Source organism: Mytilus trossulus, chromosome 13 (genome assembly GCF_036588685.1).
Source record: "Mytilus trossulus isolate FHL-02 chromosome 13, PNRI_Mtr1.1.1.hap1, whole genome shotgun sequence".
NCBI classification, from domain to species: domain Eukaryota; kingdom Metazoa; phylum Mollusca; class Bivalvia; order Mytilida; family Mytilidae; genus Mytilus; species Mytilus trossulus.
The window spans coordinates 30,705,646-30,827,541 of NC_086385.1; the positions used below are offsets into that span (position 1 = coordinate 30,705,646).

General features: G+C 31.8%; 3 protein-coding genes across 4 annotated transcripts; 1 reads left to right on the forward strand and 2 right to left on the reverse strand.

Moving 5' to 3' along the window:
* Positions 1-61,595: 61,595 nt before the first annotated feature.
* Positions 61,596-63,086, reverse strand: LOC134695162 (uncharacterized). Its single transcript, XM_063556367.1, has one exon. It carries the CDS (start codon positions 63,084-63,086, stop codon positions 61,995-61,997), a length of 1,092 nt encoding a protein of 363 aa, XP_063412437.1. The 3' UTR covers positions 61,596-61,994.
* Positions 63,087-71,636: 8,550 nt separating this feature from the next.
* On the reverse strand, positions 71,637-106,576 carry LOC134695490 (N-acetylneuraminate 9-O-acetyltransferase-like). Of its 2 annotated transcripts, XM_063556768.1 has the most exons (21): positions 106,442-106,576; positions 102,605-102,701; positions 101,943-102,129; positions 100,564-100,674; positions 99,215-99,266; positions 96,310-96,387; positions 95,665-95,755; positions 93,392-93,509; positions 92,131-92,255; positions 91,121-91,191; positions 90,404-90,515; positions 89,698-89,806; positions 87,670-87,759; positions 86,854-86,973; positions 82,635-82,791; positions 81,441-81,520; positions 79,432-79,536; positions 78,631-78,771; positions 77,936-78,013; positions 76,679-76,771; positions 71,637-76,224 (listed from the first exon to the last, which is right to left on the reverse strand). In XM_063556768.1, the coding sequence occupies exons 1-21, from the start codon at positions 106,572-106,574 to the stop codon at positions 75,967-75,969; spliced, it is 2,406 nt and encodes an 801-aa protein (XP_063412838.1). In that variant the 5' UTR covers positions 106,575-106,576; the 3' UTR covers positions 71,637-75,966. The 2 variants fall into 2 exon arrangements, with proteins under 2 accessions (XP_063412838.1, XP_063412837.1); XM_063556767.1 differs by lacking the exons at positions 71,637-76,224; positions 76,679-76,771; positions 77,936-78,013 and adding an exon at positions 84,915-84,971 and having other exon boundaries at positions 78,560-78,771.
* A 5,842-nt stretch (positions 106,577-112,418) lies between these two features.
* Positions 112,419-117,121, forward strand: LOC134694242 (uncharacterized). The gene is made up of 2 exons (XM_063555243.1): positions 112,419-112,576; positions 115,556-117,121. The coding sequence occupies exon 2, from the start codon at positions 115,559-115,561 to the stop codon at positions 117,119-117,121; it is 1,563 nt and encodes a 520-aa protein (XP_063411313.1). The 5' UTR covers positions 112,419-112,576; positions 115,556-115,558.
* Positions 117,122-121,896: the final 4,775 nt, after the last annotated feature.

Consider the following 121,896-nt stretch of genomic DNA (forward strand, 5'->3'; position numbering starts at 1 on the left):
TATCAAAACGGTCTTTATTTCACCTGAGTCAGTACAAATACTAACATCGTTCTTATCAGTAATTTCCGTGAAAAGAATTTCATCTCCTTTGTTGATTGCAATGTCAAATATAAATGTTTCTAATGTTTCCAACACCCTGATAGATGATTTTAGCACCTTCCTCTTTACCAATCGAAAATTTCCTTCTATCTTGTTGTGGAGAAAGTATACTTTATCATCCCCGGAAACCAATACAGAATTAATCACTGGTACTGTGGTAGCGTAGGAATTGAAAACTGAAGTAATTACCTCCGATGCGACTTCCCTTTGAGGACGATTGTCTTTGCAGATATTGGAAACGGAGACTATTTCATGATCCTGTACTGATTTTAGTCGTTGGTGGATTTTTTTCCTTACACGGTGTACACATGAATACATCACATTCTTCACATTTCAATTGTACTCCTTGTATATTACAAAAATGGCAACAAAGAAGGACCTGAGCTTTTCTCAAACTAAAACTATTCGACGTCATTTAATATTTGTTTATTCGGAACTATGGTGATTGATTTAACTTCCTCGTTCATTGAAAGTGAATAATGTTTAAAGCTGTTGATAGCTGGGTTGTGATCTGTCGAATTCGTAAACAAAAATAGTAAAAATACTAAAATAAGTTATGTTTTTTTATTTAAATTTTAGTACATTGATAAACTAATTATAAGTTTTAAAACGTTTGATTAAAAAGTTTTACATGTTAAATTCTATGCGTCCGCCGTTGTGAAATAAGTCAAATATCTAACGGATATATGGACCGAAATATGACTGCAAATTCAAAAGTAATCATGCATATTCTGAAATTATCCAAACTTTACGAAGGTACAAGGTATTTAGAAAATAAAAATAAATATCATATAGTACAAATCCAAGTTACAATGGCTTTAGTTTAAAGACGAAAGTAACAATCAGAGAAAAAAACATGACCTTGCGCAATGCTAAAATATAGATATTAACAGATTGTAGTACCGTGAAAGTACATATGAATAGGTTTTTTTTTTATAATGGTTTGAGTTTCCTCACTATGATATTAAGGATGTCCTATTCCGTTTGAAACAAGCTTTCAACAAGGTACAATCACATGCAGACCAAATCTCTTTATTCATTTGATGGATTAAAATAGTTAAGATTTAAGCTGGTTTTAACTACCTTTTTTTTTTTTTTTTTTTTTATTAAATATCGATTCTAATTAACGCCAAATTACCAAGTCAACGCTTTTTGACTGCTGTGCCACATGTGGAGCAGGGTCTGCTTAACCTTCCGCAGCACCTGAGATCACCCCTAGTTTTTGGTGGGGTTCGTATTGTTTATTCTTTGGTTTTCTATGTTGTGTCATGTGTACTATTATTTGTCTGTTTGTCTTTTTCATTTTTAGCCATGGCGTTGTCAGTTTGTTTTAGTTTAATGAGTTTGACTGTCCCTTTGGTATCTTTCGTCCCTCTTTTCTTTGAGAAAGCTTATTGTTTAGATTAATGGGAATAAACGTACATTTCCAAATCTTTGGTGTCGACTATTTCATCCATCTTTGCTAGCCAAGGGTTTCGATCCACTCCGGTTCTCTTCACCCTTGGCGGATTGAGATAAAATTTCGGAAACACAAGGTAATGATTTTTATTGGTTGCAGTCGAAACTCGCTGCATCCAATCCAAAAGCGCCTATATCATGATCACGTGTAAATGTCGAAAGAGTTTGTAAACAATTACCACGTGTTTATTGTGCAACAAGTCTTTACATTCTATTAACATCCGGCTATATTTAGTGACAACTAATGTTTTTAATCAATTAGTAGAAGTTCCTGTGTATGTTTCATGTACATATGCATGAATGTTGACGTATATTTTCGTTCCCGGCTTTATCAAGTGTGTAGAATTTAGACGATACCGTGTTTTTACCTCCAATTTAAGAGTTCAAGTGCTACCATTGGTCAAGAATAATGTATTCGGAATGGGCGTGACTTTAATCTTCCGTTTTATGGCGCAACATTGTTTTCACAAAAGTTGGCATAATCTGCCAAGGGAAGAACGGAGGTGGATCGTAACTCTTGGCTAGCGTAGATGATTTCATCAGACGTAAAAGAAAAGTAGTCGAAACTGAACATCACCATATAAAACTATTGATCTCTCAAATGATCTTATTATTAAAGGTAAGCAGTTTTACATTGTAGATTTTTGTCCTTATCAGCACAATCACTGATTTGGTTAAAAAAAGAATATTTAGTCATATTTTTGTCCTAAATCTAGTCACAACGTTCTGAATTATATTTAAATCTGGGTAAACATGATTTATTTGTTAGTGGGAATTGGCTATGAACTATCTTTTAACAGCTGCGGGCACTCTGAAATCGGCACATGTTGTTTTTTATCAACTGAACTTCAGCCTCCGACGAGCCTTCCTGAAACAGACCAAGCGTGTAAGTCTGATTAATATTTCTTTTCAGCGGTAGAACTCCCGTTAAAGCTGTGTCTATCTTATTTAGGTTCATCTATTAGCAAACACACTTTGAACCATAGTTCTTATGATTTATAATTAGGAAATGTGGTAGGATTGACAATGATCATGATACAACTATACATTACAGTTCATATGACGTGGTCACCTTTAACAGAGTGCAATACATATACCACACAGTCAGCTTTTGAATTCCGCGACATGACAAAATTTAATACAATCAAAACGAGTCGTCTTTTATTTCCTTGTTGAGAACAATTTGTTTTGCTTTGTGCATGTTTTTTTTCAAGTCTTTGTTTTTCTTTTTCGACACTTGGTTTCGATAGTCATAGGGGAGAAAATTAAACTCTTTGAACATTCCACGTGTGTGCCTGTGCATATAAAAACGATAATTGGAGGTTTGTGAGATGTCTATCTGCTCATTATTTTTTAAAATTAATGTTATCCTTTTTAAATATTGTTGAAACGAACATACTTTTAATAGCATATTTTACATGCTATTGGTAGGCAGCAACTTGACCATATTTTTTTGTAAAATAACATCAAAGTAACCAAATTTGTAATCATAATGTGTTACACTAGACCCGCATTGTGTCTACACGAAGCACATCATTTGAACTTGAATCAACATAATTTTAAATCCAAATTCAAAAGCAATTTGAAGACAAGAATTGGTACGATAACTAACAAGAGTAATCGATAAAAACAGATTAGCAGAGGAATCTTTGAGTAGTAGTGAATAATCGATTTAAAATCGAGTACTTTGATTCTTGTTTTAAATCGATTTGAATCGAATACTTTATCAAAACTAATTACAATTTACTTTTCGAGTACTCTCAAATACAAACTACAAATTTGATAAAAAAATAATGAAGAAAGTTAAGGAAAATAATGATAATTTCTTTACTCTAAATTAAAACTTTACAAAAACAGCACCAAAAGCATAGTTTCCTTATGTCATGTTGACAGTTGTAGATGTAGAGGGAAGCTCAAAGCATCCACAATATTAAAAACGTATTGAAATTTTAATTTTTATCATGAGTGAGTGGTGATAAAGTTTGTGCAATGACATGGACCATTATATTTTTCACTCCTTTTTTTATTCGCTCATTATTTATAAAACATTTAGCCGTCATACTGACTTTAGTTTTTTTAGTTTTTTTGTTTTACAGTTTTATTCATATTGACAGGTTAATTTGAATATTGTTTATTACAATGTTTGAAGTTTCCTCTGAAGATAAAAAAAAGATATGAATAAATAAAGGCAACAGTAGTATACCGCTGTTCAAAACTCATAAATCCATGGCCAAAAAACAAAATCGGGGTAACAAACTAAAACCGAGGGAAACGCATTAAATATAAGAGGAGAACAACGACACAACACTAAAATGTAACACACACAGAAACGGACCGAGCATCAGACAAAATCCCACGAGAATAACAAATATAACATCAAAACCAAATACATGAATTTGGGATAGACAAGTACCGTGACACGTCTTATCGCAAGGTGAATTTACATTGAAACAGTAGAGTAATTGGCACAGTTTACTTGAAAGATGGATATTTAAAATTGATATTGCCATGCATGAATTTATCATTTGATTTTGATGAACTCTCTTATATAAAAGAAATGTCATAAAATTGCCAATGGAGTAAAATTTATTACCTAAGGCAAGTTTATGTAAATTTCACATACTTGGAATCTAAACAAATTCGGCATCTCATAGAAGATTTTAAACATCAGATTAGTTAAGACAAGACGCCAGTTTAGAATTCTATATTCTCTATTTAAATCATAAACAAAACAATTGTTCGTATCAAAAGTGGTTACTTGTATTATTATTGAACAAGAGTTTCAATGAATTTGTTCATTGCCAATAGCATATTATATAATTTCTTAACTTTTATATCATAACATTTCAATATGATTTATTATTCCTAATACTAAAAGTCTTATTTCAAAAGATAGAAATACAGTAAATTTGTTAGATGGGGTTAAATATAATGCAGCTTTAGACAATATATCTGAATAACGCTTTTGATAGAACTCCCAAGTATTTTTTTATACATAAAATGTGATCTTTTTATTCATCAAACTATTTTACTAAAGTAATCGAAATGGTATCGAACATTAATCGATAATGACATCACAATTTTTGCTGTAATGTATTAATGGTAGTAATAATTATAATTTTTGCCGATTACAGATTACTGTTGATTACACACAAAAAAAGATATTATTTGGAGCTTTATCTGCGGGGACAACACCATATTTGACATGGAGGTAGGACTGGTTTTTGCTGTATTTGGGTCTTTAAAGATGAAGCATGTGTATTTATTTTGAAGTTACCCCATAGTGGAAGCCTATTAGCATATAAAAATTAACACATGTGAACTAACGTTGGTCTTGAATTAGTATGTTTACTTTTATTTAAAAGTTAATGCTTTATATATGTTTTACGTTATTTGATGATCACACTGTTCCATCTGTTTAAGGCTGAATTACAAGAAATCGTCAGCTTTCTTGGTCACATAAATTGTTGCTCCATTGTCTTTTGACAAACCATTTCCAATTATAAGATATCCTTCACTGTCGATACACAACGAATACGGTTTTTCAATGTTGTATTCTTTATCAACAAAATGTATTCCAAGAAGTTCTCCTCTTGAATTTAAAGCATGTAAAGCGTTGTTACGATCGTCTGAAAGTATAACGGTGTCACTTGATGTAATGGTAATTCCATTCGGACAAAATGAATGCGGCAAATCTGGATTACCGTTGTATGTAAACTTCAAACGGCCGTTAACGTTATGTCAACCGCAACTATTCTACCGGTGTTAACTTTCTCCATCCAGTCAGCCACATACAATATCTTTTTAGAATCTGTTTTGATACGAGCAGGATAGTTAAATAGTTTTCGTCCTTTTGTATCGGTTTCCAGGATCACTTTTCTTTTAAAGTCATTGTCAAAAATCAGAACCTGTCTTACAGAAAAGTCTTTCACTGGAAATGCTGGTCCTTGTTCTCTAATTCCTATTATTATTTCATTGTCTTTATTGACATGGAGGGCGAGGGATCTCATTGGAGAAGTATCTTAAACGACTTTTGTTTCCCCTGAATGAGCTAAGATACATACATCATTATTAGAAAACTCATTGAATAGAATTTCACCTTCTTTATTTACAGCAATGTCAAATATTCTTTTGTCCAAGGTTTGCATGATTCTAATTGATGATTTTAGCATCTTCCCCTTCACCAATCGAACTCTTTCATCTACTTCGGTCAATTTGTGATTTAGAAAGTAAATAACATCGTCACCGAAGCACAATAAAGAACTGATCGCTGGTACTGTTGTTGTGTATGAATTGAAAACTGATGTAATTACCTCCGAAACAACTTCCCTTTGAGGACGATTTTCTTTACAGATATTGGAAACAGAAACGATATCATGATCCTCAGCATATTTTAGTCTGTGGTGGATTTTCTCCTTACATGATGTACACATGAAAACGTCACAGTCTTCACATTTCCACTGTATTGTTGATTCATTACAAAAATGGCAGGAAAGGGGCACTTCAGCCTTATGTAAACTGACAGAATTCGACGCCATTTACGATTTGTCGAACTTTTGTTCCGTATTTTGCTTCCTCGTTCATTTAACGTAACGCATATTTAAAGTTATTTATACATGTTATAGTTGGACGCTTTTCTGTTTGATTTTAAAATTTAACGACATTCTTCATGCTCTTGGATTTGCTCTGTTTAACATCGTGTTCAAATAATTATTTTCTTTTTTATTTGTTTACATTTAATGCATGTATTGCAAGTTTTAAAATACTAGAAAATGTTGTTGAAACTTTGAATAAACTAATAGATCAATACCATTTGTTCCTTTTGTAACCAAAAGAATTGTATTTATAAAGATAAGGAGGTATGGTTAGATTGCTATAAGGCGAATATCCACCGCAGTTCAAACGACGAAGATATAAGCAATTATAGGTTATAGGACGGCTTTCAATATTGAGAAAAACCTATATGTTATAGTAAGCAAACATAATTAGAATAAAATGGTATTATGAAGTTCGGCTTCAGTAAAGAAACCCCGTAGGTCACATGGTTACGTTTAAAATTATAGTAACATTATATTATGAAGGCCAAATTTTAAATCTCTTGTACAATGTCCTCCTTCGCAACTTTCCGTTAGTCAGTATATTTACCTTTTTTTCGGTTTAAGAATTCATATATTAAGTTAATTAAACCAACATATATAGAACAATGGTCCTTTTGTTTTTAATACTGGCTTTATCAGCAGCAATATTCAGGTAGCGAGTTGAAGAAATAAGTATAAAAAAATGCGTGAAAGTCAAATTATTGTTATTATTGGGAACTGAATTCTAGCGGGACACGGGAAATTAAAACAAAAAGAGAATTGCTAACGTACATAGTGTATGCGGGATACGAGATTATGACAATACAGTAAGCGGGATCCTGGGTCAGAACATCCCAATGAGACCCCCTGCAAGTACATGCATATGTGATGCATATAGACAATTTACGTAGTGTACAAACAACATTAACATTAATTCATTTCTGTGTTTATTACCCTGAACATATTTCCAATCATAATCAGTTTCAACAATTTAGTTTGCAAAACACAATATTCTGGGAGCGAGTTTATGAAATCAGTATAAAAAAAATCTTTTTTCTTTTTCGACAATTTGTTTTAACTGTGTTAATTTTGTTAAGAATCTGAAGTAAATTGACTTAGTTTTTCGCGTACAAAACGTTTGGCTAGTTGTTCGAGTGTATGAATGAGTGCATTTCATTGATAAATTGACGTGGATTGACTTGACCACGAGACGTTCCTGCACTAAAACATGACGTCATTGCCTACTATTTTTGAGTATCAAGTCCTGTCCATGATCTTAAAGGACAGTCACTCAAAGGGGAAATGTACAAATGGCCGATAAACTGTGCTCATTCCACGATGAAGATGATCGCTCTAACGATAGTTGTTTTCAAATTTTGATTTACATCAAATTCCCTTAAAAGATTTTTTCTCATGAACTGTTGCTGTTAATCGTAATATGGGATCAGTGTCTTAGTTTTGGCACAGACAAGTAATTTAATTAAGAACAAGAAATGAGCTGTTAAATGGCAGCAAACCGGGATTTTCGTATTTTAAAGGCGTTTTTAGGCTCGTATACCTGTTATGTTCTGTACATACTTTCCCTTCTATCAAAGGCTAAAATTTCAGAACGGCAAAAGGGAAAAAAGTCAACACCAAATATCGAACTTGACCTTCATTTTGTTAGCCTTAGTAGACTCAGAAGCGGTTCATAAGCTTTTGCACTGATACGACAACAAATGTCATTTTCGAGAATATCAAGAACAATAGCTCCTAAACAGCAAAAGTGAATCGTTAATATTAAGTTTAATTAGTTTCAGCAGAGACATATATAATATTCAATATTTTGGGAAAATATGTCTGCTATAATTGGAGGTCAGCAGCATTTCTATAGCTAGCCCTTGCTATCTATATCATATAGGTTTTGGATATAATTCAATCTATTGCAGTCAAGCACTTTGCCTCACGTGGTACATATTGTTATGAAATTGTAGTTATTTGTTATAAACTGGTCTTTTCGAAAATTCTGTTTAATACGTTTGTATTCAGTTACTGTCTTATAGATCTTCTTTTCCTTATAGGTTAGTGGATTATTTGTTATGTGTCTTTTGTGATTGAAGTGTTTGAGCTTTTTATTTTGCCATTTGATTAGGGACTTTCCATTTTAAATTTTCCTCGGAGTTCAAGATTTTTGTGATTTTACTTTTAATCACATTTTCATCACTCTTTGCTATGGCGTTGTCAGATTATTTTCGATTTATGAGTTTGACTGTTTCTTTGGTATCGTTCGTTCCTCTTTCTATATCATATCGGTGAGTTATTTGTGGTTAATGCCTTAGAGAACAATCTTCATACGCAGGTAAACTGGCAATTGTATCACACCTCCAAAAAGAGCAGGGTGCGAACTCACAATCTTAAATAAGATGGACAAGTAATATTAATGATGCATACTAGTAATTTAGACCACTAAGCAACCGATGCCTCAATATAAATTTCATTAATGAAAGAGAAATTTTTAGTTTTGAATTTTGAAATGATAATTTATTTCATTATCTGTCTTGGTTTTTGCCCCTGTTAAAATAAACCTCGACATTGTGAAAGATTGACAATGAACATGAAAAAAAGCAAAAAAGTAAACATGCAACAGAGCTGATCGATATTGCGCACTTCTTTTTCTAAAAAAAAATGAGTATAACAATATTTTGGAATGAAAAATGATATATTATATATTATATCATATAAACACAGCATAAATAATTTCCTAATTGTCAGCTATCCGAATATGTTATCAATGTTAAACAGTAATTTACTTTAAATATACCCTTTAAACTATGTGGTCTGGTACACAGCTTGTATATCAATGTCAACTTCAAGAGTTTTTCTAAATAATAGACAAAACTTGCATTATACCCGCAAGTGCTGTTTTTAGCTACGTCTGCCAACAAGGTTTGCATGCGTTTTCATCTGACACATATTTTAAACTAGATATCCCAATGATTATTGTTGCCAAGTTTGGTTAAATTTGTCATAGAAGCTTCAAAGAAGTTGTTTTGTAAATGTAAGCGACAACTGAAGAGGGACACCAAGTGATGAGAAAAGCTCACTTTGCCCTTCAGCCCTTCAGCTAAAACGGTGTGACAAAATTTTTATTCCTTAGAATGAATAATTGTCATTAAAATGTTAGTCCAGGTTTACAAATTGATTAAATGTTTTGCTTTCCATCTTTGTTTAGATTTGACTTACATCAAACTACTTTTGAAGAATCTAAATCAACAGAGAATTTTCTGTAATGGTCATTGTCTTATCTAAATGTATTGTACAGTATAAATGTAACACATACAGTTTGTAAGTACATGTCAAGTAAAATTGGAGACAATTCACGTAGTGTACAAACAACATTAGCAATAATCTATTTCTGTGTTTATTACCCTGAACAGATTTCCAATCATAATCAGTGCAACAATCTAGTTTGAAATACAATACACATGTGTCTTAAATGAGGGGAGAACAAAATCATATTCTTTTGAATAAAACAACAATTGTCATCACAATGATCATCCTGGTTTATAAAAGCAGGAGGTTTAGCTAGCCTTAAAACCAGGTTCTTCCCACCATATTTTCTTAAAATGTTATGAACCAAGTCAGGAATGTGGCAGTTGTTACTAATTATGTCCATTTTTATGCATGTTTGCGTTTGTTTTTCTTGCACTTTAGTGTTTCTGTTGTTTCATTATTTTCCTCTTATAGTTGATGTGTTTCCCCCTGTTTCAGTTTATGATCCGCATTTGTTTTTTGCTTAATCCATTTATGCCTATTCAACTAGAAATTTATAAACTGCATTGCAGGCAACCTTTGATTTGTTTTGACTCATATCAACAACTAGGAAGAATATATTTTGTAGATTAACAGAGACTTTTCTGTAAACTGTCATTGCATTAATCAAATGTATCAAATAGAAGTTCGCTTGTCATGTTCGGAATTTTTACATGTATAATTATAAGCCATCTGTAAAAGTATTATAAAATCCTTGTTATTTTTTAACAGTTTTGAGAACTTAAACTTGTAAATGATAAAGCTATGAAAAATCAATAGAGATCATTTTCCCACCAAACTTTCAATGGCTAATATAATTCGAAAACAAGCACATTGACCTATATCTTAATGTTGCTCTTTTGATTCCTTTATCAATCTCCTATCAACATATACTAGTGGTACGAAAATTTTGTTATTTTGAAACTGAGTAGCATCTCCCTTAAGAGATGGAAATGTACAACTGCAAGAACATGTGATGAATATAGACGTAGTGTACAAAAGCTTCAATAATAATTTATTTCTGTGTTTATTACCCTGAACAGATTTCCAATCATAATCAGTTTCAACAATCTAGTGTGCAATACACAGTTTTATAAATCGTAAATAATTTATAACATTTTAAAACAAGAAAACAGGCTATAATATTCAATTCATCAATGTAGATTTAACAATAATATGTAAATAATCATTTTCAGTATATGCACTGTTGATTTATTTATTTCTATGGGTACCAATTTGGAGGGTTACAGAAAAAATGTGTTTTCGTGGATATTTGAATTCATGGTTTTACAAAAGTTTAAATACTAGCCTTATATTATAATTAGTACCTTTTTTAAATTTTAAATTCCTGGTTCACATGTATCCTCTAAATGCAGGTGGAAGAAAGGTCCGCTTATGTAGGCCCTGAGGTAACCGGTGCCCTTAGGTAACCGGGAGAATTGGTCATCGATTATTTTGCACGAAAATATAGTTCCCTATGTTGATCAATCTTAAATACCACATTGTAATGTGACTTAATACCAAATTTTATTTTAGATACATTGCTTTGTAATATAAATATGATGTAATTAAATAATTTCTTCATTCTCAATGTAGAACTTCATGGACGTTGTATTTTTATGTTATGTATGAACAGGTGAACTGAGTTCATTGGAGATGAATTGGTAGTATTTTATGGTTGTTATTTTGGGGGGTGACCTCAGGTGACCCCCCGTAATTAAAGAATAGTAAATACTATGCTATGATATATTTTATGCTGCAATAAACTATTTTTTTCATTCTGAATGTAGAACTTCATGGATACTGCCTAGCTAATGTCATATATTTGTAAAGATAAGAATTGAGTTAGATTGATTATATATATTTCTTGGGGTTTTTTTTCTTTCTTTTTTTGTTGTTTTTTTTTTTTGGGGGGGGGGGGGGTACCTGAGTTATCCATGTTATAAATAATAATAGATACAATGCTAGGATATATAATTATTCTGTAATAAATTAATTTCTTAATTTTAAAATGTAGGACTTCATAGACGTTGTATTGTTTGTGTAATGTATTTTTGAAGGTGAACTGAGTTAAATTTGACTTAAATGGGTTATATTCGGGTTTGATTTTTGGGGTGAACTAAGGTACCCCTTGTAATGAAAGAATAAGAGATACAATGCTAGCGTATAAAATTAAAGTGTTATAAACTAATAAAATTTTCTGACGTCAGACACTCAAATCAATGAATGTGTTCGTAGATAGTAGATGTTTTTGTGTTCTGTTAAATTGTTCCTTTTAAAATTGTTATACCATGTATACGATGATGACGGATGTACCCATATTTTCACTATTTTATTTATTGTGTCTGTTTATTTAACGCATCAATGTAAATATAACGGAATTTAAAGTGAGAGGGTTAGCGCTATAGAACCAGGTTTAATCCACCATTTTCTACATTTGAAAATGCCTGTACCAAGTCAGGAATATGACAGTTCTTGTCCATTCGTTTTTGATACGTTTTGTTATTTGATTTTGCCATGTGATTATGGACTTTCCGAATTGATTTTCCTCTAAATTCAGTATTTTTGTGATTTTACTTTTTTCTTCATATTAAATGTAGGAGTTCCTGGACATGATGAACATTGCATAGTTTACGTCATATTTTTGTTAAGATAACTTGAGCTTAATTGGTTATATTTTTTTTTTGGAGGGTTACCATATGTACCACTTGTAATGAATAAATAATAGATACAATGCTAGGGTGTATAATTCTGTAATAAATAATTTTATTCACCTTAAAATGTAGGACTTCATGGACATTGAATTGTTTGTGTAATGTTTTTCTTAAGGTGAACTGAGTTAATTTGAGTAAAATGGGTTATATTTGTTTTTTTACGAAGGGGGTGACCCCAGGTACCCCCTGTAGTTAAAAATATAGATACCATTCTACAGTATATAATTATGCTGTAATATCTTACAACAGATTACATGAAGGTTTTATCAAACTAGTCTTCATAAAATACAGATTACCTGATTTCACCTTTAATCAACCAGTCTTTATACACTACAGGATATTTAGATTTCTTTTATAAAGGTGACCTCAGGTTATCTGTCTACAAAGACTCGTTTAATAAGGGTGACCTCAGGTAACTGTGTACGCAGACAGGTTAAATAAAGGTGACCTCAGGTAAACTGTTGTGTATGAAGACTGGCTTAATAAAGATGACATCAGGTAATCTGTAGTGTATAGAGGTTTGTTTAATAAATGTTACCTCAGGTAATGTGTTGTGTATGAAGACTGGTCTACTTAAGGGGACCCCAGGTAATCTTTAGTGTATGAAGTCTGATTGAAAGGAGGTGAAATCAGATAATCTGAAGTATATGGAGATTGGTTTAATAAACCCCTGATTTATCTGCCTTGAATGAATACTGGTTAAATCAAGTCTTCAATAAATCTGTAGTGTATTCACATTTGTTTTATAAAGGTGGCATCAGGTTATCTGTAGTAATTAGATTTGTTTAATATAGGTGACCTCAGGTAATCTATGTAAGCAGACTGGTTTCATTAAGGTGACATTAGTTAAACTGTTGTGTATGTAGACTGGCTTAATAAAGCTGACATTAGGTATTCTGTAGTGTATAGAGATTTGTTTAATAAAAGTTACGTCAGGTAAAGTGTTGTGTATGAAGACTGGTCTAATTTAGGGGACCTCAGGTAATCTTTAGTGTATGAAGACTGATTGAAAGAAGGTGAAATCAGATAATCTGAAGTATATGAAGACTGGTTTGATAAACCCCTGATGTATCTGTTGTCTATGAAAACTGGTTAAATAAAGTACTCAAGTAAACTGTAGTGTATTTAGATTTGTTTTATAAAGATGACATCGGGTAATCTGTCTTTAAAGAATGGTTTAATAAAGGTGACATCAGGTAATCTATGTTTGAGGACTGGTTTAATAAAAATAAACCCAAGATGTTATCTGTTGTGAATAAAAACTGGTTAAATCAAGTCCTCAATAAATCTGTAGTGTATTCATATTTGTTTAATATAGGTGACCTCAGGTAATCTGTCTATAAAGACTGGATTATTAAAGGTGACCTGAGGTAATATGTGTATGCAGACTGGTTTAATCAAGATGACCTCTGGTTATTTGTTGTGGATGAAGATTCGTTTAATGAAGGTGGCCCCAGGTAATCTGTAGTGTTTTGAGATTTGTTTAATAATGGTGACCTCAGCTAGTCTGTTGTGAATGCAGATTGATTAAATAAAGGTGACCTCAGGTAATCTGTCTATAAAGACTGGAGTAACAAAGGTGACCTCAGGTAATCTGTGTATGCAGACTGGTTTAATAAAGGTGACAACAGGTAATCCGTTTTGTATGAAGACTCGTTTTATAAAGGTGGCATCAGGTAATATGTATTGTTTTGAGATTTGTTTAAAAATTATGTTCTCAGCTAGTCTTTGTGAATGTAGACCGAATTAATAAAGATGACCTTGGATAATCTGTAGTGTATTGAGATTTGTTTAAAAAAAGTGATCCCCAGTAATCTGTCTATAAAGACTGGATTAATAAAAACAACCCGTGTACGAAGACTGGTTTAATTAAGATGACCTCAGCTAATCTGTTGTGTATGAAGACTCGTTTAATAAAGGTGACCCCATGTAATCTGTAGTGTTTTGAGATTTGTTAAATAATATAGACCTCAGCTAGTTTTTTGTGAATGTAGACTGGTATAATAAAATGACATTAGGTAATCTGTAGTGCATTGATTTTTGGTTGATAAAGGTGACCTCAGATTAATAAAGGTTATCTATGTATGCAGACTATTTTTATAAAGATTAACTCAGGCAATCTGTTGTGCATGAAGACTAGTTTGATAAAGGTTACCTCAGGTAATATGCAGTGTTTTGAGATTTTTTTTATGATAGTGACCTTATCTAATCTGTTGTGAATGTAGACCGGTTGAATAAGGGTGACCTAAGTAAATCTGCCTATGAAGACGTGATTAACAAAGGTGACCTCAGGTAATCTATGTATGCAGACTGATTTCATAAAGGTCACCTCAGTTAATCTGTATATGTAGACTGATTTAATAAAGGTGACCTCAGGTAATCTGTGTACATTGTGTATGCAGACAGGTTAAACAAAGGTAATCTGTATTGTATGAAAACTGGTTAGATAAAGTCCTAATGTAATCTGTTTTGAATGAAAACTGGTTTGAGAAAGTCCTCAGGTAATCTGTAGTGTATTGAGATTTGTTTTATTAAGGTAACCTCAGGTAATCTGTCTATAAAGAGTGTTTAATAATGGTGACCTCAGGTAATCTCTGAATGCAGACTGATTTAATTAAGGGGACCTCGGGTAATCTGTTGTGTATGAATACTGGATCAATAAAGGTTTTCGCAGGTAATATGTAGTGATAGTGTTATAATGTTTCATACAAAGAAATAATTTGGTTTCAATTTTTTTAAGTTCGATCTGTATAATGCATCTTGCTTAGTTTATTTTAAAGTTAATTTATCCATGCTATATTCATGAAAAATTACATCAATGTTTTTCATAGTAAACAAGTATTTTTGTTCTTCTGATGAGTTAAGCCTTTTTCAACTGATTTTTATAGTTCGTTCTTATGTTGTACTGATATAACACTGTCCCAGGTTAAGGGAGGGTTGGGATCCCGTTTATATGTTTAACCCCGCCACATTATGTATATATATGCCTGTCCCAAGTCAGGAGCCTGTAATTCAGTGGTTGTCGTTTGTTTATGTGTTACATATTTGTTTTTTGTTCATTTTTTTGTACATAAATAAGGCCGTTAGTTTTCTCGTTTGAATTGTTTTACATTGTCATTTCGGGGCATTTTATAGCTGACTATGCGGTATTGGCTTTGCTCATTGTTGAAGATTACGGTGACATATAATTGGTAATGTCTGTGTCATTTTGGTCTCTTGTGAAGAGTTGTCTCACTGACAATCAAACCACAACTTTTTTAATATATAGCATTTGAAAAAAGCAAATAATTCTTAAATTAGATTATTGTGAACTATTTTATATTCTTACTTGTTTACAAGTATTCGTTTGTTTTTTTGTGACTATTTTGTCTTAATAACTCATTAAGACATAACTTTTGCAAATGAGTAAAGCTGTGATAGACGTATCAAAAAGGTGAAGAACATGGTGCGTATCTTTTTGTCTGTTTCTGGCTATCTTGTTTATCACAATGTCCTCGACTAAAATTAGTTCAACATCACTATTTCATTGCAATGAAGAGGAACTTTTTATTGTATAAGGAAAATAGAACTTTTTGTTCACAAGTTAAAATCTAGTATTGAGTTGCTTTAGACCACAGCCATGACTTACACCCGTAGGTGTTATACAAATATTTGAAAGGTTTCAAAGATATATGGACTGGGTAAAACTTTACTTTTTTTTTCATTTCGTTTATACCTGTCATTGTTTTTGCATCAAGAGAGTCCTTTTTAAGAATTTCAAATATATCCTGCCCATATCAATTCTTAAATAAATATGAATATATGATATAATCACATACACCAACGGTCCGGGATTTGAAAATTCTTGTAAACTTTATACAAAATTTGCAAAAAAACAATACTTATGACATGTTATTAGTAAAGGTTGTATATAATACAAGTACAGGGTACCGATAAAGTACTTTAAAACTTCGTTGCATTATTGGAATTTTGTCAAGTTGTATAACTAGAAATAATAACATGTAATTCTTAGATTTTTTTAAATGTTCTGTAACACATTTGTGAATAATTATGATAATTATTAACTTTCTTTGTCTTCAAAATTTGTTGAAAAAGTACAATGTTTACTGTTTTCTGAATTATGAATATGTTGTAGTATATAAATGAACATTTATCTTTTTTAAATTTTGGTAATTGAAGGGTTCTTGATGAGTGTCCTGACTTATTAACCTTGTCAAGTATAATTGTTATTGTTGACTTTCCTTCAGATTAAAGATGCCTAACATTGACTGGTCAATCATGTCTGTTTCTGTTTTGTTTACACGCAAAGAACAATATCTACAATACATGTATATAGCAGCTCAATGCTACCTTATGCATTTTGTTCTTTAAATATAGGTAGAAAATAAAACTCATATAAACTTAAAAAATAATAGGACTTTTGATTTTTAACACGATCATTGCTGGTCAAATCACGTTGAAACCTACGATATGAATAAAGCGAATATGGGTTTATAGCAATACCTGGTATATGTGTTAGGTATTAAAAATATAGATGAAAAGATACAGTTTGCATTATACTTAATCAGTTATATACATTTATATGCCGTAATCATCAATAATTTGAGAAAAAAAGTTCGTTCATTATTTGCATTTAAAGTTGAAACATCTTTTTGTTTGTAAAAAACAAACTATTTTATAGATTTGCTTTACATCACAAACATGACTAATACCCGTAGGTGTTGTACACGGATTTTGAAAAGTTTAAAAGAGCTATGATCTATTAAACCAATAGTTCCAAATGGTGAAGTTGAAATCATCCCTTCGTAAATTTAACGGACGCCATCACGAGTTGGTTGGCCGTTATGGAATAACCGTTTCACAAATGATATCGGATATATTCCTTACGTCGTAACTACAATCCACTTCCCTTTCATGAATGTGACCTACCGAATTAGACTATTTACCGGATTTGTAATCACATAAGCATCACGACGGGTGCCACATGTGGAGCAGGATCTGCTTACCCTTCCGGAGCACCTGAGATCACCCCTAGTTTTTGGTGGGGTTCGTGTTGTTTATTCTTTAGTTTTCTATGTTGTGTCATGTGTACCATTGTTTTTCTGTTTGTCTTTTTCATTTTTAGCCATGGCGTTGTCAGTTTGTTTTAGATTTATGAGTTTGACTGTCCCTTTGGTATCTTTCGTCCCTCTTTCACATAAAGTTTAATTTCGTTTATATCTGTCATTGTATTTGAATCAAGAGAGTCATATTCATGCATTTCTAGTACACACAACACTACTTTAGTAAAAAGGAATACATGAAATGATTACACAGACCAACGGCCCGGGATTTGAATAGAGCTTGAACACTTAACAAAAACTGCAGACATAATACTTAATAGTGAAAATGGTACATTGAACATATACAGTACTTTGAAATGTCAATTGATTTTTTTTGAATTTTGTCACGTTGTACAACTTGAAATTAATGCATGTCATTAGTAACTTTTTTAAATGTTCTAACATATTTGTGAATAATCATGATAATCATTAATTTTCTTTGTCTGCAAAATTTGCTAAAAAGTACAATGTCTATTTTTTATATGAATTATGAATATGTTGTAATAAACAAATGAACATTTAACTTTATTAAATTTTGGTATTTGCAGGGTTTTCTATGAGTGTCCTGGAAATGACGACTGATTAACCACGTCAAGTATAATTGTTTGTGTTGACCTCACATCAGCTTTCAGATACCTAACACTGACTGGTCAATTGTGTCTGTGTCCCTTTTTTCTTACACTCAAAGAACAATATCTACAATTCCAAATGCAAACAATACATGTATATAGCAGCCCAAAGCTACCTTATGCATTTTGATTCTTCAAATATAGCTAGAAAAGAAAACTCATATGAAATAAGATACTCTCCATCCACGTCACAATTTGTAAAAAATAAATGTCCTTTTCTTCTAACCTGTAACCGCACTCTCTTTTTTGGACAATAGTTGTGTAATACTAACTTACACGAACAATACATAATAATATAATCAACGGAACAGAAGAACGCCCCAAAGAAATCAAAATTTGCAAAAAAGCGTTGATCACCAAAAAAAAAATTAAATAGAAATATTGAATAAAATGAACAAACTGAAACAGATTGTGTTGACGAAAACATATGTCTATAATATAATTGATTTAATGCGTAATGTATATAATTATTCAAAATAGAAGGTGCGCAATTAGACAGCAGTTGCGTGTTGCAATTTAAGATCAATTTCTTATCAAGTACTGTGATTTGCTTTCAGTTACATATTCACTTCTTGACCAAGGAAGACACAGGTTTGTACAATTTGGTCAAACTTTCAGTATTCTATGTGTTCTTCATGTACATGAACATTTTGCTTTAGCTAATTTGTAAAGGGAAATAGTGTAAAATGTCATTGGATATATATCAAGTATTTTCATTTGATATATGAACGAAGAAATTTTAGTGTTGCCGAAGAAAAAAAAATGTATCGCACCCATTTTATCGTCTTGTTATTATCCAATATATTCATTTTTGTTTGATCTAGCAATAGAAACGTGTGAATTAATCCACGATTTTGTTTTAGAGTGATACAACTTGCAATCAGGTCAATTTACTGCCATTTCATTATTTTGATAGTTTTTCACATGACTTACTATCTTAGTATGAATATATTGCTTGTTTAATCTACATAAAGAGGCACAATTTCCTTGTATTCAACCCTAAAAAATCAGTGTTTAATAATGACCGGGTTTTTAGACAAATGGTCCCAATATTTTAAAGAAAATTTGAATGAGACAAAGGTGTTATTAATTTTGATAAATCAATACCTCTACTTTATAACTGTGATTTTATGAAGGGCAATAACATATTATCCCAATAAATCACTAAATCGTATACAAATTTTCTGTTCGGTATATACGTTCAACTACAAAATCCAAGTGTTAATTTATATATTATTGGATCCTTTATAAAACAGTCTTTAGAACTTAGAACAGGGGACTCATAATCGTTTTAACTTCATGCTTCTTTTAAATTTAAAATCAATAAAAATAAATTGAAGTGAACCACGGAATTTAAAATACAAGTGGACAGCTGTAATGTATCAGAAAAATTCTGTGTAGTAAAAATTCAAATATAGCTCCGGGTAGATCGGAAGATTTCATGTTTGTCCACGACTGCATAACAATGAAATATTTGATACATGTTTTGAAATAAACATTACTAAAACTTACGCATCAAAACATTAAGCTAATTATTATCCGATATGAAATACAATAATTTACCAGTATTTTATCTTTAAACTATAAAGTGAAGTGTTCTTCTTCTACTGGTTTAGATTACATCTCTTTTTATTTACACCGATTAAATTTAAAAAAAAAGACAGGTGATATTTTTTACCCTCACTCTTGTGCCTTGTTTTGATATTTTTCACTCTAACACTTGCGTCTTGTTTTTATATTTTTCACCCTTACACATGTGCCTTGTTTGGATATATTTAACGGTAATTAATTTTGAATCAAATGTACCTTTTGGGATTACTTTGTAGATATTATAGAGTTACATTTATAGCTTCGTATTTTTTAGTCATAGAACGGTTTGATCTTTGATATTTGGATTTGTCTGTGTTGTTAGGTTGTTGTTTCCTATTATTTAAAACTAAAGAATTGATTTGTTAGAGGAATATTGAAACCTCTGAAACTTTCTCGTCCAACTGTATATCTTTACTACAAGACTGCGTTCGATTTGACTGTTTAGATGTATAAATACGAAGCTCCGTATGGTCAAAAAGAAACGTCGTATATCCGATGCCTGGTGTATTGAGACTTTCAGGCTATCCAAATCCCAAATAACCATTTGAAAACCTTCTGATTGGGACATACGATCCACGCACACAAGTTAAATGATTAAAGTATATAATAGTCGGCTAAATTGTCCAATAATTCGTATAGCTGATGTTAACACAATTTTGCAACTTTCGCTTGAACAATCGTACGTAGATGAAAAAAAGAGTTTTTAAAATAACAAAACTAATCTCAAAAATATAAATGAAACGGTCGAATCAAGTTGAATCCTTTATAAACAGTTGCCATTTTGATTTCATTACAGCTAGTATATCAGATGAAAAAACAAGGCAAATGTTGTCACCTGGGTCAAGATGCGCATTAGTTTCTCCATAGGCGGTAATGATAGCGTTTTCTTCTGTTGCTCAGTCCATATCGTTAACTTGGATATGTGTGATGGCTCGTTTCGAAGCTGAGACATTTTGACATATGTGGTTAAATTTTCGGGGTACGAAGTGAGATTACTTTTTCCGTAAATTAGCAAACCCCGAGTATCCTTTTGTGATGCGGCTCTTCATGGTAAAAAATCCAATTTTTAACACAATAAGTTCTTTGAAAATTTAATACTTTGAACACATTTAATAGCTCCATAGATTTTACACATTTATTCTGTGTTCCCCTACTTTCTAAATTAACTCAAATGGTTAAGCTCAGTCACTTGTTTATTATAGAAAAGTGTCAAATATCACTACACAGAGATTTTTTGTTTACACGTGACTTTTGAGTTCCTCATTTCAAGGCGCATTAGGGATATTGTCCCATATTGAAATCCATACTTCTGATTTTTCCAAATATTTTTATGTGATCTTCATCGGTATACCATTCTGAATAAACCTGTGTATTTTTGTTCATTTCTGAAAAAAAAATAAAGTTGTTTTAGCACTACAAGGCAATGATACTTTCGTCGCTATATTCATTTATTTTGAATACAATGTGAATGTATAATTAATTTCTTCCAGAATACCTTCACTAGTCAAAACATGGACAAAACTTCTGATTATAAACTTTAATTACAATACACAAACCCTGTTAAAGCATTCTATAAAATTTTATTGTGCCTGAAAGTGCATTTTGACAGAGAAATTATGCAAAAATGAAGATATTATAAAAAAACACCAAAATAATTATTCTTACTAGTTGAAATCTGGTATTTAATACTGTGGAAACCACTCTAAACTACTGGGAAAGTCATCCTTATCATATAATTAAAGTGCAATATAGTGCAAATTTTCAAAACTTGTCCCTTCACATGATTCTATTTGAGAGAAAAAATGTTTTTTACATGTATTTCAATGAAAACCTTTTATCAGTGAGAAATCCACACGAGGTTTTAAAGGAACCATTGTGACATCACATGTATTATGGCGTCATTAAATAACGACAGCTCAAAATATTGCTAAATATAGTTTGCAGTGATACGTGAGAAACAGTTGCCGCAAGATTTAACTCGAAATATTGAGTCGAAACGATCTGTAACTAAGCCTTTCCATTTAATAGCAAGACCATAGCAACAGTTTTCATATAAGCATATTTTTAACATACCGACTGTAATTTCAATTGAATAAATACCATAAATAAACAATTTAGAGCTTGCCTAATAAAAGAAAATGCTTACCAGTTATTCAGGACTTTTTTAAACCTCTAGTTTGCCATCTCAGGTTAAAAAATTATGATATGTCTGAAACCGAAATAAGACAAAAAAAATTACTCAGGCTGTTTTATCATTTGATTTAAATACATAAGTATTATTGAGAGAGAAAAAATCTAATTCTTGAAAGTTTAATCACAAAGAAAGACAAATGCTTCTCCCTTGTGGCTTAGCCACCTTCATTTAAGCCTTTTATATTAGGAGCAATGTGTAGTAGCTAACTAGCTTAATAGTTGAATAGGTGCAGAAATAGTGTTTTCAAAAAGGTTTGACCCTCCCCCTTTTTCAATGAGAAATGACAATATCTTTTGTTTTGATGAATGGCATTAAAAATTAATAAATCCTGATTTTCTTAAAACATGTAAATGTTTTTTTCTGTTTTTTTTTGCATATGATATCTACTGACCAGGGGTCAAATCATTTGAAAAAAGCACATGCGATGATGTATCTCACTTTACTCGTATGAAGTGTGTTATCTCCCTTGATTGTCAGGTATTCCTGTAGACCAGAGTGATAATTACATAACAAAGACTACATTGTGTCATGTTTACTTACAATCTAATAATATTTAAAAGTTATTTCTTGCCCTTTCAATATAGTAAACAAATTCCTTTCGGATCTCTCGGAAGTAATTAAAGTTATGATTGTGCCTAAAAAAGTGTTCAGCCCCGTGCCAGTAATGCATTTTAAAAGCGAAAATTTCATTGAGTTTTTGCTGATCTTTATCAATAATATTTATCTTAAACAATTTATGATAACTAGGTATAAATAAAAAAATGACTAACTATCGTTTTCGGTGGTGTACAAGGTGAAATCATCCATAAATCAATCTGAAAACTTCTGGAATTAAGCTTCTAATTTGGGTCAAGATGCGCATTAGTTTCTCCATAGGCGGTAATGGTAGCGTTTTCTTCTGTTGCTCAGTCCATATCGTTAACTTGGATATGTGTGATGGCTCGTTTCGAAGGTGAGACATTTTGACATATGTGGTTAAAGTTTCGGGGGACGAAGTGAGATTACTTTTTCCGTAAATTAGCAAACCCCGAGTATCCTTTTGTGATGCGGCTCTTCATGGTAAAAAAATCCAATTTTTAACACAATAAGTTCTTTGAAAATTTAATACTTTGAACACATTTAATAGCTCCATAGATTTTACACATTTATTCTGTGTTCCCCTACTTTCTAAATTAACTCAAATGGTTAAGCTCAGTCACTTGTTTATCATAGAAAAATGTCAAATATCACTACACAGAGATTTTTTGTTTACACGTGACTTTTGAGTTCCTCATTTCAAGGCGCATTAGGGATATTGTCCCACCTAGACAAGACTATCGTCGTTGTGCGCTTTCATTAGGGGGGCATGATCTTTTGTTTTATTTCGGGAGATCAGGACCCCTCCGACCCTCCTTTAATGTATGAGTTTTGGTACTTATCACTACACACTGTTCATTATAAAATTTTCCATTAATGTCCAGTGACAGTTATGTCATGTATCTTCACGACGAGATGAAAAGTGGATAAACCTGAAGCAAATGTTAGTGGTGTTGTTATGATTTAATATTGGAGAAACGCTAAACATATACAATCAATAACGACCACTATAAATAAATGAAATATTTTGCTGGCTGTTTTTCTAGGATCCTATTATGAACCCCTTGATTCTGATAGGATGTGCCTGATAAGTCATGTCTGATTGACTTTTAATAAATTGAATCTCAACTTAAAGACCTACACTTGGTTAATTAGTTCAGGGTACACTATTTAAACAAAAGAGGTTCTTAATGGAATGGGATCGTCCAATGTATCTTAGATTATTATTTTGCGCTAATTAACAATAGAGAATGCACAAGCAGGTTTGTAAGAGTAGGTAAAAAAAGCGAAGTTGGTTAAGGACAAGGTTCACTTTTGGCACAAAATGGATTAAGATATCAACTTTAATCATAAATTACCAGAAGGTCACGATTTGATTCGTAAATGGGTCTACTGCATGAAAGGACATAATATTCTCCATTTTTTTTATTATTATTGTGCCTAATTTAGAACTGTATGGATATTATATACGTGTTTAAACTTATATTGCTGAATTGAGCTTTGAGATATATGCACACTATCAAATTACAGACAATTTTTGAGAAAAAAGAACCAGTCGATTTTGTTATGTGCAAATTCACGTGAACATGTTTTTACGTGTAGTTTACAATATCATTTCACGCATCCAATTTATGTTAGATACTTTTAGCTCGCTTTAGTAACCGTGAGAATTCTGTGAAACTGTATTGTGTATTGTACTTTAGTTTTTGGTATGATATTCTGTACTACCGATCACTACTGCTCTCCTGGTTGGTCTCGTGTGGGGGCGTTCGGGTCAAACAAAGACGTTAATTAAATTGGTATTCTATTTCAACGCTTAACACGTGGCATCATAAAGTAAGAGCACAGACTGGCCGGCCCAGCGTCGGAAATGTGTCCTGGTCGGGTGACTTTTCTTCCTTCGAACTAATATCTTGTGAACGTACACAATAAAAAAAAAAGACTCAGCTTTTCAGTCTAGTAAAAAACGGGGTAAATGCTCTTATTATATTTCACGTAATCGTCCTGAATATTAATTTTATTCGCCACTGGTCGTCCTCCATTATCATTATTTATTTTATCGTTTTATTATACAGTGAAGTGTTTTCTTTTGCTAGTATATATTAAAACTTCTTAAATTTTCACCAATCAAAATAAAAAAAATGACAGGTGAATTTTTTCAAACACTTGTGATTGTTGGGATTATTATCTTTCACGGTAAATAATAGTTAATCAAATGTGCCTTTTCGGATATATAATATTTGACGGAAAATATTGAATTAACTCCGTATAACTATTATTTAGTCATGTGTCAGTTTTGAGCTTATTATTCTGTATACGGAATGTTCTATAAAAAGAGACCGAATGTTGACTTTAAATATTTTTATTTATCTGTGTCTTTGGGTTGCTGTCGCAATAATGTATACCTTTTATTCAAAACCAAGATTTGCTTGGGTATAGAAATATTTACATCTCTAGACCTCTCCCGTTCCACAGTAAACCCTTGCTAAATGGGTGCGTTCGTTTGGCGTATTGGTTATATAAATACGCAGCTTTGTCCGATCAAAATATAATAGGAATGTATATCAGATGCCTGGTGCAGTGAGAATTCCACGCTATTTTTACCTTAAAAAAACATTAGAGGGAAAGACGATCTACACACGAGTTGAATGATTGAAATGTGTAAACAACAAGAAAACTCAGCTTAATCTTTTTAAATAATTATAAATCGCATGGCTGATTTTAACAACATTTTTGTGACTTTTGCTAGAACAATAGTAGATGAAAAAAAATATAACAAAACCTAGACTAGGGAGCCGTCATTGTATGCTTCAATATATGAGTTATTGCCACTCAATGAAGATTGTTTTTCTGATGTAGTCCCTCCCCTGTTAGTTTTGTTGGAAATTATACAATGTAACCCCTGATATGTACTACGACAACGTCTTTTTAATATTAAAAAAAAAAGATTAAATGCAAAGAGAAAAATGATGGAAGAAAGATTTACGCATAAAAATTCACATGTAAATAAAAATGAAGTATATAAAAATTGGAAAACTGTTTGAGACTATAATCAAATGAGGACTAATTATTATAAATCACTAAATGAAGCTGATTAATTTATTTCTCCTTTGTGTCCAGTGGCAAATATGTCATGCATATTCACGACTAGATTCAAAGTGGATCAATTTGAAGAAAATGTTTACAAATTTAGAGTGGCACTTTTTACAATAAGGCAGAGCGTTCGCTAGAGGTAAAACGTATTCCGTAATAGAATAGATTTGAACCATAATGATCGAACTCGTAAGTTATAAAGCCCTCCTTCCTTTTTTTTCTCCACGATAGACGAATGTCATATACAAAACGTCATGAATTTACAAACAATAACGGCCATTATAAGTAAATGAGATATGGACTTTTTTATAAATTAATTCCTATCGCAGCCAACATCTCCCGGTTCGGGACAGGTTATTTATTTCCACAAAATACCACCTGATTATTAATCGAAGATATTTAAGCAACCAAAAGCACTTTGAATCAAACAAATTCTTGGAATGGTAAATTAAGGTATTTTGCTGGGTGTTTTTCCCAATCCTATTTCGGACCCCCTCATTTTAAGAGGGCGTATCTAATTAGTCATGCCCGATTAACTTTTATTGAATTGAACCTCAACTTAAAGACCTACATCGGTTAAATAAGTTAGAGGTACAATAAGTAGACAATAGAAATCCTTTGTGAAATAAAATCGTCCCAGGTATCTTAGAAAATAAATTTGCGTTGAATAACAATGAAAAATGCACGAGCAGGTTTGCAATGATTGCAATGATACTATGTGGATGAATTTATCGGTTTACTAACAACGAGTCATCACAAGTACGGTTCAATGTTTACGATTATAAAGATTAGTTGGTGTAATGGTGGAGATCATTTTGACGAAGAAGAACTCTGTGTGTATAAAGAACATCGCACTTTTGTAAATCTATACAATACTGTGGATCTAATTTTGATACCAATATTTTAAGGATGAAATGAAGGTCTTTCCGTTGAGAAGTTCATCATTTGTTAGAAACTAATATTCATGGTTAACATTTACCCGTCAAAGCTAGCAAAATGAAAATGATACTCTCCAACCACGTCACAATAAGTAAAAAGTAAATGTCATGTTCTTCTTACCTGTAAAAAGTAAAATCACAAAAATATTGAACTTAGATGAAAATCAATTCGGAAAGTCCATAATCACATAGCAGAATCAAATAACAAAACACATCAAATACGAATGGACAAGAACTGTCATATTCCTGACTTGGTACAGGCATTTTCAAAATGCCTGCACCATGCATTGTTTTGTAAAAGCTTTCTCTTTTTGTAGACAATAGCTATGTTATACTAACTTACACGAACAATACATAAATAATATAATTAACGGAACAAAAGAACGGCCCAATGAAATCAAATTTTGCAAAAAAGCGTTGATCACCAAAAAAAAATTAATTAAATAGAAATATAATATAAATGAATAAACTGAAACAGATTGTGTTGACGAAAACATATGTCTATACTATAATTGATTTAATGCGTAATGTATGTAATTATTCAAAATAGACGGTGCGCAATTAGACAACAGTTGCGTGTTGCAATTTAAGATCAATTTCTTATCAATTACTGTGATTTGCTTTCAGTTACAGATTCTTGACCAAGGAAGACACAGGTTTGTACAATTTGGTCAAACTTTCAGTATTCTAAGTGTTCTTCATGTACATGAACATTTTGTGTTAGTTATTTTGTTAAGGGAAATAATGTAAAATGTCATATAAATCAAGTGTTTTTGTTGATATATGAACGAAGAAATGTTAGTGTTGCCTGCAATATTTAACCGACGAAATAAATAATGTATCGCACCCATTGCAACACCGTCGTCTCGTTATTATCCAATTTATTCATTTTTGTTTGAGCTAGTTATAGGATCGTGTGCATTAGTCTACGATTTCTTTTTTAAAAGTGATAAAACTTGCGATTATTTCAATTTACTGCTATTTCATTATTTTAATAGTTTTTCACATGACTTACCATCTTCGGATGAATATAGTGCATGTTTAATAAAAAACGAAGCACAATTTCCTTGAATTCAACCCTAACAATCAGTGTTTAATGTTGGCCTTGTTTTTAGACAAATGGTCGAGATTTTTTAAAGACAATTTGAATGAGAAAAATGTGTTCTTAATTTTAATAAAATCACTACCTCTACTTTATAACTGTAATGTAATGAAGGACAATAATACATGATCCCAATAAATCACTAAATCGTATACAAAATTTCTGTTCGGTATATTAATGTTCTACTACAACATTCTAGTGTTCAATTATATATTATTGGATCCTTTAAAAAACAGTCTTTAGAACTAAGAACAGGGGACTCATAATCGTTTTAACTTCATGCTTCTTTTAAATTTAAAATCAATAAAAATAAATTGAAGTGAACCACGGAATTTAAAATACAAGTGGACAGCAGTGATGTATCAGAAAAATTCTATGTAGTAAAAATTCAAATATAGCTCCAGGCAGATCGAATGATTTCATGTTTGTCCACGACTGCATAACAATGAAATATTGGATATATGTTTTGAAATAAACATTACTAAAACTTACGCATCAAAACATTAAGCTAACTATTATCCGATATGTAATACAATAATTTACCAGTATTTAATCTTTAAACTATAAAGTGAAGTTTCCCTCTTCTAATGGTTTAGATTACATCTCTTTTTATTTACACCGATTAAATTAAAAAAAAAAGACAGGTGATATTTTTTACCCTCACTCTTGTGCCTTGTTTTGATATTTTTCACTTAACACTTGCGTCTTGTTTTGATATTTTTCACCTTTACACTTGTGCCTTGTTTGGATATATTTAACGGTAATTAATTTTGAATCAAATGTACCTTTTGGGATTACTTTGTAGATATTATAGAGTTACATTTATTACTTCGTATTTTTCAGTCATAGAACGGTTTGGTCTTATTATCCTATATACACATCTTTCTTTAACAAAAGACTATATTTAGTCTTTATATTTGGATGTGTCTGTGTCGTTAGGTTGTTGTCTCCTGTTATTCAAAACTATAGAATTGATTTGGGTATAGGAATATTGACACCTCTGGAGCTTTACCGTCCAACTGTATACCTTTGCTACAGATCTGAGTTCGATTTGACTGTTTAGATGTATAAAAACGCAGTTGGTATGGTAAAAAAGAAACGTCGTATATCCGATTCCTGGTGTTTTGAGACTTTCTTGCTATCCGAAACCCAAAGAACCATTTGAAAACAACCCCGTTTATGCGGAAATATGATCTACGCACACTTCGCATAGCTGATTGTAATACATTTTTGCAACTTTTACTTGGACAATTGTAGATGGAAAAAAAGAGTTTTTAAAATAACAAAACCAACCTAAAACAATATAAATGAAACGGCTGAATCAAGTTGAATCCTTATATAACCGTGGCTATATTTATTACAGCTAGTATATCAAATGTGAAATCAAGGGACAAAACAAATTTACAATGACCGATATTTGGCAAACGTGGTTAAATATTCTGCATTGCCCCTATCAGACCTTTGAAAAGATCTATTTCTTTGGTTAATATTTAAGTTCAGGAAAAAATTACTGTACCACTGACATAATTTTCGATCGATTTATTTACTTGGGTCGACATAAGCGATTTGTATGTATCTTTTTACTAGTCAAAAAGACACGGAATTTCGACCCTTCCATTTATTTACCTACAAATAACTGTAAATCGATTTCCCTAACTTGGAGTCTGGACTGAGCAAATATGCAACTATTAGTCCAATGCATGCAGTTGAGTTACCTTGTTTCTTCCATGGGCGTAGCTGCCGTTAGACACGTTAAGCACGTGTCTACACATATTGTTTTTTCATAAAAAAAATTAATAAACAACGATATCTGCAGATGCACGTCAGAGAAGTCGTCAAAACTCTTTAATTATCAAATATCATGTATATGTTCCGGACCATATGTGTATTTGGACCATACGCGTATGGTCATGACCATATGGGTATATACTCATATGCTCGGGGTAATTAACACTAGATGTTATAGTTTACTTTAAATACTTCTAAACTCTTCATAAACGCTCCTTAAAAATACGCTATCTGACATATACTAGGTAATTTCATTTTTATATTATAATAGGGAGATTAACTGAATAAAAATAAGAAGTTTCACATAGTTAATTTTACTTCTTAGTCAAAACTATAATAAACAGATTTTATACCGATGTCCATTACCGATTCGTTATTACGAGTAAATAGCAATATGTCGACTTGAAAAGATAACTCCCAAAAACATTTTTTTTCCATAAAACTGTTACACAAGACGTCACTGGCAAGGAACACATTTTATTTAAGTTGCTATTGTGAATGTAGTGTACTGTAGTCATATTACGATATTTGAAATGTATAGCTTCATGAACACCGTAGACACATCGGAATAACATAAAATCTCGGCATAACTGCACGCAGCTGCAAATAAAGCTATCTTTTCACTTGCAAACAAAAGGTGTAACTGAACAGGATCGCCACGGTGCACAAACATGACGTGCAAATGAGAAAAAAAATATGTTACCGTCTGGAGGTAAATGTCATCATAAGCCTACATGTATGTAATAAGCGATGAAAATTAAATTTGTCATCAATATTTAATTTTAACGTAGCTTTTGAATTAATGCATTGTCATGTAACCATCATTGTTTTTTTTTTTAGATAAAGTTAATTGTATTATCGAAAGGATTGTAATGCATATTTGAAAAAATACCTATATGGTCAAAATACTAATATGGTCCGGCCCGTTAATAACCATACGAGTATATACTCATATGGTCCGACCATACGCGTACGGTCAGACTATACGCGAATGGTCGGACAATATGAGTATACGCATATGGTCATGACCATACGCGTATGGTCCAAATACTGATATGGTCCGGAACATATACACTAGTCTATCAGCATTAGTGAATGGAGTATTGGATATAATTGAATGTCATCATATCCTCCTTTTAAAGAAAATATAACTCGAACGTTCGTTCAAATCATTTCCCTTCTGTCAACAAATGCTAAGATAAACCTCTACTTAGACACATGCTTTTTTGTTAATTAGTTGTTACTGGTTTTCTTCTAGCTTCCCACTTGGTCTTCATTCTACCTACATAATACCGTGCCAAAGTTGGGCGTCCGTTTGTCTGTACAGGATGTATAAATACGCAGTTAGTTCAGGTCAGAATGGGAACATTATACCAGGTATTCTCCGATAAGATCGTCAATATACATGTACTTTCAATTGACGTATATCAATTATTCTCAATCAGAAAGAAATAGATGTGAAAATACTATATAGTTTATGCTGCTTAATAAAGGGCTTATATAGAAAAGAAAATGTTGTATGGTGACCAATGAGACAACTCTCCATAATTGTAAAAAAAGGAGATGTGGTATAATTGCCAATGACACAACTCTCCATAATTGTAAAAAAGAAGATGTGGTATAATTGCAAATGAGACAACTCTCCACAAGAGATCAAATGTCACAGAAAGTAACAACTATAGGTCATCGTATGGCTTTCAACAAGAAGCAAAGCCCATACTGCATATAGTCAGCTACCCGCACCTGGCAACACATATTGTAAATATCCTTTTTTGCACTGGATACATCTAAATTACAAAAACATTATTGTTACATTGGAGACTACTAGTAGTTACCGGAATAAATGGTTGGGTAGGGATCTGAATAATTACGAATGTAACAATATTATTTTGGTCTACGGCTAACATGTAACATTGCGTTATTGTTACATTAATTCACTTCAATGTACGCTAGATTTATTAAATTAGTCTCCAATGTAACTATAATTTGTATACGACTGCAAAACAATTTTGGTAGACTACATGATAAAAGCAAGAATTGAAGACTACATGACAAAAGCATGAATGGAAGACTACATCACAACAGCATGAATGGAAGACTACATGACAAAAGCATGAATGGGAGACTACATTACAACAGCATGAATTGGAGACTACATGACACCAGCATGAATGGGAGACTACATGGCAAAAGCATGAATGGGAGACTACATGACAACAGCATGAATGGAAGACTACATGACAAAAGCATGAATGTGAGACTACATAACAAAAGCATGAATGGGAGACTACATGACAACAGCATGAATGGAAGACTACATGACAACAGCATGAATGGAAGACTACATGAAAAAAGCATGAATGGGAGACTACATGACAACAGCATGATTGTTAGACTACATGACAAAAGCATGAATGGGAGACTACATGACAAAAGCATGAATGGGAGACTACATGGCAACTGCATGAATGGAAGACTACATGACAAAAGCATGAATGGAAGACTTCATGACAACAGCATGAATGGAAGACAACATGACAAAAGCATGAATGGGAGACTACATGACAAAAGCATGAATGGGAGACTACATGACAACAGCATGAATTGAAGACTACATGACAACAGCATGAATGGGAGACTACATGGCAAAAGCATGAATGGGAGACTAAATGACAAAAGCATGAATGGGAGACTACATGACAACAGCATGAATGGGAGACTACATGACAACAGCATGAATGATAGACTAAATGACAAAATCATGAATGGGAGACTACATGACAAAAGCATGAATGGGAGACTATATTGCCTCAGCATGATTGGAAGACTACATGACAAAAGCATGAATTGGAGACAACAGCGTGAATGGGAGACTACATGACAAAAGCATGAATGGAAGACTACATGACAAAAGCATGAATGGGAGACTACATGACAACAGCATTAATGGGAGACTACATGACAAAAGCATGAATGGAAGACTACATGACAAAAGCATGAATGGGAGACTACATGACAAAAGCATGAATGGAAGACTACACGACAAAAGCATGAATGGGAGACTTAATGACAAAAGCATGAATGGAAGACTACATGACAACAGCATGAATGGAAGACAACATGACAAAAGCATGAATGGGAGACTACATGACAAAAGCAAGAATGGAAGACTACATGACAAAAGCATGAATGGAAGGCTACATGACAACAGCATGAATGGAAGACAACATGACAAAAGCATGAATGGAAGACTACATGACAACAGCATGAATGGGAGACTACATGACAAAAGCATGAATGGAAGACTACATGACAACAGCTTGAATGGAAGACAACATGACAAAAGCATGAATGGGAGACTACATGACAAAAGCATGAATGGAAGGCTACATGGCCTCAATAAATATAGATTGCTATCTAAAAAGCGATATTTGTATTTCGTGATATTATTTCAAATTAATTTATTATAAACAAAACGCCATGCGTCAGATTCCGTTCAGATGGTACCTTCATTTATAACGCCAAAGTTCGAATAGTTGACATTTCAATAACGTTTGTTACGATTTGATTAGGTTTTACGGACATCCCATTTTTGAGTTTGGAATCTTTGTTTATTTTGTTTTACGAAATAATGTAAATGCATGTTTCAACATATTCGTGTACGATGTTTTTGCTTATGTCATTTATTCACGATTTTCTCTCTTGCAGATACGCTTATCAACTGTCAAGGCAATCATAATGACACATATTTTAGTAGGCATTTTGTTAGTGTTGATGTGTCGTGCAAGTACTGGTAAGACTTTATGTTAATAACGATTTTAAGCTACCAAAATATGTATGTATTGATAGCTGATAGTGTTTCAAGAAAATTATGATGATAAATCTGACTAAAAATCACATTATCATGACCTTAAAAAGCAGAATGTTGTTAATACTGTTATACCACTATCCAAGGTAAGGTGAGGGTTGTAATCCCGCTAACACGTTTAACTCCGCCACATTATGTGTGTCCAACGTCAGGAGCCTGCAATTCAGTGGTTATCGTTTGTTTATGTGTTACATAATATTAATGAAAAATGAAAAATTAACGTAATTTGCATATTCAAACAAAGACCATATTCTCAAACTGTAGTGTATATGTCAGTATAACCAACCAATAAATATAGTACCGCATGACGGATTTACTAATATAATGATAACATAATTTTGTCGACTTACAGATGTTACTTTACATCTTTTAATTCAAATTACTAAAACGACACTAAAAATAGTAGTTTTTATATCGAATAGACTATAACGAAAATAATAAATGTCAGTATAACCAACCAATAAATATACAGTAAAATCCTGTATAAACTGAAAACTTGAATAAACCAAACAAGTTCTTAAGCACCGTCATATCATAAAGTATGCGTTGTTTACCTGATAAAACCGAACAAAATGTAAGTCCAGAAGAGGTTCGATTTAAACAGGTTTCACTGTAGTACCGCATGATGGATATACTAATATAATGATAATGTTATTTTTGTCGACTTTAAGATGTTACTTTCAAAATACTAAAACAACCTTAAAAAGAGTAGTTTGAAACTATAACAAAAATAATAATGTGTTAATAATAACAGATTCAAAATGGAATAAAACGTCTTTTATTTAAGCTACAATTTCTGATCAGAATTTTATGTAGAAAGTTTTACAATGCATTTATGAAAAAAAACCAATAATAACTAGTATTAATTTTTATTTTAAAGATTTGTATCATTGACATCAATTGAAATCGTTTGACAGAAGCAATATGGTTTTTTTAACGAACAAAACACAGCAGTAAAAAATCAAGAATTCGGATTTTTTTTTACAGTGAACATTAAAATACTAAGAAAAAGCTGACAGCAGGATAAAGTGTCATACAGATTCAGTAGGACCTTTTTTATTCTGAAGAACAATATATGCGTTTGTGTATGTATATACTATACATTTGTTTAATATTTATTTTAAATATCATTTCAGCGCATTTTACAGCGACACTACCTGCAAATACCGTACAAGTGGGTGTAGGAAATGTAGTCCGATACAGTGAAATCATTGATAATCCAGGAAATGAATATAATGCCATAACCGGTACCTTTACAGTTGCACAAGCTGGTGTTCACTCATTGTCGGTGTCTATGATGTCAGGCCTCACTTTAACCTCTCACCTTACTCTAAGGAGGAATGGGCAGATTTTGGTGTGGCTATTCACTAACAAGGATTATGATATGGCATCCCAAACTATCAACATTCAACTGGACATTGCGGACCTGATTACTGTACAAATGAACTCTGGGACGAGCCTGTTTAGTGTTTATAACACTTTCAGCGCAGCTAGGATACCCACAACATAAAAGATACGTTGGATCACAAAATATAAGCAGTGACAGCTATTGAATAAATTCTAGCATTTTGATATTGTCATTTTTTATTATCAAGTAGTAAGAAAACAAACGCATTCAAAGTGTTGGTTTGCTTGTGTCTACTTTTTGCACGAAACAAAGGGTTTATTCGATGTATGTGTTTTTAGAAAACTGCAATGCATTGTGTCATGACTGCAAAATTGGGATAAATGTATATACGTAAGTTGGAATTTATTAAGATGTATGGTATACGTTATTGAGACAAACACATGACATATATAACTTACATTATGTATGTATGTTCCTGTCCCAAATCAGGAGCCTGTAATTCAGTTGTTGTCGTTTGTTTATGTGTTACATATCTGTTTTTCGTTCAGTTTTTAAAACAAGTAAGGCCGTTAGTTTTCTCGTCTGAATTTTGTAAAATTGTCATATCGGGGCTGATTATGTGTACCTACGATTGTTAATTTCTTTGTCATTTTGGTCTTTTGTGGAGAGTTGTATCATTGCATTCATCCCACATCTTCTTGTTCATATTGTGTATTCGGACTTTTTTTTTTTCGTTAGAAATTTTTGTCGAAAAACACGATCGTAAATTCAAGACAAGTAAGGTACATTACGATGGAAATATCCATGTAATGCATACAGTTAAATTAAGTACGAGGCGTCGGCTATGATGTTGATATCCAATGGTATACAAATATTCTTCCGATGCATTTGATAACTTTTCTATCCGCCTTATTATCGTAAAAAAAAGTCCTTTCTTTTATGATAGCTGTATATGATCATAATTGTCTAATTTTATAGCCATTTTTCAATTTATATGAAATGAATGAAAGTTTTTTTAATGGGTATAATATTTGTAAACGGTCTAACGAGTACAGAAATTTGCTATATTTGGGAATAAAAACCACTACGACTATTGTTTACACAATAAAAGACCGGGTATAATATGAAAGTTTTACAGGGATAATATGCTGACAACCTTAATTGATGCCGAAAAGATTTTGCCTATTGTTTTCTAATATTCCTGAGGTATCAAAACTACATAATTTTTGTAACGTATCAATATATCCATATACATTGAACAAAAGGACACCGGCACTCTAAATATATGCAGTCACAATTTTGAAGTTATCATGTTTTAATATTGATGAATTTGTATTGTACATTCAATCCTGACATACAAACTATCGCTGAATTTTCTATGTGGCTAAATATTTCTTTTGAAATATGCAAATCTGTTTTGGTTGATGCGGTCAACTAATTGTATTGTAGGAGTCAGTATGAGGTATCAAAACTACTGAAATACAAAAAAAGAAAGAGGACATTCTGACAATATTAATTGATTCGGATTAAATTCCGTATTCATATTTTGTTCCGAAATGGCTGCCATTTGTAATATACAGTACATCCTGATATAAAATATATCTGAATAATAATGCGGCTTATAGATTTACATAATAAAGTGCAAATACAGTCAGTTTTTGGTTAATTTTGTTGTACGAGTCAGCTTAATGTAATAAAACTACCCAAATAATATTAGGTATCAATATATTGATTAAAAAGAAGACATGCTTGCACTCTATATGTATGCAGACAAATTTGTGTAGTTATTTTCTTCAAATATCGTTGTTATTTGTATTACACATTCTTACAAGACATCAAAATTTTGCTGATTTACTTTATGTACTGGTAAATTCCTCGGTTATTCCGAGCACCCCTAAAGAGCTGGCAGGATACATTGAAATCCATGTACACTCCCTATCGGGATTAATGGAGATGTGTCACTAACGTATTTACACCAATATTTACAAGGACAATCCCCACTCAAACACAAAGAGGGTGGTATGACACAAAAAAATCTGGTTATTATGATGGCGGAAACCAGAGTACTCGGCGAGGACCACCGAGACACTTGGCGTGATCAGACAAACCGATATATATATAGTATTGTATGCTTTTTAATTTTAGTTCATATATATGTTTGTGAGTTTATTATGACGTTCATTTTTACTGAACTAGTACACATATTGATTTAATTGCCAGCTTAGGGCCACATGCAGTAACGGGGTTATCTCGTTCTGTTGATGGCCCATTGGTGGCAATCAGCTGTTATCTGATCTTTGGTCGGATTGTTGTTTCTTTGAAATATTCCTCATTTCCATTCTCAGTTTAATATCTTAGACACAAACCACGACAGATAGATTTAATAATTACCAAGCCGATCCCCTTAAGAAAGTTTGCTGCTCAGTTTCAAAATAAATAACTTTCTGTGAAACTATGAAATTGAGAAAGGAAATGGGGAATGTGTCAAAGCGACAACAACCCGACCATAGAGCAGACAACAGCCGAAGGCCACCAATGGGTCTTCAATGTAGCGAGAATTCTCGCACTCGTAGGTGTCCTTCAGCTGACCCCTAAAATATTTATACTAGTATAGTGATAATGAACATCATACTAAACTCCGAATTATACACATGCAAGAGACTAAAATTAAAAATCATACAAGACGAATAAAGGCCAGAGGCTCCTGACTTGGGACAGGCGCAAAATTGCGGCGGGGTTAAACATGTTTATGAGATCTCAACCCTCCCCCTATACCTCTAGCCAATGTAGAAAAGTAAACGCATAACAATACGCACATTAAAATTCAGTTCAAGAGTAGTCCGAGTCCGATGTTAAAATATGTAACAAAAGAAAATAAATAAAATGACAATAATACATAAATCACAACAGACTACTAGCAGTTAACTGACATATATATGAACTAAAATAAACTAGTATAATTTATACTATTTACAGTCGGGCATATTCAATTTACCATAAACATGAAATATAACCGATAATTTCAACAAGTTTTGGCAGATATGTGTACCCTACCCTTTAATAAGTGTGCGTATATGTCTCTGGCCTTTGTTATTCTTGGATGTTTTTTTAATTTGCGTTTAGTTTTGGCAGATATGTTGACCCCTACCCTTTAAAAACGTATATGTTAATGCTTCTTGCATTTGCTAGTATTGCATTTTTTCTTAAATTTTAGTTTATATACATGTTTTTGAGGTTAGTATGATGTCCATTTTCACTGAACTAGTACACATTTCAATTTATTGGCGAACTGGGGGCCACCATTTTTAGGTGTGGAATTTACTCGCTGTGTTGAAGGCCCATTGATGGCATTCGGCTGCTATCTTCTCATTGGTTGGGTTGTTGATTCTTTAAAATATTCCTCATTTCCATTCTTATTTTTTTTAACTAAGACAAAATACACGAGAGATAGATTTAAGGGTAACCAAACCAACGCTCCTAATCTGAACTATCCTTGATATAAAAATGAAAAATAAGGATATGCCAGAAAGTATGTCAATTAGTTTGAATACATATACATAACATAACAATAAATTTCCATTATTAAAAATCAATGACACGATAGCAAAATTTATCAAGAGAGACATACTAGAGTAAAACAAGTAAAAGGTTATCGAAAAAAATATATATTGAAAATTTTCACTGATACATTATTGTAACAGTGAAAAAACCATTCTGTCTTGCTACTGAGGATTGTACAGTGAAACCTGTTTAAACCGAGACTTTTCGAAACTTTTAAAAAAAATTGTTCGGTTTAAGCCGATGTTAGGTTTTATCAGATTCACAATGCCCATGATTTGATATGACGGTGCTAGGAACATGTTTTGTTTTTAAAGGTTTTCGGTTTATACAGGATTCGGTGTATTCAGGTTTCACAGTACTAAGTATGATTAAAAACATATATATAAATCTCAAACTACTTTTGAAGATAAGCAAACATTCTTAAAAAGTACAACCATTTCAATTGATATTTTATAGTGTATCTTTCTATATTACACTGTTGTGTATAAAAGGTTGAAGATTGGTTCCTTGAACATTTAAACCTTTGACATTTAGTAGCACTTGTTCTGAGTCTGAAACCTGACGTTCTGTTGTTGTCTTTTGTTGATGTGGTTCATAAATGTTTCTCTTATCTCGTTTCTTAAATAGGTAAGATTGTTTTTTTCCTGTTTGAATGGTGTTGCATGTCTAGTCATTTTGGTGTCTTTTAAAGCTTAGTGTTCGGTGTGAGCCAAGTCTTCGTGTTAAAACCCGTAATTTGACCTTTAATGGTTTATTTTAACTTGTGAGTTGGATAGAGATTTAACTCATTGGCACTCTTATCACATCTTCTAAAATCTATATATGGCTAATAGCAAATACGGAAGTTGAACGTGAAACGAACTCTTACAGCCGATTAAATTGAGTGTGTAGGGAGAGGTATAATCATTGGTTAGCGTACTTGTTAGTTGAACCGTAAAGTCATTATGAGGTAAGGTATACTTCCATTCTTTCAAAGTAGTCTAGTACTACAGACAGATAGATTGGTAATCTGTCGGACTAGTCTACTCTTACAGAAGGCCAGTTTACCTTTCCTAATAACGATTTCACGGTTCAGCTAGCAACAAGCTAACCAATGATTCTACCTTTCCCTACACACTCAATCCAATCGTTAAGACATCGTCACTGTTAATCTAATTGTCATTTCATTCAATTAACTTATACCTACTGGCCTGTGTTGAGGAATGATAGGATAACAAGACGGAAGAATTGAAATCAAATTGAAGAAAGTACAATAGATATATAATTGAGTTGTGGGCAATAATCTGATTACTCTGTTTGAATGATCATGCATTTTGATGTTTTATTAATTTTTAGAAATGGAATTAACTGTTGTATAATGTTTATATATTCGTTGGAAATCGATAGACATACTTCTTTGTATATGGATATTTTCATTTTTCCTCTGAAGGATATACCAGATTAAGGATGTTTGCTTGTCATGATTTGGAATTTTGTCAGATTTTCGAAATCCTCTGGATTTATCCATTTGAAAGTTTTAAAACATTTTGCCCATAAACCCCCAATTTTCTTTTTATAAATATTTTTCATGTATAATTACAAGCCATTTGTAAGAGTAATATAAAATCTTATTTATTTTTAATAGTTTTTGAGAACTTTAACCGGCCAATGACAAAGCTATGCAAAATCAAGAGAAAAAATTTTCCCGTCAGAATTCAAATGGCTAATATTTTGAAAAACAAGCACATTGACTTCTATATTTTTTTGCTTTTTTTATTCCTTTTTTAACTCCCTATCAATACATAGTAATTTCACAGAAAATTATTTATTTTGAAACTGAGCAGCAAACTTTATTAAGGGGGTCGGTTTGGTAATTATTAAATCTATTTGTCGTGGTTTGTGTCTAAGATAGAAAACTGAGAATGGAAATGTGGAATATTTCAAAGAAACAACAATCCGACTAAAGATCAGATAACAGTTGATTGCCACCAATGGGTCATCAACAAAACGAGATAATCCCGTTACTGCATGTGGCCCCAAGCTGGCAAATAAATCAATATGTGTACTAGTTCAGTAAAAATGAACGTCATACTAAACTCACAAACATATATATGAACTAAAATTAAAATGCATTCAATACTATATATATCGGTTTGTCTGATCGCGCCAAGTGCCCCGGTGGTCCTCGCCGAGTACTCTGGTTTCCGACATCATAATAACAAGATTTCTTGGTGTCATACCACCATCTTTGTGTTTGAGTGGGGATTGTCCTTGTAAATATTGGTGTAAATACGTTAGTGACACATCTCCATTAATCACGATAGGGAGTGTACACGGATTTCAATGTATTCTGGCAGCTCTTTGGGGGTGCTCGGAATAACCAAGGAATTTACCAGCACATACAGTAAATCAGAAAAATGTTGATGTCTTGTAAGAATGTATAATACAAATAACAACGATATTTGAAGAAAATAACTACTAAAATTTGTCTGCATACATATAGAGTGCAAGCATGTCAATATATTGATACCTTATATTATTTGGGTAGTTTTATTACATTGAGCTGACTCGTACAACAAAATTATTTGACTACATTAACCAAAAACTGACTGTATTTGCACTTTATTATGTAAATCTATAAGCCGCAATACTATTTACATAATGTAAGTTATATATGTCGTGTGTTTGTCTCAATAACGTATACCATATAAATTCCAACCTACGTATATACATTTATCCCAATTTTGCAGTCATGACACAATGCATTGCATTTTTCTAAAAACACATACATCGAATAAACCCTTTGTTTCGTGCAAAAAGTAGACACAAGCAAACCAACACTTTGAATGCGTTTGTTTTCTTACTACTTGATAATAAAAAAATGACAATATCAAAATGCTAAACTTTATTCAATAGCTTTCACTGCTTATATTTTGTGGTCCAACGTATCTTTAGGGTATCCTAGCTGCGCTGAAAGTGTTATAAACACTAAACAGGCTCGTCCCAGTGTTCATTTGTACAGTAATCAGGTCCGCGATGTCCAGTTGAATGTTGATAGTTTGGGATGCCATATCATAATCCTTGTTAGTGAATAGCCACACCAAAATCTGCCCATTCCTCCTTAGAGTAAGGTGAGAGGTTAAAGTGAGGCCTGACATCATAGACACTGACAATGAGTGAACACCAGCTTGTGCAACTGTAAAGGTACCGGTTATGGCATTATATTCATTTCCTGGATTATCAATGATTTCACTGTATCGGACTACATTTCCTACACCCACTTGTACGGTATTTGCAGGTAGTGTCGCTGTAAAATGCGCTGAAATAATATTTAAAATGAATATTAAAAAAATGTATAGTATATACATACACAAACGCCTATATTGTTCTTCAGAATAAAAAAGGTCCTACTGAATCTGTATGACACTTTATCCTGCTGTCAGCTTTTTATTAGTATTTAAATGTTCAATGTAAAAAAAATCCGAATTCTTGATTTTTTACTGCTGTGTTTTGTTCGTTAAAAAAGCATATTGCTTCTGTCAAACGATTTCAATTGATGTCAATGATACAAATCTTTAAAATAAAAATTAATACTAGTTATTATTGTTTTTTTCTTCATAAATGCATAGTAAAACTTTCTACATAAAATTCTGATCAGAAATTGTAACTTAAATAAAAGACGTTTTATTCCATTTTCAATCTGTTATTATTAATCCATTATTATTTTTGTTATAGTTTCAAACTACTCTTTTTAAGGTTGTTTTAGTAATTTGAAAGTAACATCTTAAAGTCGACAAAATTAACATTATCATTATATTAGTATATCCATCATGCGGTACTACAGTGAAACCTCTTCGGGACTTAAATTTTGTTCGGTTTTATCAGGTAAACAACGCATACTTTATGATATGACGGTGCTTAAGAACTTGTTTGGTTTATTCAAGTTTTCGATTTATACTGGATTTTACTGTATATTTATTGGTTGGTTATACTGACTTTTATTATTTTCGTTATAGTCTATTCGATATAAAAACTACTATTTTTAGTGTCGTTTTAGTAATTTGAATTAAAAGATGTAAAGTAACATCTGTAAGTCGACAAAATTATGTAATCATTAAATTAGTAAATCCGTCAGGCGGTACTATATTTATTGATTGGTTATACTGACATATACACTACAGTTTGAGAATATGGTCTTTGTGTGAATATGCAATTTACGTTAATTTTTCATTTTTCATTAATATTATTTAAAACATGAACAAACGATAACCACTGAATTACAGGCTCCTGACGTTGGACACACATAATGTGGCGGAGTTAAACGTGTTAGCGGGATTCCAACCTCCCCTTACCTTGGATAGTGGTATAACAGTATTAACAACATTCTGCTTTTTAAGATCATGATAATGTGATTTTTAGTCAGATTTATCATCATAATTTCTTGAAACACTATCAGCTATCAATACATACATATTTTGGTAGCTTAAAATCGTTATTAACATAAAGTCTAACCAGTACTTGCACGACACATCAACACTAACAAAATGCCTGCTAAAATAGGTGTCATTATGATTGCCTTGACAGTTGATAAGCGTATCTGCAAGAGAGAAAACCGTGGATAAATGTCATAAGGAAAACATCGTACACGAATATGTTCAAACATGCATTTACATTATTTAGTAAAAGAAAATAAACAAAGATTCCGAACTCAAAAATTGGATGTCCGTAAAACCTAATCAAATCGAACAACGTAACAAACGTCATTGAAATGTCAACTATTGGAACTTTGGCGTTATAAATGAAGGTACCACCTGAACGGAATCTGACGCATGGGGTTTTGTTTATAATAAATTAATTTGAAATAATATCACGAAATACAAATATCGCATTTTAGATAGCAATCTATATTTATTGAGGCCATGTAGCCTTCCATTCATGCTTTTGTCATGTAGTCTTCCATTCATGCTTTTGTCATGTAGTCTTCCATTCATGCTTTTGTCATGTAGTCTTCCATTCATGTTTTGTCATGTAGTCTTCAATTCATGCTGTTGTCATGTAGTCTTCCATTCATGCTTTTGTCATGTAGTCTTCCATTCATGTTTTTGTCATGTAGTCTTCCATTCATGCTTTTGTCATGTAGTCTTCCATTCATGCTGTTGTCATGTAGTCTTCCATTCATGCTTTTGTCATGTAGCCTTCCGTTCATGTTTTTGTCATGTAGTCTTCAATTCATGCTTTTGTCATGTAGTCTCCCATTCATGCTTTTGTCATGTAGTCTTCCATTCATGCTGTTGTCATGTAGTCTTCCATTCATGCTTTTGTCATGTAGTCTTCCGTTCATGCTTTTGTCATGTAGCCTTCCATTCATGCTTTTGTCATGTAGTCTTCCATTCATGCTTTTGTCATGTAGTCTTCCATTCATGCTTTTGTCATGTAGTCTTCCATTCATGCTTTTGTCATGTAGTCTTCCATTCATGCTTTTGTCATGTAGTCTTCCGTTTATGCTTTTGTCATGTAGTCTCCCATTCATGCTTTTGTCATGTAGTCTTCAATTCATGCTTTTATCATGTAGTCTACCAAAATTTTTTTGCGATCGTATACAATTTATTGTTACATTGGAGACTAATTTAATAAATCTAGCGTACATTGAAGTGAATTAATGTTAGCCGTAGACCCAAATAATATTGTGGCATTCGTAATTATTCAGATCCCTACCCATAAATTTATTCCGGTGTCAATATTCCTATACCCAAATCAATTGTTTAGTTTGGAATAAAAGGAGACAACAACCTAACGACAAAGACACATCCAAATATAAAGACTAAATATAGTCTTTTGTTAAAGAAAGATGTGTATATAGGATAATAAGATCAAACCGTTCTATGACTGAAAAAATACGAAGTAATAAATGTAACTCTATAATATCTACAAAGGAATCCCAAAAGGTACATTTGATTCAATATTATTTACCGTTGAATATATCCGATTAAGGCACAAGTGTTAGGGTAAACAATACAAAAACAAGACGCAAGTGTTAGAGTAAAAATATCTAAACAAAGAACAAGTGTTAGGGTAAAACATATCACCTGTCTTTTTTTTAATTTAATCGGTGTAAATAAAAAGAAATGTAATCTAAACCAGTAGAAGAAGAACACGTCACATCATAGTTGAAAGATAAAATACTGGTAAATTATTGTATTTCATATCGGATAATAGTAAGCTTGATGTTTTGATGCGTAAGTTTTTGTAATGTTCATTTCAAAACATGTATCCAATATTTCATTGTTATGCAGCCGTGGACAAACATGAAATCATTCGATCTGCCTGGAGGTATATTTGAATTTTTACTACATAAATTTTACTGATACATCACTGCTGTCCACTTGTATTTCAAATTCCGTGGTTCACTTCAATTTATTTTTATTGATTTTCAATTTAAAAAATGCATGAAGTTAAAACGATTATGAGTCCCCTGTTCTTAGTTTTAAAGACTGTTTTTTAAAGGATCCAATAATATATAATTGAACACTAGAATGTTGTAGTAGAACGTTAATATACCGAACAGAAAATTTGTATACGATTTAGTGATTTATTGGGATTATATATTATTGTCCTTCATTACATAACAGTTATAAAGTAGAGGTAGTGATTTTATTAAAATTAAGAACACCTTTTTCTCATTCAACTTGTCTTTAAAAAATCTCGACCATTTGTCTAAAAACAAGGCCAACATTAAACACTGATTTTTAGGGTTCAATTCAAGGAAATTGTGCTTCGTTTTTTATTAAACATGCACGTTATTCATCCGAAGATGGTAAGTCATGTGAAAAACTATTTAATTAATGAAATAGCAGTAAATTTACCTAATTGCAAGTTTTATCACTCTAAAAAAGAAATCGTGGACTAATGCACACGATCCTATAACTAGCTCAAACAAAAATGAATAAATTGGATAATAACGAGACGACGGTGTTGAAATGGGTGCGATACATTATTTATTTTCTTCGGTTAAATATTACAGGCAACACTAAAATTTCCTCGTTCATTTATCAAACGAAAATACTTGATATATATGACATTTTACACTATTTCCCTTAACAAAATAACTAACACAAAATGTTCATGTACATAAAGCACACTTGGAATACTGAAAGTTTGACCAAATTGTACAAACCTGTGTCTTCCTTGGTCAAGAATCTGTAACTGAAAGCAAATCACAATAATTGATAAGAAATTGATCTTAAATTGCTACACGCAACTGCTGTCTAATTGCGCACCTTCTTTTTTGAATAATTATATACATTACGCATTAAATCAATTATAGTATAGACATATGTTTTCGTCAACACAATCTGTTTCAGTTTGTTCATTTTATACAATATTTCTATTTAAAATTTATTTAAAAGATCAACGCTTTTTGAAAAATTTGATTTATTTGGGCCGTTCTTCTGTTCCGTTGCTTTATATTATTTATTATTGTTCGTGTAAGTTAGTATTACATAGCTATTGTCTTCAAAAAGAGAATGCTTTTACAAAAGGATGCTTGGTACAGGCATTTTGAAAATGCCTGTACCAAGTCAGGAATATGACAGTTCTTGTCCATTCGTATTTGCTGTGTTTTGTTATTTGATTTTGCTATGTGATTATGGACTTTCCGAATTGATTTTCCTCTAAGTTCAGTATTTTTGTGATTTTACTTTTTACAGGTTAGAAGAACATGACATTTACTTTATACTAATTGTGACGTGGTTGGAGAGTAACATTTTCATTTTGCTAGCTTTGACGGGTAAATGTTAACCATGAATATTAGTTTCTAATAAATGATGAACTTCTCAACAAAAAGACCTTCATTTCATCCTTAAAATATTGGTATCAAAATTAGATCCACAGTATTATTTAGAATTATAAAAGTGCGATGTTCTCTATACACACAGAGTTCTTCTTCGTCAAAATGATCTCCCCATTACACCAACTAATCTTTATAATCGTAAACATTGAACCGTACTAGTGATGACGCGTTGTTAATTTACATAAATGAGTTCTAGTAAACAGATAAATTCCTCCACATAGTATCATTACAATCATTATATACCAGTTGTATTGTAAAAGACAAATGATTTTACTACCTATTCAGCTTTATCTAATGTATGTATATGCATTTGGTCAACATAAAACAACTATCTGATCAGTTGTTAGGGGCAATTGAAGACCGTTTGAAATAATTAAAACAAAATATAATTTAATATTTTGTGGAAGGGCAGACTACAAATGTTCAGATTTCAAGATCAGTTACCCTAGATAACACACACAAAAAGACTATTTTTTTAAGTTATGCAATTTAACGATCAATCGGAAAAAAACTGTTGTCGAGCACTTTTAGAAAACATTTGTTAATCAACACACCTACTCTTTTTATGACTCATTAAAAGGTATTTCACAAGACCCATTATTTCATTTTTGTACTGTAATTAGTTAATGTCTTTGTATGAATCTATAGCTTCAATATATACAAACCATAGTACTGAATCAATGATGTAAGAAATATTTTGTGTTACGTTTTCAAGACTGAATGGTCAAATCAAACACGCCTGAACCTAAAAGGGTGTACTCGACTATCCCTCTTTATGTTAAAATTATTGCCTGTCTATTTTAGTGATATCCCCACCCCAAAAAAACGACACTGGGACAGAATTAAAACGGATGCTTTGAAAAAGTAATGTATTCACAAAAACATGTTCACGTGAATTTGCACATACCAAAATCGACTGGTTCTTTTTTCTCAAAAATTGTCTGTAATTTGATAGTGCGCATATATCTCAAAGCTCAATTCAGCAATATAAGTTTAACCACGTATATAATATCAATACAGTTCTGAATTAGGCACAATAATAAAAATATTGGAAAATATTATGTCCTTTTATGCAGTAGACCCATTTACGAATCAAATCGTGACCTTCTGGTAATTTATGAATAAAGTTGATATCTTAAGCCATTTTGTGCCAAAAGTGAACCTTGTCCTTAACCAATTTCGCCTTTTTTACCCACTCTTACAAACCTGCTCGTGCATTCTCTATTGTTAATTAGCGCAAAATAATAATCTAAGATACATTGGACGATCCCATTCCATTAAGAACCTCTTTTGTTTAAATAGTGTACCCTGAACTAATTAATCAAGTGTAGGTCTTTAAGTTGAGATTCAATTTATTAAAAGTCAATCCGGCATGACTTATAAGGCACATCCTCTCAGAATCAAGGGGTTCATAATAGGATCCTGGAAAAACAGCCAGCAAAATATTTCATTTATTTTTAGTGGTCGTTATTGATTGTATAAGTTTAGCGTTCCTCCAATATGAAATCATAACAAAACCATTAACATTTACTTCAGGTTGATCCACTTTTCATCTCGTCGTGAAGATACATGACATAGCTGTCACTGGACATTAATGGAAAATTTTATAATCAACAGTGTGTAGGGATAAGTGCCAAAACTCATACATTAAAGGGGGGTCGGAGGGGTCCTGATCTCCCGAAATAAAACAAAAGATCCTGCCCCCCTCATGAAAGCGCACAACGACGATAGTCTTGTCTAGGTGACACAATTTGCCTTGTTTTTTCACCTGATATACTAGCTGTAATAAAATCAAATATGGCAACTGTTTATTAAGGGTTCAACTTGATTCAACCGTTTCATTTATATTTTTGAGATTAGTTTTGTTATTTTAAAAACTTTTTTATTTATCTACGTACAATTGTCCAAGCAAAAGTTGCAAAATTGTGTTAACATCAGGTATGCGAATTATTGGACAATTTAGCCGACTATTATATACTTTAATCATTTAACTTGTGTGCGTGGATCGTATGTCCCAATCAGAAGGTTTTCAAATGGTTATTTGGGGTTTGGATAGCCTGAAAGTCTCAATACACCAGGCATCGGATATACGACGTTTCTTTTTTACCATACGCAGCTGCGTATTTATACATCTCAACAGTCAAATCGAACGCAGTCCTGTAGTAAAGATATACAGCTGGACGGGAAAGGTCCAGAGGTGACAATATTTCTCTAACAAATTAAATCTTTAGATCACTGCTGTCCACTTGTATTTTAAATTCCGTGGTTCACTTCAATTTATTTTTATTGATTTTAAATTTAAAAGAAGCATGAAGTTAAAACGATTATGAGTCACCTGTTCTAAGTTCTATAGACTGTTTTATAAAGGATCCAATAATATATAACTTAACACTGCGATTTGGTAGTAGAACGTATATACCGAACATAAAATTTGTATACGCTTTAGTGATTTATTGGGATAATATGTTATTGCTCTTCATTAAATCACAGTTATAAAGTAGAGGTATTGATTTTATCAAAATTAATAACACCTTTGTCTCATTCAAATTTTCTTTAAAATATTGGGACCATTTGTCTAAAAACCCGGTCATTGTTAAACACTGATTTTTTTAGGGTTGAATACAAGGAAATTGTGCCTCTTTACTTTTGATTAAACATGCAATATATTCATACTTAGATGGTAAGTCATGTGAAAAAATATCAAAATAATCTAATAGCAGTAAATTGACCTGATTGCAAGTTGTATCACTCTAAAACAAAATCGTGGACTAATTCACACGTTTCTATTGCTAGCTCAAACAAAAATGAATATATTGGATAATAACAGGTGCGATTCATTATTTATTTTTTCTTCGGTTAAATATTGCAGGCAACATTAAAATTTCTTCGTATATATATCAAACGAAAAAAATTGATATATATTCAATGACATTTTAAACTATTTCCCTTTACAAAATAACTAAAACAAAATGTTCATGTTAATATAGAACACATAGAATACTGAAAGTTTGACCAAATTGTACAAACCTGTGTCTTCCTTGGTCAAGAAGTGAATCTGTAACTGAAAACAAATCACAGTACTTGATAAGAAATTGGTCTTAAATTGCTACACGCAACTGCTGTCTAATTGCGCACCTTCTTTTTTGAATAATTATATACATTACGCATTAAATCTATTATAGTATAGACATATGTTTTCGTCAACACAATCTGTTTCAGTTTGTTCATTTATATAATATTTCTATTTAATTATTATTTTTTTGGTGATCAACGCTTTTTTGCAAAATTTGATTTCTTTGGACCGTTCTTCTGTTCCGTTGATTATATTATTTATGTATTGTTCGTGTAAGTTAGTATTACACAACTATTGTCCAAAAAAAGAGAGTGCGTTTACAGGTTAGAAGAAAAGGACATTTATTTTTTACAAATTGTGACGTGGATGGAGAGTATCATTTTCATTTTGCTAGAATTTGACGGGTAATTGTTAACCATTAATATTAGTTTCTAATAAAGTACAGTCTCTCTATGTACTGGTTATTTGAAATCGTTGATCATGATGATAATGAGATCAGTGTGGATAACAAAGGAAAATAATAAAAGCTAGTAACATTATTATAAAATAAAACGACAGTCTACAGAAACACTACAGGAAGAAAGGAGCCAGACAATTCTGTAAACAGAAAACTCCTCAACGAAAAAAACTTTTGTTCATTCTTATAAGATTGGTATCAGTTAGATCCACAGCATTGTATAGATTAAGAGTGCGATGTTATTTATACAGCCAGAGTTCTTCTTCGTCAAAATGATCTCCCCATTACACCAACTAATCTTTATAATCGTAAACATTGAACTGTACTAGTGATGACGCGTTGTTAATTTACATAAATGAGCTCTAGAAAACAGATAAATTCATCCACATAGTATCATTAAAATCATTATATACCAGTTGTATTGTAAAAGACAAATGGTTATACTACCTATTCAGCTTTATCTAATGTATGTATATGCATTTGGTCAACTACAAACTACTATCTGATCAGTTGATAGAGGCGATTTAAGATCATTTAAAATAATTAAAAACAAAATCTAATGTAATATTTTGTGGAGAAGCAGATTACAACTGATCAAATGTTGAAGATCAGTTACCCTAGATAACACACACGAAAAGAATATATCCGAACACGGCACAAGTGTTAGGGTAAAAAATATCACCTGTCTTTTTTTTTAATTTCGATCTGTGTAAATAAAAAGAGATGTAATCAAAACCATTAAAAGAATAACACTTCACTTTATAGTTTAAAGATAAAATACTGGTAAATGATAGTATTTCATATTGATGCGTAAGTTTTATTAATGTTTATTTTAAAACATGTATCGAATATTCCATTGTTATGCAGTCGTGGACAAACATGAAATCATTCGATTTGCTTGGATCTATTTATAAAAAGCTAAGTCTCATGATATGTGAAAAACGTTTCGGGGAATACCTTAAGTAGGGGTAGGATACCAAAGGGGGGAATCAACAATACACACAATCGTTATAACACAAAAACAACAAAACAAAATGCAGAGAAAAGGCAAGACATCAATATTAGTTCTCAATAACTTGTCTGGGAATGATACACAATGCCTTATACAGAAATTGAACTTTAACCATTAAATTCCCCAAACCTATACATATATGTTATGATGGTATGATATTAGACCCCTAACGGGAAGGATTGTGCCTGATGTTCATATGATGAAATCATAATCTTTCAGTCAGTGTAATTGAAGTCTGGAGCTGGCATGTCAGTTAACTGCTAGTAGTCTGTTGTTATTTATGTATTATTGACATTTAGTTTTTTTTCTTTGGTTACATCTTCTGACATCGGACTCGGACTTCTCTTGAACTGAATTTTAATGTGCGTATTGTTATGCGTTTACTTTTCTACTTTGGCTAGAGGTATAGGAGGAGGGTTGAGATCTCACAAACATGTTTAACCCCGCCGCATTTTTGCGCCTGTACTAAGACAGGAGCCTCTGGCCTTTGTTAGTCTTGTATTATTTTAATTTTAGTTTCTTGTGTACAATTTGGAAATTAGTATGGCGTTCATTATCACTGATCTAGTATATATTTGTTTAGGGGCCAGCTGAAGGACGCCTCCGGGTGCGGGAATTTCTCGCTACATTGAAGACCTATTGGTGACCTTCTGCTGTTGTTTTTCTCCATGGTCGGGTTGTTGTCTCTTTGACACATTCCCCATTTCCATTCTCAATTTTAACATGTACAATGATGCACTTTGATTTCGAAAAGGAAAAAAATGAAGCATTATTACATCTTAGAAAGCGTTGAAATTCGAAGGGTCAATTTACAGTTGTGGTATCTTTTCGACATTGTAGCCGAGAAATACCCTTTCGTTTAAAAAAAGCAAATGCTATCAATTTCATACACTACGACAATATATACTTTAAAGATTTTTTTTGCATTTCGTAATCAATGCACAGATTTAGTTCAGCATGGGGAAAAATGATGCAATAGCACTTTTCTCCTTTGGCTGGACAAGGATTACAGGGAAGCGCACAATTTAGTAAGATAGAAATTGAAAAAAAAAAACAAATCAATTAATTTGTGTATTGCAAGACAAAATAATTAAATAATGGAACAGTTATAATGCACATTGCGACAGGCGATTTACCAACCTGTAAAATGATAGGTCACTTTATTAACTAGAGATAAAGGATACTACAGATACAGTTAAGTAGGTCTCATATCTTGACTTACATCTAGAAATTGACAATGAGGGTCGGTTGAAAACAAAACTTTACGACAAATGAGATGATTTCAGCTTTCCAATTGTGAACTTTTCATTTCTAAGTAGCAACATTCCAGCAGCACCTGCATACGGGGTATATATCTCCCAATTGATACGATATTCCCGTGCTTGCATTTCCTATCACGATTTTTCTTGATAGAGGGTTGCTGCTCACAAGGAAGCTATCAAACCAAGAGTTTCAAATAGTGAAGTTGAAATCAGCCCTTCGTAAATTTTACGGTCGCCATCACGAACTGGTTGACCGTTATGGAATAACCGTTTCAAAAATGATATCGGATATGTTCCTTACATCGTAACTACAATCCCCTCCCCTTTCATGAATGTGTCATACCAAATTAGACTATTTACCGAATTTGTTATCACATAAGCAAGACGACAGGTGACACATGTGGAGAAGGATCTGTTTACACTTCTGGATCACCTGAGATGACCCCTAGGTTTTTGTGGGGTTCGTGTTGCTTATTCTTTAGTTTTCTATGTTGTGTCATATGTACTACTGTTTATCTGTTTGTTTTTTTTCATTTTTAGCTATAGCGTTGTCAGTTTATTTTCGATTTATGAGTTTGACTGCCCATCTGGTTTCTTTTGTCCCTCTTTTATGTCGTTAAAAACGATTAATTTGCATATTCAGACAATTAATATAGCCCCACTGATGACTTTTGTGTAGATAAACGCGCGTCTGTCTTACCAAGTTGCATGATTTCTTTATATATTCTTCACAAACATGAAACAGATACCAAAAGTCAAAATTAAACTGAAAGATTTAACTCAATTCTTTAATAGATACAACCGTTTAATTAGTAAATTTGGCTGTACTTGAAAAAAAACATATTAAAAACGGTATTTCACATCCTAAATTTTACGGTTATATTGCATTAAACGCGCGGAAATCACTATGCAATTATAACTATCCGACTGCCTGTCGACACATTTAGTTTTGGTATTTCACAGTTCATGTCTTCTTGGCTGTCTATGACGATAAAATACTAAATCCATGGGATGTGTTTTAGATGGTTTTAGTCTCTGATACAGTATTTGTTATTAATTGTTTTTGGCTTTGAACTAGCTGTCAGTAACTGCAAGTACTCTGAACTGTTTACTTATTCAGTGTTATATTTGGTCTATATATCAGCTTTGATATGTGTTTGATACAACTATAAATTTATGATATATGAAGATACAATATGTCAATGTGGACTCCGTCCAAAGCACTAAATAGACCTACATTCGGAATGCTGTCACGTTTAAACTTGTATGTCGAGGAGGTGAAGTCTGAAAAAGCGTTTTTATCATTACGACCAAACGAGATCTAACAAACTTACAAATGCTTAGCAAGTATGATATTTTAAATTATCTTTGGCCATTGCGAATAGTTTCGAGAAACATGCTGGCGTAATGCCATTAATTGCCAAAACAGTATATCATACAACGGTGACACTTCGGATGACTACATAATTTATACTCTTTAGCTTGTGTCGGGCGGATATAGATAAACAATGTAAACCATATGATTGTCATGTAAAACGGAGCTTTTTGAAAAGTTGTTGCTGGTCATAACACATAGTCGATATCATGAATGATATTATGCGATGTATTCAATAAAAAAATTACCATGGCTTCATAAATGTTATGTTTTCAATATTGTATAATTAGTCGGATCGTTAAACCTGTGAACAGTATATGTTCCTTGTCAGTCAAACCATAATAAAATAAGTTCCTATAAAATCCAACAGCTACAGGTCGTCACATTGAATTAAACTCTTAGCAAAAAAGCCACACCAACTAATAAGATATATATACAATGTCTTTACTCTGACTCTGCATTTTGAACAAACAAGTGAAAAGTCCAGCGCAATGTAGAACAAAACAGTTTCAACATTCATATATCATTATCATGATCTTGACCTGCATGGATATGCATTTAACTTGCAACTGGACGATTAAACAAAACGATTATTGATGACTGCACGAAAAACTTTAATCCGGCTCAGACAAAACATGAAATTAACTGTTCAGAAAAAACGAAGTCGATCTAGTAGTAAAATACGGAAAAATGAAAATAAATATTTGCAAAAATGTGCTCTGGATACTGTATTTTGGACATAAAGAAGCTTCTGTCCCAATTTCCCGAAATTCCATTATGTTTGACAAAGATTTTGATGTAAAACAAAATTTTAACCACAGACTGAACCTAAATTCTGACGTAGTCGGCGTTAATGCTGACAACGGAATCTATGATCGCCAAGTATCGCTTTCGCGAAACTTGAGAAAAAGAAGGATGTATGTCAAAAGATCCAAGTAGGAAGTTATTTCACTCATAAATTTTAAAGACCTCCTTGCTTTCGACAAGATGACAATCATTATTTTTTGGTTTGTTTTTTTGGAGGGGGGTCCTTTTTCTAAATTAAATTGTAACATAACAATATTTTTTTACATTTAGTATAATTTTTCTACCTATTAACGTGAATTTTCTGACACAAAAATAAATACACGACAGAACTGTTCATTAAAAGTATGTAATCAAATGCCAAACTATATATATGTGTGAAAATTTACTTTCTGAAGATACAACAAAAAAATATAAAGTATCTTTTATTCTATTTAAGATGTTATAAAATCTCATTGAAATTAATTAGATATTCTGTATACAATATCATGTATGATTCACAATATGCAAAATAAAATGCTGCACGACCCAGATCCCCCTCCTTTCAAGAATTATCAGTATCTGATGCATTTGGATTAAGCACAATATAACTTTATGTAAATTTAATACACGCATGCAATCAGTGCTAGCATTTTGAACATATATTTTAATTGTACCTCAATCTAAGTAAAATATTGATCTCTGATTACGTTATACTACATATGATGTTGATTACGTTATTATAACATATGATGTAGTATAACGTAATCAGAGATCAATATTTTAATTAGATTGATTGTACACATGTTGTACCTAACTGTCAGAACACAGAATATTTCCTAAATTGATTCAAAGCACCTGTCTTTTGTTAAAAAAAATGCATTGACTCCTAGCTATGAATAAAACATGATAAAAGGAGATGTCATTTTGACAGCAACACAATGACAAAATTAGCCAAAAACAAGACACATGGCGACCTTCAACAGGAATTACACAATGGGTGAAACTCGTGATCGTCCCTTGTTTACAAAACAAAGTAAATTAAAATAAAGGGCTTATTTCCTTGTCAGATTTTATTTATCAACCTGGGCCATTTAAAAAAAACCAACTAAATAACATAATCTGACTTTAGAAACTTTGATACAGCAGTTTTGATATAGAGGCATTCCTTACTAAATCCACTACTTTTTCGGTAGTACAACTACAGATTGTCTTCAGGATAAAAAATTATTTATTTTAGTTTGAAGACAAAATATAACACAGACGTAAACACTTGTATCAAAATGATTTCAATGGAAGCATGTGGGTTGAATAACATTTTGACTTATTGAAATATGTACAACTGTGCAAACATACTTAAGGTATACGACTCTTTATTATTATTATTGAATAAAGATGTACCAAGTTTTTTGTTATCCTGTGACAGAAAAAAAATACAGGGGCAAATTTGTCCTACTTTTTTAACAGAAACTGCTATCGATACCAAACTCTTTAATTAAGGAAGATCATTAACCAAACAACTGACGAGGTTCCCGACTTTAAACATGGGGCATGGTTTAACAAGTTCTTCGAGTTATCTGTTAGATATTTGAATTTTTGGGTTACTGCCCCATTGATGTCTTTTTCAAGGTTGATTCATTGGTTGTTTGTTTGTGTAAAATACCACTTTCAGCAATCTTGGCTGTATCATTGCGGTCACATTTTTGGTTGGAGGATGCCATATTTTCCCCAAGTACCAAGAACCGCCAAAATTTGAGCTCGACCTTTGCAATTGAATATTACTGAAACATAAGGTCAAATATGCTTATGTTTTGTATTTATCTTGATAGATAAATGGCAATGGTTTTAGAAAAAAGAACCCCTCAAATAGAATGAAATTGGATTTGGACCAAATTTATGTCAGCTTTGTGACATTCCCCCCTTTCGCAATATTTTGTATCAAATATATGCAGATTTGCCATGGTTATACCACAATGAGATTAAAGGTCACCATTTTAACTTATGGAAATCAAATTTATAGAAGATTTAGTTTCCATACATATACACATACATGACACAAATAATAAGCCTTATTTGTTAGAAAGCAAGAGAAGGAGGGTTGAATAAAAAATTATTATTTTTCTAACTGTTTATTGCTACAGTACTTGCAACCTTAGGCGTTACTATTTCAGCGATCAATCAGCGGTCATCGATCAGTCACCGATCAGTCAAGTTCGCGTCAAACTCACGTCAGCAATCCGTCAGACTTATAGTAAAAGTAATTGACTGATCGGACTGATCGGACGGATAGAACCGATCGACCTTGATGACGGATTGACCTGTAATACGTCACATGATAAACTAATACAAATTACGGAATCTTAGTTTCGTTTTGTTTAATTAAAATGGCGACTAGTGAAAATCGAACGTTCAATGATCATGATGATACATTTTGCTTTAATGATAATAATTTACCACAGTTTTATTAAAAAGAAATGTACAGATAAAACCTAACATAAATATATTATTATTAAAGAATGGTCTTTTTGTTTTATTTATGTTTTATATTTTCAAACCCGGCGGGTTTAAAAACGGTGTCTACATCGCGATTTTGATTTTATTATTTTCCAAACATACTCGGGAAAAGCAAAATGAAAGGATCAGTTAATGAAAACGAAGTCTATATTTTAATTTTTTGTATCCTTATCATGAAAAAATTCTTTAAAAAAAAACTTATCATAATCATGATAATCAAGGACTTTTTATATTTCTGTCACAATCGAAGCCTATAAAATTTTAATATAAAGAATGTTTAAACAACATGAATAAATTTTAAGTTAGATTTATCTGACACTCTTAATTTCATGAAAAAAACAACTATTCTAAATTTAAAAAAGAACAAAAATCCAATGGCTGTCAATAATTTTTAGTAAAATAAAGAAATATTTGCATTTTAGGCAATGCTTACAAAAATTTAATATCTTTTTCCTTAAAGTAAGCATATATTATGAAAAACAGCCAATCTTGATGCACAAAAGGTACTGAAATGATATGACGATTAATAATTTGTATCAAAATAAATCAACAACTGCATTCTTTTAAAAAAAAAAAAAAAGTTTAAGTATTCTAATTCTCATTATATCTCAATTCTGATCAGAAGACTTGTCTCAAAATGGTAAAAATAACTGATTTTAAATAAAATAGCTTCATTTTTTATAAAAATAAGACTAATTTTGGTTAAACTAAACAACGCGAATAACATTTTAGTATGATTTCTCTGGCACTCTTTTAATTTCATGAAAATAAAACTATTCTAATCTATAAAAAGTACAAAAATCCAATGGCGTTCAATAATTTTTAGTGAAATAAAGAAATATTTGCATTTTAGGCAACACGTTCAAAAATTTAATCTTTTTCCTTAAAGTTAGCATATATTATGAAAAACAGCCAATCTTGATGTACAAAAAGCACTGAAATCATATGACGATTAATAATTTGTATCAAAATAAATCAACAACTGCATTCTTATTGAAAAAAAATAAAAGTTTAAGTACTCTAATTCTCATTATATCTCAATTCTGATCAGAAGACTTGTCTCAAAATGGTAAAAATAACTGATTTTAAATAAAATAGCTTCATTTTTAATAAAAAGAAGACTAATTTTGGTTATTTTAAACAATGCGAATAACATTTTAGTATGATTGTCAATCTTTTAATTTCATGATTTTTTTTTATTCTAAACTCTAAAAAGTACAAAAATCCAATGGCTGTCAAAAATTTTTAGTAAAATGAAGAAATATTTGCATTTTAGGCAACGCGTACAAAAATTTAATATCTTTTTCCTTAAAGTAGGCATATTTTATGAAGAACAGCCAATCTTGATGTACAAAAAGTACTGAAATCATATGACGGTTAATAATTTGTATCAAAATTAATCAACAACTGCATTCTTATTCAATAAAAATAAAAGTTTAAGTATTTTAATTCTCATTGTATCTCAATTCTGATCAGAAGACTTGTGACAAGATTGTAAAAATAACTGATTTTAAATAAAATAGCTTCATTTTTAATAAAAAGAAGACTAATTTTGGTAATTTTGAACAACATGAATAAAATTTTAGTATGATTTCTCTGACACTCTTTTGATTTCATGAAAAAAAAACTATTCTAATCTATAAAAAGTACAAAAATCCAATGGCGGTCAATAATTTTTAGTAAAATGAAGAAATATTTGCATTTTAGGCAACGCGTACAAAAATTTAATATCTTTTTGCTTAAAGTAGGCATATTTTATGAAGAACAGCCAATCTTGATGTACAAAAAGTACTGAAATGATATGACGGTTAATAATGTGTATTAAGATAAATTAATAACTCAATTCTTATTCCACAAAAATAAAAGTTTAAGTATTTAAATTCTCATTATATCTTAATTCAGATTAGAAAACTTGTCTCAAGATGGTAAAAATAACTGATTTCAAATAAAATAGCATCATTTCTAATAAAAAAAAAAAGACTAATTTTGGTTATTTTAAGCAATGCGAATAAAATTTTAGTATGCTTCTCTGACACTCTTTAAATTTCATGAAAAAAACTATTCTAAACTATAAAAAGTGCAGAAATTCCAATGGCGTTCAATAATTTTTAGTGAAATAAAGAAATATTTGCATTTGAGGCAACGCGTTCAAAAATTTAATATCTTTTTGTTTAAAGTAGGCATATTTTATGAAGAACAGCCAATCTTGATGTACATAAAGTACTGAAATCATATGACGATGAATAATTTGTATCATAATAAATCAACATCTGCATTCTTATTCAACAAAAATAAAAGTTTAAGTATTTTAATTCTCATTGTATCTCAATTCTTATCAGAAGACTTGTGACAAGATTGTAAAAATAACTGATTTTTAAATAAAATAGCTTCATTTTTAATAAAAAAGAAGACTAATTTTGGTAATTTTAAACTACGCGAATAAAATTTTAGTATGATTTCTCTGACACTCTTTTTATTTCATGATTTTTTTTTATTCTAAACTATAAAAAGTGCAAAAAATCCAATAACGTTCAATAATTTTTAGTGAAATAAAGAAATATTTTCATCTTAGGCAACGCGTTCAAAAATTTAATATCTTTTTCCTTAAAGTTAGCATATATTATGAAAAACAGCCAATCTTGATGTACAAAAAGTACTGAAATCATATGACGATTAATAATTTGTATCAAAATAAATCAACAACTGCATTCTTATTAAAAAAAAAAAAAGTTTGAGTATTCTTATTCTCATTATATCTCAATTCTGATCAGAAGACTTGTCTCAAAATGGTAAAAATAACTGATTTTAAATAAAATAGCTTCATTTTTAATAAAAAGAAGAATAATTTTGGTTATTTTAAACACCGCGAATAACATTTTAGTATGATTACTCTGACACTCTTATAATTTCATGATTTTTTTTTATTCTAAACTCTAAAAAGTACAAAAATCCAATGGCGGTCAATAATTTTTTAGTAAAATGAAGAAATATTTGCATTGTAGGCAACGCGTACAAAAATTTAATATCTTTTTGCTTAAAGTAGGCATATTTTATGAAGAACAGCCAATCTTGAAGTACAAAAAGTACTGAAATCATATGACAGTTAATAATGTGTATCTAAATAAATGATTATCTCAATTCTAATGAAAATATTTCTCGAGTTGTTTTATGAAAAACGAACTTTTCTAAACTATAAAAAGTTCAAAACTCCAATGGCGGATTATCGGCATTTTGGCATTTTCGTAGGTAGAAGTTCATGTTAACTGAGACATATAATACAAAACTATTAATCAACACAAACAATTTAACGCTTTAATTAAGAATCTAATATAACTGTTATACTATTTTTACTTTTTTTATTGCAACCAAATTAACGTGTAAATTATGGTGTCTTCGTCGAGGTCCGCGTTCATTGATCGTAAACAATGTTGAGTTCGGTTTACATAAGAATTTGAAATATATACGTATCCGTCCGATCCGTGCATAAATTTGATTTACTGATCGATCGATGACCGTTGTCACGGTAACTCTCACATAGGTTATTTGACTTATCTGACGGATCCTATGGGTCACCGATCACCGATCAGTCATCGATCAGTCAAACATCCGTCACCGATCATTCACCGATCAGTCAAGTTCACGTCAAACAGTAACGCCTAAGGTTGCAAGTATCGGTACCACGATTTCCCGAGAACTACGAGAACAACATAATATCCCGAAAACAAGATTATATATCCCGAGAACAAGATTTTTAATTGTGTTATAGGTGTTTTTATTGTGTTTTTACTAATTTTTACAATAATAAAGAATACTAATAAGAGATAATACTCGTTTTTATTCAATAAAAATGCAATTTCAGGTCAAAAATTCGATTTCTATGTCTTGTATGCTAAATCCTTGTTGAACACAATATGGCGGACATTCTAAAGGTAGACAACTTAAGAAAATCAAAGTATTAGAAGATCTTAGAAGAACTGACAGAAAAGAAAAGTATCAAATGTACTGAAAGAATAGATTTTATTAAAAAAAAATGTTAAACATTCATATAAAAACTGATTGTTGTTAATTAATTATAATTATTACGTCCGCCATATTGTTTTCAACAAGGAATTTGCATATAAGTAACAAGACATAAAAATCTATTTTCTGAAGATTGCGTGTACTTTTATTAATTATGAACGCCATAAACCTTAATCATTGTATGCTGTTACACTTATTTAAGCAAAAAAACACATATAACACCATAAAAAATCTTGTTCTCGGGATATATAATCTTGTTTTCGGGATATTATGCAAGTACTGTACCTAAGAAATACACGAACACTTGTGTTGAATAAGGTAGGCGGCGCTAATAATTCTATACTTGTGGGTTGCTTTTATACAAAATGTAAGCATATCACGGAATCAAACGATTAGTATTGATGTCGTCAAGAGATCAGTTGATGTGTGAATTGAACAACTCCTTACTGTATATATCATTGATTGAAAGTAAGACATTGGGCGAATTACGGATATTTATTTTATTGTATTTTTAAGCATTTTTTTATGAATCTGCGCAATGATTTATAAGTACATACATGTCTAAGAAGTAGCTTTATATATAGACTGTTCTGACATTTCTGACGTTTGGCGAATAATGTGTTTAAGTTTCCGGAATTATGAATTTTACTCAATATTGAAATATAATTTGGAGCAGGCTATTCTATTTTTTGAACAGGAAATGAAGCTAACAGAAGGGCTAACAATTTGCGGATTTTATCTCTTATGGTTAAAAGATATTCTTTGGCTGATATCAATTTCGAAATTATTAATGGTCTGTTGACTTCCAATTAAACTCGATGATATAGCTGGAAATGTTTGATCATTTCGGTAACACATAGTTTTCTGTCTACTTGGTCTGTCTTGAAATTATGAAATAGATTAAAGAAAATCCCACATACCTTCTCTGTGGAGTGGCAAAAATCATAAACGGTGATGTGTGAAAGTATTTTATTCCCTATCAATTAAAGTCATATGAAACGACTTTCTTGGAATTTTAATGGTGAGGAAATTTTTGAACTCATGCAGGCATATATACTATATCCGTAATGGTCCTCTTTGTTCGAATTTATATTACAATTAACACAAATCAATATCAACAAAAGATATTCCATTCAATGAAAACTTTTCATGTGTAATAATTCCCTGGTTTTATTGCCAAACTTTACCAATCGTGAACTTAATAATAAACAAACAACACAGAATCATGGAGCATGCGAAAAAATACGAGAGTTGATTGAGAGTTTTTTTTCCCTTTATTTTCCATAGGTTTCCATTTGTAAACTAAATAAAACTAAAAATGAACAATTTTAAATTATTTGGTTTGTCATTTGTTCTTTCAGAACCAATTTTCACTTTTTACTTTCCAGTACACGTCAATTTACATTCTTTTATCACAGTTTTCCCTCACACTTGCGCGGTGCGGTTGGCGAAGGTGTCGTGGTAAAAGTCATTGGATGCAGAAACGATATCGGCGAATTGGGAGTACTGATTTCAACCGAAGTACATTTCTGAATATTTAGACAAAGGATCTTAGTATACACGAAAGTCCATGTACACTTGTTTTATGGTAAAACTTAGTCATTCTAGTATATAAAACATGTTTAACTTATTCTTGAAGAATCCTTTTGACTCCAGTAAAAAATTGAAACTTTATCATTAGGATATATCTATACTAAAACACATACGCCAACGGTTCTTGCGTGTGGTCTTGACCATGTTGATTACATTAAATTTTCTGCTATAGTGGTCACATAAATTTTTGCGTCACCGTCGAACTGAGCATTTCCAATTAATAGATATCCTTCATTATCTATACACAACGAGTGCGGTCGCTCAATCTTATATTCTTTATCAACAAAATGGAGTCCCAGAAGTTCTCCTCTGGGATTCAAAATATGTAATGCGTTATTTTTCGCGTCTGAGAGAATAATGTTATCACTCGATGTTATGGTAATTCCATGTGGAAGGAACGTTTGTAAATTTGGATTACCATTGTATGTAAACTTCAGACGACCGTTAACGTCTACTGCCACTATCCTCCCGCTGAGGTCCGCCCTCATCCTGTCAGCTACATATAATATATTCTTAGAATCTGTTTCGATACGGGCGGGATAGCTGAACAGTTTTCTTCCTTTTGTGTCGGTTTCCAATGTAACTTTTCTTTTATATTCGTTGTCAAAAATGATAACTTGTCGGACAGAAAAGTCAGTTACTGGAAATGATGGCCCCTGTTCTTTTAAGCCTACTATTAAGCTATTGTCTTTATTGACATGCAAAGATAAGGGCCTCATTGGAGAAGTATTGACAACAGTCTTTATCTCGCCTGAATTAGTTAAAATACAAACACAGTTATTATCAATCATCTCCTTGAAATAAATTTCACCTTCCTCATTTACAGCTATGTCAAATATTCTTTTTTGTAATGTTTGCAATATCCTAATGGAAGACTTTAGCATCTTCCCCTTTACAAAAACAGCATTTTCCTCTGTCTTGTTTTGGACAAAATATACCAAATAATCTCCAGAGCACAACAAAGAATTAATCACTGGTACTGTGGTTGTATATGTATTAAAAACTGAAGTAATTACCTCCGATTCAACCTCCCTTTTAGGACGATTATCCTTAAAAACAGCGGCAACACAGACGATTTCATGATCCTGAGCAGATTTTAGTCGCTGGTGGATTTTCTCCTTACACGGTTTACACATGAACACATCACATTCTTCACATTTCCAGTGTACTGCTTGTTCATTACAAAAATGACAAGACAGAGGCACTTGTGCTTTCCTCAAACTGACCGACTTCGACGCCATTTTTTTAGTTTGAGGAGATGTATTACTTCCTCGTTCATTTAATGTGACGCATATTGAGAGTTATTTATAGTTCGACTGTTCTCTGTTTAACTTTAAAGAGTAACGAAATTATTTGTATTGATCTGTTTAAGTATTTATTTTCTATTTTTTATTTATATTTATCTGTTTAAGTATTTTTTTCTATTTTTTGCTTACATTTAAATACAGTTAATACGGCTATGTGTTAAAATGCTTAATATCGCCAATGTCCAATAAACTCATCATAGATACCAGGACTAAACGCAGTTCAAATGACGAAGATATAAGCTACGAAATACAGGTATCAGTATGCCTTTCAATAATGAGAAAAATCAAATACTATATGTAAAATAAGAGTACAATGTTATTATGAAGATGGGTTCAAGTAGGGCATTCCTTAGGTCACAAGGTCACAATAAGGAACTCAAGTGACATATTATGAAGGCTCAAATTTAAAATTGTTCCAATTGAAATTCCATGTCCCTCAATTTGACCGTTATGTCCTTTTTAAGTCACAATAACCTTAACGTATACCACAAAGGAGACTTCCATCGTTTTGTTTCATCAGTTCTCAATATAAATCTTCATATGTATATATGTTACAGTGAATTTGTATAATCAGGGATTATGGAGAATCCCTGATTTTTCAGGGAATATGTAGAATCACTAAAATCATGAGTAATTATATATCCCTGAAAATGACCAGTGATTTTACATAATCACTTAACATTTTAATAATTATTTTACAAATTCCCTAATATTATTTCAGGGATTATGAATAATTTAAGGATCCTTTGTTTGATAAAAAAAATAAAGACAAATTATCATTTTTTACTGGCCAGATGAGATAATTTTGCTTTTAATCACAGATGATGATCTTAAAGATATAACCAACACAGGGTTTCGAGATAAAGTTGAAGACTTCAAAATTAATAATATCAAGATTCCCTTCGTATCTATTGTTTGTTTTTTTAACAGCCATCGTCAAATAGACATTCATGTTCTATTTGAAATCCACAGAGCATGTTAGTTGTGGTACATGTAAAACAAATGGCAAGAAGATTATTTACATCTGAGTTTGTTCTTTTTCTTGTTTATGTTCAAATGAACAAGAAATTCAAACAGAATACTTACGCATCTAAATGTTAGAAAAACTAAGGATTGACAATTAAAACAAAATTTTAGAGGAAGCTGGTATTTGGTGTAATATTCTTATAGCAATTCCTTGGGGTAAAAAAGGCCGGAAAGGGAATCCCAAAAAAAAACATAATGGTAATTATTCACCAAAAGTCTGAAAAAAGATATAGCCTGTCCAAAAAAAAACATGGTATCTTGCTCGAACCAGTTCGAGGTTGCTAATTCCCTTTTTTTTTTGGGGGGGGGGGGGGTTAACCTACAGATGTTTTTACTGAACACTTTATTTCTCTAGGCGGGTCATAAAATCTTATTCGATATGTGTAGGAAAATGTTTTCTAAAATGTGGATATTGTAGTAAAAACAGATGTGAAGCATATTATTTAAGGAATGACTGTAATATTTTTTCTGTCAATGAAGAACTTACATACAAAATGTGGTGCACACTGAATAACCCGCGTAGCGGGTTATTTCAAAATGTGCACCACATTTTTTATGTTATTTCGAATAGCCAAAACAAATATTACAGTCATTCCTTATAATTTAATTCAAATCCTTTTTTTAGCTGTAGTAAATCATGAAAAAACGTTGATGACGTCACGGTCACATGACAAAATTATGTCTATGAGCTGATAAACAAAGCAACAGTAGTCAATCAGAAGACGCCGGTTTCATCCAAAATTAAATTATTTTAATATATTGTGTTTAACATTAAAATTTGTTGTGACTAACATTTAAGAAAAAATAGGGTTATCATTTTGATATTTTGTGCTTAACATTTTACAATTTATGTTTATACTGTTTAATGCTGTTTAAATATGACTTTATAGCATTAATTATTTAACTTTTATTCATTTTCTTTATAAATAAAATTATTTCTTCATTTCAGTTAGTATGTATTATCCCTGACGTTTGTTCTAGTGATTATACATAGTCCCTGAAAATTTCAGTGATGATATATAATCCCTAAACTGGCCCGAGTGATTCTACATAATCCCTGAAAATTTCAAGTCGCCAAGAACTTCTTGAGTACAAAGATAAGAATAAAGCTAACAGAACACCCCTTGTACTCACTTACCATCCTGATTTTAAAAATGTGTCATCCATTGTTCAGAAGCATTGGAAAATTATAGAAAATGATTTAAATCTAAAAAAAAGTATTTTCATCACCACCAGTCATGGCCTTCAGAAGACCTAAAAACATCCGTGACAAATTAGTGACTTCTGTATTAGCAAAGCAGCCTACTCCATCGCCCGGTTGCTACAAACAATGTGGTCGAAAGAATTGTTTGTGTTGTAAAGCTGCCAATACAAGCAGTTCTTTCATCAGCTCCGTTACTAAACAAAATTATACCATCTACTCTAATTCCAACTGTAAAATGGAGAACTCAATTTATATATTAACATGTGACACTTGTGGCATTCAGTATGTGGGAGAAACAATGGACAAATTTAATATTCGGCTTAATAACCATCGTTCATCGTACAAAACCAACAAAAACTGTCCTCTCACAAGACATCTTCGTTCAACGAAACATCCTTTTGAAAATGTCACTTTCCAAATTATAGAAGTCAACACCGAGTGGGACACCACGGCGAGAAGGAGAAGAGAAAACTTTTGGATCCACCAACTCCACACTTTAGAACCTGATGGTCTTAACGAAAAAGACGAGAAAAGATACAGGAAAGATAAAGAATAATTTAAAAACAAAGCATCGTCATTTTTATCCCGTAATATCGGCCAATATATATATATATATATATATATATATATATATATTGGCTTAGGTGTAAGAATTCATATATTATATAGTTGATTGAACCTTGAAGAGTGTGTTAGTTCCATGATGAATATGATCGATTTTATTGTACAACTAGTTGTTTTCAAATAGTTGATTTACATCAAATTCACTTGAAGGATTTTATGTCATCAACTGTTGCTGTTGATCATCGTAATATATTGAGATTGGTGTCTTAGTTTTGGCTCAGACAAATAATTCAATAAAAATCAGGAAACGATCTGTCAAATTGACAGCATACCGGGTTTTCTATATTTTGAAAGGGCTTTCAGGCTTCTTTACCTGCAATATTATGTACATATCTTCCAATCTACCAGGGACAAAATTCCTAAACTAAAAAAAAATTATCGACTTCCTGAACTGACCCCCATTTTGTTATAAATAAATGATTATGATAAATTTCAATTTTCAAAAAAAATCGGGGGAAGGGTTACATTAATGTCTTGACTAATAGCATCACTTATGTCTGACCGATATGAAAAATGCTTAATACAAATGGCACAGAAATGTTTTTACTGCAATAAAATGTAGGATTAATAACCTACAACTGTCAAATTCAAGGGAATATTTTTTTCGACCTACTTTGGTATACAACTGGATGTGATGTGCCATGATTTGGTGGTATTACACCTAAAGAAGACATTATTGTTCAATAAACAAAATGTGACTTTTTACTTTTGTAATACTGGTTATTTCAAGTATTTCTGTCAGGTTTTGTCATGATCAGTTCAATAGTATGAGTAAAATCCAGTATAATGAGAGACGACATCTACAGCGATTCAAGCAAAATTTCTTCGACAAATCCAAACCAAGCCGCATCAAAATAGAATAATGTGTGGACCAATAAATGATCAAATATCTATCTTATCTGCCTACAAATAGTTGAATATGATACACAAGATGATTTTAGGAAGATAAATACCACTAATGGACCTCTTTGTCTTCTTTATAAGGTCCTTTATACCTCTCATTTCCTCAACATTTCAACTTTTCAGGCAATAAATCAAAACTAGAGGCTCTCAAGAGCCTGTGTCGCTCACCTTGGTATATGTGCATATTAAACAATGGACACAGATAAATTCATAACAAAATTGTGTTTTGATTATGGTGATGTGTTTGTAGATCTTATTTTACTGAACATTCTTGTTGTTACAATTATCTCTATCTATAATAAACTTGGCCCAGTAATTACAGTGGAAAATATTTTCTAAAAGTCTACAAAAGTTTATGAAAAATGTAATAAATTGACTATAAAGGGCAATAACTCCTAAAGGGGTCAACTGACCATATCGGTCGTGTTGACTTATTTGTAAATCTTACTTTACTGAACATTATTGCTGTTTACTGTTTATCTCTATCTATAATATTATTCAAGATAATAACCAAAAACAGAAAAATTTCCTTAAAATTACCAATTCAGAGGCAGCAACCCAACAACAGGTTGTTTCCATTCATCTTAAATTTTCAGGGCAGATAGATCTTGACCTGATAATCAATTTAACCCCATGTCAGATTTGCTCTTAATGCTTTGGTTTTTGAGTTATAAGCCAAAAACTGCATTTTACCCCTATGTTCTATTTTTAGCCATGGCGGCCATCTTGCATGATTGACCGGATCACTGGACATAATTTTTAAACTAGATACCCCAATGATGATTGTGTCCAAATTTTGTTTAATTTGGCCCAGTAGTTTCAGAGGAGAAGATTTTTGAAAAAGATTACTAAGATTTACGAAAAATGGTTAAAAATTGACTAAAAAGGGCAATAACCCCTAAAGGGGTCAACTGACCATTTCAGTCGTGTTGACTTATTTGTAGATCTTACTTTGCTGAACATTATTGCTGTATACTGTTTATCTCTATCTATTATATTGTTCAAGATAATAACCAATAATATAACCAGATGCTCCGCAGGGCGTAGCTTTATACGACCGCAGAGGTTGAACCCTGAACAGTTGGGGCAAGTATGGACACAACATTCAAGCTGGATTCAGCTCTAAATTTGGATTGTGATTAAATAGTTGACACAGCATAGGTTTCTGACACAGAATGAATGTGTTCTAATGAACTTAAAATTTTTGTTTTCTCTTAGAGCAATTCACTATGCTGTTGAATATTAATCCTCTCAAAAAAATGTTTGAAGAAATTTTCTTTTTATTTATGAAATTTCAAATGAGAAAATTGAACCCAATTTTTTTAATCACATCCCCCTTTCTCTTATTCCAAAACTAATCTCAATTAAAATTTCTAATGGAGTTTGCGACAATAACTACTCATTTAAATACAGCATAAAATATTAAGATGTAAAAAAACTGCTTGTTATCACTGAATGGTAAAGATTATTTTAATTTATCAGTTGGTAGTAAAAAGTGAATATACATTGTATATTGTATATATAACAAAGATTTAAGTTGATTCTGGACAAAGAAAGATAACTCCAAATAAAAAAATTCTTACAATTAGATATTTCTTGCTTACTATTCTGGACAAAGAAAGATAACTCTAATTAAAAACAAAATTGCTATTTCACAATATTTTGCAATAAGATATTTCTTGCCATTGCGCAATACTGTGCAATTGAAAAGACTTGCTATTGCACAAAACTTCATATAATAATTTTAGATCCTGATTTGGACCAACTTGAAAACTGGGCCCATAATCAAAAATCTAAGTACATGTTTGGATTCAGCATATCAAAGAACCCCAAGATTTCAATTTTTGTTAAAATCAAACTAAGTTTAATTTTGGACCCTTTAGACTTTAATGTAGACCAATTTGAAAACAAGACCAAAAATGAGGAATCTACATACACAGTTAGATTTGGCATATCAAAAAACCTCATTTATTAAATTTTTGATGAAATCAAACAAAGTTTAATTTTGGAACCCGATTTGGACCAACTTGAAAACTGGGCCGGTAATCAAGAATCTTTGTACATTTTTAGATTCAGCATATCAAAGAACCCAAACGATTAATTTTTTGTCAAAATCAAACGAAGTTTAATTTTGGACCCTTTGGACCTTAATGTAGACCAATTTGAAAAAGGGACAAAAGTTAAAAATCTACATACACAGTTAGATTCGGCATATCAAAGAACCCCAATTATTCAATTTTGATGAAATCAAACAAAGTTTAATTTTGGACCCTTTGGGCCCCTTATTCCTAAACTATTGGGATCAAAACTCCCAAAATCATTACCAACCTTCCTTTTATGGTCATAAACCTTGTGTTTAAATTTTCATAGATTTCTATTTACTTATACTAAAGTTATGGTGCGAAAACCAAGAAAAATGCTTATTTGGGTCCCTTTTTGGCCCCTAATTCCTAAACTGTTGTGACCTAAACTCCCAAAATCAATACCAACCTTTCTTTTGTGGTCATAAACATTGTGTTTAAATTTCATTATTTTCTATTTACTTAAACTAAAGTAATTGTGCGAAAACCAAGAATAATGCTTATTTGGGCCCTTTTGTGGCCCCTAATTCCTACACTGTTGAAACCAAAACTCCCAAAATCAATCCCAACCTTTCTTTTGTGGTCATAAACCTTGTGTCAAAATTTCATAGATTTCTATTAACTTAAACTAAAGTTATAGTGCGAAAACCAAGAAAATGCTTATTTGGGCCCTTTTTGGCCCCTTATTCCTAAAATGTTGGGACCAAAACCCCCAAAATCAATACCAACCTTCCTTTTGTGGTCATAAACCTTGTGATAAAATTTTATAGATTTATATTCACTTTTACTAAAGTTAGAGTGCGAAAACTAAAAGTATTCGGACTACGACGACGACGACGACGACAACGACGACAACGACGACGCAGACGACGACGCCAACGTGATAGCAATATACGACCGCAAATTTTTCAAAATTTTCAAAATTTGCGGTCGTATAAAAACAGCAAAATTTCCTTAAAATTACGAATTCAGGGGCAGCAACCCAACAACAGGTTGTTCGGTTCATCTGAAATTTGCAGGGCAGATAGATCTTGACCTGATAAACAATTTATCTGCATGTCAGATTTGCTCTAAATGCTTCGATTTTTGAGTTATAAGCCAAAAACAGCATTTTACCCCAATGATCTATTTTTAGCCATGGCGGCCATCTAGGTTGGTTGACCAGGTCACCGGACACAATTTTTAAATAAGATACCCCAATGATGATTGTGGCCAAGTTTGGTTTAATTTGGCCCAGTAGTTTCAGAGAAGATTTTTGTAAAAGATTACTAAGATTTACGAAAAATGGTTGAAAATTGACTATAAAGGGCAATAACTCCTAAAGGGGTCAACTGACCATTTCGGTCCTGTTTACTTATTTGTAAATCTTTTTTTGCTGAACATTTTTGCTGTTTACAGTTTATCTCTATCTATAATATTATTCAAGATAAAAACCAAAAACAGCAAAATTTCCTTAAAATTACCAATTCAGGGGCAGCAACCCAACAACAGGTTGTTTCGATTCATCTGAAATTTTCAGGGCAGATAGATCTTGACCTGATAAACAATTTAACCACATGTCAGATTTGCTCTAAATGCTTTGGTTTTTGAGTTATAAGCCAAAAACTGCATTTTACCCCTATGTTCTATTTTAAGCCATGGCAGCCATGTTTTTTGATGAAATGGGAATTAAAACACAAACCTTATTCTAGATACCCTAGGAATCAATCAGATGAAGTTTGGTTTGAATTGGTTCAGTAGTTTCAGAGGAGAAGATCTTTTAAATAGTTTACGACGACGATGACTACGGACGGACGACGACGGACGCCAAGTAATGGCAAAAGCTCACGTTTCCTTTTAGGAAAGGTGAGCTAATAATGGGGTAACTTTCACTCATTTATGATTACAGTAGTTACTACTTAAACCATTCGGCTTCCCAAGAGCAAAGTAAGATGGCTTTGGTGTCTAAAATAAGTGGAGGCAAAAACCTTATTCCTTTGAAGGAAAAATAATTGTCTTCACAATGTTTATCCTGGTTTATATACCGTAAGCAGAAGGTTACAGCTGGCCATAACACCAGGTTCAACCCTCCATATTTTCTTAAAGTGTCATGTACCAAGTCAGGAATGTGGCAGTTGTCATCAATTTTGTCTATTTCTATGCATGTTGGTGTTTGTTTTTCTTGCAATTCAGTGTTTCTGTTGTTTCATTGTTTTCCTTTTATAGTTGATGTGTTTCACTGTGTTTTAGTTTATAACCTACATTTGTTTTCGCTCAATCGATTTATAAAATTTAAAATTTATACATTGTTTATAAATTTATAAAATGCATTGCAGGACATCTTTATTTTGTTTTGACTCATTTCAACAACTTAAGAAGACTATATTTTCTAAATCAACAGAGACTTTTCTGTGAAAGATACTAGAGTCAAACTCATAGATTAAAAATAAACTCACAACACCATGGCTAAAGATAAAAAGACAAACAGACAAATAACAGTACAGAAAACACAACATAGAAAACTAGACTAAGCAATATAAACCCCACCAAAACCTGGGGTGATCTCAGGTGCTCCAGATGGATAAGCAGATCCTGCTCCACATGTAAACTATCATTGCATTATTCAAATGTATTTTGAGATGGGAATGTACAAACTGCAAGTATAGGTGATGTATATAGACAATTTATGTAGTGTACAAAAAAACATTAAAAGTAATTTCTGTGTTTATTACCCTGAACAGATTTCCAATCATAATCAGTTTCAACAATCTAGTTTGCAATACACAATTTTATAAATTGTAAATCATTTAATAACATTTTAAAACAAGAAAACAGGCTATAATATTTAATTCCTAAATGCAGATTTAATAATAACATGTTAATAAACATTCTCATTATATGCACTGTTGATTCATTAATTTCCATGGGTACCAATTTCGAGGATTACAGAAAAAATGTCTTTTCATGGAATTTGAATTCATGGTTTTAATATTTTTTTTACATACAAGCCAGTTATATTTTGTACTTTTTTTAGCATTTAAAACTTCTGGTTCACCTGTACCCTTGAAATCAATGATTTTTTTATCACTCAAATAAAGAATCCACTTTGGTTGAGGTATTTTCCCCTTTGGAAAGTGCTTAATATATATATATACAAAGAATTCTTCCCACAAAAAGTATACTTAAAATCTGTTGTATCGTTTTTTTATACTTAAATTATTTTTCCCAGTATAAATACCAAATTACCACATGTACAAACCATTGTTTATATAAATATACAATAATCCACATACAAAATGTTTTCCCACAAATGATTGATATGAGTTAAGTCGGATAGAAATCAACCTTATACAAATCTATCCAACGCAGCTCGTTTATAAAATGTTCAACCCATATTGTTTCAATATCAAATTATTTTCCCCTTAAAATATTTGCTAGATGAGGGTCTTGCAGTGGTGGTATCTTTAATTTCCAGTACAATTCTACATAGTAATACTCAAGACAAAAATTCAAATCAGTCTTGACCTATAATGGTTTACTTTTTTAAATTGTTATTTGGATGGAGAGTTGTCTCATTGGCACTCACACCACATCTTCCTATATCTATTCAATGTAGAAGCTTAGTTGGGAAAATAACAAAATTGAAGTATTGTCAAACAGGAAGTGACTGCCAAAATACTACACCATTTCTTAAAATATGGGCTGAGTAATTTGTGACGAAAGTCATGGATGACTGAACTAATGAAGGACTGATGGACATGCTGATTGCAGTATACCTCACATTCTGTGGGTGGGATTTAATAACATAAATACTGTGGATTCATTTAATTTTCGTGGATAGAGAAAAAAAATCATTTTTTTTATACTTCAATTCGTGGTGGGTAACCAAGGAATCCAGGAAAATTGGTATATGACAAATAATAATGAATCCACAGTATATCAGAATATTTATACTTTACTATTGATCCATTAATACAAAACACACCATTTTATATATTATATCATAATTAGAATAGGACACTTCATTCAGAGTAGGTTTCTACCCTTCTCCATGTCCAATCATACTAAAATGCATTGACTAGCAATTCCAACTTAAAAAGCTTGGACTTCATGTTCAAAGTAAAATTGGATGATTTGTAAAAGTTAATGATATGAATGCCCATTTTTTCTACTTCAAATGATTCATCTATTAAATCATATATTCCTTTGTTTTAGTTTACAATGATACATACATAACATGCATAATCCATTTTTTTTAAACTTCTACCCTTTAAATACTGTAAATTCATATATTGGTGTGCTCATTTATTAACAAGATTATAATGGTGTGGACAAAAATGTTTGATTAATTTTTACAATTTCAGGCAAATCTGCATACAGATTTATGTACCAAATTCAAAATGAAAATATTTTTGACATTCTCATTCAATCTCATTATTCATATTTATAAAAACATCGCCAACGTTTCTCAATTCTTTTTGCATTTGTCTTGAGACGACACAACTTTTTTGGTTATTTTGCATAATAGCTTAAATTTCGTAACTTGAAATTTTTTTTTAATCCTCTTTGTGTGTATTTGCATATGAGGCAACTTATGAATTGCGTAATCTCTGAATAAAATACTTAAAAATTCTTTCTATTTCACCACATATTTTTCATTACTTTGTAATTTGTTTAGCCTAATACTTTGTATCAAATACATGAACATGAATAATCATGGCAATAAAAAGAAAAACATCTAATACAATACATACACACACATATAAAAATAAAAATTACATGAATATAATGTAGCACACACTATAATTAATCCCTCACAATGTGTCATACACAATAATGTATCCCTCATAATAAATAACATATGTACATGACCTATTAGATACTAGTAGGTAAAACAATAATCCAAAACATAGTTTTAAACCTTAATAAAGCACCCAATTTGTGAGGGTCTAGTTTGGGGAATTTTCCTTTCTGTATACATAAATTTAAGTCCATTTTTCTCTAATGTTTTTTGCCTTATTCCTTCCCCACCTGTTAACCCATATAGTATGAATTTATTTATTTTATTGGGTACCAATTTTTGTGGATGAGGAAAATGTGCAGGTCTGTTGATATTTGATTTCATGATTTTGTCAAGGTCTCTGTACTTTCCTATAAAAAATATGTCATTCCTCGAAAACATTTAATTTTGTGGTACACTTGTACCCAAGAAATCCATGGAAATTGGTATCCAACAAATAATAATGAATCCACAGTATTTAATCCCCAACTAGACCCTCGTTTGTTCATTATGACAACAATAAGTTGTAAAGCTTCACAATTTGATTATGAAAGGTGAAATCTAATAACAGTTATTCAAGATAACAGAAAAAAAGCCCCCAGCATTTACCTCCAATTCTCTCCCCCTTCCAAAACAAATAAAATTATAAAAATAATTTAACAGTGCCCCGTAAATTTTCCCACAACATTAAGATTCTGTATCCTGGCTTAAATAGCTTAAAAGGATCTGAAAAAGCTCCGTTTTAGTCTCTTTTTCAACAATTATCACATCAACCAATGAAATTTATTTCTCTAAAAATTTGAAGGTTTGCATCATTACAAGCAAATTAGAGGATCTGAGAAAGGTCTTTAAGAATAGAAAGTAAGACAGAGAGGTGTTAGATCCATTCACAGAAGCACTGACACATGAGCTTAATCAAATTGTGGTATAACTTTAATCAGAAAATTAAGTGTTCAATGGTATTTTTAAACACTTTGTATTATTTGTAAAGTTTTCAATGGTATATTTGAGCATTGTGCATTTTTTAACAGTTTTTAAAAGGCAAAAAAGCACTATAACCTACATTTATGTACACTTGACATAACATTCCAAAAAATTTGACAATGTAAAACAAAAATAGGATTATTTTTTGCATTATTTTTTGCAATCTTATAATAAACAATATTTTTTTATACATAAATATTTGCTGTCCAACAAAAAATAAAAGTTGTAAATTTAAACTGCTTTAACATATCAAGCACAATAAACAATATCTATTTGTCCATTGACAAAAAAAAAAAGAACAAGCATCAATACAGTGGCAATTGTGTTGAGAGGTTTTATTTAAAAAAACAAAATGTCTAATGAAATTTATCCCAAAAAACTCTAAAAAAAATTATTCTCAGATAAACTAGTAATTTTTCACCATTCTAAGTTGCATTTATAATTATTTTAATGTTTCTATTAAAAATGTGAAAGTTATTTGATTATACCCTGTTTCAGCTGTCATCATAAACAAAAAAAACGAACAAAAATGAACATATTTTCTAATGAAAAACAGGAATAAACAACTGAGCACCTAATATAACCAGAGAAGGTTAAGTGTAATGTAAGGAAAACTCCAAAAATTGTAAAAAAAATAATAATAAAGGAATGGATGAATGGATGTCACATAGGGATACACAAATTTTATGTTTAACACAAACACAATAAAACTGCATTGGTATTAGAATTTGTGTTAATTTAGTTTCATTTTGTCAACTGTTTTCAAGAAGTGACTTATTGTAAAAAGTGTAGATGAAAAGACACAAGAGAACAAAATTGATCGCTAGCTATGTATCACTTTAGCTTTACAGTTTGGAAACATAAAAATCATTTTTATCATTCTTGGCAGTAACAATTTTTAACAATTGACTAATCAAATAAATAGCACACAATATACTGTAAATTCAGAAATTAGTATGTGTATAAATAATTGTTAGTCCTTGACCACTGGTGAAAATGTGAAATCTAATTAATGTGATTGCAAAAACATTATGAAGGTTAATCGTCATTTGATTTTGCAATTTGATTAGGGACTTTCCATTTTGAATTTTCCTCTGAGTTCAGTATTTTTGTGATTTTACTTGTCACTCCTTTGAGTTTTTGTTAATGCAAAACTGATGTCCCATTTCTAATCAATAAAGAAAATATAATTTCTGAATCTACAGTAAATAAAGAATAACAAGAAAAAATCTATTAAATAGAAAGCACACCATGAGAAATACATACTGGCAGTAGGATCAAACAAAAAATAATAAAATTACGTAACAATGCCTTCCACTCTGACGGAATGGCGTGTTTTGTTAATGCCCCTGTTATTTTAGAGATTTCGTGACTAATACATATAAATATAAAAGACGTAATTATAACATTTAGAACAGGATAACTTGGTATGAGAACCAATACTCCATGGGTATCAGCTGCTAACCAAATATGGTACTGAGATATAAAAAGCTGAAATGAAAATATAGTCCAACATTAATTGAAATTCACAAAAACGTTCAGATGATATTGTCAGTCAGCTGTGTATGAAACTATCATATCAATAGCTTGAAATAGAAGCAGAAAAAATAATGCTGATTGCTAAAATTTACTTTTTAGTGATGTTGAAATTTTTTTTTTTATTCAAATTTGGTTTCAAATTATTTGGCAAATACAGTAAGAGCAGATTTGTATTTTGTTCAATTAATAGTACAATTAAATTCATGAAATTTAAAAGAATTTATTCCCTACCAATATTTACAAAATGCTCATGAAGTTGAATAGTAAGCTTCTATTCACAAATGATATTCTGGTTTTAATCATTTCTAACAAATTTTAGGACATAATAACAATGTAAACAGCATATCAATTCTTTTTTCTTAAAAAGTATTTTTTGTGTCTAGTTGGTCACATTAAATATACTTACTTCTAGTGATATTTTACCAAACCATGCAAAAAATGAGCTGTACTTTGTTCTCAGCCATCCAGGAACGTTACGTATTAATATGAAAGATACAATCTGAAAAGGAATAAACATCAGTGAAAGGACAGAACTGTCAACATATTCAAAAGACAAACCTTTATAATTTGGTGCAAGTTTAATAATGATTCACTTTTTTAAGATGCCCATCTGTCATGTCTGTGAATGGATGAATGGGAAAATAATAAAATAAGCCCATATTTTGCAGATATTATAAAACAAGAATGCCCAATCTGCACTATCATTTTCTATGTTCCATGGATCCTGAAATTGGGGTCAATACTTTAATTTAGCATTTAAATTAGAAAGATCATATCATAGGGAATAGATGTACTAAGTTTCAAGTAGATTGGACTACATCAAAAACTACCTCGACCAAAAACTTTAACCAGAAGTGGGACAAACGAACATACAAACAGACAACGAATGAACAGACAGACACACAGACCAGAAAACATAATGCCCATAAATGGGGTATAAAAAATCAATACCTTAACTGTAACAAGGATAATCTCAAAAGGATTTAACAAAAATATTCTATTTCATTTTGTATCATTCAATCTGACATCATTAGAGTAAAGGTTGTTTTGGAGCGTAGTTTATGTGTTGATGTAAGATTGTATTATTTTTTTATATCAAACTATTACCTCAATAAAAAATATTTGTTTCCTTAAATAAGCAACAAGTGTGTGTTGTTATTCAGTGAAGTGTTTTCATTTTCTTTGGTCAAGGCAATATAGCCTTTTTTAGCTGATATAGCATAAAGCAAACACTAATCACTTAATTATTCTCTTCTATCTAGCAACATGGATGCAATGGATAAAAATAGGGCATTTTTTAAAATTTTGTAAGCTTCTTTTTCATCCATGTATCATTTTTTTGCATGATTAATAAACAAACAGGTACTTTAACATTAAAGCTACTAGAAAATGCCCGCAAAATCGTGGTACAATTAGGCAAGTGTTGAACAGAGTTAATTTTTGCCAGCAGTATGTTGACTTAGCACCTGCGAATGCATATAAGTCATGGATGGATAACAGTTTCTGAAATTGGATATTTTTCTGTAGAAAAAAAGATTGTTTTTAAGACAAATTTTAGAAAGTACAAAACACTTCATATCACAGTATATCTGACTTTATATGGTTTTAGAGGAGTTGAGGCTCCATGAAATCAGTCTCTTCCTTTATTAGTATAAATACTTACAGGAATAATGGTGAGATAGGAATGGAACTGGTTACACTCGACTTTGTTCTTACACAGGAATGTAAAAATAACATAACTCTGAAAAAACAAATAAAAATTATTACAATATCATTAACATTAAAGTCTTTTCTGAGAAAGGGATGATTTCTAAAACTTCCAAAACTATGGAAATGTATTAAATGTATTTTTTCTATCATTTATTATTTTTATTGTTTAACATTTTTTTGTTATTGTAGGTTGCTCAATGTCCAGTTGCAAATATTTAATGTCCGTCTTCATTTCAGTTTTTTTGAAAGTTTTCATATTCCTCAATTTTGTTTTTAAAAGTCATTTTTTGTCTAAAGTTTTCATATTCATCAATTTCATTTTTTTAATGAATTTAAATTCTTCTTACATTTTCAATTTCCTAATCCAAATAATTTCATTTTTTTTTCAAAATTATCAGATAAGTCCACAATTGTTCCAAATATAGAGGAAATAAAAAAAAAAAATTATATTTGAAACTTTCTGTCAACATTTTTGCTAAGTTATCTAATTTTTTACACTTTTCTATGAAGAGGGACCTCCAGGCCGATTAGTTATAAAGCTAACTGTGTAACACTCTTATAATAAAGTATTTATATCGTAAGTTGCTCTATGTCCAGTGGCAAATATGTTGTTTTCATTTTCTTTCTTAATTTTTATTTCATACTCACACCAAGACCTAAAAGGCCTAAGAACACAACAAACGATGAAAAGATTCTTGAAAATAAATTCTCATTGTTGCTATCATCTATAAACTTGTATTTTTTAGCTAACTCATAAACAAATCCAAATACCATTCCATAAACAACACTCTGAAATGTAACAAAAAATCATCAAGAAAGCAAATCAAATCTCAATTTCTTGCGTAAAAACAGAGAAAAAACATTCATCTATAAATTATTTTTTTGAGTGGGTCCCCATGTACTGTTAGGAGAGGATAACATATTTGAGCTTTTTACCAAAATGGGTTTATCTTACAAGTATATTTGAAAACAAGAATGTGTCCCCAGTACACGCATGCCCAATCCGCACTATCATTTTCTATGTTTAATGGACTGTGAAAAGGGGAACAAAATTTCTAATTTGGGATTAAAATTAGAAAGATCATATCATGGGGAACATGTGTACTAAGTTTGAAGTTAATTGGACTTCAACTTCATCAAAAACTAGCTCGACCAAAAACTTTGACTTGAAGTGGGACAGACCGACCAACAGACAATTGAATGGAATGACGAAAGGAGGCAAAGACCAGAGAACATAATGCCCATAAATTGGACATTATAAAACATTTCACACAAAATACTTTTAGAAATATGCTGTTTTTAACCTTACATAATTGTCTAATAAAGTCTAAAAATTTACAAAAGTGACAAAAAAACATAACCCTTTCATTGAACTAGTCATAAATTTATTATCTGTCTAATGAAAGTTTTTTAAAACTTAACACTTCATGTGAACTGGTTGTGACTTACATATCTGTCTAACGACCACCTAAATCTCCACTCTGATATAGAATCATCTTGTAATACAAACAAAGATTTGATTGGCCTCAGTAGAAATACTTTATCAAAAAACACCTGCAAGTAAAAAACAAATGTACATGTGTATATGTATTTATCTTACCTCCTATACATTTCGAGGAGTATGATTGGTTAAAAGCAACCTTGTGGAGACTGTGTATGTTCCATATTAGATTAGTAGGCGGGGCTTATTACAATACACAGTTAGTAGTGGTGTTAGGTCCCTCTAAAAATACAGACGTTGGAATTGATGATGAACGATTAAAATAAATTCATGAAACACATTTAAGGTGGTATGGGTGTCTTTCGCCATCTTGGATTGTAAAAAACAGAGAATCTAAGGTCCATATTTTCTACCAAATTAACAAAATTTGATGCAGGAATGAAGATATTTAATGTGAATTTTCATTGAAAAGAACCAATTTATAAGAATATAACTTAGAAATATTAATATTTTCACAAGTGTAGATCATTTTTGACTGTTTTTGAATATTTTTGAATTGGCAATTTAAGGGGAGGTAACTCTAAAACAGTGCATTTTCTGAAGGGCTCTACATGAAATTTTCCTATTTTGTCTTTTAGCCGGAAAAAAAGTACGGTGACCCTATCTTTTCTTTTGATATTCTCAAAGCATTGTCTGAAAGCAATCTTTTCCTTATTTATTTTACAATTCTATCATTTTGTTTAGTTTCTATTCGCAAAATGTTATTTTTTCCTGTATAATCCATACAAAATTTGTCATTTTGTCACAACCTGTAGCTTGAGAAAATGCGCGGTGACCTATCATTTTTATAATATTTTTGAACATGTATCAATAGATACTACATTTTGACCAAGTATGAACAAATTCTATCATTTTTATTTTAGACTCCCATACCACCTTAAAGCTAACAAGTTGTTGTTGTTGGCATTTGTTTTTGTATAGAAGTAGGTTCTTAACACTAAGGCAAAAACAAAATATATTGCTGTTTCCTGCTGCCAAGGCAAGTAAATCAGGGTCAGTAGGTCAAGGTTTTTGGGTTTTTTAAATTTAAATTTTTTATTTTTGCACTTCCTGTCAGATTTGCAGTCGGTTAAATGTCATGTTTGGTTAGAGGCCTGAACCCCAAAATTATATAATCCCTTTAAAGAAGCTCTAATTGAATAATCCTCCCAGTGCCAATGTTTTTACACCTTTATTATAGCACATGTGTGCTGGGAGCAGCCATTTCGATTGTTTGGGCCTTGTAAGAAATGGATCTGGATCGGACCAGAGATGATTTTTTTATGTATTTGAATATAAAGATCTAGGGTTTGAGTCAGGATTGGTTGGGAAACAGGAAACAGACGTATATTTTTTTTGTTTGGCCTAACAGTATGAAGACTTAATCACTTTGATTGGCTACTAGTATAAATACCACATGTTCAGATATTCTGTAAGATAAATTCGTTACATAGTGTGCTTAGTGACCTTTTATGATACATATCGGGCCAGTAAATTCAATACTGGGGATTAAAGCTTCGTTCTCACCACATATAGAATTTTTAAGTCAAAAAGTTTGTATTTTCAAATATTAAACAAAATTATTTGTGACTTAAAAAGAACAGATGCTCCGCAGGGCACAGCTTTATACGATTGCAGTGGTCGAACCCTGAACAGTTGGGGCAAGTATGGACACAACATTCAGGCTTGATACAGCTCTGAATTTGGATTGTGATAAAATAGTTGACACAGCAAAGGTTTCTAACACAGAATGAATGTGGTCTAATGAACTTAAAAAATATATTTTTTTTTGCTTTTGAGCAATACACTACGCTGTTGAATAAAAATCCCCTCACAAACACATGATACCAATATACGACCGCAAAAATTTTGCGGTTGTATAAAAACTCCATTTTGATATACAATATACATGGTTTTAAAAAAAGGAAAAATATCTCCTTTAAAGGTAGACAACTTTAATATACCTAGTCAAACATACCTCTGACATGTAAAACAAAGCTATCAATGTTATTAATATGACAAACTTGGCCACCATGTAGAAATAGTGTACTTTTCCGACTGAAAATAAAACAAAACAGAAATATTTATTATCTTATAGTACATGTAGTATAATTCTTAAAAATCTAATACAAATAATTCCCTTTCTTTACATGTGTAATCATGAAAATGCAAGATCTTTGATAGAGTACTTTTGGATTGGAGTGTCACTGATGAATCTTTTGTAGACAAAACGCGCGTCTGGCGTATATAAAAAATTTAGTCCTGGTATCTATGATGAGTTTATTCCTAACGCTTATAATTCAAAGGTTTGGTTGGCTTACTTGGTGTCTTTGAATGTTTGCTGAAGCATTAATTGTTATTAAGATTGACGTCTGCAATCAAAAGATAGGCGGTGCCTCAGCTTATATACATACATACTTAAAAACCAATGATATTTAGAGGTATAATTTATACAAGCTTAAACCCTGCCTATTTATTGATTGCAGATGTCAATCTTAATTGTTCTGGTGAATTGTTGTCTCATTGACAGTCATACCACATCTTCTCTTTTTCTTAGAAGGCTTAAAACCTGGTCTCCTATGCAGTATGAGCTTTGCTCATTGTTGAAAGCCGTACTGTGACCTAAAATTGTTAATGTTTGTGTCATTTTGGTCTTTTTGTGGGTAGTTGTCTCATTGGCAATCATACCAAATCTTCTTTTTTATATATCCATTACGGAAGTTAAACAGCATTGTCAGAACACTGTAAGTACGGACACACTATTTGATTTTTAATCAGAATGACAGTAGTTGTAATCTGCACTCAAAAGCTGTAGTTTCTGCACACAAGCATGACTGTAATGATAAATACAACAACTTTTAAAAATGTTCTAAAATTTATTGGAAATACTGTAAATTCAGAAATTATTTGGATGTTTTTATTATTGCGAAAAATGCGACAGAGTTATAATTGCAATAATATTTTTAAATTAATTAAATTGGATTTTTCTCAATATCGCAAAAACTAAAATCGTGTTTTAGTCTAAAATGACAAAATCGCAATAAAAAATGCATGCAAGAATTTCTGAATTAAAAGTAGAAAGAATTGGATTTTCGGAGTTTTAAATTTCAAAATCAATGCATACTCATCAATGAATCAATAACAAAAATATATCAATCCCATAATTCCTCACCTTCAGTTGAAGCTGCAGTTACATGGGGCCATATTGCCATGGTGACATACACAACAAGAAACCAGTAGGAAACCAGTGGCACAAAATAATAAAATTGGTATGGTCTGTTCATAACAAAACACAACACTATAACCAGGAAGTTTAAACGGAAAAGCACCTACAATATAAAAATAGAATGACAGAAAGAGTACATACATATTATTGAGATACTGTGGATTCATTTAGGTTGTGGGTACCAATTTTGGTGGATTGAGGAAAACCTGTGTTTTTCGTGGTTTTGACTTTCACTGCATGCAAAACCTTCATCAATTTTTCATTTGTTTTTCACCTGTACCCACAAAAATTGGTATCCAACCAATAATAATGAATACACAATAGAAGCAAAGCATATATATATACTATACATAAATTAAAATATAATGCAAATTTGGTTATTTTTGCAAGGGGGCTATCAATGCTTATTTCCTGAAAAAAAATAATAATTTTGAAAATTATTTCCTCTTGTGAATTTCATTTCTAATAGACATCAGAAACATAGGCAGGAAAGAAATAAAACAACTCACAAAAAAATTTAGTTCGTAAATCTTGAAATTTAATCAGCAAAAATAACCCTTTTACAGCAATTGATTGTTGACAGACTTTTATCCATAGGCAGATATTACATGCATAGATATAAATTGAATAATGATAAGACTAGAATATATTCTTATATACTGTAAGCTACCTGTATATGAAGGTAAAAAGACAGTTTTGGCCGAAGCCACTAGACTTTTTAATTCTATTATGCTCTGTTGTCTTGTATCTTTCTGCCCCTGATGCAACACAATTTCTGATTTGATATCAAAAAGACTTGAATTGAAATACTAAACATGGCTTCATTTATTGACAGACAATAAAAACGCTGTCTTACAGATTCTTCATGGTTTTTTTTAACAATTGTGACTTCTATGATATGTGTGCACTCAGTTGACATCACAGATGAGACAATAAACCAAACATTTACTACACTGTAGCTAAAGCAGATTTTATAATTTCCATCCATCCCTGAAAGGACCCCCCTAAAAAGAAAACCCAGTGATCATTTCTACTACCAATGGATGGAAGCAATAAAATCAATCTAACTTGCAGGCCTAGGTTAGTCACAAACAAGAATAATCCACAAATCAATTTTAATATACAAATAAATAACAGCAAGCGATTTGCTATACAGTATATAATATATGGGATATTCTTATATAAAGGGAAATAACTGAAGCTGACATCATATATAAGGGGAAATAACTGAAGCTGACATCATATACAAGGGGAAATAACTCTAGCTTACTTTCCATATAACTACAGCTGTCATCATACATGCAATAATGAATTAAACTATATATACATGCTTAACATGCTTAAGCATAAGCAATAATCTAAAATATGTAAATGAATCTCGTGCAATTTTAAATCATTACAATAAGCAAGTAACCCAATGTTATGTTCACATTCTGCACACTTCTGGTCCTTAACATTTATAGTCATATTTATGTAAACCTATTTCATATCATAATATACGGTGGATTTATTTATTTTTCGTGGGAAACAATTTTCGTGGATGAAAGAATAAATCATATGTTCGTGGATATTTAATTTTGTGGTTTTGTTAAAGTCTGCATACAAACCTTTACAAAATTTGTTATTCGTTGAACATTGAATTTCGTGTTTCAGCTGTCCCAACCAAATCCATGAAAATTGTTATCCAACAAAAAATAATGAATCCACAGTAATATTTTTCTTTCTTCAGAGAATTTGGTGTGAATGTTTGAATGTCCCTCTGGTATCTTTACCCTCTGTCCCTCTGGTATCTTTACCCTCTCTTTCAAACACAATATTGTTTGGACTTGTAAAAATGTCAATCAAAATTTCAATTATTTCAATTTGGATATTAATGTAAACTGCTAAAAAAGATGCAAAAAATATCAACAAGAAAGAAAAACAAGCGTACATAACAATATATGTTTCACTGAAGTGCACAGAACATAAAACATAAATGGGCTGTACCATTAAAATGAATGTAAATGGATTGGCTTGTATGTTGTCAAATTAAAGTCCAGTGGCAAATATTTCAGGCACATGAATTATAAAGATTAATGATTGCCAATTCAATCCAAATGGATCAAAAATGCATAATTATATTTGCATCTCAATATAGGACAGCATGGAAAACATGCCTTCCACCCCTGTTACATTCATTGGAATGGAATAGCCCTAAAGCTAGCGGTCAAGAAGTAACCCACTTACTTCCAGCATAATACGAAATGTGTTCTGTCGAGATTGCCAGTTTAAGCAGCCTCCCAACTGAAAATTTAGTATTATCTTAGATGAACAAATTTTTATATATTAAAAAACCTTAAGTTCACTTCAACTTCTTCGGTACAGGAGTAAAAACTGTTAAACAATAACTTATAGGTAAATCCCACATCAATAGTGATTATTTTTATTCTTTGGGTCCGCCACCATAAATTTTAATTGAAAAAAACTGTCTAATTTGAAAAATTCTACACAAATGAAAGAGTAAACAGTTGTTTATGTTGCAAGAACCCAAAGAACTAAAAATTTAAAAAGTATGACCGAATACTTTATTTCATTATTTAGACATGCTCTCATGTATATCATTATGTTGATAACTGACTTCAAAGCTATTCCAAGTAAAGTTGTATAGGGGATCATATGGAAGGCAAGTTTGACGACCCAAATTTCATTTGCTTGCACATAATTTAAGTAGCAAAATATCAGACAACATAGAAATTTCCTTATGACATCATCATGTTTTGGTCTTGAAAATCAGATAAATATTTGCCACTGGACTCTAAAACCTTTCATCATATCATTTAAAAGGATTTTAGCCCATTTAAGTGCCTCCCAACTCTCCAATACAAATTTCCAAAGTAATAAACCTCTTAAATGTACGCAACTGTATCAATATAGTTTCAAGTTTCACAAATGTTAGAGTGCAATCGATACCCCAATTTTGAATTTGTATGCTGTTGACACAAAAAAATTGAGACAAAAATGTGTTTCTAGTTACTTTTTGGAATCACAGTTGCCAACATTTGATGACTCTAACCAATAGAGATTGTTTTGCAAACATTGTCTGGTGAACAGGTCCCAAATTGATGCAAGTGGTAGCAAATCCCCTAAATAGGTGTGGAAAACAAATCCTTTAATTTTAATGTTCATTGGGTATAATACTCTGAAATTATGAACTCAATCAGTCAACTATAAGAACATATATACAACTCTTGTACAATGAGACATTACATCATGTTATATGGTATCATACTTAAAAAAACATGCTCCTCATCTATAAAATATACCCAACATGCGTCAAAGGCAAATTTTTACAAAACTGTCCACTGAAATAGCCATTCAATTATTTTTTACAGTCAGTCTAAATTGAACATAAAAAATTGTGAAAAATATGTTGAAACCATGTAGGATATTAAAACAAAAGAATATCTTTTTAAACTGGATAAAGTATCTATCATTTCTATACAACCTTAAAAGTGGACAAGGGTCAAATCAAATCCAAATACAATGAAGTTTTAATACAAAAAGGGTTAGTGTACACAACACAAAATTTCAAAGACAATTTATGATTGATTGATTAACAGGTTTTAAAACTTTTTTCAGCATTCTCATTTGTATTGTGGGAGGAGGCCTGAGTGCCCAGAGAAAACTAATAATCCTAGTCATTTAAGATTGGAGTCAAGACCTGTAATGTGTTGGATTCAACCTCACAGGTTAGTAATAAAAGAGTTCAACTACTTAGACCCCATGGCCATTGGAACCTCTCAATAAGAAATAACTAAATATCAAAGTAACATTTTTTTTCACATCTATGTATTAAATCATACAATTTCTGTGATGAATGCTGATCTGACATACATTCTTAAAGGAATCAACGTTTTTTTTATGAATAAAGTAATGATCAATTTAGACTGACTGTAACTATTCATTCTGATCTTATTCAGACTCCATCTTCTAGCCTCCTCTTCAATACCAAATTCCTTAAATATTGAAATTGTTTTCCCATATTAATAAAGAAAGGAAATAATTTTTCAAAAGTTAGTATAAGCTTGCCACTAAAATTGAATGAAACTTTCTGTCCATTTAACCTTAAAAAGTTAGAATAAATTTGCTACTCAAATTTCTTATAGTTAGCCCCTTAAAGACTTACCATACTGCATCGGTATAAACTGTACTCTCCTTTCTTCCAGAAGAATGAAAAATGGCCGAAACCAGTCAGAAATAAGTATGAGGAAACAAGTACTCGTATCTGCATGTAGATCGGCAAAACCTGAAATAAATCATTTGCTTAAGTGGGTACCAATTTTAGAGGATACAGGAAAAGTTGCGTTTTCCTGTATACTAGATATTGTAATGTTTGCAAAACTTTGTAAACAAGCCTAATTGTTTTACATTGTCTTATCAGGGCCTTTTATGGCTGACTATGCTGTATGGGCTTTGCTCATTGTTGAAGGCTTTACAGTGACCTATAGTTGTTAATGTCTGTGACATTTTGGTCTTTTGTGGATAGTTGTCTCATTGGCAATCATACCACATCTTCTTTTTTATACTATCAACAATTTATGAGTATGTTGGGAGTAGATCTTGCCTATTGACTACTTTGAGGTCATACAAAATATCCTGTTAAGAGTGTCAACAAAATTGCATCAAAACAGGTGTATTCCATTGTATTTTCTGCTTCATTTTTATGAAATGTCAATGTAATAAAAAGTGCAACTGACCCAAGAAAACAACTGCTATGTATAGTTTTGCTTTATCATTGTCATTATTGTTCCTTTTCTGAGTTCTTTCTTTAACTATTATGTGAAGAAACACCACTCATGACATGTTCATTATGTAAGTAAATTTTGTTTTGCTCATGTGTTGAGTTATTCTATACTTGTATTGTTGGATTTAAATTTTGAGTAAATGTTGGGGTTTTTTTTCAAACAAAATAATGACACATTGAGAAGTTACCAATGCTTACCTTACTGGCTCCAGTTAAATGGTAAATTAATATAACAAGCTGCATCCAACCTTTCCATTCGTCAGTCTGGTCTCTATGTAACACTACAGTCTGAACATATAGAAACATGAATAAACTTCCTTCAGTTTTGATTTGTGACCCAAATTTTATTTGCCTAATTGATTAATGACTATTGAACAGCAGTAAACTACAGAACAAGAATGTGTTCAAAGTACATGGATGCCCCACTTGCACTATCATTTTCCATGTTCAATGGACCAAAAATCTAATTTGGCATTAAAATTAGAAAGATCATACCATAGGGAACATGTGTACTAAGTTTCAAGTTGATTGGACTTCAACTTCATCAAAAACTACCTTGACTAAATTTTTTAACCTGAGTTGGGCCAGACAAACAAATGCACAGATGGATGAACAAATGAAAGGACGGATGAATGAACGCACAAACAGACGAACAGATGCACAGACCAGAAAACGTAATGCCCCTCTACTATCATAGGTGGGGCATAAATAGTTATCAAAGGTACCAGGATTATAATTTAATACGCCAGACGCGCGTTTCGTCTATATAAGACTCATCAGTGACGCTCATATCAAAATATTTATAAAGCCAAACAAGTACAAAGTTGAAGAGCATTGAGTATCCAAAATTCCAAAAAGTTGTGCCAAATACGGCTAAGGTAATCTATGCCTGGGATAAGAAAATCCTTAGTTTTTCGAAAAATTCAAATTTTTGTGACAGGAAATTTATAAAAATGACCACATTATTGATATTCATGCTTCACAGTTTAAGTAATTTATTCAACAGGTTAGGAAACATTTTTTTTTAGTCAAAATCTTGAAAATAATGTGTTTTGATGGTTTAATTTCCAATGTATTGTAAAAATTAACCAAACGAAAATGTTTAAAATACATTGGTCGATTCTGAAATGTTTGGAAATAAGTTGGCTGTTTCAACAAATGATAAGTTGCAGAATCTTTTTAAGAAATTGAATTTGTCCTAAAATTGTTGTAGTAAAATAACTCATAGGGTTTTCAGATCCTTGTATAAAGCAAAGTTTATACAAAGGATCTATATTTTTCAGGTTGTGATATATTTTCACTGAGCAGCCATGACGCAGGAAAGTTTGCTGAAAAAAGAATGTGTCCCCAGGATACGGATGCCCCACTTGCACTATCCTTTTCTATGTTCAGTAGACAGTGAAATTGAGGTCAGAACTCTAATTTGACATTAAAATTAGAAAATCATATCATAATGAACATATATACTAAGTTTAAGGTTGATTGGACTTCAACTTCATCAAAAACTACCTCGGCCAAAAACTTTAACCTGAAACTGGACAGACACAAAACGAACGGACGGACAAATAGACCCACAGACCAGAAAACATAATGCCCCTCTACTATTGGAGGTGGGGCATAAAAAGTATTAAACCCTAACAATTTATCAGTAAACTACCATTTTTCTAACTTGAGTGTTAATAAATTGCTCAATTTCATCAATATGTCTGTCTGAAGAAACCAGATATGTTCAGTGGTTGAACTTATCTAGTGTCATTTCATTTTTAAGTTTTGGCCCTGTTTAAGGTGGTACCCAATACTCATGATACTTTCACTTAAATAAATTTGGCTAGTTTAATTTTCATTAAATTTTGACAAAGTATTTACTATGACCCTTTGACAAAGATATTAAAATTTCAAAATATTTGAACCAACAATTTTATCAGAAAAATTACACTGGTGACATAGTTTTTTGAGAGACACTAATTTTGATCATTGAGAAGCTTAATATTCTCTCAACAACATAATTTGATTAAAACGTTAAGCTGATTTTACAGAGTTTTCACCCTGTAGTGTTAGGTACCACCTTAATTTAACTTTCTGTTGCTTCCGTAATTTTCATCTTCTTATAGTTCAAGGCAATGCTCATACTTGCAAAATCTATGTAGTAGAATCTGAATAATTGGAATTTTGTCATGTACATTTACACCATAAATTGAACTTTTTAACCTTCAAAGAACCACATACCTGTTCTGTACTCTCTGTGAAGAAGAATCCCAGGATCATCACATAAGCAAATGGTAGGAAGAAGTTCACATGTGTGTAGTACTTATTCTCCTTCATAAAGAAGTTGGTTCTGTAAATATATATAAAACATTACAATTCATATATCTTTCTATATACATAAATCTAACAATCAAATTTGTTTTAATTTATTACGCCTGTTGGAATTAAGCTGGCAAATTCCAAAAAAAATTGTATAGAATCATAGATCTAATGAATGATCCTAATTATCAGTCAAAGAAGTTTTAGGAAACAAACATGTTGTAACAAATACTCAATTGAAGAAACGAAGACATTTTAAACTAAGCATGTCTATTATATATCTATTAAGTGGATGTGTCATGTGGTGGTGGTTAATGTTAAAAATTCTAACATTTTTTGTAATTTCTGATATATCCGAGTTATAATTTTTGATCTAAGTTACTTCCCCTTGTTTAATTATAATTTCTGATCTTAGTTACTTCCCCTTGTTAAGTCATAATTTCTGATTTGAGTTGCTTCCCCTTGTTTAGTCATAATTTCTAATCTTAATTACTTCCCCTTGTTAAGTCATAATTTCTGATCTGAGTTGCTTCCCCTTGTTAAGTCATAATTTCTAATCTGAATTACTTCCCCTTGTTTAGTCATAATTTCTGATCTGAGTTACTTCCCCTTGTTTAGTCATACGTACCTATCACACAGATACACATATCCCATAATCATTCCAAGTTTGGCTAGTGATACCGTAACTTCATATAGAGCTTCATACGGTTCTTTTGGTGCTCCATTTTTGTTTCCATTTTCTGTGAAATAAAATATAGATGTTTTAGGCATAAATCAGTACATTATATTTCATAATTTCAATAGATATATGAAAGATGTGGTATGAGTGCCAATGAGACAACACTCTATCCAAGACGCAATTCGTAAAAGATAAACCATTAAAGGTCAAAGTGCGTTCTTCAACACGGAGCCAACTACATTATTAATTGTAATTCTTTCTCAATTATATTTAATGATGTTTATTTCTGACATAGTCACCATGACAAGAAAGAACAAATATCCAGCAGTTTTTATGCTTAGCATACATCTACTCATTACTCAAGTTGTCGTATCCAAAAAAAACAGGCAGTAGGTATCTCATATTATTTTAATTATTTGGATTTTGTCATGTCCTATTATAGCTGACTATACAATGTGAGATTTATAGTTTTACTCATTGTTGAAGGCTGTACAGTAACCAATAGTTGATTTCATCCTCTTCCTTTGTTTTCTAGTGGATAATTGTTTCATTGACAATCATACCACATCTCCTTCTTTTTTTTCTGCATTTACCATTATTCACATTATTCAGAAACTCAGAGCAAAAGTAAGGAATCAAAATGACTTAAACTGATAATGGATTTACCTGTTCTTGGCTTTATACCATTTCTTGGAAGTCTTCTCTTGTAGACAAACAAAGCTATGGCAGATACAAAGCTGAAAAGTATAACAAGAAACACTTATCTAAAGAATACAAACTTAAAATTAGAGGCAATAGGTGTTCATTTATATTCAAATCTCATAAATCCATTCAACACATGAAACAGAATATAACTTGATTGCAACCATCAAAACCCCGATTGACAAGGACAACTCTTCAAAATTTAAGATACTGCTATATTTTAATAAGCTCTTTGTTTTGCACTAGTTGTTATATTTAGCTTTTAAAGTATGTACTTCCATGTTTTTGTTATAGGCATGTCTGTTGAAAGTCTGAGGCTTTTGTTTAATGTAGGCAAGGGCATGTAGGATGAACACTTCCCTAACTTCTGTAAATTCAGAAATTATTGTGATGTTTTTATTATTATGAGAAATGCGACACGGTTATAATCGCAATAATTAAAACTCGCAATTTTGAAATTTTTTATATGAATTAAATAGGATTTTCTAAATGTCACAAAAATTAAAATCGCATTTTAGGCTAAAATGGCAATAATAATTGCATGCAATAATTTCTGAATTTACAGTAACTATTCCCGACCAAATAAAATGATTTCATATCACAGATATTCTATAGAGAAGACATGAGCATGTATCTATTTTTATTTCTATTTTCATAAATTGGCATTTTATCTTTTAAAATCATGTATGATAACTTTTAATCTTCTTGACTCAGATTTGTTTTTCTCAATACAAAGTAAAATGCAAAAAAGATGACATTGTAAGCTAATGTCCTTGACATTGCCTCTGAAAATAGCAATAATCTATTCTACCATGGACTCGTCTACATTTATGGTCAAGTTTCAACAATGTATTTGATCTCATTGCAATTATCCTTAATTTGAGGTTATAGGAAGACAGGTTTTATAAATAGTCTCTAAACAACATCCTGGTCTTTTAACTGATCACATGGTATATTTCACAGACGACACTCACCAGACAAGGAAGAAAGCTGCTGTAATAATCTGTACTGTGGTAGCTGTCTCTGGACTACGACAACATGTCCCATCATTATAATTCATATGATCATTACAGTACTTATTTAACAATATCTGCACATCCTGAAAAAAAAACAACCAATGTGTCCCATCATTATAGTTCATATGATCGTTACAGTACATATTTAACAATATCTGCACATCCTGAAAAACAAAACAAACAACATGTCCCATCATTATAGTTCATATGATCGTTACAGTACATGTTTAACAATATCTGCACATCCTGAAAAACAAAACAAACAACATGTCCCATCATTATAGTTCATATGATCGTTACAGTACATGTTTAACAATATCTGCACATCCTGAAAAAAAAAAAAAACAATGTGTCCCATCATTATAGTTCATATGATTGTTACAGTACATATTTAACAATATCTGCACATCCTGAAAAACACAACAAACAACATTTATTGAAGTGTTAGGTCAGATTTAAAAACAAAAACGTAAAAGACTTTTAACTGCAGACATCTATGTCTTGCAAGAAAATGTTAATTAGCAATCAAAGGACCTTTGACATTCAATATATGGCAAATTTAAAGGAACAGAATGTATTGGGGTGTAAGTCTTCTTGAATATGAGATGTGTTTTTAGGATAAATGACTTTTTGGATGGAAGGCAACTACCCAACCTGATATGTTCCGCATATGTGCATGATTTTTAATACAAATATGAAAATAATTTTATCGTATCATACATTTTTGAACAAGACATATTTTTTTCTTTGTGTAAGTCATGCTGTCTGAACCACAAGTGTTTAAATTATTGATTATATAAAAGGGCCGTGGATTTGAATATTTCTGAAACACACATGACCTCATACCTTTATAAATAACTCATTTTAAACATATTCATTTATAGTGAATTGAGAAACAAGTTTTGCAACTTATATAAATCCCTTTCCACTTTGCGGGTGCGAGTGCTGCCTTGTAACGGCATTAGCCTACTCTTTTTTTGAAATCTTCAAGGGTGTCAAGAGGTATGGCTCTCTCTTAACACGGGTCAGCCATTTATCTTCCCTTTCCGACGGACTATCATTGTTTCCTCAGGACCATATTCACAAATGGTGTCAAGGGAGAGCCAAACATTCAGTTCCTGAAATTTTCATCCTGGAACGGGAATCGAACCAGGAAGCTTTGTGTTAGTAGTCCGATGCACAAACCACTACACCACAGCTCTCTATATAAATAACTTACCAGTTGTAGTGCTGGCTTAGATATATGTAGCCCATCGTCGGGTATATTTTTTGCAGGTTGTCTGATTCCTTGGGCTACAAGTCTAGAGGAACTCCATACCTTAGCCTGGCTCTCATCTCTATTGTTAAAATAAGAAAACAAAACAACATTGAAATCCTTCAGTAAAATATAACCTTTTTAACAATTTTTCAAATTTACTTGCTAAGGCTAAATATTTATTTTGACCCTTTGACAAAAGCATAATTTAAAAAAAAAAACTTGAAACACACACTTTATTCGTACCCATTGCATATATAGAAGTTTGACAAACACTAATTTTTATTATTGAGAAGCTTAATTTTTCCTTAATCATTTCTAATAGAACGAGATAAAAATGTTCAGCTGATTTTTAAAGAGTTATCTCCCTGTAGTGTTATGTACCATCTTACGATTGCAAATTTTTGTTTGTGTAAAATCTCAACATGGTTTTCAAAATAAGTTTTAAAAAATCATTTTTTTTATCGTTTAATACAGCAAATGGTTCAGGAGTCTTTTTTTATATAATATCTTTGTTATATTATTTTATAACACATGTGAACATTGCTGAACCCAATACTTTGACCTGTTGATGTTCATTTGAGTTTATTATAAGGTTACTGGCCTATTGATGTAACACATACATCATTTCATGTAAAGGGATGCCTTTAGGCAATACCAGTACTAACTATAACTTTCTGGTGCTGTAAATCATGTAAATTTAAGGTGGTACCTAACACTTTCACTAAAATTAATTTGGCTAATTTAATTTTCATAAAACTTAAACAAAGTATTTACTTTGACCCTTTGACAAAAATATAAAAATTTTAAAAAATTGACAAACACTAATTTTGATCATTGAGAAGCTTATTATTTGCTTAACAACATAACATAATTAAAACGTTTAGCTGATTTTACAGAGTTATCTCCCTGTAGTGTTAGGTACCACCTTAAGGAGGCTCGCAGATATAAGATTTTCAGAAAAAAAATAAAAATTTAATTTTCATTACAAATTTTATAAATTACCGTATGTAGTTGTTACCTTATCATATGGCACAAAAATCATTCCAAAAAATCAATTTGTGTTGGCCCCAGATGACTTTTAAAATGTAGATATCATTAAAAATGCTCCAAATTATATCCCTTTGGTGCAAAAATGCCCTTTTTTGGCATTAAAATTGAAATATCTTTTTTTACTCATCGGTGACCTATTTTTTTTTATTATTGTTTTCAAATAAGATATACATAAACTAAATAATTGTAAAATTTAAGCGATTTCTGTAATTAGGTTCTTTTTTTATTTCGATATTACCTCTTTTTCTCCTATTAGTTCAACAGAAAAAGAGTACCTTTTTCAAAAATGTATGTTTCTTTCGATGGCAGATTGTGAGCATAAATGATCAGTGACCCCTCTTTTTTATTTTATTTTTCTATAAGGTATAAGATAAAGTTCATTTATAGAAAAAAGTAGGGAAATCTTATATTAAATAAAAAAAAATGATTTAAACCCGCGAGCCCCCTTAATCAACACAAACACAACAAATTGAAAGCAAACTGTTTTATACTGATAAGTGTTAGACCTATAAATTCAGGCTGTCCCAAACTGTTTTATGGTTTGTCTGACTGAAAAAGAAATTGAACCTTTTCTTCTATATTTTCAACCTCTAAAAAATCTCCATCTTTCCATCTGACTGATTGAATTTTTAACAAGATATCTTGTTGATCAGAAAGAGATTGGGAAACACTGTAAAGTCAATACATTTAGGAGATAACTGTATTGTATTTAAAGCTCCGACGGAATCAATTGGGGATTTGATGGTCGCAAATTAAATTTACTGGCGACACGTTAGCGGAGACAGTAAACGGGTATTTGCGCCCATCAAATCCCCAATTGATGCCGTCAGAGCTTAAAATACAATATTGTTATCTCCATTCTAATGAAACTGACAGAAAACAACATTAAAACATGTATTCAAAATCTGTCATTTGCCGTCTGCGCTTGCGCGTACGTCCCATAGCATCAATTGTCAATTGTTGCTATGTAAAGAAGTGACGTTATCCAATCAAAATGAACGTTACAAACGTTGTTGCATTAGAATTAGTAATACTTACAATAAATCTATAGCCACTTTGTTATACTGGTCTATTTGTCTGTTAGTTATCATGGATCTTTAGTAATACTTACAATAAATCTATAGCCACTTTGTAATACTGGTCTATTTGTGTGTTAGTTATCATGGATATTTAGTAATACTTACAATAAATCTATAGCCACTTTGTTATACTGGTCTATTTGTCTGTTAGTTATCATGGATCTGTTTAGACCTAGTCTATTTTCATCAACAGGGTCTGATAACAGAAGGAAACGAAAAACATTTATAAATTCAAAGTCAAAATAATTTCTGATACATTTTTATTTGCTAATATCAAATTTTAAGATTTAAATTAAATGGTCTTTCAAACGTTGTTACTGTTTCATTATTTGCTACCATCAAGGAACCTTATAATTTGTTTTTCAGCCAATACTTACATTATTGGACTTCTCATATGTACAAAATCCATGAAATTTGTTTTACTTTTTTGGAATCGAGGGTCACTGATAAGTATTTTGTAGACCGACGTACGTCTGCCGTAAATACAAAATTTGAAACTTGGTATCTATGATGAGTTTATTTATCCGCAAATAATAAGTATATTTCCTGATTCAATCCCCGACTACCTTACATGGACAACCCTCCTTCATCTAGTTTTATATCACATTTGCATTACTTAAAAAATATTTAAAATATTGTACTCATTCTTTTTAAAAATAATCATAAATATCAAAATAAATAGCCATTTCTCCATCTGGCTCTATAAACTTTTTCTATTCATAGCTATACATTTTCAAGTACATGTACTACCTTGTAACATCCATATGATATCTGTATTCTTGTCAGCTTTCAAGTTCTTAAATAATGGTTGTATCATAGTTAGATTTACTGAAAACAGAGATAAAATACTATACAGTCAAACCTGATTAAACCGGACCCTGATTAAACCGGTTTCCTGTCCATTCCGGCCGAAAATGAAAGGCCCATATTTTTTCATTCAAAGTCTTTGTTAAAATACCCTTTGTAAACCGGACCCTGTGTATTCCGAATTCCGGTCTAATTATGAAGTCCCAATACTCTTAATTACATTAATTATTACCTGTCAAAACCGGTTTGTCTAATTAATTTCAATGATCGATATGCAATCAAAACATATTTGATAACCAATTAGTCAGGTGTCAAACTGTGAACCTACAATCGTACAGTAGTGAGCTGTATTATTTATCAAAACATTATAAACGTGTCAATTAAACGAAAAGACACACCGAATATATCTCGAATTAAACTTACGTTTTAACTTGGATAATCAAGTTAAAATCGCGGAGTAGGAAATTCACATCGTGATTTCGAAATCCTGGGTTCCCTGTTGTGAACCCCTAAATACATGACCTTGATAATGAAAAACTCCCGGATGACAACAATCAATGGATATTTTACACTGTACGACAACGTTTCGAAAGTGATGAAATTACGTTTGATAATATTCTGGCTTTTTAATCGGCCATTCCAACATTTCAAATTATTGATCATGGAAGTAAATCGAAACTCTCGTCTTACAATCCAAACAGCGCGAGCATTATGATGCAAATGCAAACAATGAAAAACGAAGTGAAAGTATTTTAATTTATCAGATATAATTTACAATCAGAAAGAACTTTTACATGCAAAATGTTGGACGTCACAAGTTATTAACTTCTGGTCAAAACGGAAACCTGAATAAACCGGCTCACTATCCAAACCGGCCCTTTTTCATAGTCCCGTAGCCGGCCGGTTTATACAGGTTTTACTGTATATATATCTAATGCACTAATATTTCATCTTTGCATTAAAAAATAATACTATAACAAATTAACAATGAAAACTGCAGAATCTGTGCTCTAATATTTTTCCTAAAAAGACGTTAAAGGTAGCATTTTTTTGTATTCTAAATCATTTTAAAAAACAATTAATGATGATAGAGTTTTGGTAGACTCTTTTTATTGCAAGGTTTTTTTTTAAACATTTTTAAACTACACCCTATTCCGACCAGTCATGAATTTATATTGATACATTTTGCACAGCTGTGTGGATGTCAAACTTAAGCACAGAGTTTTACTGATGTACAAAATATTGAGGGAATGTGTCCATGGGAGACAGATGATCCTCACATGAATTTGTAACGTTATAAAGGGACATTACTCTGAAATTGATCAAAGTTTGGTGGTAACTAGCGTTGTGTACAAGTTTCGTGACATTTGGTTGAGACACAGAAACAAAAAAAAATCAGCATTTTTTTCCATTTATAAAGGGACCTAGCTCTAGAAAGGTAAAAGTGATGCTACCCAAATTCAAACTTGATTAGTGTTTCAAGGGTAATTAAGGAGTCATCACATACACATTCATTCCACAGATTGGAATCCTCTGAACAAACTAATTTTCACAATTTTTTATGAAATGTCCCAAATATATCGAACTTGAATTAAGATCTTTATACCAATAAGTGAAGAAAGAGGTATAGGGGGGAGGGTTGAGATCTCATAACATGTTTAACCCCGCTTCATTTTTGCGCCTGTCCCAAGTCAGGAGCCTCTGGCCTATGTTAGTTTTGTATTATTTTAATCTTAGTTTCTTGTGTACAATTTGGAAATTAGTATGGCGTTCATTATCAATGAACTAGTATATATTTGTTAAGGGGCCAGCTGAAGGACGCCTCCAGGTGTGGGAATTTCTCACTACATTGAAGACCTGTTGGTGACCTTCTGCCATACCTGTCAACTCACCCGTTTTTTTGCGGGTGACACCCGTTATTTTCACCTCTCACCCGGGAGTTTTTCTTTACCCGGTGGGTCCCGGGAATTTCTAACATTACCCGTTTCACCCGGATTTCTGACCGGAATTGTTTCCGGTATTTAGAAGTAATACGACCTTCGGTTTTATCGGTCTTTTTCATTGTAACCAAAAGTCAAAATGTAGGACTTGTTTACCTGAGCTACGTAACGATATTTTCAACAAGCTACAAGATGAGTTCAGTGACTATCAGTTGACCCCATTAGATGAACTTCCACTTTGCACTTCCCCTGAAACTGACATTGGTACATTTTGGGGAGAAATGTCCAAGTTGCATGACATTTTTCTTAACAAGCCAAGATTTTTTGTTTTGTCAAAACTTGCTAAAACATTACTGGTTTTGCCAAACAGCAATGCAGACAGTGAGAGGGCATTTTCTTTAGTAAAATAAATAGCTACAGAGTTTAGGGCTGATCTTAATAAGGATACACTGTGTGCTCTTCTTTCTTGTAAAATGAATACACATTAGCATTGCTATGAACTGAAACCAAGTGCAGTTCTTTTAAAGAATGCCAAGGTTGCTACTATGGAATATAACAATAGTCTGAAATAAACTTGTATACATGTTCTAACTGTTTTATATACATATTGACTATATAAATTATATGTAAACATATTTTTGTTCTTCAATTGAGCCCGCAAAATGTCGTACGCGTTATGACCTGAGATTTTTTTTCTCAATGCAGGTCATCCCCTGACTTTTCATTTTCAGAGGTTGACAGGTATGCCTTCTGCTGTTGTTTTTTCTATGTTTGGGTTGTTGTCTCTTTTCCATTCTCAATTTTAATATCAGTAAAAAAAATGTGTCGAACATGCCAACCCTAAATAAGACTAAACATGAAAAAATGGTACTCAGCATCAAAATCAACAGTATAACAGTAATGGTTACCTTGGAAATTCTTTAATGCATCCTCACTTGCATTATTCAACTTGATGCTCCACTGAAAAATACAAAACTATTTCATTTCTAAGATTCTGATTTTCACAGATTAAGTGGAAGTCTTAGTAAGAATTTGGTAATTGAGATGAAGTTCAAAACATGTCCAAATAAAACCTGCCAACCTAACCATCAAAGTTTGACTTTTGGTTAGAATGTTAGCAAATTACAGAATTATCTCCCCTTATCTGTTAAGTAATAGTGTATTTAAAGCAAACAAGTGAAACTGCGAGCTACTGCTCACTGATGATACCCCCGCTGCAAGTGGATAATATTAATAGTGTTGGGTAAACAGGAAGTTGTAGAGTGATGAGTGTGAAAACGCATCACACAGTATAGCTGACTCATATAAATCCTGAAACCAAATTTCAGAAATCCTTGTATTGTAGTTCCTGAGAAAAATGTGACGAAAATTTTCAACTTAGCTATCATGTGTAAAATCATACAAGTGTTCGGTAAACAGGAAGTCCATGAATGATGAATCTGATTACGCATCACACAGTATGGCTGACTTATATAAATGTTGATACCAAATTACAGAAAGGGTGGATGTGTAGTTCCTGAGAAAAATGTGACGGAAGTTTCATGGGACGTACTGACTGACGGACGGATGGACAGACGTAAAACAGTATACCCCCCTTTTATCAAAGCAGGGGTATAATTATATTAAGAAATACCAGAACACAAAAAGAAAACAAATTTATATATTTTGAACTTGAATAAATGGTTCTTGTTTGTCATGTTCTCATCATTGTCTGCTGCTTTGGAATTAGGGTTAATAAACCCAGATTGTAATTGTTGACAACAGATTTTTTTGATGGCTTTTATGTACAATGTAATTTGATCAAATTAAATAAGAAGGCATTAAAAACCAATCAATTTATCAATCAAATATAAAAGGCACATCCAAGCAATAACTGCCAGTGTCATGGACATGTGACTAAAAAAAACCATTTTAAGTATTAAGTTCATATCATAGCTCACCAATCTTACTAGTTATACTCCTTAAAGAAAATAATTATTTTACCTCTGAGATGACCAGTTGAAATACCACATGATTTGTCAGATGCATATTTGTTCTTTTCTTTATTGTTTTGCATCAGAAAATGTCTTTCCTGTTGAAAATGATGGTCATTAATTTGTCATACCAATTTGGACGTTTTGGTTTTGACCTTCTCAAGGATAAAAGCCATGACCTACAACACTTGATTCAGACATGCAACATGATACACCTGTGGTGGTTGTGTAAATTAAGACTGGTGTTCACAGAAACCATAACCCATTTTTTTTATTAGACTTACCGTAGCACTACCAGTAATGATCTGATTAGGTCTGTTCAATGGCTCATTCATCAACCACGATTTGTAAACATAAAACATGGATGTATTGACCATAGGATGCCACAGAAAATCCTGAAATAGAAAACTTTTAATCTAACAAATATTTAACTAGATATAGCAGAAGACAAAGACACAGTCTGACTTAAATAGTGCTTACTGTGGATTCATAATTATTGTGGATATCAATTTTTGTGGATTGCTGAAAACTTTCATATTTGTGGATATTTGATTTCATGGTTTTGCCAATCTCTGTATAGAAAGCCTACTGAAATATGATATTCATTGAACATTTGAATTTGTGGTTCACCTGTACCCAAGAAACCCATGAAAATTAGTATTCAACGAATAATTATGAATCCACAGTATAAAAATGTGATTTTCTAGGTTATTCTTTTGATATGTCACACCTCTGTAATTCATTAATTGGACGGTTGATTGATCTCTAACATAGTTAACCCAGCCATCTGTGTGGGGGTGTCCCTATTCAGGAGAATTTAATACAGTAGTTGCCAGTAGTCAATTTTATTCACTGCTGATCATAAACTGTTTATAGTGTCTTTTATATTAGGTTGAATTATTTAAAATCTTTCTTCCAAATTTGGTCATTTTGTAATTTCTGTGGTTTTTATCTGAAACAATACAATATGGGTTTGCTTAAACTTATATTATTTGTTCTTGGGTGGAAAGTTTCATTGGCAATCATTCAACACAATTTTCATGTTAAAAAAAAAAACACAAAAAAAGTTTAAATGTAGACCCTAAATAGAGATATAATAATATCTACTTGTAAAAATACCCAGCCACATCTACTTTTTGTTTTTGTTATATGTATTTAAATTTGTATTTTTCTGAAGAGTTAAGCCTTTTTTAACTGATTTTTATAGTTCATTCTTATGATCTACTGTTACATCATTGTCCCAGGTTAGGTAAGGGTTGAGATCCCACTAACATGTTTAACTCCGCAACATTCTGTTTGTATTTGCCTGTCCTAAATCAGGAGCCTGTAAGTCAGTGGTTAACGCTTGTTGCTGTGTCAAATTTTAGTTTTTCATTAATTCTTTTGTACATTAGTCAGGCTGTTAGTTTTCTTGTTTGAATGTTTTACAATTGTGATTTTGAGGCCTTTTATAGCTGACTACGTTGTATAAGCTTTGCTCATTGTTGAAGGCCATACAGTGACTGACAGCTGTTAATTTCTGTGTCATTTCATCTCTTGTGGAGAGTTGTCTCATTGGCAATCTTCGTTTTTATATTGCAATCAATATTGACTAATTCAAATCATGCAAATATCAAAATACTGGCTACTCGGTGAATAAAAATACCCTAAGGGGCCTACTTACCGCGGACACTTTGATTTCATCATCCTTAAAGTGTAAATTCGTATGGGCTTTATGACTTTTGACTGGTTCATTACTGAGTAGATTTACAAACTCAAAGTAAAGCTGTCTTATCCTTGAGTCTCCCAGGAAGGCTATATGATTTCTCTTCCCCCAGTAGGATATATAATGCATACACATGCGAGCATCACTAAAATGAAACAAAATTTTATTCTATACACGAAGCAATGCTCAGAATGTATTTATTAAAATGGTATATATATGCATATGAACACTTTAAAATTGTTTTTTTTTTCAGATATGTTTAATGATATTTAGCACTTTTTTCTTCCTAGCACAACTCCTTTAATTCATTTTCGTCATTTTCGAACAAAATATATATACATAAGCAAGTTAGCAAGTTTGACATACAAACAACTTTATGTTCACTTTTTTCCATGATTTTTCCACAGGTGTTAATCAAAGTAAAAAAAAATGCTCTCCTTAACTAATTGGTTTACAGTACAAATAATTAGAAGGTACAAAATTTCAATGAAAAAAATGCTTTACAAACTTTCTGAAATTGAGATACAATTTTTGTTATTAAGACAAACAATAAAATGAAATACATGTATGAGAAATAATGTAGCTATCTAAAAAAATATCAAATTGTATTCAACACCCACCTCTTTGTATATTTATGCATCATACACCCATAGGGTTGCCATGTGTTGTAACCAGGGAAGCGCCCATCACTTAGTAACCATTTACAAGTATCATTACCTTCAAAATAAATAGCACAATTTGAACAATGTACATGATATACACTGTCTACATTTTATTATTCAATAAATTAGAAATTGCATGCAGTCATTCAACAGATATGAGAATATGTGGTATACAATGTACGTGCCGATGAGACAACTCTCCATCCAAGCCTTGGCTCAAATTAAACATGTTGAATGCACCCCAATTTCTTTGGGAAATACTTTTACCAAGTCAGGAATTAGGAGATAACTGTATTATATTTTAAGCTTGGCCTTCGTAACACGTAGATTTTACTGTCGCAAATTGAGTTTACCTAGCGACGCTAAGCGGAGATAGGTAAACGGATATTTGCGACAGTAAAATCAAGTTTTACGAAGGCCAAGCTTTAAAAAAAATACAGTTATCTCCATTCTAATGCCACGTATTAAATTAAATTTCATTTAATAAATATTTTGGCTTAAAAATGCCATAAATGAAAAGGTCCGCGAAACTGTTGCATCGTCTTTAGCATCTAAACAATGTGACGTCATATGTATACTCTAGATGTCAAACATGAAGACTAAACGTATTTTTACTTTTCGTACGCTTCAGAATGGTTTCAATATAGACAAAAAAAAGATTTTGAGGCTCAAAATGTGACAATCTTGTTTATTTTTTGAGAAAATATATACCCCAAAATAAATCGGAATTCAAAATGGTGGCTTTCTTAGTTACGGATTGGTAGAACGTGGAATCTAACCCCTCAAAATATTTGTCAATCTCCAATGAAAATTATCGTTACAAACTAATTGCATTAGAATATGGTGTTTGTAGTTGTTGTTACTCTGATTGATTTTGTCCATGTTGTCAGTTTTTAGGTACTTCCTCCTTTTTGAATTTGTCTAGGAGTTCTTTTTTTTTTAAACTTCTCTTCCTCATGAGTTCCTCACTTAATCATATTAATGCCATGGTTCCTGATTTAATGTCATAAGTCTTGGAAGTGTTTGATTATGTAGTTGTATAACCATGATAACATAATTAATCTTTTGAACTGTTGATATTTTTTTTATCCTTTTTCTTTTGTTGTTTCTTTTTTTTTCAATTTATGGTTTTGGTTTGACTCTCCAGACAATAATTATTTTTTTCTTTTCATCGTAAAAAGATGTACATAAAATGGATAACATGTTGCACTAAAATTACTGGACTGATAAAAAGACCACACTGCTCCTAAAAAATTGTGCTTTAGTTTTAAACAAAGGAAAAAAAAACATATGTATATATTCATGTATGTACATGATGTACAAATGTATATACAACTCGTCTAAACATGAACCCAACAATGTTAGATCTGTAAATTTGCTTTCGCAAATTTATTGTTCTTCCCTTGTCTGGATTTGAACTCATGCTACTGACATGACTGATATATCGTGACACCTAATCCCCTGCACTGTATCCAGCACTGTAGACCAGATGACCGGCTTTACAATAATAAAGCTTTCGGTGGCCAGATGTAACCTTTCATGGATGTATATATATATATACAATGTATATATGAAGAAAAATGATGTGGAATGATCATTTAAAGACTAAATTAATATCCTGCACCTGTACATGTAGATGATGTAGCGCCTGCAGCTACTAACAAACTAGAAGGTTTGAGACTTGATGAACATAACATGTTACAAAATGTATATTTGTATATAAACAGGGTCAAAAGTTTTGCCATAACTGTAAGCTACATGTAGCAACAGCACAATATGTACCTTGTAATGTCGGTTGAAAACATTTACAAAACTGTCATAAAAGTAAAAATTTAGTACCCTCACATCATGCCTTATAGATGTTTCAGCTAAGATACATATTTATCTTCATGCATACCTGCCAAGTTTTCAAAATGCCCATGGGGGTTTTGCATGCAAGATGGCTGCCATACTCCTAAAAAACCTTCAAGGGGGCCTTCAAATAGTGTAATGTTGTTTTTTGGTTTAAGCTTCTTCATACTTTTATAAGCCTCATGATCAATTCATTGTAAAATTAATTGTTTTGTTAAAATTGTGGACAAAATTGTTCTTTAAAAGTTTCAATTTGGGAGCCTCCATTGGATAAATCCCCCGCAAATAGTGACAGTTGTCAGGTATGTAATCATGTTACATTCATTCAGAAAAGAATAAGGAAACAAAATGCAAGAATGTGTCCATAGACATAGTACATGGTTGCCCCACTCAGTGGACTGTGAAAAAAAGATAGTCCTGTTTCCCCACCCCTCAAGTACCTTTGATTTTTACATAAGATTAAATGGTTACATATATGACAACAACAACAATGTTGATAAAAAATAGATAAATTGGAATCCATACAAAAGAGAGGGGCTAGATTTATCACTAAACATTCTTAAGACTACAAATCAAAAGATGAAGAATGTACTTCTGTCAATATTACAATCAAGACATCAACTGTTGATTTTCTTTTTCAAAGACGTTGAGGGGAAGATACCAGCGCTCCCTCCAGCCTACCTTTTTAAACTCCATAGCCATGATAGACCAAAACAACAAATCAGAGCAACAAATTAAATTAATATTTAATAACTTTATCACTAAAAAGATTATAGAAGTCCACTAACTACAAATGAGCAGCCATAGTTCCAAATAGTAAGACAGACCAGTTCAAGTACTGCAGTAGAATGGAACATTAAACACAAAACTTTATTTAAAGTCATAAGAAACCTCAAATTAAAAAAAAGTATGCATATGTTTTTCATAACTAAATAGATAGTTTTCATTATACAACTTACATTGTGTATGTACATATACTTTTTCCTGAGGAAAATTCTTTCATTTGTCCACATTTAGAAGACATGGAAGAAGTTAACTTATTTTTAATTGCTTGCTTCAAGGAAGCAATTTGCCGACATATTTTCTGTATGTATAGTGACGCGAGTGTAACCCTCCTCGTAAAAGTCCAGTGACCACAATACGCATGGATCAGTCATTGAAATAAACAAATATCTGATTATACATGTTAAACACGTGCTCAATACCCATGCTTTTTGTGATTTGTTTACTATAAGGTGACAATCGGTAAAATTGGCTTCAAAACACGGCATTTAATGAGCAGCCATATTTGTTAAATCATAACAAACAGAGAGAAAAAAAGTTGACGATTATATCCTACATTTGCGAAAATAATGATAAAATCGTGCACAGAGGACGGCATACAAAAATGGAACCATTTAGAGGACTCAGTAGTGTGCGTGACTCAAAACCGAGAAGTTTAAAATCAACACTCCTCAGCAAGAATGACTAACTTGTGTGTGACCAACTGTCACACAATACACCTTATCGCTAATCCCGGCTGACCCTGCCGCTTGAACTTTTGACGTCAACAACAATCACTTTTCCATTGTGGCGTCAGATATTTTGTTTTATGACGTCAACATTTTACGGGACCCTGTTTGAAATCTAACTATGGCGGATAAATAGCGATAAGGTGTATAGCAGAGAGGTATCTGAGACGTAAACATCCACACAGAAGTGGGAAATAAAGATACAAAAAAAAATGAGTCTGAAGTCTTTCAACAACAGTCTCATGATCCGAGTTTCGGGGACAGACTACCACAAGTATTTTATTGGTCTTAGGAATATGCCACAGCGTAGCGAATGCTCTTTAAAACATGCGCGGACCGCTATGTACAGGTTCAAATTATTTGGAAAATTAGTCTAGAGTAGTAAGTTTGGAAACACACAGTTCTAAATCCTAAGTAGTAAGCGTAAACTTACTGTATTTCAGGTGAATTACTCCATGGTACATCAGAAACCCTGTGACCATAAAGAGGGCAATAATTTTTGCATTTTCGATATTCAAATAGTAAGTTATTTCATGTGTTGTCGTAGGTCGTTGCTGCTCAGCCATTTGTCGACAAGAATATTTTTATATCAAATTAAAGTTTAAAACATTCGTACGTTTTACGTAGATGTCAAACGCAATACTGACTCGAGTAAATTTTACATAAATCAAAGTGCAAAAGCACTTGCGGTGTTACTGATTGTGACAAGGGAGATAATTATAATAGTTGCTGATTGAGAAATACGTCAAAATGTTTAAATTATAGAAAGTACAAAACTGAGTTTGGTTTTGATGATTATTTAACTACATTGCCTATTGATTTAAAAATCAATTTGTATAAATATAGGTGCAGTAGTCATAGGTTACATATTGAATGTGTTAGATTTTACACTGACAATTGATAGATGATCAGCCGGAGAGAATATGTGGTTCATATCAGAGACATATAATACAAGTATTAAGATGATACTAATATGAGTTTCTCTTATTTAATGAACAGCAAAGATAAAGAACAAGGTACGATAACGGGCTCGTTTTTGGCTACGGCCTATTTTCTTATTTTTCAAATTTTGATTTGAAAAGTCGCTACTAAGTTATCATTTTAAAAGATTCACTTAGGTTTGAAGTTTGTTTGGATGAGCTACAAAACAATTAAATTAAGAGAATGTGCTAGGTGAGGGGAAAAAGGACATAAAAAACGCCAAAAGAAATAGAAATTACGATATTTTGCCATCGTTTCTTAAAATTGTATACCGTGCGCCTACGTGACCCGAAGAAAATTATGCCGATTTAGACACGGCTAAAACAGTTCTCATGACAATGGAATAAAAAAATCCTGGGGTTTGAAGTTTATCTTAACAAACTTCAAACCTCAGGGAATATTTTAACATTAACAGTAGCTTTCCAAAACGGAATTTGAAAAATAAGAAAATTAGGGGGGGCAAAAACGGGCCTTATCGTACATTGTCCTTTGTTCTTGTTGGCTTAGCTAAGTTCTGTAAAATTGGCAGTAATGTCAGTTTACAAATGATATTTACCTTCTCATTTATTCATATATTTGTAAATATGCATGTTCATGCATTATTTCAAGGCTTACTTGTTATATTGGTGTACTATCATGCCTCATGTGAGACCTTTAATATATAAAATGTTTCAATGAATCTCAACACATGCATGTGAATGGCCGTTCTGGGGTAAAACATCTCTGTTATAATATAGATAGAATTTCTTGTTTTCAATAAGAATTCTCATCAGTGAACAAGATGCGGAATAAAAAGGAAATTAAATCATAGTATTAAAAAACAATGGGGATTGTAGGGTGACTTATTTATTGGCTGCATGTAAGTTTATATCAGTCTTGGCCAATCAATATATACGTACCATATATACACGTGTATATTATGTCCCAGGCTCTATTTTTGATAATTAAATTTCATTTTGTTGCCAAATTTTGAATTATCCTTAAAGTGTATCAATCTAGAAAAACTGGATTTTTTTTCCAGAAGTTAAACATGATGTAAAACTAAGAAGTAGGAATTACAAAAACACTCCGTATTTATCTATATGCCCTATAGAAATGTATTTTATTTTTCTGAAATAAAAAACTGACATTCAAATTTGGAACTATCAACCAACCCATATTGTGGAAAAGCGAGCCAAGAACAATGCGAACTGCCAAGATTTAAAATTCCAAAAAGCAAGACACCACAATATTCAAATTCCGATTCAGTTTGCAAAAACAGTGATCGAGTGGAACCACATAGAAGACATTGTAGTGCGCACATCGAGCGTTGATAGCTTCAAAGCTGCTCTCGAGCACCGTCCATGAATCGACGACGCTCTCTCTGACGTTGTATAAAAGCCGTTTTTGGTATCCACAAAGTACTCATATATACAGGTGCATACAGATACATACAAGATTTACCCATAGTCATTCACTTTGTATCTATAAAATCAGACACAAAGAAAAGGAAATGAAAATTAAGTAATTTAAAGCAAATTAAGTATAAGTCGCTAAACAATAGAGATATTGTTAAATTCAACTATCATTATCAAGTCCCTTGATTTATGAATGAATCAGTGGTGTTTTGGGGTGATTTTGATTTAGCAATTTGTACATTTACGTGTGTAAAATGTAAAGGTAGGTTCATGTATGATGAGTGTGTCCAAAGGTTCGGCAAGGGGGCGTTTAAAATATTTTCTGTAAAATTAAGAAACGATAACAAAGATCAATGGATTCTTACAGAGAAGGTTCAAATTGAATTTATTTCGAAAACCTGCATATTAAGGCACCAAAAAATATATATAGCATTTAAAATCAGATGATGCCCCGCTTGCATATGATGTTATAAAGGGACATGACTCATGAACTGTATAATTCATACAACCCAAATTTGTACTTCATCTGAGTTTTGTGGTAACATGCATTGTTTATACGTTTCATAACAATTCAGTTGAGGCAGACTTACGTTAGAAATAGGAAAGGAAAAATCCAGCAATTTTCCCCATTTTTTAAAGGGCATAATTCTAGAACAGTAAAAGTAACGCACCCAAAATTCACACTTGATCTGCATTTTATGATAATAAGTATTGTGTATAAGTTTCATAACATTTTGTTGAGGTAAACTGAAGAAAGAAAATAGAACGAAACAATTAGAAATTTTTCCTTTTGTAAATGGGCATAATTATAGAACGGTACAAGTGACTCCACCAAATTCAAAATTGATCTGTGTTTTCTGTTTATAAGCATCGGGTGTGGGTGTAAGTTTCATAACATTTGGTTGTGGCAAACTTAAGTTAGAAAACGGAAACCAAGCTTGTGTCGTACGCATGGGACATACAGACGAACAAGGGTTACACTGAACACAGTTGTCCTCCACGGATATACACAAACAAATTAGTAGATGATGATGTACATTATTTTTTAATAAAAGGTGGTATTGGGGTAAACACAAGTTACAGTAATCTAACAAACCAAAAACAAGATATGTAGCGAACAAGCTTTAGATTACCCCCCAAATGGACCCTTAAAAATCTGTGATGAGAAATATTTGGGTTTTTTTTCTAAATCGATTTATAAATTTGGAACAGCGGTATTCTACTGCTGCATTTATTTTTTGCTATTATTATGTTTTGCTATTACACCACTGTACTCTCCCTAAGATATTTAGCCCACCATTTTATGCATTCAGATTCCAAGCCAGGAGCTGGTTTAACGAAATGAACTCAAAATAGATATTACATACAACAAAATATGTTTTGCTATTCACACAAATATAGACTTTTGTAGATGTAGATAAATTTAAATCCCTTTGTACGTAAAACAATTTATTATCAATAGATATCATATTACAATTCACAAATACAATTCAGATATTTGTGCTAAAATATATCAGGTAAAATCATTATCTTATGGAAAATGGTCGACAGAGGTTTTAGTAAATTGTGAGGACAATTGGAGGTATACTTTGCCATTCATACAGCTGATGTAGCTTTCTGATTGAGGTATATACATTTTAATAGGTTTTACTCCTTCTTTAAGATTGGTAATGTAAACTAATGATATATACTTTATTCTCTAAAATATAGATACAAGTTTACAGAGAAACATACAATATAAATTAAAATACAATAGTTGATGTAATCAAATGCAGGGCGTCAATGTCAAACGTTTTTTTTTTTTGTTTTTTTTTATTACAAAATGATCTACAGTATATACATTGTGAAATTATTACCTGTATATTCTGGGAAATTATGGCAAAGGGGTAAATAACTGCTAACAAAAGGAGTAGGTTCGGTAAGACCCCTTTTTGGCCCCAAAATAAAGCAGTTTTACAAAAGTATGAAAACGTAATTTTTTAGCTATTTACTGGAAAGTAGAATGTTTCTGGTACATAAATATGGGCTGTTTTTGACGATACAATGCACATCTATCGGGTACTAGCATCATTAAGTCATGCTAAATTACTGAAATCTTCACAATTTGAGCATTTCAGTTAAAATTTAGATGGTTACCGTTTAAAATGAATGTTGCCACATGCGTGTCATTCATAATATTGAAATATAAGTTGTATTTGATGATAGTACATAACATAATTAAAGGTTGAGGATGAACACGGATGCGGCCACTTTCATTTTTGACAAAAAACATCTGAAAAGTGACGTTTTTTTTTGCATATTTGAGAGATTTTACATATACATGTATAAGCTTGAATCGGAGCGTTTTTTAATGACCTAATCAGTTAAAATCTTTTACATAAACTAATTGAATCCATTAAGATAGACACTGAAGTGTTTAAAAAGTGTCCAAAATCTTTCGTTCGATGAACCTGAAATATGAGGCCAAAATCAGGAATGCCCAAAGCCAAACATTTGAAATCCAAAGATGTATAGTACCGAAACCATTGAAGAGCTATATGTCAAAAATAGCTAAAATAAATAGCCAAATTCATCTAAAGCCAACTTTGCCTGAAGGAGTTGAAACCTTAGTTTCTTGATAATTTAAAAAATTATAAACGGGCAAATTTAGTAAAGTTTGTTATGGCAAGTAGTACCAAAGTACTGACTACTGAGCTGGTGATACCTTCGGGGACTGATAGTCCACCAGCAGATGTATCGACCCAGTGATGTAAAATATTGAAAACAACACGTTTAATAATTTCTTGCGTCCGAAGCGCTTTTCTGGATTTACCTTCATCAGGAACGCTCAAAGCCAAACATTTGAAATCCGAAGATGTAAAAGTAACCAAACCGTTGAAGAGCTATGTGCCAAAAATACCTAAAATAAAAAGCCAAATTCATCTAAAGCCAACTTTGCCTGAGGGAGTCTAAACCTTAGTTTCTTGATAATTTAAAAAATTCTAAAAGGGCAAATTGAGTAAAGTTTGTTAAATCATGTCAGTGCCAAAGTACTGACTACTGAGCTGATGATACCCTCGGGGACTGATAGTCCACCAGCAGAGGTATCGAGTCGGGATTCGACCCAGTGATGTAAAAAAGTGAAAACAACAAGTGTAATAATTTCTTGCGTCCGAAGCGCTTTTCTGGATTTACCTTCATCAGGGGTACTGTCTATTGAGCTGACGATACCATCGGGGACTACAAGCCCACCATAAGAGGTGATGTAGGTGTAGCACCTATATTTCAACACCTACTAGTCTGAAACCCGTTTGGTACGACACCATTTTTTAACATTTTGTAATTTTAACAGTTCAACATTTTCCGGATTGTAAATATACTTGCCCACTTGCTTTACCAATGACTCCCTTTGATTTATCTTAGGCTCTGAGCATAGCCTTTCTTTACATGTGTTTCAAGAGTATACTTCCCTTATATATACATGAATACACTAAACAACAGGCGTTTATCCAATACATTATATTTCATCAATACGTACACTGTTGTGAAATTGTATAAATGTGACTTAAAGTATTTGGGTTTGATAATATAACTTAGAAACAACTCAACGACACGAACACAGATTGGTCCTCTACAGATAAACACACAGATTTGTAGATGAAGATATACTTTATTTCTCAATAAAAAGGTGGTGTGGGGTTATACACAATAAAGTAACAGTAATCTAACACATTTAAACTTGAAAAAATATGTAGCGATCAAGCTCTTCAACTTAAGCCTCAAGAGACTATGATGCATGATTCTTATTTGTATTTTATGTTTGCTATTGCACCACTGTGAAATGCTACGGAGGATTATACTCTCACAAGCATGTTAATTTAACCCTATTACATGTAATGCATTCAGATATCAAGTCACTGGAGCTTGTCTTATACAATGAACTCAATATACATTTAGCATTTAAAGAAATATTTTTTCTATTTACACAAGTATAGAATTCTTTGTTTATAAATTTAAACTTCCGTGTATACATGAAAAAGTAATATACATGGATATTATATTACTATTCAAAAATGTCATTTAAAGATTCATGTTAACTTAAATCAGGTAAAACCCTTATATTATTCAAAATGGTCGACCAAGATATTAGTAATAAGTGAAGGAACACAATTTCACCTAGACATACTGTTGATCCGTTTTTTGTGTTTGAGGTATATATATTTAAGTAGATTTTACTCCACCATTTTAGATTGATGAGGTAAAATGGGGAAATTGTTATCTGTTTATTGGAAATCTGTTACAAATTTATGTTGTTTGCCCTAAAAATAAACTTGTTTTTTTTCTATTTTCTTTTCTAATTTTGTTGTCAATACAACGGCAAAGTTTGTATATTTGGATTGTTTAATAAAATACAAGAAACAGTATCAAACCGCTGCTCAAAAGTCATAAATCGATTGCGAGAAAACAAATCCGGGTTACAAACTAAAACCGAACGGAACACATCATCTATAAGATAAAAATAACGAAATAACAGAACACAGAAGTGCAATAGAAAAACACCAAACAACAATGCATCAAACATAGAAACGAACTACAGAACATTTTAAGAAAAATGGTGGGTTGAATCTGGTTGTTTGGCTAGCCAAACCTTTGCGCTGTATGGCAATGTTATATATACCACTAAAATCACAACATTACATGACGAGAATACAGTATAAATACACACAAGAACACCAAAGACAGATAAATACATTCATAAATGATATTATAGTTCATTTCGACATGTTAACCTCAGAATAACAACGAACAACTAAAATAAATTAGGACATTACACAAAAACAGATAGAAAAAAATAGATTTACAAAATGTGTGTCTCTAACACGAATGCAACAACGTTATACAAATTTCTTAAAATTGGATATAAATCATGATTAGGCTTCTCATTATGTTATTTGATGTATTTCATAATATTTACAAGAATATTGATACAGAATTGTGGTATGTCGGCCTTTCATCCAAATCAAACTTTGTGAAACAAATAAATCCAGTGCACATAGTTGCTTTAAACTAAAATCATCCAAATGAACTGGATGATTGATTATCTTTACTTTTACATACGAATAGAAAAAAAATAGAATCACTTCTACAAGCGATAAGACATAAAACAATATCCGATTAAAACTACAAATAAAACTTCGTAGCTAAGCACATGAGCGCTCGATAAACAAATATCGAGACACGTCTTATACCAATGCGAATTCACACTCAGCAAGACCGTCATAATCCGGGTTAAAAGACAGAATGCTAAGCATCAATCTAAGATGTGGAAAACACGTCCTTAGTTAGTTCAGACACCGACACATCATATGGATTAACCAATTCGTGATTTTCCATATAATTTACGGAGTGTCATTTTTAACCTCACCCCTCTTAACATTTTCGGAGCCGTTTCTGCGTAAAGAACACACTACTATATATGAAGGCCGTATAAGGTGAACATGGACGAGCATAACGTATCAATTGAGATATGTAAACACCATACGAGGGGGCAGAGGGTAATGTTACTGCTGTGAAATGGGAAATTCATAATAGGGGAGTTGACATCGTCTCGTTTGTCATAGATTTTAGTGTGAAGTCGTCCATCTGTGTCAATATTGAGAAAGAGATCAAGGTACGAAGCAGCACTGCTAGTATCAGTAGTATCCTTAATTTCAAGTTCGCTTGGATATATGAGCTGAAATATGGATTATTGAGTGATATGACATCATCAATATATCTGAAAGTAAAATTAAAGAATTTCGCAAGGAGCTTTTTCTTTTTATCCTTTAGAAAGTTCTGAATGCATTCTGCTTCATACAAGTATAAAAACAAATCGACAGGTAGATGTGCACAATTAGTACCCATTATAATACCTATTGTATATGGAAATATCAATCTTCCGACTAAACAAATATATTGTCGATACAAAATTCCAGCACTTCGATAATATCATCTCCAGTATATTTTCTGGTAAAATCAGGGTGGTTCATCACAAAATTACTTTATCAATATCGATATTCTCCACTGATAATTGGTTTTCACAAACGAGTGGAGGGGTTACAAAATGACGTAACATGCCATTACCTCTGACGTTGTTCAGTAGAATAGCGATATGATTATCAATATAAACATAAAAAGATGCGGTATGATAGCCATTCTGACTGCTCTCCATCAGAAGGCATTGAATTTATCGAATTTAGGTCACCGATTAGCTTTAAACAATAAGGAGAACCAATACCGCATAGTCAGTTTAAAATATCTCAAAAAAGACAAATGATAAAAAAAATTAAAACAAGAAAACTTACGGCCTAATCTATGTACGGAAAGTCCCTTATCAAATGGCAAAATCAAAAGCTCAAAAACATCAACCGAATGGACAACAACTGTCATATTCTTGACTTGGTACATGCATTTACGTATGTAGAAAATGGGAGATTTTATGTGGTTTTATAGCTAGCTATACCTTGTATAACAGTCGCTTAGAATTCCATTTGATTGACAACGATTTGTCAACAAAACAGATGATAAGTACAAATGTCAAAAATAGGTGTACAGCAGTTTACATTGTGTTTTTATCTTAATTACTATAAAACAAACAAATATGTTAACACACATTAACCATGGTACATTTACACAATGACGGGATGTATAAGAACAGAGCAACGTCATGTGTAACCAAGAAACACAAATAGTCACATAGACAAAGCATATAAGCAAAACTGAACGACAAAAATACAAAATATTATCATAGAAAAACAACACAATGACGGGGATGTATTAGTACAGAACCACGTCAAATGAATACCATAAAAACAAACTAATAAAGGCAACAGTAGTATACCGTGGTCCAAAAGTCTCAACTCGATTGAGAAAAAAAAAATCTGGGTTACAAATTAAATTCGAGGGAAACAGTGGAACAACAGGAACACTGAAATGCATCAAACGCCGATGCAACATACATAGAAACAAACTATTTGATAACAATAACGTATTCCTGACTTGGAAATTCAGGACATTTTAAGAAAAATGGAAGAATGAAGCTCGTTTGATGGCTAGTCAAAATAAACACTACAATGAACTACTTGTCGGATAAACTTAAAAAAATAACTGAAGTCACTTTAAAAATATTTTTTTTTTATTATTTTAATTAGGTCATGGCAACAAGAAAAAGTGTAACAAGCACACCTGCTCAGCATTATGCCTTTGGCCCAAATAAAACAGAATGTGACGCACATGGTCAACAGCTCAGGTCGTACTGCCCAAGTCATTTAATGCCTTGCTGTGATGAATGCATTCCTCAGAGTCATTCAAAATGTACTGGGATAAGTAGTTTAGCAAGTGTAGTGGAGAAAACTAACATTGAAAAATCAAAAGATTCTGTAGGAAATGAAATCAACTTTATTTTAAACTTTTTGAATAAACTGGCTCACAACAAATCAGAAAACCTACAAAGAGGAGAAAAACAATACCAAAACATAAAGGCATCAATCAGTGAAATTAAAACGGAAATCAATAAACATTTGGACAACCTGGAGAAGAAGTTATGCAAAGAAGCGGATACCATATGGGGGCTGGAAAAATCAAAATTAACAGATTTCATGAAGGAAATTGAAGAACAAAAGAAAAGGTTAAAGGAAGCGCAAGATGATTTACGTACAGTTCACTCCCATACTTCAAAACTTCAATCATTTCTAGAATTACATCAGATTGAACAACACGTTCATCAATGTCAACGATATGTTGACGAACAGAATGAGACGGTTAGAGAGGTTGACATCAAGTTAAAGCAAAATGATGAGATACAGATATTAAGCAAAGTACAATCACTAACGTCCTTAGGAGAAGTGAAGGTTGGTGAAACCGAAATAACATTGAGGAAAGAAATAAGTTTTGGCAGGGAAGGACAAGTAGAATTACAATACCAACCAAACATAAATAACATGACAATGACTATTGAAACAACGATACAGATTAACTTAAAGGATGTTATAAGTATCAGTGACATGATTTGTCTGTTGGATGGAAGAATTATAGTAGTTGAACTACGGGGTAACGTTAGTATACTTACTTCAGATGGGAAACTTCAGAAACAACTAACTTTTGATGATGGAGCCCGGAATGTCACACAGATCAAACAGAACGCTATTGCAATAACGTATCCTCGTGAGAAGGCCATTAAGATGTTCAATATAGAGAATGAAACCATAACCAAAGTTATTACATTAGACAAAAAGTGTTGGGGTTTATCTTCCTCCAATAATGCTCTGGTTGTAGGTTTGCATAGGAATGAAATCCGTTTTATAGACATGGAAGGAAACACACAGCTGGCGTCAATAGAAGTTCAGAATGAAACACTACTGTATAATCTTGTTTGCTGTAATGACGTAGTAATCTTTAGTGACTATAAAGGCAAAGCAGTAAGTTGCATTAACAAATCAGGTGAACAGATCTGGCAATATCAGCAGGATTTTTTAGGACCAAGGGGACTTTGTACAGATACTTATGGTAACATTATTGTAGCAGACATGGTATCTGATAGAATAATAGTTATATCAAAGGATGGACAGGAGAGCAAAGTATTGATTAGCAAAGAGGATGGACTGACGTTTCCTCAGATTATTTGTTTTAGTGAGTCATCTGTTTTTATTTGTTATCGCTCTGTTACAAACGACGAATTAGCCAATTACGTTACAAAATTCAATTTATCTTATGGATAAATATGCAGTTAAAACAACATATGTGATGGATGCCGTAGAATTTAAATGGCAGATTAATCTGAATTCTATAGAACACAAAGAGACAAGTAAAGGGCTCTTACAAGAATTTTGAATACATGAATAGAGTGTTATTAAAATAACAGTGCAGTTGCATTTTAGAAAATGACATAAAATCGATTCTATATGTATTTTTGGCAAGTCCAATTTGTTCCATGGACTTCCATGTAAATGTGATTCGTCCGAGTATTCGAACAAAAGACCTTTCTGCGTACATCATCGGAATATTTTCCTTGGGTGTCAATTGACTTCCTGGTATATATACTCTAATATAAATCTCTACCATCAATTATGACCACTAAACAAATGGTTACCATTGATTTAGGGCCATAATTCCTGAGATATTGACCACTTATAAGGTCGATATAAAGTATGGGTTGGTGGTCAAAATGACTAGGCTACCTGATAAGACCTCACATATTTAACTGTTGAAAATTCTTGCTTGTAAATGATTTCCTATACAATAAAACTTTACTTTGCATGCAAATTATCCTTATTCGTTCACGGTTCTTAATTGAATAGAGGATGTTAATTTCAATTAGGTTAGAAACTGAATACATGTATCAGTAACAATGCACTTATTCTTTTTTTGTGATTGGGATAATTAATCAATTTTCTATATGATGCAAATTAAAATTCTGCTCATTAGCAAGCAGTGTCATTTGTACATCATACATAGCATAATATTCATTTGAATCTTCTTTATATGCTAGAGATACTAATAGTAGCATTAATTTTTATCCCCTTATAACCAAATGTCGGGGGGTATTTTTTTTGCTCCTCTGTCTGTCCATCTGTCGTTCTGTTCTTCACAGGCATGTAATTGTACGGCCAATTTACATGCCTGTGTACTACCTGAGCTTTACCTCCTTAGTATTATTTTAAGCTACTGTTAAATAAAACTTTGTTTGTAGTGATGTATATATTCCACTTATAAAAAGATATACATATTGTTCATAGAAGTATTGAAATGTTTAGTTAAATTTGTTTTAGTTGATATTAATCATGCTTAGCTTGATATCTACCTGCAAGGATTCATTTATTTTCGTAAATACAATATTTGTGGATTGAAGAAAAAATGTAATTTCATGATTATTCGACTTCAAGTTCTTGTTGAGATCCCCTTTAATACAAACGAACAGAACAATTATACATCATTTAACTATTATACATTAAATTCGCAGTTAAATAAAGGCAACAACAGTATACCGTTGTTCAAAAGTCATAAATGGATTGAGAGAAAACAAATCCGGGTTACAAACTAAAATAGTCCAGTCAAACTAAGATTTAACCTCAAACTAATTGAAAACAGAAAATGTTTTAGTTCTAATCTATAGCATTATGTCCTTTATACACACAGAAAAAAGTCCTATAAAATCTAACTTGGGGAAAACTCAAAATCAGCATTTTTAATTTCCTATGGAAATTAACATTGGAAGGGAAAATAACTCTTGCAAAAATGAGTCTTTTTTTGGTAATTTTTTGTTGTTTTTCTTTACATTTATGTAAAGTATGATACTTTGATGGGTTTATAAGATTGTATTTTACTAAATTAAATAATCTTCTGCTCATGAAATGTAAAAAACCGAAGTGTTATGGGTAGTTTAATTTTTTTCATGCATTTTTCATTAAGGAAATTGCAAATTTGAAACAAATGTGAAACTTTATAACCATTTAAAAAAAAAAATGTGAAAATTTGGAATTGTTTATATCTGTTTATTATATTTTTTTCAGCAACTTACTTATCTAAAGAAACTTTAAACCACGAAAAGAAGAATACATGCTTATTATTTTTTTATATTAAATTTGAGATTTTTTATCTTGACAGTTTGAAAAATTAAATAAATGGTCAACCAAAGAATTACGAAATCTAAATTATAGCTTGATAAAATATATGAAAACACCTTAAGAGTTGTTTGTTATACTCTAAAGAGCGATAAAAAATCAATAATCAATACATTCTGGAGAATAGAAGCGGTACAGTTATAAAACCGAGGGAAACAACGAACCAACAGAAACACTGAAGTGCAACAAAAAACAAACAACAATGCAACATACATAGAAACGGACTATTGGATAACAACTGCCATTTTCCTGTTTTGGTACAGGGCACGCTTTTATGGCAATGTTAAATATACCCCTAAAATAATATCATTACATGAAATACAGTACACGTAAATGCAAAACATTTCGGGACAGGGAAATACATAAATAAATAAAATAAGTATAGTACATTTCAAAATGTAAACCTATGAAACTTTATGAAAAATTAGTATCTCAAGAACAACAATGAATCCGTTGTATTCACAAGATAATTATATAACTAATAGATTATTACGTAAAGAGTCTTTTAGAATTATGTAGAAAGAGTTTTTCTATGCATACCGCTAAGTTGATGGTGTTCTTGGTTTTGGTCAGACAACTTGTTATAATATAAAAAAGAAGATGTGGTATAATTGCCAATGAGACAACTCTTCACAAGAGACCAAATAGCATAGAAATTAACAACTATAGGTCACGGTACGAGCTTCAACAATGAGCAAAGCCCATACTGCATAGTCAGCTATAAAAGGCCCCAAAATGACAAATGTAAAACAATTTAAACGAGACTACAGCCTAATTTATGTACAAAAAATATAAAAAAAAAATAACGAAAAACAAATATGTTACACATCAACAAACAACAACCACTGAATTATAGGCTCCTGACTTGGAACAGGCACATACACACAGAATGTGGCAGGGTTAAACATGTAAGCAGGATCCCAACACTCCCCCTAACCTGGGACAGTGGTGTAACATTACAACATAAGAACGAACTATACAAATCAGTTGAAAAAGGTTTAACACATCAGATGGATACAAATAGAAATACTACACAGAGTGGATGTGGCTGAGTACTTGTATACCCCAACAACAAAAAGACATTACGTACAGATCTGAGAGTACTCGCAGTTACTGACAGCTAGTTCAAAGCCACCAACTACTAATAACAAGAGTGCACAAACTGAAATGTCTCGCCTTCTTCACTAATCACTGATATTATGTTGATAGTCCTAAGTATAAAACTTTATTACAACTGTCACATAAACTTAACTTTAACCAAGATAGCTAAACAAAGACCAATGAACCATGACAATGAGGTCAAGGTTCAGATAAACAATGCCAGGCAGACATGTACAGCTAACAATGCTTCCATACAACAAATATAGTTGGTCAAATAAAACATGTGGGACTGACATATAGATCATAATATATTTCAGTACACCAAATATAGTTGACCTTTGGCATATAATATTAGATAAAAAGACCAAAACTTAACCAGATGCTCCGCAGGGCGTAGCTTTATACGACCGCAGAGGTTGAACCCTGAACGGTTGGGGCAAGTATGGACACAACATTCAAGCTGGATTCAGCTCTAAATTTGGATTGTGATTTAATAGTTGACACAGCATAGGTTTCTGACACAGATTGAATGTGTTCTAATGAACTTAAAATTTTTGTTTTCTCTTAGAGCAATTCACTATGCTGTTGAATATTAATCCTCTCAAAAAAATGTTTGAAGAAATTTTCTTTTTATTTATGAAATTTCAAATGAGAAAAATTGAACCCAATTTTTTAATCACATCCCCCTTTCCCTTATTCCAAAACTAATCTCAATTAAAATATTCTAATGGAGTTTGCAACAATAACTACTTATTTAAATACATCATAAAATATTAAGATGTAAAAAAACTGCTTGTTATCACTGAATGGTAAAGATTATTTAAATTTATCAGTTGGTAGTAAAAAGTGAGTATACATTGTATATTGTATATAACAAAGAATTAAGTTGATTCTGGACAAAGATAACTCCAATTAAAAAAAATTCTTGCAATAAGATATTTCTTGCTTACTATTCTGGACAAAGAAAGATAACTATAAATAAAAAATAATTTGCTATTTCACAATATTGTGAAATTAGATATTTCTTGCCATTGCACAATACTGTGCAATTGAAAAGACTTGCTATTGCACAATACTTAATATAATAATTTTAGATCCTGATTTGGACCAACTTGAAAACTGGGTCCATAATCAAAAATCTAAGTACATGTTTAGATTCAGCATATCAAAGAGGCCCAAGAATTTAATTTTTGTTAAAATCAAACTTAGTTTAATTTTGGACCCTTTGGACCTTAATGTAGGCCAATTTGAAAACGGGACCAAAAATGAAGAATCTACATACACAGTTAGATTTGGCATATCAAAGAACCCCATTTATTCAATTTTTGATGAAATCAAATAAAGTTTAATTTTGGGCCCAGATTTGGACCAACTTGAAAACTGGGCCAATAATCAAGAATCTAAGTACATTTTTAGATTCAACATATCAAAGAACCCAACCGATTCATTTTTTGTCAAAATCAAACTAAGTTTAATTTTGGACCCTTTGGACCTTAATGTAGACCAATTTGAAAACATGACCAAAAGTTAAGAATCTACATACACAGTTAGATTCGGCATATCAAAGAACCCCAATTATTCAATTTTGATGAAATCAAACAAAATTTAATTTTGGACCCTTTGGGCCCCTTTTTCCTAAACTGTTTGGACCAAAACTCCCAAAATCAATACCAACCTTCCTTTTATGGTCATAAACCTTGTGTTTAAATTTCATAGATTTCTATTTTCTTATACTAACGTTATGGTGCGAAAACCAAGAAAAGTGCTTATGT

What these genes read in the sequence shown, in the direction of transcription:
- LOC134695162 (XM_063556367.1), bottom strand. Translation starts at nt 63,086, where the DNA reads ATGGCGTCGAAGTCGGTCAGTTTGAGGAAAGCACAAGTGCCTCTGTCT.
- LOC134695490 (XM_063556768.1), bottom strand. Translation starts at nt 106,574, where the DNA reads ATGGCTGAGCAGCAACGACCTACGACAACACATGAAATAACTTACTAT. An exon ending in TGCATTAAAGAATTTCCAAG is followed by an intron (nt 96,388 to 99,214) that starts GTAACCATTACT and finishes CTCTGTTTTCAG; the next exon opens with TAAATCTAACTATGATACAA. An exon ending in GCAGCTTTCTTCCTTGTCTG is followed by an intron (nt 91,192 to 92,130) that starts GTGAGTGTCGTC and finishes TATACTTTTCAG; the next exon opens with CTTTGTATCTGCCATAGCTT.
- LOC134694242 (XM_063555243.1), top strand. Translation starts at nt 115,559, where the DNA reads ATGGCAACAAGAAAAAGTGTAACAAGCACACCTGCTCAGCATTATGCC.